The sequence below is a fragment of the Solanum dulcamara genome, chromosome 9 (assembly GCF_947179165.1).
Source record: "Solanum dulcamara chromosome 9, daSolDulc1.2, whole genome shotgun sequence".
NCBI classification, from domain to species: domain Eukaryota; kingdom Viridiplantae; phylum Streptophyta; class Magnoliopsida; order Solanales; family Solanaceae; genus Solanum; species Solanum dulcamara.
The window spans coordinates 45,956,706-46,100,884 of record NC_077245.1 but is presented as its reverse complement, the minus strand read 5'-3'; the positions used below and the strand labels follow the sequence as shown (position 1 = coordinate 46,100,884).

General features: G+C 36.5%; 2 protein-coding genes across 2 annotated transcripts; one reads left to right on the top strand and one right to left on the bottom strand.

Moving 5' to 3' along the window:
- Positions 1-35,215: 35,215 nt before the first annotated feature.
- Positions 35,216-39,506, top strand: LOC129903170 (probable fructokinase-5). The gene is made up of 5 exons (XM_055978672.1): positions 35,216-35,533; positions 36,509-36,919; positions 37,534-37,668; positions 37,757-37,873; positions 39,129-39,506. Exons 1-5 carry the CDS (start codon positions 35,357-35,359, stop codon positions 39,264-39,266), a joined length of 978 nt encoding a protein of 325 aa, XP_055834647.1. The 5' UTR covers positions 35,216-35,356; the 3' UTR covers positions 39,267-39,506.
- A 46,839-nt stretch (positions 39,507-86,345) lies between these two features.
- LOC129904651 (uncharacterized) lies at positions 86,346-119,169 on the bottom strand. The gene is made up of 3 exons (XM_055980227.1): positions 118,553-119,169; positions 117,346-117,531; positions 86,346-86,840 (listed from the first exon to the last, which is right to left on the bottom strand). The coding sequence occupies exons 1-3, from the start codon at positions 119,003-119,005 to the stop codon at positions 86,547-86,549; spliced, it is 933 nt and encodes a 310-aa protein (XP_055836202.1). The 5' UTR covers positions 119,006-119,169; the 3' UTR covers positions 86,346-86,546.
- Positions 119,170-144,179: the final 25,010 nt, after the last annotated feature.

Here is a 144,179-nt window from a genome sequence, read left to right as displayed (position 1 = left end):
TATAACTCGTTATTCTAGTTCACTCCTAAATGCTAAGGGTCTTAAAGTAGTTAAAATATGACCCTCGAGCCTTCTATAGGCTGAATAGTGATTGGAGGTGTAAGCTCCTACACCTGGGGGTTCTTGGGCATTCTTTATGACAATGGTTGAGGGATATTTGATATGTTGATGATTCCTACATGTATGTATGTGCATATTACATTATATATGGATCGGGCCATCGTTCCTCGGCGTTGTTATATGATATGCATGTATACGGATTAGGCCGTCGTACCTCGGCACTATTATGCATTATACGGATCGGGCCGTCGTACCTCGGCACTGTTATATGAGACACGGATCGGGCCGTCGTTCCTCGGCATCATCATGATTTATGGATCGGGCCATCGTACCTTGGCATTATCATTATTATAACATGATATATGGATCGGGCCGTCGTTCCTCGGCAGGTACTTGCGTTATACATGGATCGGACTGTACGTTCCACAGTGCTAAAAGCATATGTATGCCTATCATGATAGATGATGTTTTTGTACCATCGATCCCCTAGCGAGCTGGGTACAGGGTCGATGAGGGTAGACATGACTCTATTTTGTAAGACGCAGGTATAGTGCTTTATTAACTGTTATACTTGTATCCTGCATCCCTATTTCAGTGTTATCAAAATTATGATGTTGTATGCTTTATATACTCAGTACATGTATCATACTGACCCCCCTTTCTTCGGGGGGCTGCGTTTCATGCCCGCAGGTGCAGACACAGGTTTGGGAGTCCACTAGCTCAGGATTCCACCCAGCAAGTTAAAAGAAGCTCCATTAATTCGGAGCTGAGTTTTGGTACCAAACCTCTGATGTATATATTTATTTATTCAAAGGTATGGTGGGGGCCTTGTCCCGCCATATGATATCGTCACTACTCTCAGAGTTCTGTAGACATATATGTGGGTTGTATGTGTAAGTTTTGTTTAGCTGGGTCTACATGATGTATTACAGGTATGTGTTATGGCAGCCGTGTTGGCTTGTGTGCCCTTTCATGTCATGACACAAATAAAAGAGGCTACAGGTACATAAAATGTTATGACCCATTGGGATTCTCCTGTACATGATTCTATTATTTATAAACCGGTGTGACTACACTTGAGTTATATGCATACGGGGGGTCCAGGCTGGACTCCAGTCACGGCCTATGGGGTTGGGTCATGACATTTGTTACCTAAGAGAATCGTAGTAGCAACCTAAAGTCCCAAACTATGTTGCCCTCGTAGGTTCCCTTTATGGCCTAGCTAGTGAATCCATATATAGCTCATGATGTTATGATGTTCTCACGGAGTCTACCTTGGAAAGTAGCCTCTCTCTTCTCGATGTGGGAGTTACATCAGATTTAATGTTATAGCTCGTATAGTCTTAGATGTCGGTTAAAGTTCTTATCCCACACAGGTTATATGAAATCATGTAAATTTTATTATGATGTTATGATAGATTGACCACAAGTTTTCAATATGATTTCAAATGTTTTTAAGTCTTATGTAGGCTTTCATTGCATTTGTCATGCATCCTATGCCTTATTGATTATGCTCTATTTCTTGTTCATGCATATCTCACATAATTATTACCTTCTATGTACTAACACATACTTTTGCCTATATTGTCTCATAATGTAGGGACGAACAATCACATTGCGCATCCTATTCATGGCTAGAGCTTTGCTAATATTTCTATCGAGTTGGTGAGTCCTCATTCATCGAGGACAAGACATTGCTTCATATTGCTTCTCTTGGCTCTTTTATGTTAAGGTGAGCTAGGAGCTTGTACTAAGCCCCTCTCTAGTTATAGAGTCATGTTTAGACATACAAGTTGATGTATTTCGCTTTGGACATATTTTTTGAGTTCCTTCTATTTTTAGAATTTCATGGCTATGAGTTGATATTTTGCTTGATGTATTATATTTATTTGACCTTATGAATGCAATGTACGCTAAGAGGATTGGTTGGATCCTTCAGTCTCCCAATCGCTGTGTCACTCCTAGGGTCTAGCTTGAAGTCTAACAAACTTAGTATCAGAGCATAAGGTTTAGGAGTGTCCTAGGGATTCTAACATGCTACGTCAAGTAGAGTCTTGTTCATTGATCTGAAGCGTGCCATATCTATAAATAGGAGGCTATGAGACGTCTCAGGCAAAATCTCACTTCTATTATGATATATTCGTGCGATAGGGTGTCATGACCCAACCTAAGACCTAGCCATAAGACGACAATTAGAATCAGGAAGGAAACCAACCAATCCTTTTAGCATACATTCATGAGCATACATAAGGTAAATGAGAGAATAAATAGATCAAAGGGTATGACAGCATAAACTCAATATAAGCATGTCTCAAAATTAGAAAAATGACAACATAGACTCTTACTATCTAACATTCCTGTACTAACTCGATTAGGGCATAAGACAAGCTCCTAGCTCACCCAAGTAGACAACATAAGAGTAATGAAGTAATAACTGTCAAATATGAAATAAGTGTCATCTCCTTGAACTATGAGGACTCACCAACAGTAAGCTAATAGCAAGTACTAGCCACGAGCGAGAGGTGGATGAGCATGATCGTCGAACCCTATATTATGATATAATATAGTAAAAAAAATATGTGTTAGTACATAGAATGTACTAAGTATGTGAGAATATGCATGAATAATAGATGTAGGACATAATCAATATGAATCATGGGATGCAAGAAAAATATCTTTAAAACATCAGTAAAGTCATGAAAATATTAAAACATTTATCTCCTTGGCCAATGCATCAAAATATCATAAGAACTCATAACTCACCTAAAACTATTGTGGGATAGGACCTTTAACCGTAATATATGACAATGCGAACTAATTCATGGAATTTGATGACTCTCACATCGAGATAGGGGAGGCAACCTCTTGGATAGATAGACAGGGAGGGCAGAGCTTTTGGTTTTTTCATGTTGTCAGGGCAAACTCTATTAAGTAGCTCTTTTAACTTTGCTATGTGGATCCACTAGCTTTGCCATATTTTCATCTTTGAATCTACACGAGAAATGTAGTTCAGGACTAAAGGTTGCTACTAGGATTCCCTTGGGTAACAAACCTTTGATTACTGGACCGAAATGTCACAACCCCACCCTATAGGCCATGACGGATGTCCAAGCTAGACACTCACGTATACCCCTGTTAACTGTAAGTAAATCTATCGCATGATCGTATATTGGCCCAAACTGTCTCCTGAGAGGCCACAACTTATCATTTAGGCAGCATAACACCTAAGCTGGTAAGGCTATATAGCATGTAGGGTCATCCCTTTATATACATACATGTGAGCCGACAAGGATGCCACGACAGCAGAGGGAACATCCTAAACATAAATCATACAGACACGATTGAGAACATCTATATACACAACCCATAGTGATGATAACATATGGTGGGACAAGTCCCCCGCCATACCTTTGAATAATGAAAGAAAATATATACACCAAGGATCAGTACCAAACACTAGGCTCCGATGCAATCGAGCTTCTTCCAAATTGGCTAAGCGAAATCCTAAACTGGAGGACTCCTAAAACCTATGTCTGTACTTATGGGCATGAAATGCACCCCTCCCCTCCCCCTCCCCCCCCCCCCGAAAGGAGGGGGTCAGTACGACATATGTACTGAGTATGTAAGCATAAAACATTTTAAAGAAATTACAGTTAAAATAGGGATGCAGGGGGAAAGTATAACATTTAGCCATCTACCGTACCTGCATCTTATAAAATAAAGTCATACATACTATCGTCATGTACTGTAATCGACCCGTTTGGGGACTTGGTTTAACAACTATATCATTCTGTCACCATAAGTACATATGTACCATTAGCGAGGTGGAATGTACAACTTGATCCATGTATATATCAAGTACACGCTGAGGAATGATGACCCAATCCATATATCGTATAATAATGTCGAGGAACGATGGCCTAGTCCATATCTCATATAATAATGCTGAGGTACGATGGCCCAATCCGTATATCATATAATAATACCGAGATAAGATGGCCCAATCCGCATACATACATATCATATAATAATGCCAAAGAACGATGGCCCGATCCATATATCACATAATAATACCGAGGAACGACGACCCGATCCACATATCTCATATACTAATGCATATACGTGCATGTAAAACTTGGTAACATATCAAACATCCCTCGAATATCATCATAAAGTATTCCAAGAGCCTCTAGGTATAGGAGCTTACGCATTCAATCACTATTTAGCATATAGAAGGCTCGAGGGTTGTAGTCCAACTACTTTAAGACCTTTACCATTCAAAAGTGAGTACGAGTCATGAGTTATACCTTGAACCTATAAATGGAATTACCAATAACTCATATCATACATTGTTCCACTTACATTAAGCCATTTCAATAGAAGGAAGGGATAGGCTTCACATATACTACTTTTCATCACATAGAAGACTTACAAGGCGATAACTCAACTATCGCAGAAGTTCTAACATCAAGAAGTGAATAAGATTTACGAACCATACGCAGGGTTCTATGAATGGAATTATCCCCACAGTACATATACAAACCCCTTATGGCTAAGACATGCCAAGAGAAAAGAAGAGATAAGCTTTACATACCTCTTATGGGTTACTCATAACCACGTTCGCGTCGTCGTCCTCTGAACCTATTTAACATGAAAATAATACTCATATTAATAACCTTTGACTCTCCAGTTCCTACATTTATATTCAAGTATCAATAGGAACCATTTCCTTGTTCGCCTTTCTCGACTAGTTTATAAGTTAGTTAAGAAGTTAACGAAAATCGGGCAGCACCTCCCCTATAACTTGCCCTATCCAAACTTCCCTTTTAACCTCCAAACCTTAGCATGCATATTAAAAACAACAACCAGAAGCTATACAACATTGAATTAGTACCATACGATGCAATACAAGTTCCAAACAACTCACCCAAAACTACGATATCAAAATAAGGTGTTCTATCTCTATTTCGTAAAACAATTGATAATGCAAAGTTGATGCATCCTTTTTCCAAAAATGATAAACATGCCTCAGGAACTTCACAGCAAAGTAACAGTGCCAATGTTACAGACCCCCAAGGTAAGACCAATCCTTCCAACTTGATATACTCTGAGACTGCCAACTTGATATCCAGTGGAGTTTCTTTGCAACCTAATGCAAATGTAATTCCTAGTAATGCTGTAGGTAACTCCTTGCAGGGCACTGATCATACCAAAGTCACTTCTAAAAGCACCCCTGAAATTCCTACCAAAATGCCTAACAATTCTATTCCTCAAACTAGCAACCAGCTACACACACAACAGCCTACCACCACCCACAATAGCTTCCCTAAGGTGTCTAGTAATTTTGACATCCAGGTTCAAACTAGCCAACCTAAGGTGCCCATCAGCTATGCAAATGTTGGTCCTAGACATGTTGGACCTAAATCAGTCAATACCCAACCTCAACCAAATTCCACTAACCAAAACCCTCAGAAAAATATTTTTCCCAACTTAAAGGACCAGGTCCTTCAGCCTGCCCCTTACACTGTAGTTCAGACCTTTGCTGCCAAGCTCAGAAATAATCAAGCAAAAAATGAGGTTCCTATTGAATTAGCCACCCCTGAATACACAACCAAACAGGGCCTGCCTGCTGTGTTTTTTTTAAAAAGAAGACTTTATGCACAAACTAGCTCAAAGATGCAAATACACCTTGGTTGGCAAATTTACCCACACCATGCCAAAGATAGAGTTGATAAGAAGGAGCTTTATCATTCAAACTCAGCTCTCAGGAGGTGTAAAAATTGCTCATTTCAATGCTAGACATGTCTACATTGACTTGGACAATGAGTTGGATTACAATACTGTCTGGACCAAACAAAGAATGACAATAGAGGGCCAACTCATGAGGATTCAGACATGGACACCTACTTTTAAACCGGATGAAGAAACCCCAATAGTGCCAATCTGGGTAGCCTTACCAGAACTACCTTGGCATTGCTATAACATGGAGTTCACCACTGCCCTTCTAGCCTCTGTAGGGAAGGTACTTTATCTAGACACTGCTTCCATACAAAAAACAAGGGGAAGCATAGCCAAGGTGAGACTTCAAGTGAATCTCACCAATAAAAGACCTCCCCATGTTTGGCTGGGATATGACAAAATTGATAAAACTCTAGGGAGGTGGCAAGCTATTTTATATGAAAATGTACCTGATTACTGCATGTACTGCAAACATCAGGGTCACTTGATACATGTTTGTAATATTCAAAGAAGGGATGAAGAACAAAAAAAAAGAAAAGAAGAAGAAACAGCAAAAATGAACAAAAACAAGGAGGGCATGCTAACCAAGGATCATGATGACACAAATATCAATACATCTATAAAAGATTCTCCTGCTCAGCCACAACAAACACTTGACAATGCAAAAGAACTGTTGTGGCAAGTTTAGAGAAAGAAACAATCTAAAGGACAAAACAAGCCCCAACAAACAAATGTGATCAGCTTTATTCAACCACAGCAGAACAGGGGAGTTGATAAACCTCAGCAAAACATCACAGGTCCAGGTAAGTCCTCTACTCTTATTTATACTCCCAATAATTATGTTGATCTTGTTACCCAGGATCAAACCAATAACCAAGATGCAGGAGAACCAAGTAACCAAAGGAATTCCACTTTGAAGAATTCAGCAAAAATGCAGGAAAACACCATAATTCAACAACAAGGTACTACTCAAGGGATCAATGTACCAATGAATGCAGGTATTGACTTATTACTCCCTATACCCCTTACACCCCCACATCATACTTCTGCTGCTGTTGGCTGTGTAGTTGATGGAGGAAGGGTTGGAGGAGTAATGGAGAACCCCACTAATCTGCAGGATGGGGAACCCAAAAGGGGAGGGATTTTGTCTCATGTTCTGCATGAGAATATCACTGACCTTAGGAGTGCCCTTACAGCCCCTGCTACCCCTGCACACAAGGCTCAAAATAACATACCAAATACTGAATCCATCAGAAGAGATCCCCCTACTGATGATTCTACCATGCAAAACATCTTAGGCTCTATGGCCAAGGATTTGGGATCCTTTGCAAGCAGTAGTGGCAAAGACTCTAATGCCAAAAAGAACAAGTTAAGCAAAAAAAGGAGAGAGGCCATCAAAAAGAAAACAAACCTTTCTGAGAAATACCAAACTCTTTTAACTGACAGTGTTGCAATGCAACAAAGTGAACAGGGATGTCAACAATTTGTACTTGCTGATGACCAGGTGGGTATAGATATCACCCCTCTTCAAAATCCAGAGGTAGCTACAGATCACTTTACCTGCAACACCAACATACAGGACCCTATTGATGAGTATGTTGTATGTGATTCAGAAAATGAAGAAGATAATAATTATCAGCCCTTGCATGATCAGGAGGAAGATGATATTATAAGTGATCATTTAATCAAAAATATCAACCCCTCTTCTGAGAATATATATGAGGAAGATATCCAACAGGTGGCTAGTTCACAGGGTCTATCTCCTAGAGGGATACATAGGACCAGATTTAGCAACAAGGCAAAAATTTCTATAAAAACTGCCCCCACAGGCAGACCAAGTACCAGGTCCCATACTTCAAGAATTTCCCAATGATTAGTACCCTTAGCTGGAATGTAAGGGGTATAAATACCCAAGGAGCCATGGATAGAATAAAACTTCTCACAAATATCCATCAAATTTCTCTTATAGCTCTAATGGAACCTTTTTCTGATAACTCTCAGTTACAATACTTCAGAAACCAGCTCAATATGGACCATGCCATCCACAATCCCAATGGTAAGATTTGGATTTTCTGGACCAAAGATGTGAATTGCAAGATTTTGGAGAATGATGAGCAACTAATCACTTGTGAACTCAATCATGTTTTGATCCCAAATCAATTCATCACTACCTTTGTCTATGCTAAATGTAAAGATCATCTCAAAAGACCTTTATGGGATAGCCTTCTACAGCAGTCTACTACATCCAATCCATGGTGCACTATAGGAGACTTTAATGTTATTGTAGACCCTGAAGAAAAATTAGGGGGTGTCCCCTATAATATGAGAAAGAGTTTTGAATTCATTAGCATTATTGAGGCTTCAGGTCTTCAAGACCTTGGTTTCTCAGGTCAGAAATACACCTGGTCCAACCTGAGGGGTATCCACTTTAGAATTTGGAAGAGACTTGATAGAGGGATGGTTAATGACAACTGGCTAGAAACCATGCCCCATACCAGCATTACTCATCTTCCTTCAGTGGGTTCTGATCACTGCCCCTTGCTCTTAAAAATGATTGACCAACAACACAACCCCATCAAGTATTTCAAATTCCTGAACTGCTGGCCTGAGCAACCTTCCTTCATGGATACTGTCAAGAATTGCTGGAGCAGACCTTCTAATGGAAATCCAATATGGAGTTTTCATCAGAAAATAAAAAGACTTACTGCTACTCTTAGCAGCTGGTCAAGAAATAAATTTGGAGACATCTATGCTAAAGTCAAAGAATATGAGGAGAAGGCTAGACAAGCTGAAGAGAATCTGATCAGTCTGAACACCAATGAAAATAGGTCTCAACTGCATGCTATCAATGCTGAGTACATTAGGTACATGAAGATGGAGGATTCTATCCTCAGACAAAAGTCTCAACTTCACTGGTTCAAAGAAAGTGACAGGAACTCTAGCTACTTTCATGCTCTCATCAGAGGCAGGAGAAGAAAGCTTCATATCCACAGAATCCAAAATGAAGAAGGCTCTTGGGTGCAAGGTGATAAAGAGATAGCTGATGCTGCTTGTGAATATTTCCAATAAATTTTTACTGGAAAGGAGGAGCACATCCAACAGTAGACACTCCATTGCATCCCTACAATGGTGACTGACAAAGACAATGATGAGCTACAAGCCATGCCTACTATGGAAGAAGTGAAAACTGCTGTTTTTACTATGAATCCTCACTCTGCTGCTGGCCCTGATGGGATGAATGGAACTTTCTTTTAGGTGTGCTGGGATATCATCAAAGAAGACCTCCTTAAAGTGATCATATCCTTCTTTTGTGGACAAACTATGCCTAAATATTTCACCCATACTTGTTTGGTTCTACTCCCAAAAGTAAACCATCCTACAAAAATCTCTGAGTTCAGACCCATAAGCCTTAGCAACTTCACTAACAAAATCATTTCCAAACTCCTCTACCTAAGACTTGCTCCTATTCTCCCCAACCTTATTTCCTTGAACCAATCTGGCTTTGTAAAGAATAGAAACATCTCTGAAAATATAATGCTTGCCCAGGAAATAATCCACGAGATCAAAAAAACAAATGTTGGAGGCAATGTTGTGATAAAACTTGACATGACCAAGGCTTATGATAGGGTCTGTTGGAATTACACTTGTCTTGTAATGAGAAGAATGGGGTTTAAAGAAACTTTCATTGATATGGTTTTGAGAATCATGGCTAAAAACTGGTACTCTGTTATAGTCAATGGATCAAGACATGGTTTCTTTCACTCCACAAGGGGTCTCAAACAGGGTGATCCTCTCTCCCCTGCTTTATTTGTCTTAGGTGCTGAAGTGCTATCCAGACTACTGAATAATCTTCATCAGCATCCCCAATTCCATGGCTTCTTTATGGCAAAAAAGGGACCTCAAATCAATCATCTGAGTTTTGCAGATGATATCATCATCTTTACTTCTGGAAGAAGGCACACCTTAGATCTCATTATGGAAACATTAACTACCTATGAAAAAGTTTCTGGACAATTGATTAACAAGCAAAAAAGTCATTTCATGGTTCCCTCCAATGCTTTCAAGTCTACTGTACTGAGAATCAAGAGTATCACTGGTTTTAACCAAAAGAGTAGTCCTATAACATACTTGGGATGTCCTATTTATATTGGTAGGCAAAGAGTTATTTACTACTCTGATCTTATTGCAAAAGTTGTAAGCAAGATAACTGGTTGGCATGCTAAAATCCTGAGCTATGGGGGTAGAGCTATTCTTGTGAAGCATGTTATTCAAGCCATGCCAATACATTTGCTTTCAGCCAGCATCCCTTCCTCAACCATCATTAAGCAGATTCAGAGCATCACTGCTAACTTCTTCTGGGGATGGAAAAATGACAAGAGAAAGTACCACTGGTCCTCATGGAAGAACCTTAGCTATCCTTATGATGAAGGGGGCATAGGTTTTAGACAAATCACTAATGTGGTCAAATCTTTTCAATACAAGCAGTGGTGGACCCTTAGAACCAAGAACACCTTGTGGGGAGAATTCCTTAAATCCAAATACTGTCAGAGGGCCAATATTATTACAAAAAAGTGGGACACTGGTCAATCCTTAATTTGGAAGCACCTTATGAACAACAAACACAATATTGAGCCTCATATTCAGTGGCAAATTAAGTCTGGCTCTTGCCTTTTTTGGTGGGATAACTGGCTGGGTGTTGGCCCTTTAGCTCATTTTTCTGCTAACAGCTGTAAGTTTAACCACACCCAAGTTTCAGCTTTTCTAACTAATGGCCAATGGAATATTGATCTCATTATCCAAAAAGCCCCTCCTCAGTTTGTTCCTAACATTTTAGCAACTCAATTCAGCTACCACCCCCTCAAACAGGACCATCCATGCTGGATTCCTACTACCAATGGGGAGTTCAGTTGTTCTTCTGCCTGGGAGCTCATTAGAGACAAGAGGACAAATACTATGTTGAATGCATGTACTTGGCACCAACTAATACCTTTCAAATGCTCCTTTCTTGTTTGGAGAGCTCTTAGAAGGAAATTACCTACCAATGAGAAAATAACCAGCTTTGGCAAAGCCCCCTCTCAGTGCCATTGTTGTGAAACCCCTGGCCAAGACACCATTGATCACACTTTTGTTGCAGGAACCTTTGCCAAGAATACTTGGAGGGTGTTTGCTGATTCTTTGGGCATAAAAAAAGGATTACACACCTCTTATAAATATGCGTATGAGATAGTGGACATCTAAACACAAGAATGCAGCACATAAACTCCTGTTACAAGCAATCCCTATCTTCATTTGTTGGAACTTATAGAAGAATAGATGTGCTTCCAAATATGGTGGGAAGAAATCTAACCTTTCAAGAGTCAAATTTTCTGTCTACAAAGGCATCTCTAACCTGCTCAACACGGTTTTGCCATATATTGAATGGCCAAATAACTGGAAGGACCTAGTCATTTCAGTGGAACAATGCTACCATGACACCAAAATTACCCCTGTATGCTAGATGGTAGTGCCCTTAACAACCCAGGCAACATTGGTGGAGGAGGAATACTTAGAAATACTCATAGTGACCTTATCTTTGCCTATGCAGTTCCATTGGGGGAAGGAACTAACAACCAAGCAGAAATCAGGGCTGCTATCTTTGGTCTATCTTGGTGTATTCATCTTGGTTATTTATAGGTAGAGTTAGAGGTAGATTGTCAACTCCTAATCAGGTGGTTACAACAAGAAGCAAAACCCCCTTGGTCAATAAAGGAGCTGCTGGACAATTTAAACAACATCATCAACCAATTCCAAACTTTCAGTTGTAAACACATCCTTAGAGAAGAAAACTACACAGCTGATGTCTTATCCAAACACAGCCACAAATGCAAATCTCCTGAACTTTATTTCACTGTGCATGATCTCCCCAAACAAGCTAAGGCATACCTTGAGATGGACAAGCTGGAAATGCCTTCTTTCAGAAGAAAGAAACTCATGAGACTAAAGAAACCTCCCTAACTCATTCCATTTTTTGGTTCTAACTCAAACTTCAACATGGTTTTTTCTATGCATAGCTATAAATACCTTGAAGATCTCACAGTTAGAACTCCTGGCAAAAGGAAAATCTCCCTTCCTTATTACTATCTTTATTATTTTCTTAGAATAACCAGTCTAACCTTAGAGGTAAGGAGTAGAATAGTTTGTATTTTGTCTTCTCTTCCTTCTTGGCTTAACAAGTATAGGAATTCAAATGTTAGCAGACTTTGCATAAGCCACATTACAAAAGCAGCAGTGACTCCAATTGATAAACAACAGCAGCTCTCTAACAGCAGTACCAGAGACCAAAAGCAACCAGCAGTACTTAACAAATACATCAGGCATCACCAAAATGCCTCCATATTGTGCAGAATTACTGAAAATACATTTCCTGAAGATCCCATGGAGTTTTAACTCAAATGGATAATTGGAGACGTTAGTCGAGCGACCTTGAAAAAGTTATCAGACTTAAGTCCCCAAATGGAGCATTTCACAACTTGGAGCCTCCAGCCTGTCCAAATGACCTCCAAATGTTGCAAGAATACAGAAAATACAGTATTTTCAAATCCCAAGAAGTTTCACCTCCAACGGATAATTGGAGACGTTAGTCGAGCGACCTTGAAAAAGTTAGTCGACTTAAGTCTCCAACTGATGCACTTCACAACTTGGAGTCTCCATCTTGTACAAAAATCCCCAAATGTTGCAGGAATACAGAAAATATAGTAATTGCAAAGCCCAAGAAGTTTCACCTCAATCGGATAATTGGAGACATTAGTCGAGCGGCCTTGAAAAAGTTAGCCGATTTAAAGCTAACAAGCTCCAAAGCACTATTTGAGGTCTGTTCCTTTCCTTGCTTTGTGTTTGTTTGTATGTGCAGGTGCTCTAAGGAACTGATCATAAGGAAAGGTCTTCTCCTGAAGGTAACTTGCAACAACAAACAACTGAGCATTTCCACTATGGAGGCACCAGGAAGCTGGCTACAGGTTTGCAGCAGACTATACTCCCCCCACATTCGTTTGGTTCTTTGGCTACTTGTTTGTGTAGGTATACAGAGATCCAATCAAAGGGAGACAAATTCTAGAGATGCAGGAGCATCACCAGCCTTCACCAACAATCCAACCATGCCAGATTCCATCCTTTATTACCTGCATCAACACCATTACATCCAAGCTACTTGGAACTCCTTGTTTGTTTATTTATTGGAGTGCAGACACATAATACAGCAGCAATGGAACCTTCCAAAAGGCAAGGCTCCATCAGTTAAACACTCAAACCAAGGCTACTTCTCCTACAGGTTGCAATATACAACAGCAAAAGCATGGTGCAATAGGTACAACTGCTTCAACAATAATAACAACATGAGGAGCTACATCCACAGCAATTGGTCCATCCACAGCAGTTCTGTTTGTGGATCTTTGTTTTTGGTCTTGTTGGCTTGGTTTTATGCAGTTGCAGGTAGCTGGAGAACATTTGGGGATACAAGCCTCAATACACAACACCTCCAGCAACATGCAGCATCCAAGAAGCTTGCAGAACTGCAGCATGAATCAGCAGAATTGCACCTCTTAATGTGCATTTCTACTGCAGGATACTACAGCTTAGAAAGGCAACAGGAAGTTGAAGCCTCCTTTAAACCTACTACTAGATTGCAGCTGGATCTCCAATCCACAACATCTCCAAACCTGCTGACTAATACAGCTCCAAAGCGGCTGACTGATACACTTCCTTCCATTTTTCATCCTCCATAGCTGCTATAATCATGATATTGAAGTTGATGCATCTCTCCATTTGGACTTACTTGGTATGACAAGACTAAAAAGGGCAAGATGAATAGAACTTTCTCATCCCATGCGAGATAGAAGTTTCGTATACTTGTTCTGCTTCAGTTTAACTATGTGATTCATCGCGTAGTTGAAGAGGACTAGTGTAGGTTACTTTCTTGTTTTTTTCTCATGGAAGGGGAGAGTCTCCCTCATTTATGCTTACTTAGTCGACTTGTACCGGGAGGAGTCCTCCCATAGGTTTAATGCTTTCTAGTTTTAGTTAGCCTTTTTTTTTTGTAACGGGAATGAGTTAGCCGACCTTAGTAGGTTAGCCGACTTATGAACCAACATAGGATCGGAGGTAAGGTTTATGTCCCCCTCCGTGTATTTTTACTTTATTTATTTATGTTAAGGCTTGGGGGTGCTGCTCAACCCCTGACTGTGCACGAGAGGTGGGAGCCTCGTGTAGGGTCTGTTCCCCTCCCCCAAAAAAAAAAAAACTAGCATATATCATGGATCATCGAAATTCAACTTGAATTCATGCAATATGATGTGAATTATGCATAATTAGTCTAATACCATTGATGTATATCATAAATTAGAAGACCCCAAAAAGATCATGAAACTAGGGCTTTTAATTGAAGAAATCATAATAGAATATGAGAAGAAATCTTTGGGATTTCATGGGTGAAAGGTACCCATGGATGAATTCCCACATCCCTTGACCTTTTGAGACATAAATTTAAGAGAATGGAAGCTTGACCTTGAAGAAATTCTTTGAATTGCTTGAGGAAGAAGAAGACTCTTGAGAGGAAACTTGGGAGAGAATGTTTTGTGATTTTGGAAATTATGTGAGAATGAGAGGTTAAAGGAATTTAGGTTAGTTAATAGGTAAGAATCTAGTCCCAAAAACCGTCCACATTCATTAATAAAATATGGTGAATTGACTAAAATAACTCCAACTTAAAGCTGAATACTGCACTTAGGACGGACTATCACCATGGCTTGTGAAGGCCAATACAGGTCATGGTCCACATCATGGAGCTTGACTACAACTTCTGAAAAGGGTCCTTTCCCACCACGAGACCCATCATGATCTGTTAAGGCCAATACGACCCATGGTGGTTAGGATGTGGTCCTAGACTCGAAGTTGAAATCTAAGGGTCTCAGGAGAGGTTCACAACGGAAGGCACCCCAACACGTGGTCCCTATCGTGGACCGATTTTTACAATGTCTGACTCTGCAATTCTACCATGGCAGCACACCATGAACTTTGGTGAGGAACAAGACCTGTGATGTCCTTCGTGGTCATCACCTATTGCCAAAAACTAATTTTTTCTGGAAATTCATCTTTTTCATAACTTTCTCAATTTTGGGGTCTTACAATATCTACCCCTTGGGAACATTCATCCTTGAATGGGACAAAAAATAGAATTAATGGAATAGGAAAGGAATATAGCTGCCCAACATGAATGAAAAATATTTCAATAATGCATAAAACATGAAATCATTAATCTCAAGCTAAAACATGACTTTAAAACTCATTTCATGAACATGAATGCCTATGAAACCATGATAAAAACTGAAACACATGATTTGGATGATTTGATCATGAAGGAACTAAATACCTTAACTAGCCACGAAAGAAAAAGCTGAGGATACCGAGACTTCATATCTGCTTCGACTTCCCATTTAGCACCCTGAACCTCTTGGTTCCTCCATAATACTTTAACTGAAGGTATTTTCTTGTTCCTTGACTTTCTAACTTGCCGGTCTAAAATCTCAACTAGAACCTCCTCATATGAGAGATTCTATTTAACCTCAATGTTGTCGAAGGGCACAATGGAGCTAGTATCACCAACAAACATCCTTAACAAGGACACATGAAACACAGGATACACTGGTGCCAACTCAGAAGGAAAATCCAACTCATAAGCCACCTTACCAATCTGCTTCAAAATTTGATATGGCCCAACATAATGGGGACTTAGCTTCCATTGCTTACCAACACCCACCACACCCTACATAGGTGATATTTTTAAGTAAACCCAATTATTAACGTCAAATTTAGGTTTTCTTCTTCTCACATTCGAATATGACTTTTGTCGACTTTGGGTTAGTTTCAATATTTCTCTAATGAGTCTAACCTTCTCCATATCCTTAAATAACAACTCAGGTTCTATCAATACAACTTCACCAACCTTGAACCAACAAATAGGGGATTTCCACCTCCTACCATACAAAGCCTAAATGGAGCAATCTCAATGCTAGATTGATAATAGTTATTATAGGAAAATTCTATCAATAGCAAATGATCATCCCAATTTCCTTTAAAATCAATAACACATTCTCTCAACATGTCCTCTAATGTCTAAATAGTATGCTCGGCCTGACCATCCATCTGATGGTGAAAAGTTGTACTCAGCTTGACTGGAGTACCACAACCCTTTTGAAGAGACCTCCAAAACTGAGATGTAAAATGAGTACCTCGATCTGGAATGATAGATAATGGAACACCATGAAGCTTAACCAACTGTCTAATGTACAACCTAGCATAGTCCTCGGCTGCATATGAAGTCTTAACAGGAAGAAAATGAGTTGCCTTAGTTATTAGATCATCAATCACCCAAATAGAGTCATATTGCCTAGGAGTATGAGGCAAACTAGTAATGAAGTCCATAATCAAGTCTTCCCTCTTCCAAGTACAAATCTCAATATCTTGGGCCAAACCTCCTAATTTTTTATGCTCGATCTTCACTTGTTGACAGTTAGGACACTTAGCCATGAATTCTACAATATCCCTTTTCATGCCATTCTACCAATATACTTCCCTCAAATTTCTATAAATCTTTGTGGAATAGGGATATATAAAATACCGTGAACTATGAACTTCGGAAAATATCATATGTTTCAAGCCATCAATATTTAGAACACACAATCTACTTTGATATCTCAAAACACCATGTCCCACTTGGGAGAAAGCCTCAATGGATTTTTCTGCAATCACTTTATTCAATTTGACTAAAGCGGTATCACTATATTTTTTTCTACCCTAAACCCTAAACCCTTTAACATCTGCCAATAGAGATAATTCGGAACCTTTTTGTACAATAACACCACCATCCTTGAAATCAACCAGTCGAACTCCCAAATGGGCTAATCTATGCATATTCAACACTAGCTCTCTTTTCTTTTCATCGGTAACCATATTTGCCTTACCCGAATGGTATAACACACTCATATCATAATTTTTCAATAATTCAAGCCATCTCCTTTGTCGAAGATTCAGCCCTTTTGAGTGAACACATCTTACAAACTCTTGTGGTGGGTGAAAACATCCACATGGACACCATAGACATAGTGTCTCCATAACTTCAAAGAAAATACCATCGCCGCCAACTCCAAATCATGAGTTGGGTAATTCTTCTTATGCGACTTGTGTTTCCTTGAAGCGTAAACTATCACTTTACCTTTTTGCATTAGAACACAACCAAGACCAAATCGTAAAGCATCATAATAAACAATGAACCCATTGGAAACTTCTGGTAATGTCAACACTGGAGTGGAAGTAAGCCTATCCTTTAACTCTTGGAAGATTTTCTCACATGCCTCAGACCATTAGAACTTTACCTTCTTTTGAGTCAAAGAGAAACCTTCCACAAACCCTCTATAATAATATGCCAAGCCCAAGAAACTCCGAATATCAAAAGTAGTCAATAGTCTAGGCCAATTCTTAACCGCCTCAGTCTTATTGGAATCAATCATAATTCCTTCTTTAAAAATAATATGATCGAGGAACGCAACTGACCTTAACAAAAATTCACACTAACCAAACTTTGTATAAAATTGACGATCTTTGAGAATTTGAAACAGAATCCTCAAATGATCAGCATGCCCTTCCTCACCCCGAGAGTAGATAAAAATATCATCAATAAACACAATAACAAACATATCCAAGTATTGTTTGAACACCCTATTCATCAAATCCATAGAAGTTGCATGGGCATTTGTTAGTCCAAAATACATAATGAAGAATTCAAAGTTATCATACCAAGTTCTAAAAGTCATTTTTAGAATATCACATTCCCTTACTCGAAGTTGATGATAACCCGATCGAAGATCAATCTTTAAAAATAGCATACTCTTTGAAGTTGATTGAATGAGTCATCAATCCTTAGAATATGATACTTATTCTTAATTGTGACCTTTTTCAATTTTCGATAGTCAATACACATGCAGAGAGAACTATCCTTTATTCTAACAAAGAGAATAGAGCACCGCATAGAGAGGTCTAATGAAACCCTTATCTAGCAAGTCCTTTAATTGATCCTTTAAATCTTTCAATTCTGCTAGAGCCATTTGGTAAGAAAGAATAGAGATAGGCTGAGTATCGGGGAGGACAGTGATACTAAAGTCTATTTCCCTTTTGAGAGAAATGCTTAGGAGATCATTGGGAAAAACTTTTGAAAACTCATTAACAACTGAAATTACTACCTTACTATTCTAGTATAGGCCCATTATGAAATTGAAACTTAACCACACGGATTCTATAACATATAGAGGCATAACATGCATTAAACTAATCCATGCCAAGGATAACATCAAAATTGATTATATCAAGCTCTACAAGATCAACGGAAGTGACTTTATGGAAAACTAAAATAGGATAATTTTTATACTCTTTTAGCCACAATTGAATCACCAATTGGAGTATAGACAAAAAAGTCTTTAGAAATATCTTGGGACTAAAAAATGATAGAGTAGCACCAGGATCTAATAATACATAAAAATCAAAGTCAATGACTTGCAACATACCAATCACAACATCGGGGGAATCCTCTAACTCCTGACAAGTTTTTTGAAGGCATATGTTTGGCGCTAACCGCCACCCGAAGTAGTAGCATGCTTATTCGGCCGATTTTAGCCTGAGTCTGAACCTAGGGTCTAGCCCCACTCCTACACTCTTTTGTATGATGACCCGACTTTCCAAACTTGTAGAAAATATACAAGCCCACTAAACACTCTCCCTTATAGTTTTTCCCACACTTCTTACATAGATGGATGACTTGACCACCTAGAGCTCCACCTTGTGCCTTAGGATTTGGCACCTTATCATTCTCAAATTTTGGATCCAGAGTATTTGAAACACCTTGGCCTTGAAACTTTTTACCTTGTCAAAAATGACCATTACCACCACCGAATTTGTTGTGAGAAAACCCACCTTCAAACCGAGCTCTCTTGGACTCCCTTACATTCCTCTCCTTAAGTATCTCTCCTTCAATTTGCTCAACATAATTCATGATCCTAGGGATGTCCATCTCTTGATGAGAATAGCCATTCAACATTCTTTCATAACCAAGTCCCACACTCCCAAAATAAACTTGCTCATTCCGGCATGAGAGTCAGTTACTAAGGATAGAGCATACTTAGATAAATTTATGAACTTGAGGTCACACTCCCTTACACTCATGGTTCCTTGCTTGATGTTAATAAATTTCAAACCTTAGCCTCCCTTAACTAAAGTGGAAAAAAGTGGTTAAGAAATGCAACTTTAAACTTTTTCCAACCTATGGGACTCTTTTTAACCCTTTTGCCTTTTCATTAGTTGTGCCACACTTGAGAGACACCTCTGAGTTGGTAGGCTTCCAATTTTTTCTTTTACTTCGAAGACACTAAGATAACTTCAACAATCTTGTATAATTCATGGACAATGTCTTGGGGATCCTTATCAACCTATCCATGCAAATCGAGAGGGTTCATTCTTGTAAAGTCTTTACCCTTGAAGCCGGAGTAGATACATTATGAGAAACAACTACTCCTTAGTTCATCTGAGTAGTCACGACTTGGGCTAACATCTTTAAAATGGCTCAGAACTCTGCCTTAGTCAGTTGTTCAGTCAAAAGAGCATTTGGAGCTTGTGGATCCTCTTTAACATTACTTCGAATGGGAGCTCTTCGTAGAGGCATGATTCTATAATCACAAAGGGAAAGTGTTAGAAGAGGAAACCTACATGATAAGATCATCAAAGAAGTGAAGTGTTTCCTTATATGCCTTATATCCTCCTATTCATAGGTGTAACACTCTTCACATCTATCAAAAAGACTCTCCTTGACATGGCATATTAGAATATCTAGGACACTAGAACCTTATCCTCTGATACAATGTTTGTTATGATATGACGTAGGGCTTAGTTATAACACGATAATTAGAATTAGGAATGACCCCAACCAAGACTCTTAGTATAACATTCATGAGCATCAATAAGGTTAATGTGGGAATAACACGATCAAAGGGTATGCTTAACTCAATAAAAGCATAAGTCTCAAAATGAGAAAAATGACAACATAGCCTTTTACCATCTAACATGCCTCTACTAACTCGATGGGGGCATAAGACACTCTCCTAGCTCACCCAAATAGACAACATATGAGTAATAAAGTAACAATTGTCAAATATAAAATAAGTTAAATGTCCTTGAACTTTGAGGACTCACCGATAGTAAGCCAATAGCAAGCACTATCCACGAGAGGGAGGAGGATGAGCGTGATCGTCGAACCCTACATTATGATACAATAAAGGAAACAAATATGTGTTAGTAGATATAATGCACTAAGTATGTGAAAAGATGCATGAACAACAAAGGTAGGATACAAACAAATGGGATTCAAGGCCAAAATATTTAAAACATGAGTAAAGTCATGAAAATATTGAAACATTTATCTCATTGGTCAATGCAACAAAATCTCATTATTATCATAAGAAATAACTCAATTGAAACTTTTGTGGGATAGGAACTTTAACCAACATATAAGACCATGCGAGCTAATACAAGGAATTTGATGACTCCCCATACTAAGAAGGGGGAGGCAACCTTGCCAGGGCATACTCCTTTAAGTAACTCTTTTAACTTTGCTATGTGGATCCACTAGTTGTATCATATTGGCATCTTTGAACCTACATGGGCAGCGTAATTTAAGAGTAATGGTTGCTTCTAGGATTCTCTTAGGTACCAAACCTTTGGTTACTGGACCAAACCCCACCTAATAATCCTCACAGTACTTAGTCATTGTCCCAACAGAACTCTCATAACATATGATCATAAACATCATAGAAAATGATAATAATAGATACATAACATAAGAATAGCTCATCTAGCATCATCATAGTGAACTCATAGGATAAGCTCATCTATCATATAACTCATGTAATGTGGGTGTAGGTCTTCCATCATCACATATGTTTATACATAAAACATCTTTAGGGACTTAACTTTCCCGATCACAAAATTGCTTGAAACATCATAGAATCATCAGTCATAAACATAATTGCATAAATCATCCTTAAACTCATTCTTAAAGATTTTATTGAAATAACTTAAAATTCATGATCATATCTCATAAATCATACTTGAAACTAGCACATAGAATGGATTATTGAAATTCAACTTGAAATCTTGCAATATGATGTGAATTATGTATAATTAGACTAATAGCATTGATGTATATCATAATTGAGAAGACACAAAGATGATCATAAAACTAAAGCTTTTAATTGAAGAAATATAATAGAATTTCAGAAGAAATCTTTGGGATTCTATGGGTGAAAGGTACCCATGGATGAAGTCCCACATACCTTTACCTTTGGATCCCTAAATTTAAGAGAATGGAAGCTTGACCCTAAAGAAATCCTTTGAATTGCTTGAGAAAAAAGAAGACTCGTGAGAGAAAACTCAGGAGAGAAACTTTTCTGATTTTGGGAATTATGTCAAAATGAGAGGGTTAAGGGATAGGTTAGTTAATAGTAATAATCTAGTCCCAAAACCATCCAGATTCATTAATGAAATGTAACACCCCAATTTTCTTTTTATGATTTTTCTAAAGGATTGCTAGGTGATCCACGTTATCTATGAAGTTCTATGTAAGCTATTGATTGGGATGTCTTACATAAAAAAGCTATTTGAGTACAGAGCTTAAGTAGCAAGGATTACATAGGATCTTAAAGTGAGACGAGATTACGAACCCATGGAAGAAGAAAAAGGAGGCATAGCACCTACTTGAAACAAGTAGGTGACACACCTACTTGGGGTTGACCCCACGCTGCCATGTGGAAGCTTTGGATTGGGTGCATGGATGAGGTGGAGCCCTAGGGGCTGGACACGTATCACCCCTAGGAGATGCCATGTGTCACACCTTAAGGAAGCATATATATATAAGTTAAGCCCTCCGATTTCGTTTCATCAATTAATTGTCTAAAGTATTCTTCGGTTAAGTAGCGGTGTTTAACAACGTAGAATTTATAGTTGGGGCAGTGAGGAGGTTCTTGTTCTTGGTAGCAAACTAATTTTTGGATATGACTCATGTTAGTAAAATTAGTATAACTACTTGTGTAAAGCTTCGTTTCAAGTGATTCAAGATGTTTTGGAAAAATATTTCATAGAGATATAACTTTCATTTAGTCTTGGAAATCCATTTTTGCTTTTAGCTGCTCAAAAAAGGGTGATGAAGTATAGGGGAACTGCTGCCCAGATTTTTTTTTGGAAATTCTACATGGACAACTATTGGTATTTTGGGCATATATTTTGTATAGAATTGCTATAGGGGTGATTCAAAATTGAATGCGACCCTAAGACACATGTATATAACTTTCATTGAGGCCACAAAGCCTATTTCCCCCATTTACCCCTTCAAAACTGAGCAACAATACAAGACAGTAGGCTGTCCAGAGTTGCAGTTTGAATAGTTTGGGCTGATTTTTATTAATTTCATGTTTAGTTTCGATATGATGAGACTCTTAAACTTAAGTAGATATTTGATTGTGTATTTAAGGTGTATATGTGCTTATACAAGTTAAGAGAAACTGTTTGACAAAGTGAATTTTGGTTGGTCTATGGCGGAGAGGAATTGAGCTCCTCGAGTTGTGGTAGAACCTGTTGTATGCTAAAACACCAAGGTTTGTATATAAACTTGAACTTAAAATATTTTATTTTCTGAAATTTGTAGTATTTTGATGGGTTGTTTCCTTGCTCCTTATTTTGTATTTTGGTATGACTATTATCTCAAGTATTGTAAAACTTTCACTAAACCGCCCACTTGTACGAATTGCTTGATCATTTTGTATTCTTGATGGGACTTTGTCTTTCTATTTATAGTGACTTGTCATCGATATTGGCATGCCTCTCAATTCAAATCTTTCCCATCTTAACTTTGGATTTACATTTTATCTTGACGATGGAGTTTCTTCCATTCTCGAATATGAGTGGAAAGCCACTTTCAACATGGTTCTTGATTCTCTTGATATTGGGTGATGACCCTTCTTGATATGGCCTGCAGTCCTTCTTTATTTCGGGGCTTCGGTCCATCTTGATATTGATTTTGCTTAGTGTGAAGGCATGAAGTACCTATTGGGCAAAATTGATTATTTGACAACTTTTTCGAATTAAATTATAAGTTCCTTGATACTTGAGCCTTCGAATATTGATATTGATTTTGAAACTCTTCAAGGTTTGTATTTGATACTTTGATATACTTGTTCACTTGGGCTTACTTTTACCTTATTGATCCACCTACGATGAACCAGGGAGTTGAACAATTTAATGGCTCCAAGCCCAAAGTTTTTACACCGCTAAGCTTTATGCTTAGCTATAGTTGTTTTCTATCGCAGGTAATATGCGGGATGAGGTATGAAGATGTCCATTTGGAGTAGACTTTTTGGAGCCTTGTGAAGATCACATCTGCATATGCATCTAGTTTTTGTAAATTTTTTGGAGGACTTGTACATGATACATATGGCTTGTGAAAACAAAACTATATGCTTGTAACTTGAACAGGGTGACTAGTTTTGCTATTTTGGAGTGTGCTTTTAACTCAAGTCATGCCTGTACTGCGTTATATGTTGTATTGTCATTTTGCACAAAGGAGGATAATAGTTTTGTAATAACTACTGATTCAAGTTTTGTGCGTTTTATGAACCCGCAACGATGTTGACTATTTGTGATTTAAAAAAAAAAAGTAAAACTACCTTTTGTCTCGTAAGTGGCATCCTCCCAAAGGGGGTGCTACATGAAATATGGGGAAATGACCAAAATAACCCCAACTTAAAGGTAAATCCACAACTCAAGATGGACCATCACCAAGGCCCGTGAAGGTGAATACGGGCATTGGTACCCATCATAGGGATGTATTACAACTTTAAAAAAGAGGCCTTTCCCACCACATAACCCATCAGAGTCTGTGAAGTCTAATACAACCCATAGTGGTTAGGACGTGGTCCCAAACTTTGAGTACAAATTTGTGGGTCTCAAGGTAGGGTTACTAGGGAGGGCACCATGACTCTTTCTGTTCACCAAGGCTGGTGTTGCTTACCATGGACCGTGGTCCTTATGGTGCACCCATTCTTACAAAGTTAGAGATCTAAACATCAACCCGTGGTGAGGAACACGACTCATGATAGCCTTCGTGGTCATCACCTATTGCCAAAGGCTGAGTTTTTCTAGAAAATCACATTTTGATCGTCATTTCACGACTTTCCCAATTTTGGTCTCTTAGATAGGGTGGTACTCTATGTCTTTCCCTTCTAACAATTATTCTTTGCGATGTTTAGAAATGTCCTCCATGAAGAGCTTCCGTACAAAGAAACAATCCCGGAATGATCGCTTGAATGAACAAGTCTCACATGCCGAGTTCTGAGCGACTTTCCAAGTTCCTACTCAAGAGTGATGGCACAAGCCAACTATGAGTTAGTTACTCCCATGAATCCAAATGTGGGTACGGAAGCAACAAAGGTTTGTGACTTTATAAGAATGAATCCTTTGGAGTTTTGGGGTTCCAAGGTGGACGAATATCCACAAGCATTTTTTGAGAGTATTCATAAGTTTGTGGATATAATAAGGGTTATCCCATTTGAGAGGGAGGAGTTGGCTACTTACCAATTGAAGGGCGTTGCTAGAATATGGTTTGATTAATGGAAGAGTTAGAGGCCTGGAGAGGTAGATCCCGTGATTTGGGAAGAATTCAAAGTAGTGTTTCTTGATTACCTTTTCCCATTGGAGTTGAGGAGGCCCAGATACAAGAGTTCATTAACCGCACGCAAGTAAATAAGAGTGTAAGTGATTATTCCCTCAAGTTCACCCAATTATAAAAGTATGCCCTATTTATGGTTGCTGACATGAGAGCTCGTATGAGCAAGTTTGTTTTGGGTGTGTCAGATTTTGTGTCTAAGGAATGCAAGATGGCTATATTTATTAGGAAAATTGATATCTCAACACTCATGACTCATGGATAGAAAATAGGGGATGAGAAACTAAGGGAGAAGGCTAGAGAGTCCTAAAATGAAAGTATCAATGGTGGTGATTCCTCTCATGCTAGATCCTTTAATGGTGGGCATCCTTAATTACGCCAAAGGTATTCCAGTCAAGTTTCTTCAAATACTCCTACTCTAAGGTTTGACAAGGATAGGGTTTCGAACTATATGCCTCAAGGAAAAGTTCCAAATCGCCTAGTTATGCCCATATGTAAAAAGTGTGGAAAGACTCACAAGGGAGAGTGTTTAGTGGGACTGAATGTGTGCTAAAGTTTTTGCAAGTTGGGTCATCATGCTAAGGAGTATAGAATTAAAAAAGGTTGTCCTCAAATCCAAGTTGCTCATGGAGGGTAAGTGCAATAAGGTTCCCACGCTCAACCAAAAGGTAATCAACGCAATAATCAGTTTTGTGCTCTTCATGCTAGGCAAGATGTGGAGGAGACTCCCGATATTGTGACCGGTATGTTATACTTCTAAAGGATCAATTGAAGGATTTTTTGGACAAGGGTTTTATTAGACCAAGTATATCCCCATGGGGTCTCTCATTTTGTTTATTAGAAAGGAGGATGGTTCACTTCACTGATAATTGAATAAGGTCATCATAAAGAACAAGTACCTTATTCTAAGGATAGGTGATTTGTTTGACCAATTGCAAGAGGCAAGTTCCTTCTATAAGACTGAACTCCCTTTCTCTTATCACCAACTAAGGGTGAGGGGGTTTGATATTCCCAAGATAGGGTTTTGAACAAGGTATTGCCATTAGGAATTCTTAGTCATGTCATTTAGTCTAACCAATTTCCTAGTGTTTTTATGGACTCGATGAATAGGGTATTAAATCAATACTTGGACATGTTCGTGATTGTATTTATTGACGATATTTTGGTTTCCTCCCGAAGTGAGGAGGATCATGCCAATCATTTGGTGATAGTATTACAAGTACTTAGAGATTGTCAATTATTTGCCAAGTTTAGCAAGTGTGAATTGTGGTTGATATCGGTTTCTTTTCTTTTTCACATTATGTCTGGTCAAGGGATTATGGTTAATCCTAAGAAAAACGAGGTTAATAATTGGCATAGACCTTTGTCTCCTTCTGATATTAGGAGCTTCTTGGATTTAGTCGGTTACTATAGAAGGTTCGTAGAAGGTTTTTCATTAATCTCTTTGCCTTTAACCAAGTGTACTTAAAAGAAATTAAAGTTCCAATGGTCGAAAGCTTGTGAGAAGAGTTTCCAAATGTTGAAGGGTTATCTAACTACCGCTCCTATTTTGACTTTACCGAAAGGGTTTGATGGCTTAGTTGTGTAATGTGATGCCTCAAGAATTCGACTTGGTTATGTTTTGATGCAACATGATAAGGTGATAGCCTATGCTTCTAGGCAACATAAGTTTCATGAAAGAAACTATCTAACTCATGACTTGGAACTAATGACGGTGTTTGCTTTGCATATTTGGAGACAATATCTTTATGGTGTTCATGTAGATATGTTTACCGATCACAAGAGCTTGCAATATGTTTTTAAGCAAAAGAACTTTAACCTTCGACAAAGGAGATGTCTTGAGTTGTTAAAAGATTACGTTATGGGTGTAACATACCATCCAAGTAAAGCTAATATGGTTGTTGATGCAGTTAGTAGATTTTCCATGAATAGTGTTACCCATGTTGAGGAGGATAAGAAAGATTTGGTTAGGGACATGCATAGATTGGCCCGTTTAAGGGTTTGTTTAGTTTATTCCCATGATGGAGGTATCATTCTTCAAAATAGTTTAGAATCTCTCTTATGGTGGATGTTAAGTCTAAACAAGATAATGATCTGGTGTTGGTTGAATTAAAGAAGTCAGTTTTCAAAAAAGCCATTGAAGATTTCTCCCAAGGTGGAGATAGTGTGCTGTGTTATTAAGGTCATTTTTGTGTACCCAATGTTGATGGTCTATGGGATTTAATATTGGAAGAGACCCATAGTTCTCAGTATTCAATTTTTTTGGGATGCACCAAGCTATATCATGATTTGAGGGAACTGTATTGGTGGAATGGAATGAAGAAGGACATAGCTGAATTTGTGGCAAGGTATCATAATTGTCAACAGGTGAAAGTTGAGTATAAAAATTTGGTAGTTTAGCTCAAGACATTGGAATTCCTACTTGGAAGTGGAAAGATGTGAATATGGACTTTATGATGGATTTGCCTTGTACTAAGAGACAACATGATTCTATTTGGATTCTTGTGGATTGAATGACTAAGTCGGTACATTTTCTACCTGTTAAGACTTCTTATAGTGCAAAGATTATGCTAAGTTGTATATTCGTGAGTTGGTAAGACTTTATAGTGTCCCCTTGTCTATTAGATTGGATCAAAGTACTCAATTCACCTCACATTTTTGGAAGTTATTTCAAAAGGTTTTTGGTACAATAGCCAATCCAAGTACCACTTTTCACCCTCAAAATGATGGTCAAGCTGAAAGAACGATTTAAACTTTGGAGGATATATTGAGGTAATGTGTCATTGATTTTAAGGAAAGTTGGGATGAGCATCTACCATTGATTGAGTTTGCATACAATAATATCTATCACTCTAGTATCCAAATGGCTCATTTTGAAGTTTTGTCTGGGAGAAGATGTAGGTCCCTGGTGGGATGGTTTGAAGTTGTTCAGATGGCGTTGATTGGTCCCAATTTGTTATTAGATTCAATGGATAAAGTAATGCTCATAAGATAAACATTGAAGACAACTCAAATTCGCCAAAAGTCATATTCGTACATAAGAAAAAGAGACCTTGAATTTGATATGGATGATTAATTTTATTTGAAGGTTTCACCTATCAAGGGTGTAATGCATTTTGGTAAGAAGAGAAAATTGAGCCTAGGTATGTTGGACCCTATAAGATATTAAAACATATTGGCAAGATGGCATACCATTTAGATTAGACATTTGAATTGTCTATGGTTCATCCGGTGTTTCATGTATCAATGTTGAGAAAGTTTGTGGATGATCTGAATTATATTGTGCCATTGGAAGATGTGAATGTTGAAGAGAACTTGACTTATGAGGAGGTTCTGATGGAAATTTTAGACGGACGAGTGAAGAGGCTAAGAAACAAAGAGGTTGCATTCATCAAGATATTGTGGAGAAATCAACAAGTAGAGAGTGCTACATCGGAAGTGGAAGCAGACATGATAAAGTGATATATGTACCTCTTTCCTTCCACTCAAGCTTAAGTTATTTGGTTGCTCTTACTCAAGTCATCTCAATTCCTATGTTTCAGTCTTCCTATGTCTTTATATGCATGTACGTTCATGAAGATTTATTTTAAAAGTCATATTTTATGTTAATGTTTGAAAATCTCATGGTCTATGCATTTTGATGTGTCATTACGTTTATGTTGGGTTGCTAGTCCTCTTTCAGAGTTCTTTCTATGCTAATTGAATCTCATTCGAGGATGAATGTTCCAAATGGGAGATATTGTAAGTCTATGACTTGACCTACGATTCATCACATGAGTCTTAGGAATGACTCATACGGTTAGTATTAAAGAAGGAAGGGTGGCTAAGTCTGAATGAAAGTCTACATGTTAAGTTGATGACTTGTAGACCAGTTGACGACTCATAATATTGAATCGTAGAGGAACTTTAGAGACTCAAGTCTGCAGGTTTTTCAGAACCTCCAGGATGAATTGGATCTATGACCCATAAGACTTTTGATGACTCGTAAGAATGAGTCATAGGGTTGATTGAGCGACTCAGTTCTTAGGGTTTTTCAGAACCAATAGGATGGGCCAAATCTACAAGTCGTATAACTTGTTACGACTCATAGAAACCCATTCGTAGGGTCTTTCAAGATTAATTAATAGGGGTATTTTGGTCTTTCACCAATTTTAATTCAATGTATCTAGAAACTTTTATGGCACGTTCAGAACCTATAAATCCCTCAACACTTAAATTTACTCCTAGTCCAATTCATTCTCAAAAATCCATAAGATAATCAAAGCAATTATCTCAAGGTGCTCTCTTATAATTCAAGTTGGGCTTTCAAGAACACAAGTTTTCTCTTCCAAATTCAAAGCTAGATTCATCAAGGTATGTGGGATTTGATCTATGGGTTCCTTTCACCTATGGATTCCCAAGATTTTCCTCAAAATATCTCTTCAATTTTAAACACATTCTAACCCTAGGTTGATGTTATTATGTTGGGTTGTTTCAATTATGTTTTTACTTATCTTCAATGATTATTACAAGCATGGTTCTATATTAATTGCATGAATTCAAGTTTGTTTCAAAAATGCCCATGCATAAAGCTAGTTTCAATGATGATTTTCATGAATTATGATTATGATTTTCAATGAGTTTCAAAGAAAGATGTTTATGAGAGAAGTTGAGACTTATGAATAATTGATGATGTAAGACCCTGTAAGTCAAAAAAGTTGAAACGAAAGAACAAACTTTATAAAATGGACTGAAAGAGGTTCTACGACTCAACCTACCAGTCGTAGGTGCTTTTATGAGTCGTAGGACTGACTCGTAGAAGTAATGTTGAAGTTGGTAATTTGACTAAGGGGGGAATTTAGTCTACAAGCCAAGTTATGTCAAGTAGAAAGTAGTACAAGTCGTAGAAGTGACTCATAGAGAAAGTTTAGAGACTCAGTCTTCCGAATTTCTCAGTTCCTGTAGGACGAGTCCCTTTTATGAATCATAGACGATTTTATGACTCGTAAAGATGAGTCATAGTAAAAGTACTGAGGTCCAGTTCTCAGGGCTTTCTCAAACCCTATAGTATGAGTCATTTGTATGACTCGTCGACCTTGTTATAAATTATAAGGATGGTTCGTAGGGTCTTCTGGCCAGATTTTAAAAAGGGGTATTTAGGTCTTTTCCCATAATTTATCATCATCTTATGGTCATTTTGGGGCTGAATCTACCCTATCTAATGAACCTAAACATCCCCGAAACCCTCATTCTCACACTTAGTCTCAAACTCACAAAACCCTTCCTTTTCAATTTTCTCTCTAGGTCTTCTCTATCTCCAGCAAAGTCTAGGATTCATCAAGAAAAAGTCTCCATTTTCAGGCTTGCATTAGGGCTTTATTCCCTAAGGTATGTTGGTCTTTATTCATGGGTCCTTCCACCCATGAATTCCAAGTATTTTCTAACTTAATAGCTCAACTTCAATTGTCAATTTTATGGGTTTTCATATGATGATTCCAAATGCATAGATTATTGAGTATTACTCTCATGCATGCTAGCATTGATTTCAATGTTCAAAAGTTGTATTGAATAGAACCCACCTAGTTTTACTATATTTTCAATGAGTTTGACTTGAAAGCTTTTGACTCCAAATGAATGTTTATGAAATTAATGTCTATAATCAAAAGGGAGTCCTATGAAATGAAAGAATGATGAAATGATGTCAATGATTGATTATTATGCAACAAAGAAAATTCTTGCATATTTGAATTACCAAAGATTTTAATGATCTATTCTACCGCATGATGATTTAATGTCTCAAACTCTATGTATGCTTATGTTACTATGATATCCTATCCTGTGGGATTTGACTTAACATGGAATAGGGCATTGAGGTGGGATTCGGTAAGGTAATCATATTAGAAACCCCTTGTCTCATTAAACATGTGCCAACATAAGAGGCTTTTAGGCTTTTAGGCTAGTGGATCCACGTATGGACATCTACAGTTAAAGTTAACAAAATGAATGATGTCTTATGGAGTTCTAACCAGAAAGTAGTCTCCCCGTTCTAATGTAGGGGGTTATGTTGGATTCCATGTAATAGCCCGCATGGTCTTAATCTCAATTATAGTCATCTTCCCATAAATGAAGGTTTCAAATGCTATTTACCTGATATCTCCTGCATGCATCTACTCATGTACTTTACCTTATAATGTTTTAATGTTTTTCATTGATATTCATGCCTATATACATAGTACATTCAAAGTACTAACGCATACTCTTTTTCCTACATGATATCACCATGTAGGGAGAGACGCTCCTCCCCATTCTCTTCCACGTGGCTAGTAAAGATCGTTGAAGGTTACTATTGGATGAGTTCCCTTGTTTCAGTAACTATACTCCTTTATCTTTCTAGCTAATGATATGTCGAGCCTTTAGACCTTCATTATGACATTTCATTTTAATTTTTTGAAGGTGAGGTAGGGACATGTCTTAGCCCTTGCCAAGACTATTAGTAGAGGTATGTTTTGACCCAAATATATGATAATCTAAGGTTAATGATGAGTTTTATTCTATGATGTTCTCCCTTAGTCCCATTTTTCCATTTTTATTTCCATTTATGTTTCATTGTTATTACCTATGAAAGGCTAAATGAGTGCTAAGAGGCTTCGGTGAAGTACCACGGGGTTCCTCATTCTCCGTGTCACTTCTAAGCCCTAGACTTGGATCGTGAAAGATGAAAGTTATAATAACGTTTCAATGATGATTCAAGAAGTTATTATGGTGTGTAATAATTACAATTCTCACACAATTATTTTCTAAGGGTGATAAATACAATTCTCATCAAAGTTATGGATTCTTATGAATCACTAAGGTAATGAACTACTCTTATGACTATTTTTCATGATGATGTTATTCATAATGTATCAATGTTTTAATGAATTCCATTAGGATATTGACTAAGCACCGAGAGGAATTTTAGGTGGGGTTCGGTCTGGTAACCGAAGGTTTGTTATCCAAGAGAATCCTAGTTGCAACCTAAAGTCCCAAACTATGTTACCTCCGTAGGTTTCCTTTGTGGCCTAGCTAGTGGATCTACATATATCTCATGATGTTAAGATATTCTCACAGAGTCTACCTTGGAAAGTAGCCTCTCTCTTCTTGATGTGGGAGTTACATTAGATTCAATATTATAGCTCGCATGGTCATAGATGTCGATTAAAGGTCATATCCCTCACAAGATATATGAAATGATGTAATTTTTATTATGATGTTATGATGTATTGAACATAATCTTTGAATATGATTATATCACATACTTAATACATTTTATGTACTAACATATACTTTTGCCTATATTTTCTTATAATGTAGGGACGAACGATCACGTTACGCATCCTATTCATGGCTAGAGCTTGTCTACTATTTCTATAGAGTTGGTGAGTCCTCAATGAGGAAAAGACATTTCTTCATATTGTTACTCTTGACTCATTTATGTTAGGGTGAACTAGGAGCTTGTCCTAAGCCCCCGTCTAGTTATAGAGGCATATTTTAGACATAGAAGTTGATGTAGTCTTCTTTCGAGATATGTTTTGAGTTCCTTCTATTCTTAAAACTTTATGGTTATGAGTTGATATTCCACTTGATTCATTATGTTTATTTGACCTTATGAATGCGATGTACACTAAGAGGCTTGGTTGGGATCCATTGGGCTCCCGATAGCCGTGGCACTCCTAGGGTCTAATTTGAGGTATGACAATGTTACGCCCCGAGTCTCACCCTAAGCGTGACCTGTACTTGAAAACCATTGCTGGTTCCCCAATTAATCCTTGGCTGGCTAACGACCAAGTGGAAGACTTAACTCACAAGAAAATCTAAATCGGATGGCAATTCAAAAGCATAAGCATCACTTATTAAATAATAGTCTTAAAATACTCTGAATATTGTATAACTCACTGTTAAAAACATAATCTCAGAAAACTGAAAATAAAACTCAACTCAATCTATGAAGCCTCTAATGACTCTAGATAGATATAGGGACAGGCCCATGGCTAGCTTAAGGAGTAATAATGATGAAACAAGAAACTAAAGAAGCTCCTCCGAAAGTAAGGAGGTCTCACTAAGAAACTAGATGATTGTGATCTTTAACGATGCACTTGTTGAGAATCTCTAACACTTATATCTGCATAATGAAATGATGCATTGTCGAAAGACGTCAGTACATAAAATGTACGGTATGTAAAATAGCTGAAAGAAAACATACTCACTGAATACTAAACTTGAATGAATACTGAAGTAATTCAACTCAAATAAATCATGAAATTATGAGAATAAGTCAGTGTTTTACAAAATATTCGTAAGTGAATGCAACTGAGTATAAAAAAATAATGTTTACTCTTTGGGAAGTTTCTCTAACCGGAAACCATAACGATTAGCATCGTGATGATACAATAGATTGTTCTTATTGTCATAACCGTCCAATACCTTGCCAGCATAACGACACAAACTCAACTCATGGATCCATATAAAAGTCTATATCATGGACTGAAGTGAGGAGTTGCCCGAACTAGCAACACGGTCCTATTTTACGCTGGCTATGTAGTTTATGGAGCTTGAGTTATCTAAACTCTTACCTAAATAGGAGCTCAATAAAACTCCCAAAAAATATATAATAATGCTCATATACTCAGATGAGTGAAAATACTCAAAACTAATTTCTCATTTAGTCTCATTAGACATTACTCAGTTTAACTCAACTATTCTCAAACTCACTACATTCTCTTTAAAATAGTTATACTTCTCAATCTAAGAAAACGCATAAAAATATAGCTTTGTTTCTCAACTTAATCTCAACATAAATAAATGCATAATTGTCTAACTCATTGAGGCATGATAAGAATCATGCATAAACTTAGTAATATAAAGTTTAATAACTCAGGTGATATAATATCTTCAAAACTTCTTTCTCAATTAAGACATGAAAATACCATTCTTTAACTCAATAATGCATAAAAGGAACTTGTAAATACTCAAACACGGTTCATGTGAATGTAAGCATGAAACCCAATTAAAGAACTCAAAGTATGGGAATAATTGCAATAGAATTGAATATGCAGAGGACTCAATGAGAAATAATCATAACTATCTCGTAACCCAATATAAAAGGATTAAACTCAAACTTAAACTCATACTGACTGAACGAAGATGTAGTATGCGTGGACGAACTTAGTCTGATGTTATGATTAGCCTTACATGCCCGGAAGAACGATGTTCTTTGCAAATATAGAAGAACTTTATTAATACGCTTGAACCCTAGCATTTTTCTCCTCTCCAATCCTTGATCTAAATCTTCTAAGTTGTAATGAGAGAAAAATCACGTAGGGTACTGTTAAGAGACTCCCTTTAGCCTTAATATGTCAGGGTTTTGGCTTGGGAAAGGTAAAAAAAATCAAACTACTTCATTAAAACTATCACTGGGTCATTTATGGGTCGACCTACAGACCTTAGGAACTCCAACGGACTGTAAAAGACCCCTCATAGAATTTGACTGATAAAATTTGGACTTACTGGAAATTGCCAAGTTTCTACGAGCCCTTTCTACGGGTCATAGACCCTTTGATGAGTCATGAAAAATGCTCATGGCAGTACTCAGTATACTGAGGTTTAGGGTTCTACAAACCCTTACCTTGATCTTAGAAACATGGTGCAATTTCCAGTAGTTACTAGAATTGCAAGGTTGGGTCCATGAGATCCCCTACAGGTCGTTAACTGTCTTACTATTCGTAAGAAGTGGTTTGTCGAATGGGTCTTAGACTGGCCCATAGGGTCACAATATGAACACTTCCTATGGTACGTAAAAACTTCTATGGGTCGTACAAGCTATCCCTATGAGTGTCTTAGAAGCATTTAATCTTTACCATGTCTTGGAGGGTTCTACGAGTCCCTCCTTTGGGTCGTAGATGGTACACGTACAAGCCATCTGTGCAAAATTGAGTTCGTTTCTAATGTTCTTCGGGACTAAACTAAGATAGAATATTTTGGGTTTTACACACTACTAATATTTATTCATGTTGGGTCCCTCTTATTTGGCGAAATAGTCTACCCTTCTATTTAAAATTAAAATTCGTTAATTTCAATAATAATTTTGAAATATTGCAAAATCTTTTCATATTTCTTAAATTTCTTAACTAGTCAAACTATATATCACAAATACTGTAACAAACCGAGTATTATTTTCATTTACCCAACAAAAGCTGATAATCATATATATAACAATAATTTTGTCAAACTACTCCTCAGTTTCATTTCTTTTCCTATTTTAACATGTAAGATTTTTGTATTATCTAGCCTGCGTTAAATATATACTAAGTGTACCAAAATATTATTTAATCTTTTTATATCAATCATGTTATGTGAAAAGTTGAGATTAAATATTTGTTAAAAAGAACTTATTTTTGAAACAAACAAAAAATAAAATAGCAGGTCAAATAAATTAAAACAAAAAATTAAATAGTAGTAAATATTTATTACTTTTTTTTGTTACTATGGATGCGGGAAAACAAGTAAAAAGAAGATATAATATCGGCAGAAGGTTTGGTGGGAGGATGAGTAGGGAGTTTGTTAGGAACAAATCAAGATCCCTATTCAAAGTATGGGAAGTGTTTGCGATCTATTTAAACAGTTAAAAATTTCTGATGTAATTTCCACTAATATAGTTTACATAGACAGATTGCTACTACTTTTTACATTTTCTTTCTTCTTCAATCCTGCATTGTGTAAAAAACCTATAGTGAGTTGAAAGGTTCAGTAATGTCTAAGCCAGCAGAGATAGTGTGTTTCGGTGAGATGTTGATCGATTTCGTTCCTGATTCTGCCGGAGTCTCCTTAGCAGAGTCTACAGGCTTTCTAAAAGCCCCCGGAGGTGCCCCTGCCAATGTTGCTTGCGCCATTACAAAACTTGATGGCACCTCTGCCTTCATTGGCAAGGTACGTCCTGTTTTATTATTTCATTTTTTAACAACTTAGTATTACAATTTCAAGAGTTAGAATTTATTTATTTTTTAATCACGATTTTTAAAAATATTTTCCATTGGTGTTCTAACCATTATAAATACATTTTATGTACGTATTTTTTGAGTATGTAGATTTTCTTCTAAAATTCTTAAAATTATGTCTCACTTACTGTTTAGTTGAGGCCGAATTACTAATTGGGAAACTTTAAAATACAAATAAGGCAAAAATTATTTTTGTGGTAGACTGCAGGCGTAGACATATAAATCTTTTGAATCTCCCTGACACAATAAAAGTTTTCATTGTGGTGGAAATATAGTCCAAATTTTTTTTAGATCATAGGGTTATATGTTTTGAATGTTTTGTTAAACTTTTCTCCTTCTGTCTCTTATCTATTGTGTTACCGGTAGTATTTGGGGAAACGTTTTGTCTTAAGAGACATTATCTGAGTTTAATTTTATGCATTGAGGAAATACTTTTTTGTCTCAATTTAAGTGTCTTAATTTTCTAAAGTTATCCCTAATTAATTATAAAAAACATACTTGACGTATCATCATAGTCCGAATAAGAAATGAAAACAACGAATTGTTAAGGTACATTTTGACAAACATTTAATGATAATTCAGATAAAAAACACATGCACTTGATAGTTCAAATATGAAACTCTAAAAATCAATATACATATTTTTTACTCAAAAAAGTCTGTTCTTTTATTTTTGATAAGTTGATAATCCAAACATCCTAAATAAAAAGTTCAAAATCACAAGAAAAGAATATTTAAGTGCATTACACATCTTTAATAAATGACCATAAAATTAAAAAATTATGTTTTTTGTCATTTGCACCGAGATTAGCAATAAGAATTTTTTAATATTATTTGCTTTCAATTATTTTGAACTCTCCAATATATAGGTGTTAGGTTTGTTACTCAAGCATAATTAATTGGTTCAGGTGGGAGACGATGAGTTTGGGCGGATGTTGGTAGATATATTGAAGAGTAATAGGGTGAACAGCGAAGGAGTGTGCTTTGACACGCAGGCAAGGACAGCTCTGGCGTTTGTGACACTGAAGAGAGACGGAGAGAGGGAGTTCATGTTCTACAGAAACCCTAGTGCAGACATGCTGCTCAAGGAGTCTGAGTTAAACTTGGGTCTCATCAAGAAGGCTAAGATCTTTCACTATGGTTCAATTAGCTTAATCTCCGAGCCTTGCAGGTCCGCTCACATGGTTGCCATGAAAGCTGCGAAAGATGCAGGTGTCCTACTCTCATACGACCCCAATGTTCGCCTTCCTCTCTGGCCTTCCCCTGAAACTGCCAGAGAAGGAATTCGAAGCATTTGGCATGAAGCTGATTTTATCAAGGTACGTACTCTTCTTTTAAGCACCTGAATGAATATACAATATATGGTTAATGTCAAAGTTTCTCTTGTTGTAGTATATCAAACTAACATTGATGATTTTAAAACATAATTAATAATAAGCATGGAAAATAATAGGCATGTTAATTTTGATCTAGTAAGAAATCAAAAGCTACGTGACCATTTATTTGTTGTACTATGTATTTCTATTTAAGAGTGTCGCGAAAAGACTGGCTTCCTCATTTTTACAATTGAGAAACTCGTGCAGATCATTTTCAACATTAAAAACCTTTTTTGAATCATCGAAAACACAACTTTTACGTTATTTTGTACATAATATACTATATAGAATATGTTTTTCAAAAACAGAGTCAGGTTCAAACAGATGTAAATATGTGATAGGCCAACTCCAAGATAAATTAGTGGCTAAGCAAAATCTAATAAATAGAATACTAGTGCAAGAAATTCCTCAATACTTAGGGGAAATAGGTTAGGAATAGGAATTATAGTCCCCATAAAATGACACCACCTTCTTTAAAAGAGTGGTTAAATTACAGAGACCAATAATAGGTTATTCCAAAACAATATTGTAATTAAATGTGAATTTTGTGATAAAAGGTTAGTGATGATGAGGTAAATTTCCTCACACAAAAAGATCCAGAAAAGGAAGAGACTGTAATGTCATTATGGCATGACCGCTTGAAGCTTCTTATTGTTACAGATGGCGATAAGGGTTGCAGATACTTCACAAGGGTAACTTCTTAACATTTTCCCTATTTTTAAAAATTTGTTTAGTTTCTTTTCAAAGACTGATGATATGTTCCTTTACTATGATAAAAAGAGTTACAAAGGAAAAGTTAGTGGGTTCCCTGTTAAGACGGTAGACACCACAGGAGCTGGAGATGCTTTTGTAGGTTCCCTTTTGGTTTCCATCGCCAAAGATCAATCAATTTTCCAGGTATAAATCTATGGTTTTCAAGTCAATATATTTTTGTATCTACTTTAATTATTGACAAGAATCTTTTAAATTTGGTTAAAACGTATGTTGTCGGTATAACCTTTAATATACCAAAATTCTTTTGAAACTACTGTCAGCGTTTTCACGTTTACATGAGTATTTAACATGTACTCAACTTCTAATTGTTTGACATATAGTTTCTCGAATTACATTCGTTCTTGAAAGAAAACAAGAAGACGATCTATATATGTGAACTAACTAGTTGGGATTAGCGTTATTTGTTATGGATACACTTACATTTGTTCCGTTGTTTCACTACAGTCTCTTAATTGATTGGTTAGAAACAGGGTTGTTAAAATGTATTTTTTTTTAAAAAAATAGTAACCATCCAATCCAACCTATTAAATATGGGTTGAATAACCAACCAATTTAAAATGAATCAACTATGATAATGTCTATATTATCCATTAAGAAATGGATATCAAGATATATATTATGGATATTCGCATTATCAATATCCAGTTATCAGCCTTTTTTCATATGTTTTTGTATTCTTGGAATCCAATCTTATTTTGACTTTTAGCTTGTGTCCTCACCCTGCCATGGATAATATGAACATCCATATTAGTCGTTAATTCATTTTTTATCCATGTTAAACATGACCATATTGAGTATTTTATACATTTCTATTTAACCCATTTCGAGCCGCCCATATCCAATCTGACTCGTATGTTGCCACTCTATGTCAAAATATTTATTGTAGTGTAGAGGTTGAGATTTACTTTAAAGAATTTGTTATTTTTATTTAAAGATAAATTATTAGTAAACATTAAGCAACATGGATACTAGAGATTTTTATAACCATACCGAAGAAATGTTGAAAAGGTGTAGTCGTTAGTTTTGAAAGGATTGAAAAATAAACTATGAAGGGGAATTTGAATCCTTCACTTACACATATCCCTTTCACTTGCTTCCTTATTGAACACTAACAACAATAGTTTTCCCTCCACCTATCCCTTATTTCTATCCTAATTAAGAATTCGTAAACTATATATATTAAATCCTATAAACTTAATTAAAATTTCATGGCATTTGGAATATTGGTATTTTGAAAGTAATGCTATTTCACATTTATATATGGACTAAGATATTGCTTGCAGAATACTATTTTCTTCATTCCTTTAAACTATTCAGCCTTTTCGAATGATTGTTGATGGGACAACTAATATTGAAGAGATGAACTGTGCTTGTGTAGGATGAAGAAAAATTGAAGAATGCCTTGAAATTTGCCAATGCTTGTGGTGCAATCAGTACAACTCAAAAGGGAGCCATTCCAGCATTGCCATCTACATCTGATGCTCAAGGACTTGTGGCTGGTTCCAAGGCTTACTAAAAATTCCTATCTAGTTATCATCTTCTTTTTATTGTCTTATCTAATTTCCAATTGACACCATTTATCCAAATTAATAAGTTTTGCAGACAATATATTTAAGCTCAAAGCAGTCATTCCTATTCTAATTGGGTGTGATTTCTTGTGTCGAAAGGCTTGTTGGCATAAATATTATTTTTTTCATTGTTTGGTAGGGTGTATAAGAATAATGTTAAATAGAGTGTATTGACAATGCTTGTATTACTTATTCTTGCATAAATGTAATGACTCTCCAGGTCATTTTTGAATTTAAGAGCGACCCCAAGTCATTTATGACTTGCTGGCACTGACTGCTCGCTCGCCTGGTCGTTCATTTAGGTTTTAGGCCCGCTTCCCTATTTTGGAGCTTTTATAACTTAAAAAGTTGACTTCGCTCATAACTTCAGGAAAACGACCTCAGAACGAAATTTTGACGGTTCCATCGGCCCTGGATTGACCAAATTAGGCTAGTAGCATAGACTGCATGAGTACCGAGGCAATCAGTACGAATTTAGGACCATTAGGCGCTTTTGCTTTTGAAATTTGGCATATAGTCGTCTTTGGTCAACATTCTTTAAAAATATGCTCGGATGAATATTCTGATGGCCGAGTTAACTTTGGAATATTGAGTTTGGTCTAGCACGACCCTTCATTCGCTTCCCGAGGCTTTCGGTCTAATCTGGAGGCCCTTTGTTAAATTTGGCTCAAAATGGCCCTTGGGTGTGGGACTCACTCTCAGTCGTAACTACCTCGTATGAAAATTTTGACTGAGCCAATGAGTTCAGAATATCAAATTTTATGGGGTAGCATATCTTGTTTGCATGCACATAATTTTGAACGAATTTCGAGCACCCTATCACACTATTTGAACATGAGAAATATTAACTTTTTAGCTGCAATCTGGTGCAGGTGGATTGCCTTATCACGTTCGCGAAGGTTCAATCGCGATCGCGATAAAGAGTTGACTGGAGTTTGACCCAATTGGTTTTTGTGAACGCGAAAACTTACCCTCGCGATTGCGGTAGTCTGTTTAGGAGATGGTCGCGATCGCGAAGAGCTACTCCATGTCTTTTAATTAAGACCAGAAACACGAACTCAACCATAACTCCCATCTTTACACTTTGATTTCTCCTCCATTTCTTACTCAAATCAGGGGATTCAAAAGTCCAAATTAAAAAGAATTCTGTGGGAAATCCAATGGTGAGCTCATAAACTTGAGGAGAATTTTAGTGTGAGGTAAGATTTCGTAATTGGCTACTGATTTAGTTATTTTCGGAGTGATATTTTATTGAACTTTGGAGAATTGTAACTTGGCCAATTTAACTCTATTTTTAGTGATTTTTAGGTTAGATTGCAAGGTTTTTAATAAGGAAAATCATGGTATATTTGATTTGGATCGTGGGGGTGTCGTTTGTGAGAAAAAGCCGTATAAAGTTGCTACTATTTTCCTCTTTTAGTTTGAATTTTTTGAATTTTTGTTGCATGCTCGTTTTGAGTCGTTTCCCAACCCCGTATTATTTATCAAATTGATTTGTGAGCTTGGAGTGCTGCTTTGAAACTATTTTTGGGGTCACTTCCAGAATTTCAGATGCGGGTCCCCTATTTCCTATTTTAGACCTCAAAATTGGTCCATTTTCGAATTCAATAATTTTAGTGTCATAACGACCGTATTAACATTTTGATTCTATTGCTAATAGCGTGGCAGCATTCAGAGGCCATTTGGAAGGGAAAGCTATAGTTTTGTGAGTTAGAGAGGGCGTGGGTGCCATACAGGTAGGCTACGGTTTTACCCTCATTAAACTAAGCATGTTTGGGCAATTGTATATTGAATTGTATGAGTTTGGAGGGGTTTGGGTGTCGAGCATGCTAAATTCCTAGATTCCAAGTCGTAGGTGCTATTTTCGAGAAATTATTGTACTATTTAAGCATGAATCCTGTGGTTTTTGGTTGTTCCTATCCTATAATGAATATTGTGCATGTGGTTATATCTTTGGAAGCTTATTTGGCCTTAGTCTGGGCTTAGACTAGTATTGCCTTAGACTTGCACAATTTTGGTGTCGTTGGGCCATTGAACTTCTCCGATGTCATTATGGACGATTATCTCCCTATAGAATGATATAGCAGACTTGATTCTGATAGTCTGAGGCTTAGCTAGGCAGTAACTCAGCTTGTGACCTTACCTCGATAATGCCCAATTCTCCTATCGATCCTGTATCGCTTTGTTCTTGATGTTTTGAAGTTTTTTGGGTGATTCAAGTTATTTTTGGTTCAGGTTGAGCGGTGCATTGATGACACTCGATTTGGGGGTACTCCCAATGATGCACGGTTTGTCATTGATTCTAATTCGATCCTGTCCCTTAGGTACAGATACTCAGTCAAAGTCTGTGGTCTAGCTTACTTGTGTTAGGCTCCTTAGCTACAGATACCCGGTCAAAGTTCGTGGTCCAGCTTACTTGTGTTCAGGCTTCCTATCTACAGATACTCAGTTAAAATATGCAATCTAGCTTACTAGTGCTTGACCATTGGCTATAGTTACATGGTTAAAGTTCGTGGTCTAGCCTACTCATGTCGACTCATTAGCTACATTAACTCAATTAAAGTCTATTGTCTTGCCTACTCATGTGGACTCATTAGCTACAGTTACCAGGTTGCAGTCCATGTTCCAGCTTGCACGTGATTATATTCCTGATTCCCTAATAAATCTTTAGTTCAATGTCTTCATCCACTCTCAGCATTGGATTGAGGTATTAGAGTTTGGGAATGGTTCGGTTCAAGTCTGGAAAATAATGATATTATTGAAATCCATTGGCTCCGTTCTTTTTGTTTAAGCTATTCTTGCATCTCTCAGGCTTATGGGAGTCCGCACATTATTTGTGCATGAGCATACCATCGGGTTTATGGGAGCTGAGCAAAGTTAGTTAGATTCTTTCTCTTTCTTTTCTAGTACGCTCGTGTACATACCTACATTCACTTCTTGCCCTATCTTTGGTTTTGATCTTTTACTCACACTTCAGTTTACTTTTGCTTATCTTTCTTAGTCAGCCTATGATGCCTACTGGGTACCTATCCTTAGTCAAAGTATTTATGCATAATTTTATTTACATACATGTTTGAAAGTTGAAGTGACTTAAACCCACCTAGTTTTACTATATTTTCAATGAAGTTTGACTTGAAAGAATTGACTCCAAATAAATGTTTATGAAAGCAATGTCTATGATAAAAAAAAGAGTCTTATAAAATGAAAGAATGATGAAATGCTATGAATGATGGATTCTTTATGCTATAAGGACAATTCTTTCATATTTGAATCACTAAAGATTTTAATGAGCTATTCTACCGAATGTGATGTTTTGAATTCTCAAGCTATATGCTATGACTATTTTAAAGTATTAAACTATTATGTGGGATTGACTTTGCACTGAATGAGGCATTGAGGTGGGATTCGGTAAGGGAATCCTAGTAGCAACCCCTTGTCTCATTAACTATGTGCCAACATAGGAGCCCTTGTAGTCTTAGGCTAATTGATTCACAAATAGCCCTTAAAGTTAAAGTTAAAGAAATGAATGAAGTTGACGGAGTTCTACACGGCAAGTAGTCTCATTGGCAAACGTAGGGGGTTCTGTTGGATTCCATGTAATACATCGCATGGTCTTAAATATCGGTTATGGTCATCTTCCCACAAAATGAATATTTTAAAGGATATCTATATTATTGATTATGCATGCATTGCATTATGTTTCATATGACATAAATGTTTTAATTTTTCCTCAATGTTCATGCATGCCTACGTACTTAGTACATTCAAAGTACTAACGCATACTCTTTTGCCTACATGATATCACCATGTAGGGACCGGTGATCCTCCTCGTTCTCCTCCATGTGGCTAGTTGAGATTTCGTTTGAAAACTACTTTTGGTGAGTTCCCATGTTTTGGGAACAATACTCTCTTATTTTTCTAGCTTATGATATGTTGAGATCTTTAGACACTTACTATGCCATTTCTTTTTATTATAATTAATAGTGAGCTAGGGACTTGTCTTAGCCCCGTTAAATCTAAAAGTTAGAGATATTGTTCAACATATGTAAGTTGAATATTTACTATTATGATTTCCGCTTGTTTATTTATCGTCATTACCTATAAAAGGCTAAAAGAATGCTAAGAGGCTTGTTTGAGATACTTTCGAGTTCTTCATTCGCCATGTCACATCTAAACCCTAGATTTAGGTTGTGAAAAGATTTACCCATCTCCATCTATACATATATTTTGCCTATCTTTTTCTTTTTGAGACAGCTTTGTTTCTGTGGTCCACTTTTGACACTTGTACTCTTTTATTTACTTCTCTGTACATATGATTTCTAGGTCCTAGGAGGGATCCATTTTGTTTGTATATATATTTAGCTTCTTGTATCCATTCATTGTATGCTCTTATTATTACTTTACTATTTTAGACTATATTGATGGTATTCTACCCTGATATCCCTTTACTTGCAGTTCCGGAAGATGGATCAGATTGCCTACTGGTGGTTCATAGTAGGTGCCATCATGGCATGAGCCCTAGGTTCACTGGTCTTACTTGAATATATCTAACATTTAGTAGAGTCTTGCGGATAAGTGCGGAGATGTCTGTGACTTGTCCTTAGGAGGATACAGGATGTATTTAAGAAGGTGTCTCTTTTGTATCTTTGTTGTGTAGTATGTGTCTTGTTGGTTTTTGTAAATCTCACTTGTTCCACTTTTTTGCAGGATATCTCAAATATGTGTTGGAGGTAGAGGCCGGCCTCGAGGTCATGCCAAGGCTGCAGCACCAGCGCCGGACTGAGAGAAGACTCCGGAGCCAGAGGTGGAGCCACTAGTAGCTTCAGTACATTAGTTGCTGGTGGGCTCGGGACCAGCTCAGCCACCGCTCGAGCAAGCCGCAACTTCGGACTTATTGGTGATGTTCACCCAGATTTTGGCCGCAGGACCAGCCTACACTAGAGGCACTAGTTGATCAGCAGTCGTCGGCACCCACCGCACAGAAAGATGATTTAGAGGGCATCATGTCGCTTAGGAAGAAAAAAATGCTTGGGGTGTTCCTTAGACTATCACCGCCGAGGTTTTCTAGGGTTGTTCATGATGATGCCCATGAGTTTCTACTTACTTGCTGCGAGCAGCTACAGACCTTGGGTCTAGTGGAGTAGAGAGGAGCCAACTTCACCGCCTATCATCTAGATGGTCCCGCCCAGAAGTGGTGTCAAACTAATTTGGAGACTAGGACAACTAGGTCTCCACTGGTCACATGGGCTAAGTTTTCAGAGGCCTTCTTGGCCCGGTTTATCCCAGGAGCATCAAAGATCATCTTCAGGATCAGTTTACATGATTGGAGCAAGGCTCCATGACAATATCAAAGTATGAGTCCTGATTCCATGAGCTCTACAAGCGTGCCACCCTGACATTACTCATAGAGGAAAGAGAGTTCGATTCTTCATTAGAAGATTGGGGGGTAGTTGCATATCGAGACTCAGTCTTTAGTCTCAACGTGTCACTAATTTCTGGAGGGTGTAGACCATGACTGCATGCTCGATAAATTCCATTGTGAGGCCCAAAGGGGAAGCATTAAGAGAGCTAGATAGAAGGATAGCCATGATGGGCACCGTTTTAGACCTCGGAAGTCCTATGATTGATCTCGCCAGAGATTTTAGTTGGGTCAATCCAGCTACCCCATCCAGGCCTCTCTTCAAACTTCAGAGGGTGATCAGCACCATTAGGTTGGCTCTAGTTCTGGTTCAAGTCAGGGCCGAGGTGGTTTGTAGGCGGGTTTTTCCGGCTAAGGTAGCCAAATTCCAATTTTCAGTCGACATTCCTAGGGATGCTATGAGTTTGAGGATCTAGATCATTGGTCCTGTAAGTGACCTTAGTGAAGGCTAGCCTTACCAACTCCACAAACAGGTAGACCCGTGCCAACACCAATACCTATAGTTATAGGTTAAGGCCAGCGTCAAGACACAGGGGTGGTCATCAAGGTGTACGGAGAGGTCCTGAGAGAAGCAGGTCAGGAGGAAGAGTCGATGCATAGGGTAGAGGAGCCCATGCATACTTCTATATAGCTCTTGTTAGAGTAAAGGCTGAGGCCTCAGATGATGTTATCACAGGTACGATTTTATTATGCCATCAGTCTGCATCTACTTTATTTGATCCAAGCTCCACATATTCTTATATACCTATTTATTGTTCCCCTCGACTGAGTATGAGCCTAGATCCATTAGTTGAGTCATTGTGTGTTCCTGGTAGGTGATTCTTTAGTAGTTGATCAGGTCTTTAGATCTTATATGGTGACTATTCAGAGGTGTGACACGAGGGTTGATCTCATTTTGCTTGATATAGTGGATTTTGATTTAATTCTAGCTTGGACTGGTTATCCTCTTAACGTGCGATCTTGGATTGCTATGCCAAGACTGTTACCTTAGCCATTCTTGGTATCCCGCCAGTGGTGTGGCAGGGCTCTTGTACTCGAATGCTAGTAGAGGTGATCTCTTTGGTTTGGGCCCGAAAGTTAGTGGTTTGAGGGTGTTTGGCATACCTGACTAGTATTAGACATGTGAGTAGGGAGTGCCCTACAGTTGATTCAGTACCTACAGTCTAAGAGTTTGCAGATGTGTTTTCCACCGATCTACCTGGCCTCCTTCCAGACTACAATATTGACTTTGCTATTGACGTAGAGTCAGGTATTCATTCTATTTCCATCCCACCATATTATATGGCCCTCGCAGTGCTCAAGGAGCTTAGTGCTCAACTTTACGATCTCTTAGATAAGGGATTCATTCGGCTTAGTGTATCACCTTGGGGATCCCATTCTTGTTAGTTAAGAAGAAAGATAGTACTATACGGATGAGTATCAATTACAAGAAGCTGAACAAGGTGATGGTGAAGAACTGTTACCCCATGCCTAGGATTAATGACCTATTTGATCAGCTTCTGGGTGACGTGGTGTTTTCTATGATCGATTTAAGATTCGGCTACCACCAGTTGAGGATTAGGGCAACAAACATCCCTAAGACTGCATTTAGGACTTGTTATAGCCACTATGAATTCCTAGTGATGTCTTTTGGGTTAACTAACACCCCTTCCATATTTATGTACTTGATGATATGGGTGTTTAGGTTGTACTTGGACTCATATTTCATAGTCTTCATCAATGACATTCTAGTATACTCGTGGAGCTGGGAGGAGCATGAGCATTATTTGAGAGTAGTGCTCCGGACTTTGAGAGATCAATGACTTTATGCCAAGTTCTCAAAGTGCAAGTTTTGGCTTGAGTTCATAGAATTCTTGGGGCACGTGGTGTCCAAGGATGGCATTATAGTAAATCTGGTGACGATTGAGGTTATTCGTGATTGGGCCAGAAGCACCTCTATGACTGAGATTCGTAGCTTTTTCAGATCGGCAAGATGCTACAAGCGCTTTGTTGAGGGGTTTTCTACTATAGAGGCACCTCTAACTAGGTTGACTAGCCAAGATATCTCATTTGTATAGTTGGAGGAGTGTGAGAGAATCTTTCTAAAGCTTAAGGAGTTACCTACCACTGCTCCTATATTGACTCTTCTAGTTGAGGGTCAGGGTTTCACCATTTATTGTGATATATCCAACGTTAGTTTGGGTTATGTACTGATGGAGCAGGGCTGGGTTATTACTTATGCATTGAGGAAGCTTAAGTTGTACGAGCGCAACTACCTTACTCATGACTTGGAGTTGGCAGCGGTAATTTTTGCGCTTAAGATTTGGAGACACTACCTGTATTGAGTTCAATGCGATATTTACACTGATCAGAGGATCCTTCAATACATTATGAGCTAGAGGATCTTAATTCGAGACAGTGCCACTGGATTGAGCTCCTAAAGGACTATGACCTCTCTATTCTCTACCATCTGGGCAAGGTAAATGCAATAGCGGATGCCTTTAGTCGGAAGGCGGTGAGTATGAGTAGTCTAGCCTTCCTTTCTACTATGGAGTGACCACTAGTTTAGAAAGCAAGTCCTTAGATAACTAAATGATTCGACTTGATATCTATAATTCCTAATGCGTGTTAGCTTATGTGGGAGCTCATTCATCTCTATTAGACCGGATTTGCAGCCGTCAGTATGAAGATGAGGAGTTACTTACACTACTAAATTGAGTTTTAAGAGGTTATGCCAGTCTGGCTACCTTAGATTCAGATTGGGTTTTGAGGTTTAGTGGTAGGCTCTATGTTCCAAGAGTTGGCAGTTTGATTATGTTGATCCTTAATAAGGCCCATGATGCCAGATATTCTATCTATCCGGGCACCGCTAAGACGTATCGTGACTTCAGGCAGAACTACTAGAGGAGCGGCATAACGAGAGATATTACGAATTATGTGTCGCTTTGTTTGAGTTGTCAGTAGGTTAAGGCTAAGCATTTAAGTCCTAGTGGTGAGCTTCAGAGATTACCCATTCCCGATTGGAAATGGGAGAGGATCACCATGGATTTCATTTTGGGGTTGCCTCACACATCTCGCAGTCTTTATACCATTTGGGTTAGATTGATTGACCAATTCAGCACACTTCCTTCCCATTCATACATCCTATAGTGTTGAGAGGTTAGCCCATATCTATCATCTTAGACCGAGGCTCACGATTCACATCTAGCTTTTGGAGGACTTTTTAGGAGGAGCTGGGTATACTTGTCAACCTTAGCACAACTTTCCATCTGCAGACTGATAGCCAGTCAGAACGCACTATATAAGTTCTTGAGGATATTTTGTGGGCTTGTGTTATGGATTTTAGAGGTAGGTCGGATTAGTTTTTGACCTTGGCGGAGTTTGCGTACAACAACATCTAGCACTCTAGTATTCAAATGGCCCTATTTGAGGGCTTATATGGTAGTAGTTGTCGCTCTCCAATTAGTTGGTTTGAGTCTATGGAGCCTATGCCGCAGGGTACAGACCTGATATAGGAGTCCTTAGATCATGTTAGGGTGATTCAGGATAGGCTCAAAATAGCTCAAAGTAGACACCAGAGCTATGCGGATCGTAGGCATTGGCTGTTGAGGTTTGTCATTAGTGACAGAGTATTCCTGAGTGTATCACCCATGAAGGGTGTGATGATATTTTGGAGGCGGGGCAAGATTAACCCCAAGTATATTGGTCCTTTTAAGATATTGAGGACAGTTGGAGAGGTTGCATATGAATTAGATTTGCCCCCGACCTTTTCACCCATTCATCCAGTTTTTCATTTTTTGATGTTGCGCCGGTGTGTTCTAGATGAGTCCTATGTGCTTCAGTATAATGCGGTTGACTTGGATGATCATTTGAGCTATATTGAGGAGTCAGTTGTTATTTTGGCCAGAGATGTCAGACTGTTGTGTTCTAGAGACATTCCTGGGTTAAGGTCTATTTGAGGTATCATCAAGTTGAGGAGACTATCTGGGAGACTAAGCATGAGATGCAGGCACAGTTTCCTGAATTATTTGAGCCTTCAAAGTCTTCTTGACTATTACTTTTGTGGATAAAAGTTCTTTTAGGAGTGGGTATTGTAATGACCCTCCAGGTCATTTTTGAATTTAAACATTCAATCCGTTGTTTAGAGCATTGGTGTAGTGACCCCAAGTCATTTATGACTTACTAACACTGACTGTTCGGTTGCCTGGTCGTTCATTTGGGTTTTAGGCTTACTTTCTTATTTTGGAGCTTTTATATCTTGAAAAGTTGATTTCATTCATAACTTCAGAAAAATGACTACAGAATGGAATTCTGACAATTATATTAGCTCCAAAATGGTAAAATTAGGCTAGCAAGATGGTTGGCATGACTATCGAGGCAATCGGTATGAGTTTAGGACCATTAGGCACTTTTTCCTTTGAAATTTGGCGTATAGTTGCTTTGGCCAACATTCTTGGAAAATGCACTCGGATGAAACTTTTGACAGCATGATTAGATCTTGAATGTCGAGTTTGGTCTAGAACAACCCTTCGTTCACTTCCTGAGGCTTTCAGTCTAATCTCGATTCCCATTATGGAATTCAACTCAGAATGGCCCTTAGGTGTGGGACCCATATTGACTCATAACGACCTCCTATGGAAATTGCGATAGCGCTATTGAGTCAGGAGGGTAGAATTTGGTGGGGTAGCATCTCGTGTATGCGCGCATAGGATTCCACTTTGAACTTAAGATACATCAGCTTTTTAGCTAATATCTGGTGCAGGTAGCTTTCCTCATCGCTTTCACGAAGGATCCATCAAGGTCGCGATGAAGAGTTGATTGGGGTTTGACCCAGTTTGTTTTCGCGATCATGAGACCTTACCATCATGATCATGATGGTCTGTTTTGGAGCTGGTCGCAATTGCAACACATGTCCCCACTATCACGAAGACTACCTGGTCTTTTAATTAAGACTAGCAACACGGACTTAGACATAACTCCCATTTTTACACTTTGATTTCTCCTCTATTTCTTACTCAAATTAGGTGATTCAAAGGTCCAAATTCAAGAGAATTCCATGGGAAATATAGTGATGAGCCCAAAAACTTGAGGGAAAGCTTCATGTGAGGTAAGATTTCATAACTGGCTACTGATTTAGTTATTTTAGAAGTGATATTTTGTTGAACTTTGGAGAATTGTAACTTGGCAAACTTAACTCCAGTTTTAGTAAGTTGTTAGGCTAGATTGCATGGTTTTTCATAAGGAACATTATGGTATGTTTGGTTTGGGTTGTGGGGTGTCATTTGTGAGAAATAGATACACAAAGTTGTTTTCATTTTCATCGTTTAGTTCGAATATTGTGAATTTTTGTAGCATGCTTGTTTTTCTTCGTTTCCCAACCCTATTTTATTTATCAAATTGATTTGTGAGCTTGGGGTGCTGCTTTGAACCTATTTTGGGGTCACTTTCAAAATTCCAGATACGGGTTCTATATTTTTCGTTTTAGACCCTAAAATAAGTTTATCTTCAAATTTGATAATGTTAGTGTCATAACGATTGTATTAATGTTGTTATTCTATTATTGATAGCATGGAAGCATTCGGAGGCCGCTTGGAAGGGAAAAGCTCTGGTTTTGAGAGTTGGAGCACCCGTGGTTGGCTTACAGTAGACTACGGTTTTGCCCTCATTAGACTGAGCATGTTTCGGCAATTGTATATTGAATTATATGATTTTGGAGGGGTTTGGGTGTTGAACATGCTAAATTCCTAGATTTTATGTCGTAGTTGCTAGTTTTGGGAAATTATTGGACCGTTTAAGCATGACTCATTTGGTTGTTGGTTGTTCCTATCTTGTGATGAATATTGTGCCTATGGTTATATGTTTGGAAGCATGTTTTTCCTTAGTCTAGGCTTAGACTAGTGTTGCCTTCGACTTGATGATTTTGGTACCGTTGGTCTTTAGAACTTCTCCGACGTCATTTCAGACGGTTAGCTCCCTGTAGACTGATATAGAAGACTTGATTCTGAAAGTCTAAGCCTTAGCTAGGTAGTAACTCAGCTTGTGACCTTACCTACATAATGCCATATTCTCTTATCAGTTTATATCTCTCGGTTCTTGACTATTGGAAGTTTTCTCGGTGATTCGGGTTATTTTTGGTTCGGGCTGGAGCGATGCATTGATGACACTCTATTTCGGGGTACTCCCTGTGATGCATGTCAAAGTTTGTGGTCTAGCTTACTTGTGTTCAGCTCCTTAGCTTAAGGTACCCAGTCAAAGTCCGTGGTCCATCTTACCTGTGTTCAAGCTTTCTAGCTACGGATACCCTATTAAAGTCAGTGGTCTAGCTTACCCGTGCTTGACCTTTGGCTACAATTACCCAGTTAAAGTTCATGGTCTAGCATACTCATATCGACTCATTAGATATAATTACCCGGTTAAAATCCATGATCTAGCCTACTTATGTCGACTAATTGGCTACAGTTACATGGTTGCAGTCCGTGGTCTAGCTTGCACGTTGTTAAAATCCTGATTCCTTGATGAATCTTTGGTTCGATGTCTTTATCCACTCTCAGCTTTGGGTTGCGTTATTAGTGTTTGGGAATAGTTCGGTTCAAGTAGGGAAAATGGTGATATTATTGACATCCGTTAGCTCCGTTCTTTTTCTTTCAGCTATTCTTGCATCTGTCGGGCTTATGGGAGTCCGTGGAGGTGGTTACTCTTTATTTGTGCACGAGCGCACCCGTCGGGTTTATGGAAGCCCGGCAGAGTTAGTTAGATTCTTTCTCTTTGTTTGCTAGTAAGCTCATGTACATACCTACATTCACTTCTTTCCCTATCTTCGGTATCTCGCATTTTAGTTTTCTTTTGTTTATCTTGATCAGTCGGACAATGATGCCTACTAGGTACCTGTTATTTTGGTACTCATACTACACTCTCCATCTGTTTTCATGATGCATATCCGAGTACTAGCTACCGGCGTTGCTTCAAGCCAACGTGGTCGTGATTGGAGGCAAGGGTGAGCACACCGCATTCTGGATTTTCCATCTCCTTTTGTACATACATTTTGCCTGTGTTTTGCTTTTTGAGACAACTCTATTTCTGTTGTCCACTTTTGGGACTTGTACTCTTTTATTAGCAGCTCTATACATGTGACTTCTAGGTTCCGGGAGGGATCATTTTTTGTTTGTATATATATTTAGTTGCTTCCGCCCATTCACTGTATGCTCTTGTTATTACTTTACTGTTTTAGATTAGATTGCTGGTCATCTACCCTGATATCCCATTACTTATAGTTCTGGGATATGGGTTGGCTTGCCTACTGGTGGGTCATAGCAAGCACCATCATGATCTGAGAAATCGGGTCGTGACGATATATTATGCAGAATGCATTAGTTGTTTTGGTGTATTAAAAACAACATTCATTGCATAGTTTTTGTTTAAAATATATATTTACAAAGATACCCTCCACAAATATGGTGGAAAAGATCTAAAAAAGGTTTTGAGGTGAAATTAAGTCCTTAACAATCTTAATGGATTCATTAAATTCCCTTACATTACTAACATCATGGATTTTCAAGCATTAGTAATACACACCTTAATACAAATAGAGTGTATAGGTAATGCAAACATTAAGTATACATAAGATGCAAAAGTATATCAAACAAGGCACTACTAATACACAATGCTAATTCATGCATTATTTTTTCTAATACAATAATTTCTTTTTGTCCGTCTTATTCTTTATGAGTAAAATCTTTTATATTGAGGCATCTCCAATTGTTTTTTTTGTTTTCTTCCAAAGTGGAGAGTTGTAATAATATGCACGACTGATTGCTCAATCATAAGATCTCCATATATTCATAAACTATACTTACATCACGATAAAGGAAATCTCATAACTTCTATTATTAGATAATTACCATTGACATAGGCTTTTACCTCTAGTGGTGATGGAGGATTAAGGCTACCTACCTTCTAAGATTTGAGACTTTGACACTTACCTTACATATTAGAATCAACAAAATGTTGTTATGAAGGAGAATGACATGAAACCTTAATTATCTTATTGATTCCTAAATGATTATTGGGCATAGCCAATATATTAAAAGTTTTGGTCTTGTAGTATCTAGAGAAAATTGAGTGGGAGGTAATAATAAAATCTTGAATTGAAACAAGGTGGTAACTTTGACCAGCTAAGGTCAAAGCCTCACTTAAATTGTGTATGTTAAAAGGGGTGTAAGATGTAACATTTTAAAAAAATTAATCTTTTATAAAATACAAAATATACCCACCCCCACTATTGGACCCCAACTGGCCCAATTCAAAGCACTTTTCAATAAATCAACGGTCTCGCTTCCACATCTCTCTCAAATTTTCTTTAAATTCTTCAAGTTTTTTCTTCATCTTCGTCGTTTTGCTTTGCTTGGGACTCGCTTTGCTCTTCATCTTCTTCGTCTTCTTCTCATTCCATCATTTTCATTATGTACAGAGGTAAAACTAAATTCTTAAATAGGTAGGATTTTGAGTTTTCAAATTAAAATGGTATGATGGTTTAAAAAGAAGAAGAAGAACATGGCTGATGTACGAATGAAATAGGAGAGAGAATAAGAGTATAAAAGGTGTGTAGTTGTTGCAGCAACCTCAAAACTTGTTTGGTTTTTTTCAACAGTCGAGGTACATGCTGCAACCACTCTCTCAACTGTTAAAAAAATCATTAGTTTCTGACTTTGTTGCAACAACTTAATTAGTTTATGAATTAATTACTTAAGTTGCTGTAACGATTTCATTAATTTTCATCCTTAAGTAATTGCAACAACTTAAATAGTTGATCAAGTAAATGCTTATATTTCTTCACCAAAAACCTTAAGTTGATGCAAGAACTTAAGTAGTTGATGAAGCAAGTGCTTAAGTTGATACACTAAATCCCTTGAGTTGTAACATTAAAGTGTTGAAACTATGTAAGTTTTCAAAACAACTTGTTGCAATAACTTAAGTGGTTCATGAAGCAACTACTTAAGTTGCTACTGAAAATCTCTTAAGTTGAAATCTTAAGGTGTTGCAGCAAGAACTACTTTAAGGTATTGCACCAGCAACTATTTTAAGTTCCTTTAGTAAATTCATCAAGTTGCAACCTAAAGTTATTTCTACAGAAACTTTTTAAGTTGATTTAGCAATTCACTAACATATTTTTTTTTAAAAAAATGAATTTATATAATTGTTTGATCAACTATAATAGTTTGTTTTTTCTATTTCATTGAAGAATTAGATATACTAATTTATGATTTGTATTTTGTCTCATGTGTGGAGATGAAATGGATCCAAGAAAGAGAAGCATTAATTCAAGCAATACTCCTCAAAAGTCAATAAGAATAAGTTCACAAGCTCAAAGAGAAAACATAGAAGAACCAACAACATCCACTAACAAATTGGTATTATTAGCTTACTGTGTCACAATGGAAGATAAACATACTAATGAGGATTTTGAGGACCTACAACAATCAACAACGGACTAGTTTGTACAAGAAGAAGAAGAACAAAAAAATGTAGATAATAAAATGTAATGACCCTCTAGGTCATTTTTATGTAAATGCCTTCTTTTTATCGTTCAAAGCGTTCCTTTAGTGACCCACAATCATGTATGACTTGGTGGCATTGACTGTTTGGTCGCATGATTGTTCATTTGGGATTTATGATCATTTTTCTGTTTTGGAGCTTGTGGAACTTGAATAGTTGACATTGGTCAAACCATTAGGTAAATGACCTTAAAATGGAATTTTGCCTGTTCCATCAGCTTTGGGAAGGTCATTTTTGCTAGTGGACTGGCCGACTCATGTTTGGAGGCATTCGGTGTGAGTTTGAACCATTAATCATTTTAGCTTAAAAGCCTCAGCCTAAGTTTCACCTCCGCCAATATTATTAGAAAATGCACTCGAATGTAAATTCTATCAGTGCGATTAGCTCTAGAATGTCATGTTGGGTCAAAAATGACCATCCATGTGCTTTCCGAAGCTTTGATCTAATCTTCAGGCCCTTGTTAAAATAGGATAAATATGACACTTGTGTGCAGGATCCACTTTTCATTGATAGACCTCATTTGTGTGCATGGGGTTCTAAATGAATCCCGAGCACCCCATCAGAGGTTTTGAAATTCGCCAAAATTAGCTAATGCAACTCAACTTGTGTAGGTGAATTTATTCATTGTGACTGTGATGAAGCCTCCGCGATCATGGAGTGTTTCTGATACTGGCAGTATGAACGCATGACCCTTGACTGAGACTGCAATAGGCTTTCTATGTGGATTGACAAAATTGGTAATCGCTATTGCTATGTTTGACCATCAAGATTGCAATGGTCACAAATCAGAATTTCATTTAGCAATTTATCTCTTAATATAACTCCAATTTTGGTGATTCAAAGTCCTAGCCATTCAAGAAGTTCATGGACACATGGGTGATCAGTTAGGGAGTGTCGGAGATGCTTCGTTCGAGGCAATATTGGGGTTTAAAGCTGCTATTATCTCTCCTCTTTTAGCTTTTATTGGTGATTTCTTGCATGATGCTCATTTGTATTATTTCGATCCCTAAATTGTATTCCATTTTGGGACACAATTGAGGCTTCACATCTAAGGCCTATTCTCGGAGTAAATTCTATAATGTTGTTGAGTGGGTCCCATAAATTCCCTATTTTTACCCTAAATTTTTTCCCATCTTTGAATTAGATAATTATAATTTCATAAGGACCATTTTGATGTTGTGATTCCATTATTGATAGACTGGTATCATTCGTAGGCAGCCCGGAAAGGAAAAGCTTAGGTTTGGCGGTTCGTTTGTAGTTTTGACTTTGAGGTAAGTTATGGCTTACTCTCGTTAGACTTGGTTTGGTTAGAATTGGTATATTTTGAGTAGTATTGTGCGATTAGGTTGGTAATTTAGGTGTTGATATCCTATTGAGAAATTTGGAGCCTTAGTCTAGGTGATAGTTTGACTTATGTTCATCGCTTAGAATCGTTAGAACTTGCTTCTAGGTGGTTTGAACTTAAGATGCCGCTTGGTTGACTTGTTTGGTTTTGGTTGCTCGTTTTTTGTGATTTTTGCTTACGCTTGTGCCTTGTTTTCTTATGATATTGAAATGTTGGGCCAGATGTCTAGCTTTTGGTACACCGGTGTCTCGGGTTAGTGTTTTAGTCCCCTTGAATAGATTTTACCCGACTTGAGTCAATATATAATTTTTGGCATGCTACTTACCTTGATTTACCTCGCCGGTGTTTAAAAACCTTTTTTAAAGAATGAATAAATAGTGAGATTAAAACCGTGGATTGATGCATAAGTATGAGGAATTTAAAAAAATACCGATGATATTTTATTTGTGGCCATTCATGGTTGATGACCTCGAGTATGATTCCAGGCGGCCCTTTTATTGAATTTGATCTACACTTTATTTTATTTGATAAGATCGAGGTGTGAATTTCAATGGGACCATTGGTACATATTTCGGGTTATTATTTCAATATTGAAGAGCTCGAAGTGTGATTCCGGATGACCCTTTTATTGATGAGCTTGAGGGTTTTTCCGGGCGCTCTATGCAGGTTTTAAGGGATATTGATCCATATCTACTACTTTATATTCATGCATCCCTCCGATATCTTGGGGTTGAGGTTGTTATTGTATTAACTTCTTAGTTTTATTTACTTGACTACCGTATGATCTTCCCGTACCCCTTTCCCCCATAATTGTAATTTTATGTTTTTGTCTTATTATTATTAGTAGCTTTGTGCTTCTTATTATATATTTATTTTTTATGAGCTCGATCAGTCTATGATGCCTTTTGAGTAACTGATATTTTGGTACTCATATTGCACTTCTTCATCTTTTTGATGCAACTCCTAGTTTGAGCCACCCCAAGCGCGTGCCTAATCATCCTTAGCTTTGCCCAATTCAGATTGTGGTGAGCTCCTGACGTTCATAGACTTGCTGCTTTCCTTCTCTTGTACTAACTACTATTTTGTATTTTGGGATAGTCAGTTCTGTATTATTTATAAATATTGTCAACTTTTGTACTTAGTAGCTTCTGTATAGGTGACATTAGGTCCAGGGTTGGTCTTGTGTCAGTTCATCATTTTTTATCACTATCGGGCCTTTTGTATATTATCTATTGTATTTACATATCTATACCCTTGCTCAACTATTCTTTTTCAGATTCTTCTTGCTTCTGCCTTCTTACGTTATTAATTATTTAATTAGACTTAGGTTTGACTTACGCTTGACTTAATTTTGGCTTACCAACTAGGGGGTTATAGTAGGCTCCATCATGGCCCGAATTTAGTTTATGACATTGAACTTCTTTGGCGAGGAAACATAGCGCACCAAACGACTTAGATGAATCACTAAGTCCTCATCCTTCTCGCCAATTTTCCGTTCCATCTGAGCAAGAATCTTCGATTCCTTTAGTAAGTTGCTTCAATAAGAAAAATACAATTGGTGAGCCGCCAAACTTGTTGTTTCCTTGCCAAAAGTATTTTTTCCTAATTCATGTTTTCAGGAAGTTTGGGCGAGCTCATGGGTAGTTCGGAGAGTCACTGAAGGCACTTGGAGAGCCTTATCTTCGATTTTTCTAAGTTTTCCCTTCTCAATTTCTAAATTCTGAATTTTTAACTTTCGATTCCTTAGGAATATTCATCCTCGAATGAGACTCAACTAGCACGAAAGGAGTGAAAAAGGAACATAGTAGCCCAACATGAATGCTATAATGTAGTAAAATGCATAAAACATGGAATATTCAATCCTAAGCTAAAACATGACTTAAAATTTATTTCATGAACATGCATGCATATGAAAACATAAGAATGACATAAGCGCAGGGTTTTGAATTAGTGAACACGAAGGAAAATAATACCTCAACTTTGAATGGAGGGGAAAAGATGAGGATATTGTGATTTCATATCGGCTTCGGCCTCTATGTAGCACCTTCAACCTCTTGGTTCCTCCATAACACTTAAATGGACTCAACTTCTTTGTATCTTAACCTTCTAACTTGTCGGTCTAGAATTTCAACCAGAACTTCCTCATAGGATAGACTCTCCTTCATACCAACGCTCTCTAGAGGCACAATTGAGCTAGGATTACCAACACATTTCTTTAACAAAGACATATGAAACACCAGATGCACAGATGCCAAGTCCAAAGGTAAGTCCAACTCATATGCCACCTTGCCAATCCACCTTAAAATTTGATACAAGCCTACATATCGGGGACTAAGTTTCCCTTTCCTGCTAAAATGCATCACACCCTTCATGGATGAGATTTTTAAGTAAACCCAATCATTGACCTCAAACTCAAGTTCCCTTCTCCTTACATCTGAATAGGACTTTTGTTGGCTTTGGGTGGTCTTCAATCTTACTCTAATGAGTTTAACATTCTCCATAGCCTCATGCACCAAATCGGGTCCTATAAAGGAAACTTTAGTAACTTTAAACCAAACAATAGGAGTTTGATATCTCCTACAATATAAATCCTTGAATTGAGCCATTTGAATGCTAGAATGGTAGCTATTATTATATGAAAACTTGATCAAAGGAAAATGATCATCTTACATACCTTTCAAATCAATTACACAAGATCTGAATATGTATTCCAAGGTTTGAATAGTACGCTTGGCTTGACTATTTATGGGTGAAAAGCCATACTAAGCATAACTTGAGTACCAAGGCCCGTTTTGAATGACATCCAAAAATAATATGTAAATTTAGTATCTCAGTCCGAAATGATACATAGTGGAACACCATGAAGCTTAACCAATTTTCAATTATAAAGTTTAGCATAATCCTCAGCCAAATAAGAAGTCTTAATGGGAAGGAAATTGCCTACTTAGTCATTCAGTCAACAACAATCCAAATCGAATCATCTTTCCTACAAGTACAAGGAAAATCAGTAATCAAGTCTATATTCAAGTCTTCTGACTTCCAAGTAGTAATCTCAATGTCTTGAGCTAGACCTCCAGGTTTTGATACTCAACCTTTACTTGTTGAAAATTAGGATATTTGGTAATAAACTCCGCAATATTCTTCTTCATGCCATTCCACCAATACACTTCCCTCAAATATTGATACATCATTATGGAACCTGGATGAATAGAATATAATAAACTTGAGCTTTAGACAATATCATTCCCCTTAAGCCATCAAGATCAGGAACACACAATTAAACTTGATATCTAAGCATACCATCTCCTACTTGAGAGAGAGCATCAATTCCCTTTTTGATAACCGCTTCCTTCAACTCAACCGAAGTAGGATCACTATCTTGCTTTTCCTTAACATCCTCTATAAGAGACGATTCAGAACTATTTTGAACTACTACACCACCATCCTCAGAATCAACCAAGAAAACACCCAAATGAGTTAGCCTATGAATATCACAAATGAACTCTTTCTTTTCATCCTCAACATGTGCAACATTCTTTATGGACAATCTACTAAGATCATCGACAACCATATTCACCTTACATGAATGGTACAACACACTCATATCACAATCCTTCAATAATTCAAGCCATCTCCTCTGCCAAAAATTCAAATCATTTTGGTTGAACACATATTGCAAACTCTTATGGTTGGTGAATACATCTACATGGACACCATATAAATAGTGTCTCCAAATCTTCAAAGCAAAAACAATCACCACTAAATCTAAGTCATGGGTCGGATAATTCTTTTGATGCACTTTAAGTTGCCTAGAAGCATAGGCTATCACTTTACAATTTTGCATCAAAAAACAACCAAGACTAATCCTTGAAGGATAACAATACACAACAAAACTATCAGACCCTTCCAATAAGGTCAACATCGGAGCAAAATTAAGCATATCTTTCAACTCTTGGAAGCTTTTATTACATGCCTCAAACTATTGAAATTTCACCTTCTTTTTAATCAAAGTAGTCAAGGGCGATGCAATAGAAGAAAATCCTTCCATAAACCGTCTATAATAGCTAGTTAAGCCCTAGAAACTTTGAGTATCAAAAGGAGATAAAGGTCTAGTCCAATTCTTAATCACTTCAGTTTTCTTAGGATCAATGATAATCCTTTCACTAGATACAATGTGACCAAGGAAGGGACCGACCTCAACTAAAACTCACACTTGCTAAACTTAGAAAATAATTGACGATCCTTATGAATTTGCAAGATAATTTTTAAATGATAGACATGATCATTCTCACTCGGAGAATAGATCAAAATATCATCAATGAATATAATAACGAACATATACAAATATTGCTTAATCCCCTGTTACATCAAATTCATAAAAGTTGTAGCAGCATTCTTTAGTCCAAAAGAGATAACCAAGAATTCAAAGTGGCTATACCGAATTCTAAAAGCTATCTTTGGAACTTCAAATTCTCTCACTTGTAGTTGATGATAACCCAATCAAAGTTCAATCTTTGAGAAGTAGCTTGCACTTTGAATTTGAAACAAGCTATCAAACCTTGGAATAGGATACTTATTCTTAATTGTGACTTTGTTCAATTGTCAATAGTCAAAACACATACAGATATAACCATCCTTATTCCTAAAAGAGAGAATTGGAGCATCCCATGGAGAGATACTCGGTCTAATGAAGACCTTATCCAACATATCTTTCAACTGATCTTTTAACTCTTTAAGTTCGCCGGGGCCATATGATAAAAGGCATAGATATAGATTGGGTATCAAAAAGAAGATCAATACCAAAGTATATCTCCCTTTCGGGAGAGATACCTGGGAGATCATTGGGAAATACTTCTAGAAACTTATTAACAACCGCAACTAGCTCAAGAGTAGGAACTTTGGAATTCATATACATAACCCGTTCTAGATGATATATGCAACCCATAGAAATCATTTTATAAGTTTTGAGGCACAAAATTACTACCCTTCCATTTTAGGATAGACTTATTATGAAACTAAAACTTAACCACACGAGTCCTACAACATATAGAAGCATAACATACATGAAGGCAATAAACAAAAAGAATAGCATCAAAATCACTCATATCAAGCTCCACAAGATCACATGAAGTAACTTTGTGAAATACTGAGACCGAATAATTTCTAGACTCTTTTAGCCAAAACTAACTTACCAAAGGGAGTGTAGACCAAAAAAGGCTCTAAAAAGATCTCGGGACTAAAAAAATTTGATATCAAGATAAGGAGGAATAAACTATAGAGTAGTACAGGGATTTCTCTCTTTTTTTTCTAGAATTTTCTTGATAAAGATGAACTAAAGGATAAAGATGAAGCTAATGAGTCATAAAACATATATATAGGCTACCTTAGGAGGTGACACATGTCAAACCCTAAGTGGTGACACGTGTCAAGCCCTTATTGGGCCAACGCATCAAGCCTCTACTCATGGGCTGCCATATGGCAGGTGGGGTCTACCTCTCTTGCTTCAGTTGCTGCCACGTGGCACTTCCATCTGCTGCCATGTGGTAATCTCTCCTGCTACCATGTGTCACTTTATTTTCCCCCTCGTGGGTTCGTAATCTTATCTTACTTTACAAACCTATGCAATCCTTGCTACGTAAGCTTGATATGAACTCAAGTATCTTAAGAATGTAAGATTTTCAAGTTGGTAGCTTACGTAAGTAAGTTGAGTCCTATGACTCATTACTTGGCCTCCAACTTCTTCCGGATTCTTATAACCATATTTCCAATCTTCCCTACTATGGGGTGTCACATTCTCCCTTCCTCAGAGTTGTCTGGTAGCGTTATAGATTATCCAGCTCACTTGGTGACTCCCAAGAAGCTTAAGAACCTTTCAAGAAACTTAAGAGCCTTTCAAGAAACTTAAGAAGCTTAAGAACCTTCCAAGGTACAAAAGTACGGGATATAACATACAGGTGCTGGTAGCGCGGTTGTCTGGTCGTTCTTTTGGGTTTTAGACTCATTTCCCTATTTTGGAGCTTTTATAACTTAAAAAGTTAACTTCGATCATAATTTTAGGAAAATCACATCATAATGGAATTCTGATGATTTCATCAACTCCAAAATGGCCAAATTATCCTAGTAGCATTGTTGGCACAAGTACCGAAGCAATTGATACGAGTTTGAGTTTATTTGGCGCTTTTGTCTTTGAAATTTAACCCATAATTGATTTTGGTTAATATTCTTGAAAACCGCACTCGGATTAAAATTCTGACAGCGTGGTTAGCTCTAGAATATCAATTTTGGTTAGTACAAACCTTCGTTCACTTACTGAGACTACCAGTCTAATTTCGAGGCCCATTGTGGAATTTTGCTCAAAATGGCCCTTGGGTGTAGGACCTATTTTTAGTCATAACGACCTCATATGGAAATTTTGACTACTTCATTTAGTCTTAAATGTCGAATTTTGTGGAGTAGTATATCCCATTTACATGCACATGATTCTAAACGAATTCCAAAAACCTTGTCGAAATATTTGAACTTGAGAAACATCAGCTTTTTTGCTGATATCTGGTGTAGGAGACTTTTTTCTCCATGATCGCGGGCCTCTAGCTGCATTCATGGAGAACTAGGGTCTTTTTTTCCGCATTCGTGGAGGTGTGAAGATTTTTCCTCTGTGTTCGCAGGCGTCTGGCCGCATTCGCGAAGGCAAAGCTTTTCGACCTCTGCGTTCGCGGGCCACTTAGGCCATGTTCGTGAAGGCCAAATCTTGGTCATTTAACCAATAAAGAATTTTAGCTTCACTTCTTCATTTCAAACCTTGACTTCTCATGCTATAACAAGATTATCATTGCACTAAAGGACCACGAAAAGACAACTTTGACATGCCCTTATGGGACATATGCTTTCAAGCATATGCCATTTGGGCTATGCAATGCTCCTACCACTTTTCAAAGATGAATAATGGCCATCTTCCATGATATGGTTGAAGATTTCGTAGAAATATTTATGGATGACTTCTCGGTCTTTGGGGTGTCTTGTGATCTGTGTTTGGAAAATTTAGAGAAGGTGCTGGCATGATGCAAGGAAACAAATCCCATCCTGAACTAGGAAAAATATTATTTTCGGGTAAGGGAGGGGATTGTGTCAGGTCATAAAGTATCCAAAGAGGGGCTAAAGGAAGATAAAGAAAAAATAGAAGTAATCAAAAATTTGTCACATCCTATCTCAGTTAAGGGTGTTCGCAATTTCCTAGGGCACGTAGGTGGTTCATAAAAGATTTTTTGTAGATTGTTAGGACCATATGTATCTTGCAAGATACAGAGGTAAAATTTGTGTTTGATGATAACGGTTTGCAGGCATTTGAGCTCCTAAAGACAAGGTTGACTGAAGCCCCTATCTTGATAGCTCCTGACTGGGATCTACCCTTTGAACTAATGTGTGATTCAAGCAATATAGATGTGGGAGCTATTCTAGGAAAAAGGAGGGAGAAGATCTTTCACTCCATGTACTATTTCAGTAGGACTCTTTATTCAACTCAGGCCAATTACACTGTCACAGAGAAGGAAATGCTTGCATTGGTCTACAAATTTGACAAATTTCGCTCTTAATTGGTAAGTACAAAAGTTATTGTTTATACTGACCATGCAGCTCTAGGTACTTGTTAAAAAAAGGAACACCAGACCCAGTCTAATCAGAAGGATCCTGGTGCTCCAAGAATTTGATATAGAGATCAAGTATAGAAAAGGATAAGAAAATCAAATAGCAGATCATCTATCCAGATTAGAGGATTCATCACATGTGAGTGAACAGATGTTGATAAAAAAAGAATTCCCATATGAGCAGTTGTTACCATGGTATGCTGATATTGTAAATTACATAGTGAGTGGAGTATTCCCTGATGCAACCTCTCAACAAAAGAAGAGGTTGATGTACTAGGTGAAATTCTATGTATGAGATGAACCTTACTTGTTCAAAGAGGGTGTTGATCGAATGATTAGGAAATGTGTGCCTGAATCAAAAATGCACCAAGTTCTACAAATATGCCACTTATCTACTTACAAAGGACATCATGGAGGAGAACGCACGGCTCACATGGTATTACAATCTACTTTCTTTTGGCCTAATTTACATAAAGATGCTGCAGTTTTGTCAAGAACTGCAACCAATGCCAAATGCCAAAAGATGGGCACAATATTGAGAAGGTATGAAATGACGTTAAACAACATCTTGTAGGTAGAAATATTTGATGTATGGGGCATAAAATTTATGGGGCCCTTCCCATCGTCATATGGAAACCACTACATGCTGGTGGCGGTGGACTATGTTTCTAAATGGGTTGAAACTATCGCCTTGCCAACCAATGACTCAAAAGTGGTAAGTCTCTTTCTCAAGAAGCACATCCTCACAAGGTTTGGGACTCCAAGGGCCATCATCAGTGATGGATGATAGCATTTTATCAATCAAACGATAAAGAATTTATTAGCTAAGTTTGGTGTCAGACACAAGGTGTCCACAACATTTCACCCCTAGACTAGTGGGTAGGTTGAAAGATCTAATCGTGAGGTGAAGAAAATACTCTAGAGACCGTGAAAGCTACTAAGAAAGACTGGGCCATCAAGTTAGATAAAGCGCTCTGGGCCTACAGGAATGCATATAAGACACCTATTGGTACTTCACCATACCCCAAGGTGTTTGGAAAAGCATGTCTTCTTCTAGTGAAGCTAGAACACGAAGCTTATTGGGCTATTAATAGCATGAATCATAGTTAAACTAATGATTATTGGTCTATTTTGATGCAACATGATTTCATATGTATGAATTGATGGTTTTCAAGTAATTTCTCTATTTATATCTTTAAAGGTTTTTGAAATTCATGGTGGGTTGTTTAAAGCATAATTTTTAAGTAATGGATTTCAACGTATTCATGCATATTTATTTACATACATGTTTGCAAGTTGAAGTGATTTAAACCCATATAGTTTTACTATGTTTTCAATGAAGTTTGACTTAAAAGCTTTGATTCCAAATGAATATTTATAAAAGCAATGTCTACGATCAAAAGGGAGTCTTATGAAATAAAAGAATGATGAAATGCTATGAATGATGGATTCTTTATGCTATAAGGACAATTCTAACATATTTGAATCACTAAAACTTTTAAGGAGCTATTCCACCGAATGTAATGTTTTGAATTCTCAAACTATATGCTATGACTATTTTGAAGTATTAAACTATTCCGTTGGATTGATTTAGCACCGAATGGGTCATTGAGGGGGGATTCTGTAAGAAAATCCTAGTAGAAACCCTTTGTGTCATTTACTATGTGCCAACATAGGATCCCTTTTAGGCTTAGGGTAATGGATCCATGAAAGCCCTTAAAGTTAAAGTTAAAGAAATGAATGAAGTTGATGGAGTTCTACCGGGAAAGTAGTCTCCACGGCCAATGTAAGGGGTTATGTTGGATTCCATGTAATAGCTCACATGGTCTTAAATGTCGGTTATGGTCATTTTCCCATAAAATGAATATTTTAAAGGATATTTATATGATTGATTATGCATGCATTGCATTATATTTCATATTACATAAATGTTTTAATGTTTCCTCAATGTTCATGCATGCTTACATACTCAGTACATTCAAAGTACTAACGCATACTCTTTTGCCTACATGATATCACCATGTAGGGACCGGTGCTCCTCCTCGTTCTCCTCCATGTGGCTAGTTGAGATTTCATTTGAAGACTACTTTTGGTGAGTTCCCATGTTCCGGGAAAAATACTCTTTTATCTTTCTAGCTTATGATATGTTGAGATCTTTAGACACTTACTATGATATTTCTTTCTATTATGATTGAGGGTGAGCTAGAAACTTTTCTTAGCCCCGTTAAATCTAAAAGTTAGAGGTATTTTTGGACATATGTAAGTCGAAGATTTACTATTATGATTTTTGCTTGTTCATTTATTGTCATTACCTATGAAAGGTTAAAAGAATGCTAAGAGGCTTGTTTGAGTTACTTTCGGGTTCCTCATTCGCCATGTCACGTCTAGGCCCTAGTCTTATTTGAGGTACTTTTGGGTTCCTCATAAGCTAGATTATGGGCTCGAGCCAGGTAACTGTAGCTAAGGGATCAAACCAAAGTAGAATTAGTGGCCAACCAAGAGTCCTGAGAGTACCCCCAAACCAAGTTCCATAAGTACATCGCTCCAGCCCAAACCATAAACAATAAAAATCATTGAGAGCACTCCCAAAATTAAGAACTAGTTGATAAAGGACCGATAGAAGGATAAGGCATTATGGAGGTAAGGTCACATGCTGTGTTACTATCTATTTAAAGATCAGACTATCAAACTGAAGTCTGCTATATCAGTCTACAAGGAGCTAACCATCCAAAATGACGTCGGAGAAGTTCTAAGGACAAACGACACCAAAATCGTGCAAGTCTAAGGCAACACTAATCTAAGCCTAGACTAAGGCCAAACATGCTTCAAAACATTAAACCATAGGCAAAACCTACATCACAAGGCATGGATGATTAACAATAAAAGAAGTCATGCCTAAACAGTCCAATAATTTCTCCAAATAGAGCCTATGACGTGAATTCTAGGAATTTAGCACGCTCGATACCTCAACCCCTCCAACTAATATAATTTAATATACAATTGCCTAAACATGCTTAGAATCATGAAGGGAAACCATAGCTTACGTATAGGCCGACCACATGTGATCCAACTCATGGAAAGGGAGATTTTCCCTTCTGAATGGCTTTTGAATGTTGACACGCTATCATCAATAAAATCACAATGTTAATACGGCCATTATGACACTGGTAGTATAGAATTCGAAGATGGGCCAATTTCGGAGTCCAAAATGGGAAATATGGGACTCATGTTCGTAATTCTAGAATTGACCCCAAAACTAGTACAAAATAGCACCAATTTCGGAGTCCAAAATGGGAAATGTGGGACTCATGTTCGTAATTCTAGAATTGACCCCAAAACTAGTACAAAATAGCACCCCAAGCTAAAAAATTAAATTCATAAATAGTACGGGGTTGGGAAATGACACGAAATAAGAATGCAATGAAAAACCCCACATTCAAGCAAAAAAAGCAATTATGGTAGCTTCTACAAGCAGAAAGTTCTCAAAAACGAAACCCCCACGACCCAAACCAAGCACACTATGATGTTCGATACGAAAAAACTCACAAGTTAGCATCAAGAATCACTAAAAATGTATCTAGGATAATCAAGTTATGAAGCTCCAAAAATTCATAAAAATTCCAATCCAAAAACAATAATGGCAGCAGCTAAAATGAAAATTTACCTCTCACGAAGATCCTAAACAAGTTTCCAAGCTCACCAATGTATTCCCCATGAAATTTCCTTGAGTTTAGACCCTTAAATCACCAAATTTGATTAAGAAATGGTGAAGAACTTGAAGTGTGAAGATAAGAATTATGGTTGAGTTCATCCATGGTCTTTTATTAAAAGACCAAAGTTTTGTCCTTCACCATCGCGGAGGATTGACCTCGCGATCACGAGAGGGGACCACATGATCACGATGGGCAAGGGACCAGACCCTCGCGATCATGGACTAGGGCCTCGCAAACACGAAGGCCAAGGTGTCCTGCACCAGCATCAACTGCTACAGCTGATTCTCACCAAGTTCAAATACTCCGATAGGGTGCTCAAAATTCATTAGGAAACCCATGCGTGCAAACGAGATATGATAACCCATCAAATTCGATGTTCCAGACTCAATGGCCCATTCAAAATTTCCATACAAGGTCATTACGACTAAATATAGGACCCACACCCAAGGGCCATTTTGAGCCAATTCCACAATGTCCTTGAAATTAGACCAGAAGCCTCGGGAAGCGAACAAAGGGTCTCTTTAGACCAATATCAAAATTTTAGGGCCAACCGTACTATTAGAATTTTCATCCAAGCACGTTTTTCAAGAATGTTGACCAATGTCAACTATAGGCCAAATTTCAAAGACAAAAAGATCAAATGGTCCTAAACTCATACTGATAGCCTCAGTACTTGTGTTGACCATGCTACTAGCCTAATTTGGTCATTCCAAAGCTGATGGAACCGTCCAAATTCCATTTTGAGGTCGTTTTCATAAAATGATGACCAAAGTCAAATTTTTAAGTTATAAAAGCTCCAAAATAGAAAAATGAGCCTAAAACCCAAATAAACGACCATGGTATAAATAATGGAATGAATGGTTAAATTCAAAAATGACTTGGAGGGTCATTACGACATCCATTACAAAAAGAACTTTTGTCCGCGAAAGTAACAATTAAGAAGTAACTGAAGGCTCAACTAAGTTGAGAACTGTCCCCACATCTCATGCTTAGTCTCCCAAGTAGCCTATTTGATTGTATGATGCCTCCACTGGACCTTAACCACAAGAATAGCTCTAGAACACAACTGCCTGACATCTTTCGCCAAAATAGAAATTGGCTCTTCAATATATCTCAAATGATCATCAAGTCAATTGCATCATACTGAAGCACATGGGACTCATCTAGAATATGCTAGCATAGGATTAAAACATGAAAGACTGGGTGAATAGCTAAAAAGATCGGAGGAAAACCTAACTCATATGCAACCTTGCCAACTATCCTTAGTATCTCAAAAGAGCCAATATACCTGGGGATAAACTTGCCCTTCTCCCAAATCTCATCACGCCCTTTATGGGCGATACACGAAGTAATACTCTGTCAGCAATGAAAAATTTCAATGGTCGACGCCTATAATCCGCATAACTCTAGTGTCTACTCTGAGCTATCCTAAGCATATCCTGAATCACACTCACATGATCTAAGGCCTCAAGCATCAAGTCTATACCACCGATCTGGGCTCCGTAGATTCAAACCAACCAACTGAAGAGCAATAACTCCTTCTATATAAGCCCTTAAACAGGGCCGTCTGAATACTAGAGTGGTAGCTTTTGTTATACACAAACTTTGCCAAGGGCAAAAATGGATCCCACTGACCCCAAAATCCATAACACAAGCCCGCAATATGTCCTCGAGAACATATATATTGCGCTTCGACTGACCATCAGTCTGCATGTGGAGAGTTGTGTTATATGTTACCCAACTCCTCCTAAAAAGTCCTTCAAAAGCTAGATGTGAACTGTGAATCTTGGTCTGAGATGATAGAAATAGGCACACCATGAAGTCGAACCACCTCTCGAATATAGATATGATCTAACATATCGGCACTGTGAGAAGTATGATTGGGAAGGAAGTGTACTGACTTGGTCAATCGATCCATGATGAAGCAAGTGCTATCAAGACTTCAAGAAGTGCGAGGAAACCATAAAATGAAATCCATGGTGATCCACTCCCATTTCCACTTGAGAATGGGTAATCTTTGAAGCTCACCACAAGGTCTCAAATGCTCGGCCTTAACCTACTAGCAACTCAAGAAACGCAACATATAATCTGTAATATCTCTCTTCATGTCGCTCCACTAGTAGTGCTGCCTCAAGTCACGATACATCTTAGTAGTACTCATATAAATAGAATATTTGGAGTCATGGCCTCGCTAAGAATCATCTGAATAAAATCCCCAACTCTCAGAACATACAGAGACCACCAAACATCAAAACCCCATCTAAATCTAAGGTGGTCAGACCGGCATCACCTCCTAAAACTTGATTTTAAAGTGCAACTAACTCCTTATCCTCAAACTAACAGCTGTAAATTCGGTCCAATAGGGATGAATGAGCTCCCACCTAAGCTAACACACACCGAGAATCATAGATGTCAAGTTGAATTATTCGATTATCTAACAACTGGATGTCCAAAGCTAATGGTCGCTCTATAGTAAAAAGAAAGGTTGAACTACCCATACTCACAGCCTTCAGACTCAAGGTGTCCGCTACTAGATTTGCATTACTCGGATAATAGAGAATAGATATGTCATAGTCCTTAAGGATATCAATCCAGCACTTCCCTGAATTAAGATCCCTCTAGCTCATAAAGTACTGAAGGCTTCTATGATCAGTGTAAATCTCGTATCGAACTCCATACAGGTAGTGCCTTCAAATATTAAGTGCAAATACTACCACCGCAAACTCTAAGTCATGAGTAGGGTAATTGCGCTCATGCAGCTTAAGCTGCCTTGACACATAAGCAATAACCTGGCCCTGCTGCATTAGTACACAATCCAAACCTATATCGGATGAGTCACAATAAACTGTGAATCCCTCACCCTCAACTAGAAAAGTCAATATAGGAGAGGTGGTAAGCAACTCCTTGAGCCTCAGAAATATCCCCTCACACTCCTCCGACTACACAAATGGGAGCGAGTCAACCGAGTTAGAGGTGCCTCTATAGTATAGAACCCCTAAACAAAGCACTTGTAGTACCCTGCCAATCCAACGAAGCTATGAATCTTAGTCACAAAGGTGGGTCTGGCCCAATCACGAATAGCCTCAATCTTCGCTGGATCTACCATAATGTCATCCTTGGACACCAAGTGACCCAAGAATGATACGGGCTTAAGCCAAAACTTGCACTTTGAGAACTTGGCATAAAGCCAATGATCTCTCAAAGTCTGGAGCACTACTCTCAAATGCTACTCATGCTTATCCTAGCTACGCGACAATACTAGAATGTAATCAATGAAGACTATGAAAAATGAGTACAAATACAGCCTAAACACCCGGGTCATCAAGTCCATGAATGCGGCAGCGGTATTAGTAAACCAAAAAGACATCACTAGGAACTCATAGTGACCGTAATGATTCCTAAATGCAATCTTAGGGACGTCCGCTACCCTAATCCTCAACTAGTGGTAGCCAGATCTCAAATTAATCTTAGAAAATACCACAGCACCATGAAGCTGTTCGAGTAGGTTGTCAATCATAGGCATAGGGTAACAATTCTTATCCATCACCTTGCTCAACTACCTGTAATTGATATATATCCATAATGTGCCATCCTTCTTCTTAACAAATAGGACTAGGTCACCCCAAGGCAATATACTAGGCAAAATAAATCTCTTATCTAAGAGATCATAAAGGTGAAATCTGAGCACCTTGAGCTCTACAGGAGCCATACGGTACGGTGGGATGGAAATAGTATGAGTACCCAGCTCTATATCAATGGATAAGTCAATATCACAGTCAGGAGGGAGGCTAGGCAGATCGAAAGGGAACACATCTGCAAACTCTCAGACTAATGGTGCTAAATCAACTATAGGGCCCTCCCTACTCATATCTCCAATACAATCCAAATTGGCCAAACATCTGCTAGCCACTAACCTCCAAGATCAAACAAAGGAGATCACCCTAACCAATGTGCGACTACAAGAGCCCTGCCATACCACCGATGGAATATTAGACATGTCTATGGTAATGGTCTTGGAATAGTACAAGACCATACGATGAGAGGATAACTAGTTTATGCCTATAATCAAATCAAAGTCCACCAAATCTAGCAAGATGAGATCAACCCTAGTGTCACGCCCCTAGATAGTCACCACACAGGACCTAAAGACCTAATCCACTACTAAAAAATCACCTACCAGGATCGAAACATGCAATGGATCAACTAAGGGATCCGAACTCATACTTAGTCGATGGGAAAAATATAAAGATATATAAGAATATATGGATTCGGATCAAATAAAGTGGATGTGGGCTGATGGCATAATAAAATCATATATGTGATCATATTGTCCAAGGCTTCAGCCTTAGCTCTAGCTGGAGCTGCATAGATATGGTCCTGGGATCCTCTACCCTATGCGTCGACTCTGCCCTTACCTTCTTCCTTAGGGACCTCTAGTGCACCCTGATGAACACTCCTATGGTCCTGGCCCTGGCCTTCGCCTCTAACTAGAGATGATGGTGCCGGCACAGGTCTAGCTTCCTATGGATCTGGTAAGGCTAGCCTATGGTGAGGGAACTCACAGGACCAATGATCTAGATCCCTGCACTCATAGCACCCCTATGAATGTTGGCTAAAAACTGTAGGTCAGTAACCTCGGCCAGAAGAACCCGTATGTGAACCATCTCAGCCCTAACTTGGATTGGCACTGGAGCCAACTTGACGGTGCTGATCACCCTCTGAAATCTGTAGACAGGCCTGGAAGGGGCGGATGGACTAACCTGGCTGAAATCTCTAAAGATATGTATCGTAGGACTCCCTTGGTCTAAAACAACGCCCATCATGTCAATCCTTCTACCTAGCTCTCTGGCGCTACCCCCTTAGGCCTCGTGATAGAACTACTCAAGCATGCGGCATGGTCTACCACCTCGATAAATGAGTGGCCCACTGAGATTGAAGATTGAGTTTTGATCCATAGTTAGAGTCTCAATCCTCTGACGAAGCACCGAACTCTCTCCTTCTCTATAGGTAAGATCATGATGACATGCCTAGAGAGCTCATAGAATTGGGCCTCGTACTCTGATACGGTCATGAAGCATAACTCCAATCATGAAAATTGATCTCGAAGGTGATCTTTGATGCTTCTGGAATAAACTAGGCCAAGAAAGCCTCTAAAAACTTAGCCCACATCATTGGTGGAGACCCAGCTGGCCTAGACTCTAAGTGTGACTGCCACCACTATTGCGTAGGGCCGTCTAGCTGATAAGCAGTGAAGTTGGCTCCTTTTGACTCTACTAGACCCAAGGTCTGCAGCCACTCTCGGTAAGTGAGTAGAAACTCATGGGCATTTTCACCTATATCCCCAGAAAACCTCGGTGTTGATAGTATAAGGAATACCCTGAGCATCTACTTCTCTCGAAGTGGCAAGATGCCCAGCAAATCATCCGATTAAGCAGCAGGTGCCAATGGCTACTGAAAAACTGGTATCCCTGGTGTAAGATGTTCATGCGGCATTGGAGTGAAGGGAGTTGGGGCCTGCTACATACTCCCAATAGAAACTAAAATATGGGAGAACATCACCTGTAGGTCCGAAGCTGCAATTGGCTCGGGCATAGGCTAGGCTGGTCTCGGGCCCACCAGCTTCTAATGTATTAGAGCTACTAGTGACTCCACCTCTAGCTTCAAAGTCTGATCTCGATCTTACATTGATGTTGCAACCCTGTCATGACCTCGAGGTTAGTCTCTACCTCCAGCGCGCCTGCGAGCCATCTTATAAATGAGTGGAACAAGTAAAATTTCAAGAAACTCATAAGACACACACAGTATGACATGATACAAAAGAGACACATTCTAAAGATATCCCATAGTCTCCTGAAGATAATTCACAAACGTCTTTGCATTGATCTGCAGGACTCTACTAGACGTTACCTCTGTATAAGTGAGACTAGTGAACTTGGGGCTCTGATAGCAAGTTGTCACGGCCCAATTTCTTAGGTCATGATGGAGCCTACTATGATCCACCGATAGGCAAGCCAATTCATATCCCAGAACTATGAGTAATTAAATGTCAGGGTAGAAGACCAACAATTCAATCGAAAATAATAATCAAATAATAGGAGCATACAATAATGAGCAAAAGCAAACTAAATATATATAAATAAAAAGATCTCTCCCAGAATCTGAAAGTCACATGTACAAAGCTACTATAAAAAAGAGTACAAGTCCAAAAAGTGGACCACAAAAAGAGAGTTTTCTCAAAAAGCAAAAGACAGGCAAAATATATATATAGAGGGAGACAGGTAAATCTAGAATGCAATATACTTACCCTCGCCTTCGATCACGACCGTAGCTGGCTCGAAGCAATGCCAATAGCTAGTACTCGGACCTGAAGAATGAAAATAGTTGTAGAGTGTAATATGAGTACCAAAAAAATAGGTATCCAGTAGGCATCATAGGCCAACTGAGAAAGATAAGAAAAAGTAAACCGAAGTACGAGTAAATTTTCACAACCAAAGATAAGGCAAGAAGTAAATATAGGTTAGTACACAAGCGTACTTAAAAAACAAAGAGAAACAATCTAAATAAATCCGTCAGGCTCCCATAAACCCGATGGGTACGCTCGTGCACAAATCTAAGGTAACAACTTGAATGGGCCCCATAAGCCCTATAGGAGAAAAGATAGCAAAAGTAAAATGAGCAGAGCCAATAGAGTTACAGTAATACAACCTATTACCCGAACTTAAAGCAAGCCAACCCAAAATCCTGAGAATTTAACCCAAAGCTGAGAGTAGATAAAGACATAAATCAAAGACTCATCAGGGAATCCAGAATTGGACAACATGTAAGCTGGACCACAAACTTCAACCAGATAATTGTAGCTAATGAGTCAACACGAGTAAGCTACACCTCGGACTTCAACTGGGTAACTCTAGCCAAGGGGTCAAACATGGGTAAGCTAGACCATGGACTTCAATCGAGTAACTATAGCTAATGAGCCAAACACATGTAAGATAGACAATGGGTCGAGCCGAGTAACTGTAGCTAAGGGATCTAGCAGAAGTAGAATTACTGGCCAACTGACCATCACAGGGAGTATGCCCAAACCAAGTGCCATCAGTACATCACTCTATCCTGAACCATAAATAATCAGAATCATCAAGAACACTCCCAAAATCAAGAACCAAGCCATACAGGACTGATAGGAGAATAGAAAACTATGGAGGTAAGGTCACAAGATGTGTTACTCCCTAGATAAAGCTTAGACTATCAGACTCAAGGCAGTTATATAAGCCTACAAGGAGCTAACCATCCAAAATGATGTTAGAGAAGTTTTAAGGCCAAACTACACCAAAATTGCGCAAGTCTAAGGCAACACTAGTCTAAGCTTAGACTAAGGCCAAACATGCTTCCAAACATTTAACCGCAGGCACAACCTATATAACAAGACATGGATGATTAACAATAACAGGAGTCATGCATAAATAGTCCAACAATTTCCTGAAATAGAGCCTATGATGTGAATTGTAGAAATTTAGTATGCTCGACACCCCCTTCCACCTCATACAATTCAATATACATATTGGAATTTGGCATAAATAACACTTGGGTGGGGTAGCATATCTCATCTGCGCATATAAAATTTCGAATGAATCCCAAGAACACCATCGGAGACTTGGACTATGCCAAACTTTCCTTATTGCAGCAGTACTAGTGCAGGCCATATTTGGCCATCGCATTTGCAAGGCTCCTTGGCCGTGATCGCAATACTTGACCTATTAAGAACTTCACATTCGCTAGGATCCCTTTGCGATCACGAGGGTCTAATTAATTAACTATATGAAATTGCGAAGGGTAATTAATTAACTCTACAATCGCGAAAAGCATTGCGTCTGGTCTCTTAAATATAAACCAAATGCAATCATCTCATTTATCCAATGTTCAAACACTAATAACTCGCTCGTTTTAGCTCGAATTATGGTAATTCACGACCTGGATCATTGGTATTTATTTTTTTCTTGATTGCGTATGGCTATTATGTGCTAGTAGCAAATTTTTCAGTAGGGTCAGCTCGAGCCTGAGTTTTGGCATCAGGTACCAGTTGTAACCCTTGAGTTTGGGGAGTGAAAAACTTGGTATCATAGAAACATTTTATCCTATGGAGTCTGCAAGCTGTGTCTAGTAGAATTTTTTTTATAAATGTGTCATGCACCATATTCGATAAGTAAGAAGCTACAAGGCATATTAGAATGGTCATCCTTCTTTTACTCATCTTATGCTATAGAGCAGTGTCTTAAGGGTTATGTTTTTCAAGCTTATAGTTGATATTTGTTTATAGAGAGAGATGGCTGAAAGAAGACAGACCATAGCTAGGCAGGGACTAGATACAGTTGTATGTGAGGGTGACAGCAAGGTAAAACAAGCAAAGGTAGCCCATCTGGAGACACAGGAGAAGATATCTTCTAAGCCCCTTATATCTTCTCCACCACTCAGGAGCCTCCAAGGGCTATAGGACCCCCAGCCCCACCAGTGATACCACTTTTAGTTCCTCCTATTTTATTTGATCAGGATTTCAAGAGTGCAGTGTGTATGTTAGCATAGTTAGTAGTTGCACAGTGCCAGTTAGTTGCGACAGATGTTATCGTACCTTCTGAAGGGCCCAAAAGTTTGAAAGTTCATGAATTTCTTTCCGTGAATCCTCCATAGTTTACAAGGACAGATCGTAGCGAGGGCCCTCGGCACTTTATTGATCAGCTTCATAAGATCTTCAGGGTCATGCATGCCTTAGGATTGAGTTAATTGAGTTAGCAGCATTTTGATTACATGATATTATAGTATTATGGTACGAGAGTTGGGAGAGATCCAGGGGAAATAATACACCTTTACCCACTTAGGATATCTTTATTAAAGCTTTCATAGATCACTATTTCCCTCGAGAGATTAGAGATGCCTGGGTAGATCAGTTTCTGAATTTTTAATAGGGAAGCATGATTGTTCGAGAGTACGGGCTGTGATTTGATTTATTGGATAGATATGCACCACCATTTGTTGATACGATGCATGACAAGGTATGTAAATTTATTGGATGGCTTGATTCAGACTATATCAATGCTTCCTCTATCGCCGTACAAAATGATTGTATGGATATATCATGAATGAAGGCCTTTGGATGAGTCATAGAGAACCACTGACATCAGAAGTAATGAGTGAGCAGGTTGAGACAGAGCAAAATAAGAGGGCTAGGACCACTAGTTTAGAAAGAGAGTTTCAGGGTGGTCCCAAACCCTGATATTCTAGAAGGCAACCTAGAGCTCCACCATAGTAGTTCAAGGGTAGTAAACTTGATCGTCAGGGACAGTTAAGCCCAAGTGATGGTTCACAAGCATCAGGCTCTCAAAAGTAGAAGAGTTCAAGCCAGGCTAGGCCATCTCCATCGAGCTGTGCTACTTGTAGTAGGATGCATTTCGGGATGTGCAGGCAGTGTTTCACAGGATGTTCCTCTTATGGATAGGAGGGGAATGGGTGTAGGAACTACCTGACCATAGGTCAGAGTGGTATGAGTCAGTCAATAGGGTCAGCAGTAGGTTCATCTTCATCGATATAGTCTATACGTCTTACCCCAAACTTTAGTAGGTAGAGGAAGAGGCAGAGGAAAAGAGGGAGTTATGGTAGTGTCCAGAACCGTATATATGCACTTGCTGACCAAGAGGACTCAGATTCATCACCAGATGTTTTGACAGGTACATTGATTGTCTGTTCCCATTTTGTTTATGCTTTAATAAATCCTAGATCTACTCTATCCTACGTTACTCCATTTATCACAGAGAAGTTGGGTATAGTATTAAAGTTATTAAATTAACCATTTATTGTATCTACACTAGTTGGTGAGTCTATCATTGCTAAAAGAGTCTATTGAGGTTGCATGATAGAAATTATCAATTGTCAGACCTATGTAGACCTGGTAGAGTTAAAGATGGTCAATTTCTATGTCATCATGGGTATGGACTGGTTAGCATCTTGGTATGCTAATGTTGAGTATAGGAAAAAGATTGTTAGATTCCACTTTCCAGGAGAGGTAGTTCAAGAATGGAAAGGTAGTACAGCAACACCAAAAGATAGGTTTATTTCCTATCTTAAGGCAAGGAGGATGATTATAAAGGGTTGTATTTTTTATCTTATGCGTGTTCAGGATATAGATGCAGAACCACCAACTCTTCAGTCTATTCTGGTGGTTAATATATTTCCAAATGTATTTCTAAATGAACTTCCTAGTATTCCTCCAGAATGGGAAATTGATTTTGCTATCGATATGCTAGCAGATACACAATCCATATCTATCCCTCCTTATAGAATGGCTCATGTTGAGCTAAAAGAGTTGAAGGATCAACCGAAAGACTTGCTGTATAAAGGTTTTATCAGGCCTAGTGCTTCATCGTGGGGTGTTCCAGTGTTATTTTTGAGAAACAAAGAGGCTCACTAAGAATGCTTATCAATTACCGATAGTTAAATAAGGCAGTATAAAGAATAAGTATCCCCTTTCAAGGATCTATGACTTGTTTGATTAGTTATAATGTACTAAGTGCTTCTCAAAGATTGATTTGAGATCAGGGTACCATCAGGTACGAGTTCAGGAGAAAGACAATCCAAAGATAGCTTTTAGGACCAGATATGGATATTTTGAGTTCTTGGTTAGATCTTTTGGATTAACTAATGCCCTAGAAGTGTTCATGGACCTGATGAATAGAACATTTAGACCATATCTAGACATGTACATGATTGTATTAATTGATGAAATTTTGGTATATTCATGTTCAAAAGATGATCATGCAGATCATTTGTGAGCAGTCCTTCAGGTTCTTCGAGATCGGGAACTTTACGCAAAGCTATCTAAGTGTGAGTTTTTGTTGAAATCCATCACTTTCTTAGGCCATATTGTATCAGATGAAGGCATTATGGTGGATACACAAAATATTAAGGTAGTGTAAACTCAGTCCAGGCCCATGACTCCAACAGAAATTCATAGTTTCCTAGGGTTAGCTGGGTACTACAGAAGGTTTGTGGAGGGACTTTCTTCACTATTGGGACCAGTGATAAAGCTGACTCAGAAATAAGTGAAGTTTCAGTGGATGGAGGCTTGCAAGCATAGGTTCCAAGAGCTAAAGGACAAGTTGACATCAGCACCAATTCTAGGCTTGCCCGAGGGTTCAAAGGTCTATGTAGTGTCTTGTGATGCTTCTGGTATTGGGTTGGGATATTTTCTAATGCAATATGGTAAGGTGATCGCATACGCTTCAAGGCAATTAAGGAACCATGAAAAGAACTATCCGACCCATGATTTAGAGTTGGCGAACACTGCACATGCATTAAAGATTTGGAGACACTATCTATATAGCATTTATGTTGATATCTTTACATATCGTAAGAATTTCAGTATATCTTTAGACAGAAGTAGTTAAATCCGCGACATCTTTGATCACTTGAGTTATGAAAAGACTATGATGTAGATATTTTATATCATCCAGGGAAGGCGAATGTTATAGCCGATGCCCTTAGTCGCAAATCTATGGGTAGTTTATCCTATTTAGGTGTTAAGAGGCACGAGTTAGCTTGAGAGATTCATCAGCTAGCTAGCTTGGGAGTCAGATTATTAGAGGTAGATGATAGTAAGTTCACAATTCAGGACACAGCCATATCATCTCTAGTTGTGGAGATAAAGGCACGACAACATGAGGATCCTACCTTGGAATAGCTCAGAGCATACACTCGGGACAAGAAGTCTTTAGACTTTTAAGTAGAAGAAGATAGAATTCTCAAATATAGAGATCAATTGTGTGTTCCAAATATTGCAGGGCTTCGATATCAGATTGTGGTTTATAAATATCATTCCCATTATTCCATTCACTCAAGTTTAATGAAGATGCACCATGATATTAAGGAGATCTATTGGTGGTATGAGATGAAGAAGGACAATGCTGAGTTTATGGCATAGTGTCCTAACTGCCAATAGGTAAAAGTGGAGCATTAAAAGCCTGTTGGGCTAGTCCAGGAGATAGTCATTCCTTTGTAGAAGTGGGAAGCAATTAATATGGGTTTTATTACAGGGTTACCCCGGTCATGTCATAAGTTTTATTCTATTTGGGTAATTATTGATAGGCTAACAAAATTGGGTTACTTTTTACTAGTCAAAACTACTTTTACAGCCAAAGGCTATGCAGGGCTTTATATTAGAGAGATTGTTAGGCTGCACGGTATCCAATATCTATTATCTTTGATAAAGGACCAACATTTACCTCAAACTTCTAGAAGTCTTTACAGAAAGGACTGTGGACATAAATTAATCTTAGTAGAGCCTTTCACCCTCAAACAGATGGGCAGGCTGAGCGCACAATTCTGATGCTTGAGGATATGATATGATCATGTGTCCTAGACTTCAAGGAAAGTTGGGATGACCACTTATCACTTATTGAGTTTGCATACAATAATAGTTATCATTCCTGTATCAGGATGGCACCTTATGAAACTTTGTATGGGTGAAATATAAATCCCTTATTGGATGGTTCGAGGTAGGTGAGTCAGGGTTGATTGGACCAGACTTAGTGTAATAGTTCTAGGCATGGTTCCTTGGTAACTTCTAGTTTGATCAGGGAAACCACAAAAAATGAATCTGCTAATAAAGGTTACAGATTGATAGTAGATTAGGTTAAGCTTATTTGGGAGCAGTTTTTGATAGCTCAAAGCCTACAGAAGTCACACTCAGATGTGCAGAGAAGGGATTTAGAGTTTTGTATTGATGACTGGTATTCTTGAAAGGCTCACCTATAAAGGGTGTTATGAGATTTGGCAAGATGGGAAAGCTTAGTCCAAGATTCATTGGGTCATACCGGATCCTACGAAGGGTGGAACGAGTGACTTATGAGTTAGTGCTCCTTCGGTGTTAAAATCTGTTCATCTACTTTTCCATGTATCGATGCCACAAAAGTGCATATGAGACCCTTCTCGGGTTGTCCCAGTTGAGGATGTTCAGATCATAGAAAAGTTGTCCTATGAGGAAATTCTAATTTCCATATTAGATCAAAAAGTATGAAAATTGAGGACCAAATATATGACTTCGATAAAGTATTATGGATAAACAAGAATAGAGAAAAGACCACCTTGGAAGATAAGGATGGCATGAGGTCAAAATATCCTCACTTGTTAAAAGACCACCTGGGAAGCTGAGGATGGCATGAGGTCAAAATATCCTCATTTGTTTCATACACCCCAGGGTGATGGCATAACAGTTTATATTAATATAGTAAGGTAATATACTTATTTGGTTTTTATATTATTGTGTTATACCTCATACTTTTGTACCTTGGAAGGTTCCTAACTTACGTAAGCTCTTAAGTTTCTTGAAAGGCTCTTAAGCTTCTTAGAAGTCACCATGTGAGCCAGATAATCCATGACGTCATCAAATAACTCTAAGGAAGGAAGAATGAGATACCCTATAATAGAGAAGATTGGAAATAGGGTCATAAGAATTCAGAAGAAGTTGGAGACCAAATAATGAATCGTAGGACTCGACTTACTTACTTAAGCTACCAACTTGGAAATCTTACATACTTAAGCTACTTGAGTACATACCAAGATTACGTAGCAAGGATTACATAGGTTCATAAAGTAAGATGAGAATACGAACCCACTAGGGGGAAAAGAAGGTGACACGTGGTAGCATGGGAGAATTCCATGTGGAAGCAGCTGGAGGTTCCATGTGGAAGAAGCTGGAGCAAGGGGTGGGCCCCCATATGCCACGTGGCAGCTCATGGTTGGAGGAGGTGGTGTGTTAGCCCAGAGAGGAATTTACATATGTCACCAGTTAGGGGTTGACACGTGTCACCCCCTAAAGTAGACTCTATATATATGTGTCTTATGACTCATTAGTTCCATACTTCTCTAGAAAATTCAAGAGAAAAAAATAAGAGAAGAAACCCTACAGCTAGAGAGAAAATAGTGGCGGCCAAGGGGAGAAAAAGGTAAGTTTTCTGATTTCATTCCGTGAATTAATTATCTAGGTTATACCATGATGGTATGAAGTTGTTAGTAATGTAAATTCATGGTTTTTAGCAGCACCAAAAGGCTAACAAACAGCCACGAAGTTTTAGCCGCGCTAAAAGAACTTCCGAGGTGAGTTTTGGCGAGTCTTGGCGAGTTTCAGGCAAGGTAAGGTTTTCCCTTTCAAACTAGAGTTTATGATATAGTTATGAGGTATATTACATATCTTAAATAAGTTTTGAAGTGGAAAAATTACATAAGGATGCTTGACGTTAGAAATAAACTAAATTGAAGTCGTTATAGTTAAATCGGAGTCGAGTAGTGTGTTGTGATTGTGGTGATGTGGCTGTATCTGGGTTGATTGTGTGTTGCAGGACTGGAAAGTATTCTAAAAGGGGTGTGTTTACTTCTGGTTGAAGCCACACGACCCTCCATTTCATATTGTTAAAGGTTTTACAAAATAAAGGTTAAAAACTCTATTTTGGTATCGTAGTTTTCAGCTAGTTGTTGGGGTTGTATTGAGAAATGTTGAAGAGATTTGATTGTATATATAGCTGCTGGTTGTTTTTGGTAATAGGGATTCTAAGATTAGCAGTTGGATAGGGTAATTTATAGGGGAGATGCTGCCCGATTTCCGGCAACCTCAGAACTAGTAATAAACTAGTCTAGGGAAGTGGATAAGGAAATGATTTCTATGGATACTTAGTTGTTGAGTTGGAAAATGGAAAGCGAAAGGTTATTAGCCTTAGTATTACTTTCATGTCAAATAAGTACAAGAGACGACGGGGCGAACGTGGTTAAGAGTAATCCATAAGAGGTATGTGAAGCTATCTCCTTTCTCTTGGCATGTCTTTGGCATGAGTAAATAGAGCTATCCTTCTTTCCTCTTGGTATGATTTTGATGAAGTATGATGCTATTATGCTATAATTATTCACTGATCCATGATGGTCTGGGTACGATATATGCATATGATGACTCCATGAGGTAAAGTAGAGAGTATGTAAACCTTATTCTTTCTCTTCCTTTGACATGTCCTAAATGTAAGTAAAATGTGATACGAGCTCTGGGGTAACTCCACTCTTAAGTCCTAAGTGTAATTCGTATCTCTTATTCACTTCTGAATGTCAAGCTCTTATAGTAAATTGGACTACTTTCCTTGAACTCTATATGCTAAGAAGTATTGGATGCATAAGCTCCTAGTCCTAAGGACTATATGACGACAGGTATCCCTGGTTCTATGAACTGTCAGTATTACTTTGGTGCCTATCTAGGGTCCCCGAGATTCTAGGTGATATAGGCCCTAATGGCATTTAGAGGACACTCGAGATGACTACACACTACTCTGGTCCTCAGATGATAACTTAATCTTCATATATTGTCGAGTCTCTGATAATGATTTAAATTACATAGGGTTACTCACTACTCCACTCATGTATACTGTAATACATCTTTCACCGAGTTCCAGGCTGGCTATAATATAATTATATGATATATGGATTGGGCCGAATATTCCTTGGTATTATTATATGATAAATGGATCCGGCCGAACGTTCCTCGGTATTACTATATGATAAATAGATCGGGCCGAATGTTCCTCGACATTATTATACGATAAATAGATCGGGCAAAATGTTCCTCGGCATTACTATATGATAAATGGATCGGGTTGTACGTTCTTCAGCATTATTATATGAGATAGCACTAATAGCACATAGATGTTTATGATAACAGAGTGATGTAGTTGTTACACCGGATCCCCGAATGGGCTGGGTACAGTACGTGATGATAGTATGTACGACTTTATGTTATAAACTACAGGTACAGTAAATGATTGATGTCATACTTGCCCCTGCATCCCTATGCCAACTGTAATTTCCTTATGATGTCTATGCTTATATACTCAGTACATATGTCGTACTGACCCCCTTTCTTAGGGGGCTGCGTTCATGCCCGCAGGTATAGATACACACTTTGGGAATCCGCCAGCGTAGGAGTTCCACTCAGCATTTCAAAAGCGCTCTATTTTGTCGGAGCCTAGTTTTGGTACTAACCCTCAATGTATATATTTATTTATTCACGAGTACGGCGGGGGCCCTGTTCCACCTTATGTTACTGTTCTTACTCTTAGAGGTCTGTGGACATGTATGTGGGTTGTATATATGTGTGTGGACAGTGGAGCCTATAAGACTTATATTTTGGGACATTCCCTTTTCCATGGTAGCCTCATCGGCTTATATGTTATCGTGCCTGTTGATTCCTTATAATGCAAATAGGAGATAGGGTTACTTACAGTTAGCACGGGAACACGTGAGTATTCAGTTTGGGCACTCGTCATGACCTACGGGGTTGGGTCATGACATGTTACTTATTATTATAGTTGTTATCACTGTAGTTCTTTTGCTCTGACTGATATTGCAAAGCTATAGTTATTAGCTATTAATATCGTCGTATGCGATGCCTGGTTTGGAATTTCCACATTTTAGATTTTTGGATAGTTACATTTACAGAGGAGACTCCCAAATTTTGGCAACTCCTAAGAACTTAACTTCATTTCTAAGGGGGGGAGATGTAATACCCCTACTTTTTGAAACGTCTAAATTAGCTCATACCTTTGCTGCAAGACAACGAGAGTGATAAATTAAAAATTATGTGGTATGTCACTATTTAATTGTTGAAGGTTCATATATTAAATTTTGAAGTTTAGCGAGGTGCAAAATAAAAGTTGGCAAAAATTATTGTAAGTTCCTTTATAAAGGTTACTCTAAAATTTAGATCAAATATTTCAGAGGTTTTATCCAAATATATAAAGTGTTATGAGACCTATGACCTATCAAATAGAAGATCTATGAGTCTTGTTTCTAATGTATTAAACCGTTTGTCAATACGACTTGGGAATTAAGAGATATTCACGTTTTCATAAGACTGCACAAGTAGGCACATGAAGTGGGTGCCCCCTAGGTCAATGGAACTTTATATATATCTTCTTCTTTGTTTTTTCTTCATTTTTTCATTTTTGAACCAGAAAAAACTTCAAACCCATTCCTAGGATCACCCATATTAGTAATTTTCTCGACCTAAGTCCTTGACTGAAGTTGTGCTCGTCATCATGGTATAATTTATTTTAGTGATTTCATAGCGTATCACACTTTAGTGTTGGTCCAGAAAGGGTTTGACGTTCTTAGGATCAAGGTAAGATCCTTATTTTATTAATTCTATCTTCAATAAGTAGCAAATAGCAATCTACAACGAAAATCCACATTTTTGTTATTAGATTGTCGTGGTGTCTTATATTTGATGTGTTAATTGTGATACTTTCATGTTGTAATATCAAGGGGGTTATTTAAGAAGTCCATAGATAGCTTAAAATTATTGAAAAGTTATGTTAAGGCTATTTCCTTTTTCCGGCATGTTTTCTTAAAACTTAGCCGCTACAAGAAGGTTGTTATTATCGTTGTTATGTTTTAGCCAAGATTATTGGTTGTTTGCTTCCCGAGTTATTGTAATACTCCCTTATCGGGATTCATATTCTGTTAGTAGAGTCCCTAGTTGGGCAGGTCTTAGGGGATATTCGTATAGGTTGCTTATAGCTATATTACTCATTTTTAGCCTACTGAAATGTTATTTTTGCCCTTGGGGTTATTGTGGTTAGCTGCAGAAATGTAATCATGCCTAAAAAGTCTATGTGTTGCCTATAGGGATTTATTTGTGCCTAAGAAGGCTATGTGCTTCCTACAGAGCAATGGTGTTGCCTAAGAGGGCTATGAGCTGCCTATGGGACTATATTGATGCCTGAGAAGGCTATGTATTACCTATGGGTCTATGTTATTGCCAAGAGGGCTATGAATTCACTATGAGGTTATATCAATTCCTAAGAGAGTTATGTGCTTCCTATGGGGCTATATTATTGCCTAAGAGGGCTATGTGGCTACCTACGGGACTAGGGGACTACTAATAGGGGTATATAGACTGAATTGACACCTTCTGGGCTTATGGGGACCTAGGCAGGTGGTCTTGTTTGTTGTTTGTACCTTCCAAACTTATGGGAACTTGGTTAGGTTGTTGTTTTATTATTTTTGATTTGTTTATATTTAGGAGCAGGTCAGTGCGCTTATCTAAATGTTGATTCATTTATCTGATTACTCTCAATATAATATGATACCTGTTCATAGTCTACCGTCTTTCATATTTAGTACATTATTTTGTACTGATGCCCCATTGTCTGGGGGCACTGCATTCATGCCTGAAAGTCCCGACAGACCACCAAATAGACCTCCTCAGTAGCAGGGTTGACTTCTATCAGGTTGGCTAGCCCCTTTCTCTCGGAGCTGCCAAAGTTTGGAGGTTTGTTAGCAATTGTTGTATATATTGGGTAGACTGGGGCCCTGTCCGGCCAAGATTTACTACTCTTTGAGGCTTGCAGACTAGTGTGTGGGTTGTATAGCTATGTTATGGGCCATGTCGGTCTAGTTTGTTGGATTGTTGGGCTTGATAGCTGTTTGATGCATTGTTTTATTAAATACCTGCTTTCAACTTCTGTATAGAGATCATGGTGGCCTCGACGGCCTAATTAGGACTTGTGTGCTAATTGGCTATTTCTTTGTATGAATTGTTGGGAGTAGTTGTTTCTTTTATAGAGTTGTTGACAGGGGTCTTGCCAGCTAAGAGCTTAATTTTAAGCCGAGATATACTTGTTTGTTTTCTTGATTACGTGTGGTTGTCATGCACTAAAAGAAAATGATTCAGTAGGATCGGCTCGGGCCTGAGTTTTGACATTAGGTGCCAGTTGCGCCCCTTGAGTTTGGGGCATGAGATAAGTCTCAACGTAAATTGTTAATTCATTGGTCGTAATCACAATGGATATTGTTCAGTTATAAACATTGAAAGTTCTTGGTCACTTACAGCCATTTACTTCTAAACATGTGTTGTGGGAGATTGTATTTGAGGGAGATTGAGGACCTTTGCACCACTTCAGGACAATGGTTGTATTTCACCGAACTTGCTTCGTACTCAACTTCACCACCCCAAAACGTATTCACTCTTACATGAATTTCCATCATTTTATGTTCTGTATCACTTACAACCATTTTACTCCTAAACATGTGTTGAGGATGATCAAAGATTGGAAACCTTTGAACCACTTCAGGACGACGGTTGTATTTCGCCTAACTTGCTTCATATTCAACTTCACCACCCCAAAATATATTCATTCCTACAAGGATTTCGTCATTTTCTTTTTGAAGGAATAAAAAAATGATGTAGTAGATTGCTTCTAAAAAAAATGTTTGTTGCGTAATCCTAATTATAACGAATCACCAATTAAGGTAACAGAAATTTCAAGGGCATAATTATATGTCAGAATGAAGTTCCAAAATTTATGTTACAGGAAAATATATTTTTTCGAGAATATTTTCTTAAAGTTATTCAATATGCATCTCTTATCATGCTGTGTTATTGTGATACAATAACAAAAGCAAGCTAGAAAGCTAAGCAACAATTGGACAAACAAGTCAGGTAATAAAGCTAACCAAAAAAGAAATTTAAATTGCTCGACAAAGATAGAAAAAGAAGTAATTCATCGATAAGTACAAGAACTAGACTTGGTCAAATTGATGTGTTTGCCTAGGTGATTGCCTTTGAGAGTTACTTGGCAAGAGATATGAATAGAGAACTCGGGCTTTACCAGACTTCCCAATATATAGGCCCTTGATCTCATTAGGAATGTTAAGTTCAGTGGTAAAGAGACACTCTGAATCCGATCTTTAGCATCACTAAGAACTGATATCGCACCATACAGTGGAATTTGGTGCCCTTGAAGAACAGCCACCACAATTCGCTTACTCTTTCTTGGCTCATAGAGCTTCTTCATCTGTTTGAACCATTAAAAAGACACTAAGCTAAATAATGGAAAAAGAACAAGGAGCTACACAAAATAAACTATAGTAACTCATATATAGGTTCATATTTGTTGACACGTCTAAATAAAACCATCGGTTAATTTCATCAAGGTATGGTCAAATAATTTTCTCAAATATAATTTTCATCCTATTTCTTAATTTCATCAGATTTTTCATTTTCCTCATTTTTGAAAAATAATTTTTCTATTTTTTATTTCTTATTACAAAAAATAACTGTGTCAATTGTTACTGCTCCCCCATTCATTTCAATTATTTAATGCAATAATGATTAATGACCTTTAATTATGTCGCCCAGTCCATTGCTATTAGAGGTCGTTTGGTGTAATGGATAAAAATAAATAGTCATAGGATAAAAAAATAATCTAGGGATAAAATATTTGTGTCTTTTTTGATTGCCAAGTTTGGGATAATTTATCCCACTATTTATACCATAGTGATGGATAAGTTATCTCATATACATGGTGGAAAAACATATCCCAGAATAGCTAACAGGAGAATTAATCCTGGAATAACTTGCTCTCAACCAAACGACCCCTTATAGTTATTATGGAAAAGGGTCAAAACTATCCTTTAACTATTCGAAATAGAGCACATGTACCCTTAAACTATATTCTGGCTCAAAAATGCTCTTTCCGTCATACTATTGGCTCACTTCTATCCCTCCGTTTGACAGAATGAAATATGACATCTCATATGTATTAATTTATGCCAAATAGAATCTCCACGTAAGCACCACACCACACCCCATTAATTAAAAGACCAAAATCCACTCATTAAAAGACTCAAACTTAGAAGCTTTCTTCCCACATCCTGATAACCCTAAGTGAGAGAAGGCTCCGAAATTATTTTTGAAGATGTCAGATTCAGAGATGAAATTTAGTAATAATACCATATCTACTATTTTAAAAGGTTATGCAAATTCAGTTAATTTGAAAGCTAGTCAAGTTATCCACTCAATGTTGGTCAAAATGTGGTCCGAAATTGATGATTTTACAAGTTGCAGTCTTGCTGATATGTATAACAAATGTGTTCTGCAAGATGATGAACTAAAAGTGTTTTTAAGGACTAAAAATCCTGATATTGTGGCATGGACTGCAATGATCAGTGGACTTGATCAGCAAGGACGGAAGAAATGGAGAAAGGGACAAATAGGGTTATTAAGATGTGGGAAGAAAGCTTCTAAGTTTGGGTCTTTTAATAGATGAGGTAGGGTGGGGTGTTTATTTGGAGATCCTATGAGGCGTAAATTAATACACATGGGATGCCACATTTTATTCCGTCAAACGGAGGAATAAAAGTGTGTCAATGATATGACGAAAAGGGTATTTTTGAGTTAGAATATAATTTAAGGATACATGTAATTTATTTCGAATAGTTAAAAACTAGTTTTGGCTTTTTTCCATAGTTATTAAACGTGCATGACATCATTTGAAATTGCACATTATAGTATATAGTGGCATTATAATACTTTGTTGTAAAAAGAAATGATCATATTAGTCAAGAACGATATCCTTCTTTATTTTTTCTTTTTAGGGAAACTTACATAAATATACAATATTAAGAAAATATTTATCATTTATAGCAATAAGAAAATAATTTTACTGAACACTTATAATACATTTATAATACAGTTTTAATACATATTGCAGAGAATTATTTATAAAACATATATAATACAAGTTTTATAGATGGATAATACATTTATCACATATTTTAATAGACTTATAATACATTATGTTAGTTTCTTACAACACAAACATAATATATATTTTAAAACACTTATAATACATTTATATTATATGCATAATTCACTTTTAATACAAGTGTAGATTTATCATAATATTACTATATATTGCTATAAATGGTAATAAATAAAAAATATCGCTAAAATCAGTAATTAATTTTTAAAAAGCACTCAATCAATTAATTTTTTCTTCTTTTTACTCCTTTTTTCTACTTCCTTTCTATTTTTCTTTCATTTCTTCTTTCTTTTTATTTCTCTGTTTTTTTCTTTATTTTTTCTCTTCTTTTTCTGTTCATTTGTTTTTTTCTGTGTCATATTATACTTTATTTTCTTCTTTCATCATAATCAATCTTAGATTTTTTTACTTTTTATTTTTTACTTTATTTATTTCTTTTTCCTTTCCTAATTTTTTTTTCTTTTTTTCTCCATAATCTAATTTCGTTTATTTTTTTTCTATTTTTCTTTACTTCTTTTTTTTTTGTTTTTTCTTCTTTTTAATTTATTTTTCTCTCAAATAATTTTATTTACCTGTTTTTGTCAAAATCTAATTTCATATTCAATTTGACTCCTTTATTTTTGTTCTTTTTCATTTCTTCTCTTTTCTATATAAATAAACAAGATAACTAATATAGTACAACTTCTTTTTTATTTTTATTTTTTCATACATCAATTATCAAAAACTAACTTATTCTAGCATATAATAAACCAAGTCAGTAGTTATTGAAGTATATTATTTCAGTATACTATGAAGCTCATATGGTATATATCATGTACTAACATATTCTCATAAAAGACTAGTTCATTCCTTGGAAAAAACACTACTCAGCTATATATGGTATTCACCGTATATACCATATACTGTTGAATATCCTGTTGTTCCTGTTACTATTTTGGTGTTGTTTAGTTTATACCCTTTAATCCAATTACTTACAGTTTTGAGATATGAGCTGGCTTACCTACTGGGGATTATAGTAGGTGTCATCATGACTCGAAAGGTTGGATCGTGACACTAACATAATATCATGAATGATTAATCCACGACATATATCATAATATAGATAAGATATCATAGAGGATTGATTCATACATTCAAAAAGTGTTAAAACTATTTATGATATATTCACATGGTATAGATGTCATTTACTAACATGGTATCATAGAAACTGACACAACTTGAACAGTCTTCTATGATGCCCTCATGATATATTTTATTGAGGGGAACTTACATAGATATGCTATATTAAGAGAAAAAATTACAATTTATATCAATAACATTTTTTTTACTGGACACTGATAATATATTTATAATACATTTTAATACATATTTCAGAGAATAATTTATAAAACACAAATAATACAAGTTTTATTCATGAATAATACATTATCACATATTTTAATACACTTATAATACATTGTGTCGATTTCTTACCAAACAAGCATAATATATTTTAAACACTTATAATACATTTATATTGAATGCATAATTAACTTTTAATACATAGCAGATTTATCATAGTATTAATGTGTACTGCTATAGATGGTAATAAATAAAAAGTATTGCTAAAATCAGTAATTATTTATTAAAAAGTATTCACCCAAATAATTTTTCCTTATATTTATAGGGTAGCATAGAGGGTTGATTCATTCCTTCAACCAAAAAAAAAATACTTCTCAATCCTCTGTGATACTCACTCGATATATCACATACTGCAAGGTATCATAAAAGACATCAATTCTTTCAAAAGAATTTTTTAGATTAAAAAAGTACAATAAAATAGAGTTTTAAGCTTAATTTTAATATTTAAATTTTGAAATTAATTTAGTAAATTTTACTCATTAAAAAAACTACAAAAAACATAGTCATATTTTAGATAAAAATATTAGTTATATAAATTATAAATGTTCTCTATTAGTTAAGATTTTAATTAAGATAAAAGCTAGTAACTTTAATATTTATTTCAATTATTTTTTATTACAATCTAATTATTTAGTTTCCCCATATTTTTATTAGTATATAAGCAATCAAATACTATATTTGTTTTTATTATATCTAAAAAGAAAAAGAAAAAGGGAAACAAAAATATAGAAAAGAAAAGACGAACTTGGATTCGGCAAATAAAGAAGATTTATGAAGACGTCAAATATAACTTTGTAACAAGAAAACAAATCAAAAGAATGAAATGTAAATTTATTGAATGATATAATATTGCAATTAATGTGCGCTTGATTTTAGGCTGAGCGTCGGTCAGTTGAGAACGAGAATGGACATGTCGGGAAAAAAAATTGCAAACTAGAATGGACATGTCGGGATTTGTTTTTAATTCGTATAGATATTTAATAATTAATTAATATATAGGCAAATTGGGATAATTATTTTATTTTTGATGGACAGTTTGTGTACTTTTCCCTTCTTATTTTAAGTTTACTAATTAATGGGATGCATATGGGTTGGTCTTGATTTTTTGCTCCTCGTAAGAAAAGTCTTGCAAAAATAAACTTCATTTATTGAATGAAAATTCTTTGGATAATATTGCTCTCACATCTAAATAAATAAAGAAAGCTTGCATTTTGATAACTAAATGAAATTTTAAAAATTATATATTTTTTCCTTATTTTCTGACTTTTTTTCCTTACGTTTCTTTTTTCTTTCATTTTTTTTTATGTATTTTGTTCTTTTCCTTTTTTCTTTCTCTTTTTTTCTTATGTTTTTTTCTTTTCCTTCTAAATTTTTATTCCTTTCTTTTTTTTTCTTATCTTTATTTTTTAAATTTTTTTTTTAATTATGGAACTAAAAAATTATTTATTTTATACATTTTGTACTTCTTTTAAATAAAATGATCTCTAGATTCAAGTGTCAAGGTTCAACACAATTTTTTTCTTCATATTTACTATTTTAAATTATATATGATTTAAAATTTCACGAGATACTCTATGACTCTATCTTTAGAGGCAATACTTAGCCCAAAAACTTTCAAAAAATAAGTTACGTCCCATGGGCAAGAGTTGACACAATCTTTTTGTGTCTTAATTTATGAAGTGCTCTATTACTTTTGTATTAGAGGCGATACTTAGACCAAAAACTTTTCAAGTTATGCCACATGTGCAAGAACTACTACATTATTTCTTGATTTATCATATACTCTATAACTCTTGCCTTTTAGCCCAAAGACTTTCAAATAATAAGTTAAGCCCCATGGGCAAGACTCAATATCACATTGTGTTTTGATTTATGAAACACTCTAACTATTGCCTTAGAGATAAGACTTGTTAGTCCAAGGACGCCCTAGAGGTAAGACTTGTTAGTCCAAGGACTACCAAACAACAAGTTAAACCACATAGGCAATACTTGATACTACCACATTATGTATTGATTTATTAGATGTTTAACTCTTGTCTTAGTATTAAGACTTAGACCAAGAACTTCACAAGTTACACTCGATGGGCAAGACTTGACAGTACTACATTGTGTCTTAATTTATCATATGATCTATAACTCTTGCCTCTTAGCCCAACAACTTTCAAACAACAAGCTAAGCCCCTTGGGCAAGACTTGACAATATCACATTGTATTTTGATTATAGAGGTAAGATTTGTTAGTCCAAGGACTATCAAACAACAAGTTAAGCCTCATGGGCAAGACTTGACACCACCACATTATGTATTGATTTATTAGATGCTCTATAAATCTTGTCTTAGAGTCAAGACTTAGACAAAAAACTTCACAAGTTATGCCCCATGAGCAAGACTTGACACTACTAAATTGTGTCTTGATTTATTATATACTTTATAACTTTTGCCTCTTAGCGCAACGACTTCCAAACAACAAGTTAAGCCTCACGTACAAGACTTGACAATTCACATTGTGTTTTGATTTATGAGATATTATATATTTATTGCCCTAGAGGTAACACTTGTTAGTCCAAGTACTTCCAAACAACAAGTTAATCCCCCCGGGCAAGGCTTGACACTACCACATTATAAATTGATTTATTAGATGTTTCATATCTTTTGTCTTAGAGGCAAGACTTAGTCCAAGGACTTTAAAGAACAAGTTGCACCTCATGGGCACACTTTACTCCATTTTTACTAAGTCTAACTTATGGAGAACACAATACCTTTTGCCTCTAAGGCAGAACATAGCTCAGGGGTTAAAAGAACATGTCTCATGGACAATACCTTATGAGATGCTCTATAACTCTTGCCTTCAAGGCAAGACTAGACCAAGAACTTCAAAATAATAAATTACTCCTTATGGGCAAAACTTGATACCACATTGTGTCTTGATTTATGAAATACTCTATAAATCTTTCCTTAGAGGAAAGACTTAGCCCAATGACTTTCAAATAACAAGTTGTGCCTCATGGACAACAATTTCCACAATTTTCACTAAGTCAAACTTATGGGAAATACAATAAATTTTGTATTAAAAGCAAAACACAACTCAAAGGCTCAATGGCTTAATATATATATATATATATATATATATGGAGAGAGAAATGAAAAAAGATAAAAAATAGAAATAGAGAAAAAAAAACGATAGATAAAAAAATAAAGAAAGAGAAAAAAATGGAAGAAGAAAAATGAAAAATGAAAAAGAAACAAAAGAAAAGAGAAAAAATAATAAATAAAGAAAATAAATAAAGAGAAAAATGAAAAGAAAAAGAAAAGTTGAGAGGCATTGAGCATGGAGAGTTGTTTAAAAAAATATTTAAGGTGTAGAGGGGTAAAAATATATTTTGACTAAACTTAAAGTGGTAGAAAGGACATTTTTATAAAACTTATCTTACGAGAGACAAAAGATCAATACCACCAAATTTGGAGGACACCATATGTAATTTCCTACTTATTTTTGTACTTAAACTAGCCAATTGGGTGGTTTGATAGGCCCCAAAAAAAGGCGGTGCACAAGTGGCCCCTTTGACAAATCAAGATGAGTGGGTCCTCAAAAATTAGGTAAGATGGCATGTTTTCGTGTCAGTTATGAGTTTTAACCCATGTAACAACCCATTTCAGTCATTATGAATAGACTAATGGAAAATAAATTTGGTTCAGAAAACTTATGAGTAGTAACTTAGAAATTTCGAGACTACACCAAACTTGGATATAATGTGAGTCAGGTGAGGTCTACGACAATTAAGTAATGGATTGAAGTTGATTATGAGGTATTGATTGTTTGAGAACCGAGAAATTAAGGAACCTTTACGGCTTTACAAAATTGAATTCTGGGGTTAGAACTCCCGAAATTGATTTTGGCCTAAAATAGTTATTTTAAAATATCAAGATTTGAGGTTGTTTTGTAAAATGGGGGATTGAAAAATAAATTACAAGTTTCTGTCTCTATGCAAGCCGCCATAGCGAGCTGAATCTCGTTAAGGCAAGGCTGCTATAGTGGGCAATTGTGGGATTTTAAGTTAGAAAATTTCAAAATCGTTTTTATTTCTACAACTTTGCTCTTGGAGAGCTATAGACGGCCTATGGCTATTTTTTAAGTTTTCCACTAATTTCTTTGGTAAAGGTAAGTTAATCATTCCTTTAACTTGTAATTAAATTCTTAGACCTTAGAATCTATGAGAATCTCTTATAGAAAGGTTTTGGTCTAAAATTAGCGGTGGAAAAAGCCCTAGTTGGGTAGATGATCATGAAATTGACCAAGAGTTAAGATGTTGATATAATCGGGGTAGTGTAGGCCATTGTTCATTAATTACTTGTATTCTTTATTTGTTTTAGACCAAGAACTAGCCAAAACATTGAAAAAGGGAAAGATCCAGTTCTTTACAGTTTCCAAGGCTTGTTTCGATGTAAGTGATGGTTTTGTTTTCTCATTTGTTTTATATGTGTCTATTAACTACTTCGTTAGTATTACATGCATGATTTACGATTAGGAAAATGGAAAGAACATGAATTAAAATGATATTCTGTTATCCAATTGTATGCAATAAATATATTACTTTGTTGTACAAAAGTGTATCGTTCATTGTGTTTGTGATTGTGTTATGTGATTTCATATTGGGTTGGGTACTATGTCGATACATTTGAATCAGGTACCATGCCTATACGATTGGATCAAGTACCATATCGGTAAATTTGAAATGGGTACCACACTGGTACACTAACTATTGGAACAGGCACCACGCCAGTACAACAAGTTGGGTATCTGTTCCATGAGAGAACCATTGTTTGACTGTTGCTTTAAGACCCCGTAAGTTGAAAAGTCAAAACGAAGGAAAGACGTGGAGGAATGGACTGGTATCAGTTTCTACGACTCAACCTATGAGCCGTAGAAGCTCCTACGAGTCGTAGGATGGCTCATAGGCTTAATGATAAGGTTGAAAATTTTGGCTAAGGAGAGAAGTGAGTTTACGAGTCAAGTTATGACCTGTAGAAGTTTAGCCAAGTCGTATAAATGACTCGTCAAGGAAATTCATACACCTGGTCCTATAGGTCGCTTAAACCCTGCAGAACGACTCAAGTCTACGATTCGTGATTAGGTCTAGAGGAACTCAAAGACTCAGTCCTCAGGGGTTTCTCAGACCCTGTAGGTCGAGTTCTTTTGACGAATCGTAAGGGGGTCTACGACTCATAGACGAGTCATAGGGTCAATTTTGGAAAGTCTTAAAGAGGGGTATTTTGGTCTGGTTCCATGCCTTAACATCAAAATGTGGTCATTTTGGGACTGAAATTTACCCTATATAAAGACCCTAAGCTAACCCAAACCCCTCATTCTCACACTTAGACTCAAACACAAAATTCCTTCCTCCCAAGGTTCCTCCCAAGGGTTTCATCTTCCAAGCTAAGGTTTCATTCCCAAGGTCTTCAAGTCTCCATTTTCGAAGCTTGCATTAGGTCTTTGTTCCCCAAGTATGTGGGTCTCTATTCATGGGTCCTTCCACCCATGGAGCCCATGTATTTTTTTCTAAACCTAATAGCTCAATTTAAATTGTGGATTTTATGGATTTTCATATTATAATTTCAAATGTATAGATTCTTGAATAACTGGAGTTTATTTATATATCTTAGCTTATATTGACTCTTAATTTATTGAATGGTTGATTTATCAAAGGTCCTTATATGAAAGCATGAAAAAGGATTTTAAAGGGAATTGGTGAGTTGTTTTGAGTATGTTTTATAGTGGTGCATTCCATTGCTCTCATACATGCTAGTGTTGATGTAAATGATTTGAAGTTGAATTGGCTAAACCCAACATGTTTTACCATGACTTTAAAAGAATGGTCAATTGATTCAAAGGGGTTCTAACCCAATGTTTACAAAAGTTTATTTACTACGAGTATGAAAGTCTTTAAAGAATGATTGAATGACGATGAAAGGGCTTCTTAGACAAAGAGTGAATTCTATGTGATAAGAACAATTCTCACATTTCAAAATTGTTCATTTGTCAGTCTCCGATGAAACCCATTGATATCCGACATTGCCGGTGTAATCTTGCTTAATATATATTACTCTCTATTCTATAATTTTTGTTTCTTCACTTTGTGTATTCGACTTTGACTACTTTTTGGTTGACCTCTTTACATTCTTCAAAATTATTTTGTGGGAGTGACAAATTCGACTTTGAAGTTTATTGTTTTCTAGCCATCTGTATACCTTCTTCAGGATTTCCTCAACAGATTTAGAAATTTTAGCTTGCTCGCTTTGGTTTTTGTTGCATCAGTTCGTCACTCTCTACATCTGCTTCTCATTATCTGGTTGATTTTTTCATCTGGGTATTCGCTACATTTGATATTGGGCTAAGTATTATCCCATACTTTTCAACCACGAGCACCGTGGATAGTGCGTTGAAGGTGTTCGATGAAATTTCTCAACGAAATATTGCTTCATTAAATGCTATTATTTTTGGATTTTGGCCCAAAGATTCATTCAACCCAAGATCTACTACCCACACAACCCAAAGGTCATTGTGAACAGCATCTTGGCAAGCCGATGTGGACAGTAACTCCAACGTGAACAGTAACTCCAAAGTGAATAGTACTCCGACGTGAACAGTGTTTTCCGACGGCAACCAGGTTCATTTCAACTAGAGTTGGTACCTCCGGTTTCCATATCTTTCCATATCTATTCTTTGCTCATACAATTGTAGTTAAATTTTTCTGACTTTAAACCTTTGAATAATTTATTAGTTTATACGCATTTTTGTGGCTTTGGATAGTGATGGTAGACTCGGGTCATGTTCTCGCTCAGGAACGGAGACGGGGATGGGGATGGGGATGAGGATAAGGAGGGATAAGTGGGTTAAAGGAGCGTCTAGACTGAGAGTAGGTTCTTGAAACATTGAGACGTTGATGGGAAAATCCATAGAGCTAGTTAAGATTCTCAAAAAGAGGAAGATTACTATAGCTTGTGTACAAGAGACCAAATGGGTAGGTTCTAAAGCTAAAGAGGTAGACGGATATAAGTTTTGGTTCTCTGGTAGATCGAAGTATAGGAATAGGATAAGCATTTTAGTAGACAACAATTTAAGGGACCAGGTGGTGGAGGTTAGGAGAGTCACTGATAGGATGATGCCAATTAAGGTGGTTGTTGAAGGGATCACGTTGAACATTATTAGTGCTTATGCGCCACAAGCGGGCTTAGGCGAGGAGGATAAGAGGCATTTTGGGAGGATTTGGACGAGTTAGTGTGAGGCATACCGCCTACTGAGAAGCTTTTTGTGGGAAGGGATTTTAATAGGCACATTAAGTCTATTTCGGAAGGGTATGATGATGTGCATGGAGGCTTTGGCTTTGGGAATAGAAATGGAGGAGAAGTTTCACTTTTGGATTTTGCAAGGGCTTTTGGGTTGGTGATAGCCAATTCGAGTTTTCCAAATAAGGAGGTCCAGTTGGTAACCTTCTAGAGTGCGGTGGCTAAGACTCAGATAGATTTTTTACTTCTTAGGAAGGATGATAAAGGTCTGTGCAGAGACTATAAGGTTAATCTGATCGACAACCTTACGACCCGACATTAGCTCTTGGTGATGGATTTAGGGATCAAGATGACGAGGAAGAAAAGGGTTGGGGATGATCAATCTAGGATCAGATGGGGGAGTTTGACCACGGCTAGCGCCCTGGAGATGGGAGAGAAATTGAAGGATATGGGGGCCTGGGATAGTAGTAGGGATGCGAATACTATGTGGGATAGGACGGCCAGTCGTATTAGGGTTGTAGCAAGGGAAGTGTTGGGAGTCTCGACAGATAGCCGTGGCCGGCATCGAGGGGACTGGTGGTGGAATGGTGGAGTGCAAGGAAAGGTGGAAGCAAAGAAGATAGCGTATGCGAAGCTGATAGAAAGCAAGGATGAGGTGGAGAAGTGGACGAATAGGGAACTTTATAAGATAGCGAGGAAGAAGGTGAAGTCTGTAGTTTCGACGGCAAAAATGGCAGCTTTTGAATGCTTTTATGCTAAACTAAAAGAGAAAGGCGGGGATAGGGAATTGTTCAAGCTAGCCAGGGTGCGAGAGTGAAGGGAACGCGATGTGGATCAAGTGAAGTGCATTAAGAACGAGCATGAAAAAGTATTGGTAAAGGAGATCCCCATTAAACAGAGATGGCAGTCGTACCATAATATCTTGAATGAATAAGGGGACAGAGAGATTGTGTTGGGAGATTTGGAACATACAGGTACACTTCACAATTGTCACGCCTCGGGAGGGTACCCTAGACGTGACCGGCACTTGAAAGCCATTTCTGGCCTCCAAGCGAACCACCTGATTCAGTCACACTATCATTCAATCACATTCACTCAATAGAGGGTTCAATCGTACACACTATTCATATTATGGGGCCGAAGGCCAAACACTATCAACTCATCAAAACAAGTATAATAAAAGCTATTCAATATAACAGTCCAACCTTCCCACACTCTGGTCTATGAAGCCTCTATAAACAATTAGGAGGTGCTAATAACAAGACCATGGCTACCAACAAGCAAGATAAAGAAAACATACAAACAAAACGGTAAAGAAAGTCTGGCATCCTCCAGAAACTAGGAGGGCTCACCAAGTAGCTGGATGTGTGTAGATCTTCAACGGTGCGCCGGTTGATGATCTCTGGTACCTGTCTGTGCATCATGAAACGATGCAAGCCAAATGACGTCAGTACGTGGAATGTATGAGTATGTAAAATGGCTGAATAAAACAACATCGGGAAAGGATCAACCAACTCGGAAATCTCAACTCATAAATAAGTAAGAACTCACTCAAGTGTCCTAAGTTTAACAAGAAATGGTTTAGACGGGACCAAATCACATGCCACTCAACTCAACTGACTCGGAATACTATCAAGACCTAAATGAGAGTTTCTCTTATCCAACAACCATCACTTATGAGCTAGTGATAGTACGATAATCAGATGTTGTTGCCACATCCGTCCATACCTTGCTAGGTCATGAACGCCTCCCTAATCATGGATTCCATCGATTAGTCAAGTCCTATTATTTCAGGACAATAAAATGGGAAACATCCGACTTTAACGGTTCGATCCTACGGGAAGCATCTGACTTTAACGGTTCCATCCCTACCTAAGTTGGCGGCGTAGTTCCGGGGTTCGAGTATGGACTATACTCTTACCCGCTTCGGTGCTCGATACTCCTCACATGACTCTATGCTCATAAAACTCCATCCAATCATCTCAAACAAGCCCTCACGGATAGTTTTATTTAGAATTTTTGCCAACTCATCAACTCTATTCTCATTTCAACTCAATCAAGTCATAATAGCAAGTCTCATTTAGGACCTTGTCCCTTCATCAATTCTATCCTCCAATCAACTCAATCAAGCCTAATTTAAATAAGCATTTATAACCTCCCACAAACATAACAAACCATTCCTCTCCTCATTTATCACCACCTTATGACTCATCACACTCTAAGATTTTAAACCAACAATTCAAGAGGAATAACACATTTAAGGAAATTGACACATTCAACATAATCACATGGTTAAGAAAAGCAACCGAGCATATTAACAAACCATCTCCATCAACTCAATGCTAACATGAAGGTTTTAGAAATTCTTAGCTCAACGACTTCAACACAAAAGAATCAAATTAATAAGAGACAAGACTCATTTAAACATAAACCATATCAAGAAACTCCATTCTCATGGACATCTAACCTCAAGGAAAGTATAGAGCACATGGGTGGACTCAAGCCATGCTTTGTATAGCCTTACATACCTTAAAATAGATTCTTGAAGAAACCTTGTTGTTGGGTCTTCAATGGAAACTTGGAGTCTTGAAGCTCTTGGAATAATTCTTTGTTGGAAATGGAGAACAACAAAAAGAAGAAGAAAGAGAGAGGGATTCCTAGGGCTTTTTAGAGAGAGAGGGAGAGGATGAAAATGTGGTCTAAATTCATTCAAGGATGATACATATATAATTTGGGATAATTCTTAAATTGCCCTTTCTCCAAAATTCTGAAAAATAGGCTGAAAACGCTCCTAGCGCGATAGTAGCACATCGCGCCATTGCAGCACCAGATCGATTAGGCCTAAAATCTATACATCTCGTAGTGGCGCGCCGTGCCAAGGAACAAACTACTGAGGCATATTCTTGGCGCGATAGTGGCACGTCGCGCCCTTACAACGCCAAGGCCTTATTTTCTGGGTTATGGAAAATAGTCTTGAAAACCCTGCAAATCTTGTAGTGGCGCGCCGCGCCAGGGACCAAACTACTGAGGCGTGTTCCTGGCGCGATAGTGGCGCATCGCGCCACTGCGGCGCCAAGCCCAGATCCCCAGCAGTTGCAACCCAGGCCTAAAATTCCTGTCGAGCTAGTTCGTCTTAGGATCGTCATATCTTTTGACTCTGAACTCCAAAAATTACATTCTTAGTGGAGTTGGAAAGAAGACTCGACGACCTTTAATTAATAGGTCGTGGGCTACCCAGATTGTCGTCTTTCAAAAGGTAAGGTCATTAGAATTCGACCCCTTATACGAACTCATCCTTAAACTTAGTCACGATGAATCTTTTGGACTTAGCTTAGTCCTAGGGTCCTTTGTGACCCCACATCACCTCTAACACTGCTCAATTTCTCAAGGACTCATCTTAACTCATGCATATACTTCACAATACTTGAGTTCGACCCTACCCGTATACAAGAAGGGTCTGAATCTTAGGAAAAATTTTTGAGGGGTGTTACAATAATTTTGGGTATTGCAGGAGTATTTTGGTCGAAGAGGTTAAGGGTACTGTGTGTAGGATGCGTTGAAGAAGAGCGACCAATCCTGACGAGATTCTTGGGGAATTTTGAAAGAGTGCGAGCTCGGTAGGTTTGGAATGGCTGACTAGGTTATTTAATCTCATCTTTAAGACAGCAACGATGCCTGAAGAATAGATGTCGAGCATAATGATCCCTCTATACAAAAACAAGAAGGGTATCTAGAGTTGCAACAACTATAGAGGTATCAAGCTTCTAAGCCATACTATGAAAGTGTAGGAAAGAGTGGTGTAGATGAGGGTTAGGAGAGATGTGTCTATTTCAGAGAACCAGTTCGGATTTATACTAGGACGCTCAACTACAGAAGCCATCCATCTTATGAGGAGACTGGTAGAGCAGTATAGGGAGAGGAAGAGGGACTTGTATATGGTATTCATCGATCTAGAAAAGGCTTAGGATAAAATTCCACGAGAGATACTATGGAGATGTTTGGAGGCTAAAGGTGTACATGTGGCGTATATTAGAGTGATCAAGGACATGTATGAGGGTGCCAAAATCAGGGTAAAGATAGTAGGAGGGGACTCAGATCACTTTCTAGTTGTGATGGGGTTGCATCAAGGATCAGCCCTTAGTCCATTTTTATTTGCCTTGGTGATGGATGGATTGAGCGACAAATTCAAGGTGAGGTGCCATGGTGAATGCTTTTTTTGGAAGACATAGTCCTGATCGGTGAGACTCGTAGCGGAGTTAATGCTAAGCTGGAGGATTAGAGACATACCTTGGAGTTTAAAGGGTTTAAGCAAAGTAGGACCAAGACAGAGTACTTAGAGTGCAAGTTTAGTGAGACACCTCAAAAGGTTGGCGCGGAAGTTAGGCTTGGTGACCAGGCCATCCAAAAGAAAAGTAGTTTCAAATACCTTGGTTCTATCATTCAAGGCAGCGGGGAGATTGACGATGATGTCACACATCGTATAGGGGCAGGGTGGATGAAATGTAGGCTCGCTTCTAGTGTGCTATGTGACAAGAAGGTGCCACCACAATTTAAGGGCAAGTTCTACAAAGTGGTGGTTAGACCAGCTATGTTATATGGGGCGAAGTATTGGCTAGTTAAGGTCTCTCACATTCAAAAGATAAAAATATCTGAGATGAGAATATTGAGATGGATGTGTGGGCATACCAAGAGCGATAGAATTAGAAATGAGGTTATTCGGTACAAGGTAGGAGTATTCTCGGTGGAAGACAAGATGCGGAAAATGCAACTGAGATGGTTTGGGCATGTGAAGAGGAGAGACACAGATGCCCCAGTACGGAGATGTGAGAGGTTGGCCATGGATGGTTTCAGAAGAGGTAGGGGTAGGCCGAAGAAATATTGGGGAGAGGTGATTAGACAGGACATGGTGCAGTTACAGCTTACCGAAGACATGACCTTAGATAGGAGAGTATGGAGGACCATATTAGGGTAGAAGGCTAGTACATAGTCTCGTTATTCTTCCGTATTAGTAGGCGCATTAGTGCACTATAATTTCTTGTGCTCTGACTTTTGTTATTATCTTTCTATTATTTTCTATACTTTAATTACTTTATTTTATCTATGTCGCTTTCATTATTTGCATTATTCATTATTTGTTTTTCCATAATACTTTGAACTTCTTAGCCTTATTTGACCTCTTTTTATGCTTCTTTTGAGCCGAGGGTCTCTCGAAAAAAGTCGTCTTACCTTGGTAGGAGTAAGGTCTGCGTACACTTTACCCTCTCCAGACCCCACGTTATGGGATTTCACTGGGTTGTTGTTGTTGTTGTTGTAAGGATAATTCTCACATTTGAATTATCAAGTTTTAATGAGCTATTCTATTAAATAATGATTTGATGATCCAAATCCATATAAATGATTATGTTCTTATGATATATGAACTATTCCGTGGAATTTTACTTAGCACCAAATGAGGCTTGAGGTAGGGTTCGGTAAGAAAATCCTAGTAGCAACCTCTAGTTTCTTGAACTATGTGCCAATGTAGGAGCCCTTGTAGGCTAGGTCAGTGGATCCACAAATAACCCTAAATGTTTAAAAGAAATGAATGAATTTTGATGGAGTTCTACCCGACAAGTATTCTCCTCATGCCAACGTAGGGGGTTATGTTGGATTCCATATAATAACTTGTGTGGTCTTAGATGTCAGTTATATTCATCTTCCCATAAATGAACTTTCAAATGTTATTTACATTCTTTGCCTATGCATGCATCTTTTTATGTATTATACCTTATAATACTTTAACATTTTCATTGAATTGCATGCCTACATACTTAGTACATTCAAAATACTAACGTATACTCTTTTTCCTATATGGTATCACCATGTAGGGACCGGTGTTGCTACACACTCTCCTCCATATGGCTAGTTGGATTCGTTGAATGCTACTATTTTAGTGAGTTCCCATGTTTCGGGAATAATATTTCTCTCCTTTCTAGCTTATGTTATGTAAAGACTTTTGGATACCTTTCATGGTACTTGTTTTCATTTAGATTGAGGGTGCGCTAGGGACATGTCTTAGTCCCGCCAAGTCTTTTAGTAGAGGTATGTTTAGACATAAATGTATGATATTTTAAGTTTGACGTTGACTCTTATTCTATGATGTTTTCTCTTTGTCCCTCTATCCCTTTTTATTTTTACTTGTTGGTGAAGGTCATTACCTACGAAAAGCTAAATGAATGTTAAGAGGCTTGGGTGAGGTACCTCCGAGTATCTCATTCAGCGTGTCGTGTCTAGGCCTGACTTGAGTCATGAACGTTGCATTGTGATTAATCATGTTCACCAGAAAAATGATTCAAAAGTTAAAGACTGGGAGTCTGGTGTTGTATCAACTATGATGTGATTATGTATTATTTGTTTACTAAGTTGTGATTTCTTGTTCATATTTCATTTATTAAAAATAATTGTGTGATCCTATTAGTATATTGTGGTTGTGTACTGATACTGCACTTGCACTTTCTTTGTTGAGTACAACGTATATACCAGCAGCTATTGAGAGACCTCAACTTAGAGATTCGTGATCGTTCGAATTCAAGGGTGAGCTAGTTCTTACAAGCTGTCGTGGATTCATTCAGTTCTTAGACCTTTCTTTTCGAACTCAGACTTTTAGATAATTTTTTGTATTTATTGTTCAGAGGTTGCCCCTTTATTCTAGACTTTTAGATAGACTTTTGGTACAATGACTTTTAGGTTCTAGAAAGTAAATTTTTGCACATTTTTGATAAATTTACCTGAGTTTATGGGACCTCGATTTTTAAACTTTATTTAAACTGTTTACGCATGTTAAATGCATGTTTTGGGTTAATAACATGTTCTAGTTAGGTTAGTATTGGTTCTCCCACCGGAGGGTTAGTGTAGATGTCATTCACAATGGATCAGGGTCGTGACAACCCACCATTTGAAGAATAATTTGGGAAACAATTACACTTTAATAAGGAAATAATTTTGATAAAAAATACATATACAAATTTATATAAGTTTGAACACATCAATCGTTTCTTGATTTTAAAACTTATAAAGGTTTTAAACCACTTGAATTTTTCATTAGGCTGAAAATTCTAGCAAATTAAGTAGGGTTATATTTATCAGCAATGAATTGTTTCTTGGATTTCACTTGTCAAGTCGAATTTCAGTAGTATTTATTGGAGTTATTTTGTATTTTAGTTGGATGTATTTTTATTCAAAACTTTGTAAGTGTCAACAACAGTGACAATCATAATCATACGTTAGACGTGGCTATTTGCCTGCTTCTCTCACCTTGAAAATTCTTTGAAACTAGTATTAAGGAATATGCAAAGAGCATTGCTAAGTCTTGAGGAATTAATTGTTGAAGAGATGAAGTTGTTAGTTGTTAAGTTGCTGAAGATCTGAAGTTATTAGTTAGTTAGCTGAGTTAGTTAGCCAATTTTCATCACTCTATTGGGTAGCTAGTATTGTTAGTAAGTGATATGCTACAATTTTTAGCATTATAGTTGTATGCATAGATGCTCATATACTTGTAATTATTCAATCCTCTCAATTAAAATCTAGCAATGAAAAGGATCAATTTAATTTTGTAATTGAGTCATTTTATTATGGTATCAGAGCAGGAGTACGTCTTCTGAAGTTCTTTGCTTGTTTCCGCATTGAATCTGAAGATTTGATGTAGTATTCATGACAGGCAAAATCGACCATGATCATCTTCTGTAGCCATCGCCTTCTGATGTCTCAAGAGCAATTCAGATTGACATTCAACTCACAAGAATGGAGAATTACACTTTATGGAGCAGAGCGATGGAGCTGACTCTGCTAACTAAGAACAAATTGGGCTTTGTTAATGGTAGCATCAAATGAGCAAGTTATACAGTTGATACTGAGAAGAAACAGTAGGATTGATGCAATGTGATGGTTTGGAGTGATCAAAAAGACTGCTTTGATAAGGTGAATATATCCAGAATTTTTCATTTATTATAATGACTTTGAAGATCAGTTTTAGATTATTTTTTTTCAAAATTATCATTTTACCCCTCGATTATTACCCCGAATTATTTATGATTAGTATTTGGTATTGGTTTGGGAAATTCGTTGAAAAATTGAGTTTTGAGAATTTATGAGTTTTAAAGGCTTAAAGTGTTCAAAAGTGATTTTGAGACCAATTAGAGCAACGAGCCTCAAAATAGAATTTCATTGATTCCATCAGCTCTGGAATGTGGAAATTGGTTTAGGAGAGTCGTCGTTTATGAAATTGGAGTCATATCGGAGATTTGAAGTCCTAAGTTGAAAGTTTGAAGAATTTTAGACCAAGGTTTAACTTTGGTCAATATTTAGAGTTTCGATACTCGGAATAGAATTTCTATGACTCTGTTGGGTTCAAGGGATGATTTTTGGCCTAGGAGTGGTCTTTGTTGAATTCTTAGAAGTCCCGAGCTTATTTTGGTATTTTGAGATTTGAAGTTAGTTTTATTGTGATTTATCGGGTTTCGAGTCAAGGAGATCTCGAATTCAAATTCGGATAGTTTCATTAAGTCAAGAATGTAGCATTTAGTAGGCTAACATTAAGATTTGTGTGCACGGGTTTCTGAAGGAATCTCGAGGATCCAATTTGTTAAATATGTGTTAAGTGTAATTATTGTGTTGTGTTGCAGAAGTCTTCGGATGATGATGATGATTTACTCATTGATGAAGACGCCATGAGTTAAGATAAGGCCATTATTGAATCAAGCATCCGAGTTTGAATTAGGGGTACAACAGGTTCGGCATCTACTACAAAAGAGAGAATCCACTTCAGATAATCATGTCTTCGCGTTTGTGGCACCCTTCCCGCATTCGCGAAGGTCCATTTCTTTGGCCTCCGTGTTCGCGGAGGTGGCGTCGCATTTGTGGAGAAGGCATTGGGTAAACCTCCACGTTCATAGAGGGTTAGAGCTTTCCCCTTCACGTTTGCGGAGTACATTGTCTGCAATCGCGAAGGTATTTTTGACCCTGAAAAGTGACCTTTTCAAAAGGTCGAGATTCATTCATCTTTCCCCATTATTAAACATTGAGAGCTCGGGGGAAGGTGATTTCCAGCGGATTTTTGTGGGAAAATAAATGATAAGTTATTTTAACTCATATTCTCCATTACCCATTGATATTACATGAATTTTGATCTTTAATTCATGATTTTGGACTTTAATTTTGGGGGATTTTCAAGAACCTTCATATGGGTTGATTTTAGCTCTAATTTTCAAACGGTTTTTACTAAAAGGTTCCTTGTGTTGTGAAGAACATTTCCATTCAAAAAAAAATCGATTTACCCTTCGTTTACGAAACCGGGGTTTTTGGTCAATTTTGCCTCGGATTTCAAAAATTATGATTTGAGTGTCGTTGAACTCGTATTCTTATTAGGAATTCATATTTGAATAGATTTTATCGATTCAGAGCATCGACATAAGGGCAAGGCTCAAGGTTCAAAGTAGTTGGGGTTAAATTCGAGGCAAGTGAACTTCTAAACCTTCGTTTAAGCTTGTAGGATCATGTATTCTTGTTTCGTATGTTGGAGAGTAATGAGAAGCGGTTCGAGATAATTGACTATTATGATTGAACTTGATAACGAAGAATCGGGATAATAAAATGACAACTTGATGAATTATAATGATGTGCTCGATATGATTAAGACTTTGATTAATTGTGAATATGTGAATAGATTGTTGTGACATGAGTTATGAATTGTTGTTGATATCATTTCATTATTTTGACTTATATGAACATTGTCTATTTGCATTGGTTGTGATATACTGTGACAAAATTAATATAAGGATTATGCCGAGGGAAAAATGGTTCTGGCGATGCCAAAGGAAAATGGTTCTGGCGATTGATGTTTATGCCGAAGGAAAATGGTTACGACGAATATATGGACCAAGTGAGTCCCCCATGGATTCCGGCCTGCTAGTCAACGGATGTGTATTATTAAAGCAAACATGAATCACTATACATGTCATTGCATTGCATTACATTCGTACAATTTTTGCCATTTGTGGACTGTGTTTACCCCTTGTTGATCCCGTGATTAGACTACTGATTGATGTGATTTGGCTGAGACCTGAATTGTACTATTGATGATAGATATATGTGTTTATGAAATTAGAACTACTAGACTGGGCTGCTTTTTATGCAGGTTGTAGTTTGAGGGGTTCGGTTGGTATGACATTAGTACTTGTATTTTGTTTTAGCTTTGCTTAGTCTTAGTTGTTTGCTTGCTGGGTACCGTATTGTTTGATACTCACTCTTGTTATGTACACTTGTGTAGGTTCCGGGCCCGGACATTGACTTGGTTCTCTTTTTTTTCATCCGATGCTTATTAGAGGAGACATGAGAGGTAGCTGTTTGCAACAAATTGAAGGAGTACACTTCTGTAGGTTATGTGATCATTGTGAGATGAAGAGCCATAGTCGAGCTGATTGCAACAAATTGAAGTATTATACTCATTGTGACTGATTCATGAGTTTTCACTGATGAGACAATTGCACACCAAACACCACAAACACTATGGGTCTAATTCAGGCATTGGAGCTGGTTCCATTCCATACATTACACCCCACTTTCAATTTCTTTTCGCCGTAGGAGTCTTTCTATTGCTCTATAATAAGAAAGTGACTTTTCAAATTGCTAAGACTATAGTCGGAAACAATTACAAGAAAGAAGGAACAAGGAAAAATTAAGAATAATGAGGCAATAGAAGAATTTTATGAGTATTCTAACTTAAATTGCAATAAAAGATTTATCTTATAAATATTTTATCTTATATGTGATGAATTGTCAAAATTAAATTCTCTGTAGCAATATATAATTTAACTTGTCCTTAATTATTATAAGTGAATATCTTCAATAAAACTTATCATTCAGTGTAAGGAATTTATTGATATAAAAATTTTCAAATTAAGGATATACAAGATATCAACAAGATTGGCCGGATGAGTGAATTCATTCGTCACAACAACAAAAGAAATGACAAAGAAGAAGAAAAAGAAGTAACAGCTGCTATTTGAGTAGTATCTTTACATATTGAATTTGTAATTTGTGAGTCTTTATGAAGCATAAGGTAACCATTAATATGTTCGAAAATTGAAAGAAAAAAAGAACATGACAATTCGATTTGGGATTTATCCCCATGGTAAATTTAAGCTCTCTTCAGAATTTTAAATTTTCAACAAATTAATTTTTTTTAGGAAGAGCTCTATTTTTAAAAAAGTAATTAAATATTATTTAAATTTTCAACAAATTATTTTTTTTTTAGGAAAAGCTCTATTTTTAAAAAAGTAATTTTTGCTAAAACGTTGAATAATAGGTCCGTTCATCTATAATTCTCCACTTAAATATTAGACCTTTCCCTAGAGAAAAATTTCATGACGTACTCCTAACTCACACATCACGCGCTACACTAAACCTAAGAAACAAAATTATCTTTTCAAGTTAACACAACTTTCAAGGTACAAATATTTATTTTCATAAGAAGAGTATTGATGGTGAAAAAATAAAAAGTGGAGAAATAAATATTATAGTATAACATTCTTTTAGAGAAAAAAATTTATAAAAGAATTATAGTATAACATTAATAATCAAATTTGTTAAAATGCAAACCTAAAGTATGAGATGAAATGGTAGAAGGCAAAATGGATTCTATATGAGTTGTCGTTAATTATTTTGTAACATTTATTTTAGAATCTTGACAAATTAAGATCTGATTTTTATTTTTTATTCTCCAAAATGGAGCTATTTTTTCATAAATAGAATTGAATGAAAGTTATCTATCAACTTCTTACGCGACAACTAGAAAGGTTTTATACTTCATTTATAACTTTATGACTAACTTGATCAAATTCATAATTATGTTCAAATTAAAGATATTAAGTTTGCTATTGTATCAATATATTTTCATCATTCAAATAAAGTTTTGCATTTATTTTAAAGACAACTATTATTTTTCAGAAAAAAAAAATGTATCTCATATATTACATAGTGGGCAGGCAGATACAGGCTACACTGATCTTGGCTTCTGGTAATATGTTTCCTCGTTTTAGGGTATATCCAACCCAAACATCAAATTTGTTATCACTACAACAAATTTTACACTAGAAAAGAATATGTTACTCTCTTCATTATTATATTATTATTTATTATTTCATTAATATTTTTTTATTTCATAAAATAAATTCTTTCTAAAACATTCACCATATATAATGTTGGGTTTAATTGATAATTTGAATGGAAAATTGAGGGGAAAAGAAGTGGAGGGAAAAATAATATGTTCTCTCTTGCTTTATTAAATAAGCTTTGGTTCCACATAGGTGGTGGAAAGGAAAAGTCTCCTAATTAAAAGTAGAAGCACTCCTTTATGTTGCTAAAGGGTCAAGAAGAGGGTCTCCCCTCGCGCCGTCGTCGTCGTCGTCGCTCGGCTCGGCTTCGGCTACGGCTACGGCTACGGCTACGGCTTCGGATTTGGATTTGATATGATATGATTTATTGATAATCTTTTTGGACCAAATTTCCTTTAAATTTTAATTAATTAGTATTATTTAATTAATTAATTAAGTGAAAAAATTCTGACCCGTGACCCCCGACCCGTTTCTTTTCCGGATTAATTTAAAAATGTTTCCCTCCGTTTTTCCAACGGATTTTTGAAAGGTTGCAACCTTGTCCGAAAAGTTGCAAACCTTTTTCTCAACAGTCAAACATTTTCCCAACAGGTGCCTTTTCTTAAAAGGTGCAAATAATCTATATATATCTGCTAATCCTTAGAATGTTCGATACGAAAAATTCTGAAATAACATCTTCTTCTTCTTCTTTCTGCACTTCCTAAAATCGTGTGACATACAGCCTTCAAGTGGTTCGCAGTCACCAAAATTTGCAGTACCTCTACTTTGGTGAGTAGATCGTTCTATCCTGGGAGGAAAGATTCCAAAACCTCGAGTACTTTGAGGGGAATAATTTCCTTAAGGACACACTGCGTATTCAGTGGGCTCGATTTTATTCTTACAATAATTTTTCATATACTGTTATTATTTTTAGATTCATTCCAGATTCTGTCTTTTATTACTTTCAGAAGTTATTGTTATTGTTTAATATTTTCCAATACAGTTTACTCATAATCTTAAGGAAATTAATGTTATTTTTCTTTTTCTGATTAAACTGTATTCTGTTTTTGGAGATTAAAACCTGTGTGGTTTTCTACTCCATATGAAATAAATATTCTGACTTGAAGAGTATAAAAACTTTGTTGGAATATTAAAGTTCATACTTGTACAACAATTTGAAGAGTATAAAAAATTCATCGTTGTTTTTGTAAAAGGTCTGATATTCTGAAATATTAAGACAATTTATCTATTTTGATAGTGAAAAGAAATGACAAGTGATACTGCTACTACTTCTGCGACTGTTGCTGCAACAAGCTGCACTTCTGTGCCACCGGCAGAAAAACCAGGAAAATTTTCTGGAGCCAACTTCAAAGGATGGCAGCAAAGGGTGTTCTTTTGGCTTACCACTCTTGGTATGCAGAAGTTCACCAACGAAGACCCTCCTGTGCCCGCTGCTGATATGCCGGACAATGAAAAATTTATGATTACTGAGGCATGGACACAGGCGGATTTTCTATGCAAGGGTTATATCCTAAGTACTTTGGATGATGATTTGTACAATGTCTACAGTGTTGTGAAAACTTCTAAAGAATTGTGGGATGCACTTGAGAAGAAGTACAAGACCGAAGACGCATGCTTGAAAAAATTTATCGTTGCTAAGTTCCTAGACTATAAAATGATAGATAGCAGAACTGTTGGAACCCAAGTTCAAGAACAACAACTTATTTTTCATGACCTTATTGCTGAAGGTATGGTAGTTAATGAAGCATTTCAAGTGGCTGCGATGATAGAAAAGTTGCCTCCTTCGTGGAGAGATTTCAAAAATTATCTAAAGCACAAGCGCAAGGAAATGAAGTTGGAAGATCTTGTGATTCGTCTCAAGATTGAGGAAGATAACAAAACAACAGAAAAGAAGTCGCGTGGAAATTCAACAATTATGGGAACGAACATCGTTGAAGATACTGCTCCAAAGAATAAGAAAAGGAAGCAACCTTTTGGAAAGAATCAAGAGCAGAACAAGAAAAAGTTCAAGGGCAATTGTTATAATTGTGGGAAAGTTGGCCACAAAGCTCCAGATTGTCGTCTTCCGAAAAAGGACAAGAGAAAGGAACAAGCCAATATGGTGGAAAATAAAGAAGGTATGGATGATCTATGTGCAATGTTATTAGAATGCAACCTAATAGGTAATCCCAAAGAATGGTGGCTTGATTCGGGAGCTACTTCGCATGTGTGTGCAGTCCGAGAAGCCTTCTCTACTTATTCCCCTGCAGCACCTGATGCGACGATCTATATGAGAAATTCTGCAACTGCTAAGGTTGAAGGATATGGAAGAGTATTTCTGAAAATGACATCCGACAAGGTGGTGACGCTGAACAAAGTTTATCATATTTCAGAAATGCGAAAGAATTTGATGTCTGACGGTCTTCTTATCAAGAATGGATTTTATAACTTTAATTGACGATTGCACTCGATATTGTTATGTGTATTTACTTAATAGTAAGGATGAAGCAATTGATGTTTTTAAGCAATACAAGAACAAAGTGGAAAATCAATTGAATAAAAAGATAAAAATGATTAGAAGTGATAAGGGTGGAGAATAGGAATCTCCTTTTGAAGAGATATGTTTAGAATATGGAATTATTCATCAAACTACTGCCCCTTACACACCACAATCAAATGAAATTGCGGAAAGAAAAAATTGAACATTAAAATAAATGATGAATGCTTTATTAATAAGTTCCGGTTTACCACAGAACTTATGGGGGGAAGCTATCCTTACAGCTAATCGAATACTCAACAGAGTGCCCCACAGTAAAACACAATCTATTCCATATGAACTATGGAAAGGAAGAAAACCCAACTTGAAATATTTCAAAGTGTGGGGGTGTTTAGCAAAGGTCCAAGTTCCTTTGCCCAAAAGGGTAAAAATCAGACCAAAGACCGTGAATTGTGCTTTTATTGGCTATGCTACAAACAGCAAAGCTTTTCGATTTTTGGTTCACAAATTGGACAATCTTGAAATTCATGTTAATACGGTAATTGAATCAGTTAATGCTGAATTCTTTGAAAATATTTATCCGTATAAAATTAAATGTGAGTCCTCAAGTGAAAGATCTAAACGACCGCGAGAAGAACCAAAGGAAAGTAAACCAACCGAAGAGGATCCAAGGCGTAGCAAACGTCAAAGGATATCTACTTCCTTTGGACCAGATTTTGTGACATTCTTGCTTGAAAATGAGCCTCAAACATTTAAAGCTGCAATGTCTTCTTCTGATTTAGCATTTTGGAAAGAGGCAATCAATAGTGAGATTCAATCAATTTTGAATAACCATACATGAGAATTGGTTGATCTTCCTCCTGGAAATAAACCTTTAGGATCAAAATGGATTTTTAAATATAAGTCAAGACTTGTGGTCAAAGGTTATAGACAAAAAAAAGGTCTTGATTACTTTGACACATACTCGCCGATGACAAAAATAACATCTATTCGGGTGTTAGTGGCACTTGCAGCTATATATGGTCTTGAAATTCATCAAATGGATGTTAAGACGACTTTTTTAAATGGAGAATTGGAGGAAGAAATTTACATGGAACAACCTGAGGGTTTCGTAGTTCTAGGTAAAGAAAGGAAAGTGTGCAAACTTGTTAAGTCACTTTATAGACTTAAACAAGCACCTAAACAATGGCATGCGAAATTTGACCAAACAATGTTGGCAAATGGATTTAAGATTAATGAGTGTGACAAATGTGTTTACATTAAAAATACTTCAAATCATGAAGTCATTGTTTGTTTATATGTTGATGACATGTTGATAATGAGTAAAGACATTACCGATATAAATGTTATGAAGCGTATGCTTGCTAGCAAATTTGACATGAAAGACTTAGGGGTTGCTGACTTGATCTTAGGAATTAGGATCCATAAAATTCCACAAGGTCTAGCATTATCACAGTCACATTATATTGAAACCATTCTTGATAAGTTCAAGTATTTAAATTTTAATGTTGCAAAAACTCCAATTGATGTAAGTTTTGCACTTCAAAAGAATGAATGTAAAAGTGACTCACAATTGGACTATGCACGAGTTTTGGAAAGTTTGATGTATATTATGAATTGTACACGACCAGATATAGCATGTGCTATTAGCAAGTTGAGTCGATTCACGAATAATCCCAATCAAACTCATTGGATGGCAATGAAACGAGTCTTGGGGTATTTGAAACACACCCAAAACTATGCTTTGCATTATAATAAATATCCCACAGTAATTGAGGGATATAATGATGAAAACTGGATCACCAGATCATCTGAAATTAAATTCATAAGTGGATATGTTTTCACCGTTGATGGAGGAGCAGTGTCTTGGAAATCATCAAAATAGACATGCATCGCCCGCTCTACAATGGAGTTTGAATTTATAGCTTTAGACAAGGTTGATGAAGAAGCTGAATGGCTCCGAAATGTTTTGGAAGATATTCCATTTTGGCCCAAACCTTTGGCACCCATATGTATACATTGTGATAGCCAAGCGACAATAGGGAGGGCAGGAAGCGTTATGTATAACGGAAAATCGCATCACATTTGACGGCGACACAATACTGTTAGACAACTACTCTCTAGTGGTGTTATCACTATTGACTACGTAAAGTCAAGAGATAACGTATCAGATCCACTAACAAAAGGCCTATCTAGAGAGGCTGTTGAAAGATCATCGAGGGGAATGGGGTTAAGGCCTAGGACAAGTCATCATGACGGTAACTCTACCTAGTAGACTGGAGATCCCAAGAACTAGGTTCAAAGAGATCAAACAAAGTTATGATTGGCGGTTCAACATTGCCAAATAACTCAACCCATTCTCGTGATGATGACAATGTTCAGAAACAAAGGATAAAACCTTAAGGCTTTTTAATGAGTTAATAAAGCATTAAAGATTTTTTAATGATTATCTAAGTCTGGTGGAAAATGACTAGATAGTGTGTCTATAGGACTACACGTTTAGAAATCACCTATGTGAATGTGAAGTATAAGCCGCTTCAAGGGGAATGCCGGTAAAGGCCCATTCTCTATGCATTCACGAAACCAGGCGGTGTTCATGGATAAAACGAACACAACCGTGAGAACAATAGATGATTGATGATTAATTGTGTGACTTATGTTGTCTAGTTATACAATAAAGTTCGACAGTTCAAAGATATCGCATCTACCGATTGATCGAGTATATCCTATATAAGTTCACTATGAAAAGTTCAAAGGGAAACCTACTTATCCAGATGTAATTAATCTTCGCTTGTATATCACACACTTATCCGTGCATTCCTTTATCTTGTAGATATTTCCCATTCATGTGGGGGATTGTTGGATTTAATTGATAGTTTGAATGGGAAATTGAGGGGAAAAGAAGTGGAGAGGAAAATGATATGTTCTCTCTTGCTTTATTAAATAAGCTTTGATCCCACATAGGTGGTGGAAAGAAAAAGTCTCCTAATTAATAGTAGAAGCATTCCTTTATGTTGCTAAAGGGTCAAGAAGAGGGTCTCCCCTCGCGCCGTCGTCGTCGTCGCTCGCTCGGCTCGGCTTCGGCTTCGGCTTCGGCTTCGGCTTCGGCTTCGGCTTCGGCTTCGGCTTCGGATTTGATTGATTGATAATCTTTTTAGATCAAATTTCCTTTAAATTTTAATTAATTAATATTATTTATTTATTTAATTAATTAAGTGAAAAAATCCTGATCCGTGACCCGTGACCCATGACCCCCGACCCGTTTCTTTCCCGGATTAATTTAAAAATATTTCCCTTCGTTTTTCCAATGGATTTTTGAAAAGTTGCAACCTTGTCCGAAAAGTTGCAAACTTTTTTCTCAACAGTCAAGCATTTTCCCAACAGGTGCCTTTTCTTAAAAGGTGTAAATAATCTATATATATCTGTTAATCCTCAGAATGTTCGATATGAAAAATTCTGAAATAACATCTTCTTCTTCTTCTTCTTTCTGCACTTCCTAAAATCGTGTGATATACAACCTTCAAGTGGTTCGCAGTCACCAAAATTTGTAGTATCTCTACTTTGGTGAGTAAATCGTTCTATCCTGAGAGGAAAGATTCCAAAACCTCGGGTACTTTGAATGGAATAATTTCCTTAAGGATACACTGTGTATTCAGTGGACTCAATTTTATTCTTACAATAATTTTTCATATACTGTTATTATTTTCAGATTCATTCCAGATTCTGTCTTTTATTACTTTCAGAAGTTATTGTTATTGTTTAATATTTTCCAATACAGTTTACTAACATATAATTCATGTTATTTTCTTTTATAGTCGTTTAATAAAAAATTATTTTATACCACAATTTTTTAAATAATATTAATTGCTAGCAAATTTATACATTATACATAATAATGGATAATACAAATAAATGTGAAATCATTAATGAAATGCAATTAAATAAACATTACATAATTGAAAATATTATTTTAAATTCTACATAAATATTCAACTTTCAAGATCACTACATTGCTCCTATAAATGCTCTATTAAAATATTACATAGTTCAAAATGAGCTTCTTTGCCCTTTCTTTTTTTTATGTAGAGCTAGAAACTGTTAAAATCGATAATTTTTATCTATTGTCATTTTCATCTGCTTCAAAAAATATTGAATTACAAAATGACCAGCTTGCTGAGATGTTGGCAAATTCAAATTCAGAGAAAAAGCTACTCAGGGAGTTGCAAGATAGGTCTTTGAAATTGAAAGAATTTAAGAAGAAAATAAAATTATATTAACCAAATGTTCGTGAATTTGTTCAACAAGAAAAAATCGAATTATGGAAAAACGAAAATAATTTTAGCAGCTACACCAGTTTTCCATCAATACAATTCATATTTTAATGGTATTGGTGGATCTGAAAAGAATCTGCCAGATTATTAAGTTATTGTTGTAATTTTTTAAAATTATTATGTTTTGTTGTACTTTTTTAAATTATTATGTATTTTATATTTCAATTTTGACGTATATCAATTACTACTTTGTTGAATATTTATTATTTTCGATTATTTTTAAGTATATTATATTATTTTTTTAATAATTTATATGTTTGTATTTTTAATTTTTGTGAAGGTTAATTATAATTATATCCAATTATAATTTATAGTGGAATTAACATAAATTTACTTTTTAAAAAATTCATATATAGAAAAATTAATTTATATAAAAAAGCTAACTTTTATATTTAAAATTAATATTATAAATTTATTATATAAAAAATAATTAACTATACAACAAATTTAATTAAAACATATAATTTATATAATGTTAAATTAAAAATTTTGTATAATAAAATAATATTAAAATATTCAATAAAGTGAATTAGTGTGATGAATAATTTTACACAAAATTTGATATAATGCTATTTACACACCAAACTGGTGTAAAATTGATGCTAAGTTGGAATTTCAAAATATCAAATTTTACATTAAATAAATAATGTGAAATTGGATATTGGGTAGAGATGGTCTTAGAAAGGACATACAAAGAGAGAAGAGAGGAAAGTCACACTTGAATCAAAATGCACAGTGGTCCCAACCAGTAATAAGGGGACCGAGTCCTAATTGAATGTGTCGACTACATAATTTCTGCAGCCTTTTTCATCCTACTACCCAAGACACACCAACCAAGGGAATGGCAATATAGTAATTGAGAAGACTCTCCCACCCCAAGAATCGGTTCACAATTTCATTTTCAATTGTTCCGAAAAAAAATTCACTTATGAGTTTTGACTGTTCATGGTTTGAATTTTTACTTGAGTTTTCCCTCCCGTCAAGAATTAAACAAGCAATTTTTCCGTGACCCTTGCCTTTTAACAAAAGAGAATCTATTCATTAAAAAGCTAATTGAAGAGGAAAGTAGATTAATAGTTGCACAAAAGTGAAAAAGGTGAATACAAATTGACATACTTGACCAGAGGCGAGCTTGAGCATGTAATAATGAAGCTCAAGTGGTGTAGCTGTGACATGCACCCCGAAAAAACTTGCCGGGTTCCGGTAATAGATCCTGACCGTTGAATTTAGAGTCAACATGTCCGTTTGTAACCCGGTCCCATCTATCCCTGCTTGCACGTTTAAATTTTCGAAAACCATGCTCTGCACAACATACCATAATTCCTCATTAATTATACTGTTTCTTTTATCCATTTTTATTTGTCTACTATAATAAAAGTAAGAGCCCGTTTGGATGAGTTTAAAAAAAATAACTTTTATGTATGAAATGATTTTAGAACTTTAAAGTGCTGAAAGTTATTTTTATAAATAAGCAGTTGAGTGTTTGGATAAAAGTGCTTAAATGAGAAAAATTATGTAAATTTTAGGGTTAAAAGAATAAAAAGGGTAGTTTGAAAATTTAGTTAAAATATAAGGGATATAAAAGTAATTTTACATGGTCAAAGAAAATGACTTTAAGCACTTAGAAAAAAAAAAGTTAGGAATCCTAACTTTTCATTTTTGACTGACTTTAAGAACTTTCTGGCTTAAAGTTAGCATTAGGCAAACACGTCCAAAAGCTGAAAAGGGGTTTTAAGTTGGTTTTGACCAACTTAAAGCCAATCCAAACGGGCTCTAACTGGTAAAGTTATTGTTATGTGATCAAAATGTCACGGGTTCAAGCTTTGGAACAGCTTTTCTCCGGACCCTGCGCATAGCGGAAGCTTTAGTGCATTAGACTGCCCTTTTTACAATAATAAAAATAAATGTTTAATAATACTTATTCAATTTATAAAATTAAGAGATAATTTTACATTTAGTTTCTAATTTACCCTCATTATTAGTTATAGTCATTTTTTTATTATATTTTTTAAAATATTATATTTATTATATTTAAAAATTGATATAGTAAAATTATTTTTTTATTTTTATTTTTTAAAAAAAATATATAAAATCAATATTGAACAAGTATGATTAAATGAAGAATAGTTAAAAAACATAGTGTGATTTGATTATTATTGCTATTATCGAAATAAAGCAAAAGTCCCCTGTTCACACAAGCCAATAACACCATGCACTTGAAAGAAGGAAAGACAAAATGCTACTCAACATTACTAATTGAATGAAATTAATTGAGTAATAATACAAATCAACTCGGGAAAGAAAGTTAATATGTCGAACTCACCTTAACAAAGATTTTGGATTTGTAAGGCAGACTAGCAGCCCAAAGGATGAGGGAGAAGATGGTGGACAACACAAGGAAAGAGAAGAGAAAGCAGAGCACATAGAACCTGACAGACTTGCCATCGTCATAGTCGACATTTTCATCATCATCAGCCCTCGGGTCATTATCATTATCATCGTCATTTCTCATCCTGGGTATTCTCTTCCAGACGGCCAGCTGATTGTTCTTCAAGGAAGCAGAGAACCTAGAAGTGGAGAACTCGCGGGAGTGATGAATAGGAGAGCAGTGGTGGTGATGGGTTGGTGAACCGAATGGGCTCGATCCGTATGACATCTTTTCAAGATCATGCTGAGAGTGCGATGGACTCTGAACATAATATAGTGTCCTCCTTGGTGAAGATGCGTCGATGCTCGTAACCTCCGAGTCCGACTTCGCATGTATTGTAACCCCCATTCTTTTGACAAAATGGGTTTTGGCTTTAATGATCAACGCAGAGGTAAAGATGGGCTAATGGAAGGTTTTAAAAGCACGAGACCGGGTAATCAGATAGAGATATATCCATCTAAAGGACAATGGGTTTTGTTTGTCCATTTTGTGTTTCCCTAGGTTTATCACCCACCGCGTAATATTTACGCTTTGGATCATTTGTTATTAGGAGTGTGTATTGATTGGTTCGGTTTGATTTTAAATATTATTGATTTGATTTATTGATTTTTGATTTTTAAATATGCTAAATCGGTAACCAAATCAATAAGATGTTATCGATTTTCGATTTATCGATTTGTGATTTTTAACGGTTCGGTTTCGATTTAACAATAAGAAAAATTTTTAAAACAAATATACGAATTCTGAAGCCGTCGTCGTAGCAACTTGCAAATCCTTACCACTGAATCTAAAACAACAAAGTCTAAAGGGTAAATACTAAACTACTAAATACTAAATAGTATTATATAGTGATTAACTAATTATATATTTATGTTAATATTTTTTGTTTGATATTTGTGTATGAGTAAAAGACTAAAAATTAAATTATTAAATTATTAAAGTAGTAATAACTTATCGATTTACCCAATAACCCAATATTATAAAATTAACACCTAACCGATAACCCAATATTATAAAACCAATACCTAATCGATAACCTAATAATTATTTTTTATAAAACCATTAAATAACTGTTAACCCAATAACCAATAGCAATAAATCAATAATACTTTTTTTTGTTCGGTTTATTGGTCGGTTCGATTTTTGCACACCCCTATTTGTTACCTACTCTTATGGTTTATGTATGTTTTCAAGAGTCATTTGGTTACTAGTTAGAGTTATGTTGTACTAGTTATGCAAAATTTAGCTAGCATGATTTAGTTATGTAGAGTTAGTTACATAGAAATTAAAATACATTAGTGAGTTAATTCTTTTTTTTATTCCAAAAATGTTTACTGAGTTAATATTTATTATACACATTAAAATAACGGAAAATGCTCAAATATACTTTTGCGTTATTAGAAATAGTTTAAATATATCATTTGTTATATTTTTCGATACAAATATAGCTTTTTCGTTATACTTTTGATTTAAATATACCCCTCTCATTATATTTTCGCACAAATTTGCTCTTAATTTTAATGAAGGTATACATGGAAAGTTCAAAATTAAATAAGTCATCCTCTATTTTAAATATACCCTAGATCTTCATTTCTTTTCCTCAAAAATTAATTGTTTTTTAAAAATAAAAAAAAAAGATGAAATATGCCACTTTAGTAAAAAAAAAAAAAACATTCACCCTAAGTTTATATTTCCTATTATCAAGACTACTTGATTACAAGGATGATAATATTATAATTTTTGTATGTTGTTTAATCGATATTTCGGATAACATTTGATAAATTTTGGCGCGCTAACAGGGTATTTCTTGGCTAAATTTCGAGTAACATTTAATAAATTGATAATGCTTTGTTTACATATATTAATTATTTGATTTGTCGTAACTTAATAGATATTTAAAAGTAAATTGATAGGGGTAAATGTTTAATTTATTATTTTAATACATATATAACTAATAGCCCATTTGAATTGATTTATTTTAAGTGTTGCTACGCCAAAATAACTTTTTAAAACACTTTTGGAGTGTTTGAGTAATTCAAAATCATAAGAAAAAATGATACTCCATCCGTTTCTTTTTAGTTGTCATGTTGCATTTTTTGAGAGTTAAATTGACTAAATTTCAAAGCTAAATTAGATTATATTAATTCGATATGTTAAAATAAAAATGTAGATATTCAAAAACTATATGAAAAGTACTATAAAATAATTTTTTTTCCATATCATTATGATGAAAAATATATCTTAAAATGTTAATCAAAGTTATCGTTTGACTCTCAAAAAGGAAACTATGACAACTAAAAAGGAACGAATATAGTAAAAATAAGTCAAAAACCAAAAGCCCATCCAAACAGGCTCTAATACTCATAAGAGTCTTTTGATCTAGATAAGATCAAAGTTATCCATGTATTATTTTTCATATAACTTATACGATGATTCGTAGGTAGATATGAAATAAGTTATGCATGTATAAAATTACGACCACGTTTGGTTGGCAGTTTAGAAACTCGCATAACTAATACATGTATAAGTTATGAGGGAATCTATGTATTATTTTATGTAGGATAGAAGATGAAATAACTAATACATGAATAACTTATCTTTGCATAACTAATACTTGCATAATACATAGATTCTCTTATAACTAATCCTTACATTACTAATACCCACATAACTCTAACCGCCTACCAAACCACCTCACATAACATATTTCACCTTCTATCCCCCATAAATTATACATAGATTCTCTCATAAGTTATGTATGCATTAATTATGTAGGATTACAAAAAAATATCCTATCAAACACCTGATAAAATTAATACATGAATAACTTTTGTACAACATTTGAAAACCTACCTACCAAACATTGTATAAAATTTATATATGAATACTTTTATCCTATTTGCAAAACAAACATGAGATAAAATTGATACATAAATAACCAAGTGATTCATATATTAACCTTGGGTTTACCGCATAACGTAATGACTCCTTACTTCTTATCAAACTAATTATTATTTTAAAAATTCAAGATTAAAGCTTTATAACTGTTGTGAAGTTAGTTTCGACTAGCACTGCCTAAGGGTTGTTTCATCTCATACCTTAAGGCAAGAAATTTGTTTCTAGGGGTGTATCTACCACATTGTTTGAGTTAGGGATGATAGTGTGGAGACACCTTCCCTCCAGTTAGTTCAAGTCGTAAATGAGTTTCCTGAAGTCTTTCATGATGACTTACCTGGAGTCCCTCCAGATAGGGAGATATACTTTGGAATAGATATTCTTCTCGATACTCAGCCTATCTCTATTCCACCATATAAAATAGCTCTAGTCAAGTTAAAAGAGCAGTTGAAAGATCTTCTGGATAAGTGGTTCATTAGGCTGTGTCTCACATTAGGGTTCTCGTGTCCTATTCATGCAAAAGAAAGATGGTTCTCTTTGAATGTGTATTGGCTACCGTCAGTTGAACAAAGTCATCATAAAAAATAAGTACACTCTTCTTAAAATTAATGATCAGTTCGGCCAACTTCAGGGTGCCACTTGTTTCTCTAATATAGACCTTAGATCATGCTATCATCAATTGAAAGTGAGAGAAAGTGATATCCTGAAAACAACCTTCATAACTCATTATGGTCATTATGAGTTTCTTGTGATGTCCTTTGGTTTGACTAACACTCCTACAACATTCATGTCATAAGGAAATTACAGTTGGCGTAGGGATGCATGGGGGCAAGAATAACATTTAACCATTTACCGTACTCGCATCATATAAAAGAAAGTCATACATATTACCATCACGTACTGTGTCTGGCCTATTTTGGGGGCTCGGTGTACTATCTACATCATTCTATCATCATATGCACATATATATTATTAGCGCTATGGAACGTATAGCCCGATCCATGTATATAGTAAGTACATACCAAGGAATGTACGACCCGATCCGCACATCATATAATAATGTCGAGGAACAACGGTTCGATCCACATATCATATAGTAATGCCAAAGAACGTTCAGTCCGATCCACATATCATATAGTAATGCTGAAGAACATTTGTTCTGATCCACATATCATATAATAATGCCGAGGAACGTTCGGTCCAATCCATATATCATATAGTAATACCAAGGAACGTTCGGTCTGATCCACATATCATATAGTAATGCCAAGGAATATTCGGTCCGATCCACGTATCATATGGTAATGATTATATTATAACCGTTTTAGGACTCGGTGAAAGATGTATTACAGTATACACGAATCAAGTAGTGAGTAACCATATGCAATCTAAATCATTATTAGAGACTCGACAATGTAAGAAGATTAAGCTATCGTCCGAGGACCAGAATAATAGTGTAGCCATCTTGAGTGCCTTGTAAATGACATTGAGGCCTATATCACTTAGGATCTTGGGGACCCAATACATGTACTAAAATAATACTAACAGTTCATAGAATCAGGAATACCCATCGTCACATAGTCCTTAGGACTAGGAGCTTATGCATCCAGTACTTCTCAACCTATGGAGTTCAAGGAAAGTAGTTCAACTTACTACAAGAGTTTGACATTCAAAAGTAAATAAGAGATACGGATTACATTTAAGACTTAAAAGTAGAGTTACCCCAGAGCTCGTATCACATATTACTTACAATTAGGATATGCCAAAGGAAGAGAAAGAAGAAGCTTTACCTAGTCTCTACTTTTCCTCAAGGAGTCATCATTACATATATCATACCCGGCCCGTCATGGGCTCGGTATCATAACCTTATTATTGCATTACCTTACAATCATATCACCACACTTATGTCAAAGACATATTAAGAGGAAATAAGGGTATCTCTACCTACTTATGCCAAAACATGCCAAGAGAAAGGAGTTTACTTCACATACTTACTACTCTCCATCATATAGAAGCCTTGAGAGGCAACAACTCAACTAGTATAGGAATTATACCATCGAGAAGTGAATAAGACTTATGAGTCATACTTGGAGTTATATGAATGAAATTATCACCACATTTCGTATATCAATCACTTAAGGCTAAGACATGCCAAGAGAAAGCTTCACATACTTTTTTTGGGATTAATTACAATCCGGCTTTCCTTGATATCTCCTTAACCTATTTGACATGAAAGTAATACTAAGATTAATAGACTTTCACTTTCCAATATCCCACTCTATAACCAAGTACTAATAGGAGTCATTTCCTTATCCATTACCCTCGACTAGTTTGTTACTAGTTCCGATGCTATCAAAAATCGGGCAGCATTTCTCTTATAACTTCAATATCCCTGAGGTTTCAACTCGTCCACAGTGCCAAAAACCATAACAAAAATAAAAACCAGCAGCATATATACAAGTAAACTACCTCAACATTATACAATACAACTCCAAACAACTACCTCAAAACTACGATACGAAAATAGAGTTTTTAATTTTTATTTTATAAAATTTTTAACCATACCAAATGGAGGGTTGTGTGGATACAACCAGAAGAACCCACACCCTTTTTAAAACACTTTAAAGCCCTGCAACATGCAACCCAACTAGCTTCACCCGCAGCACCACAATGACAACCCACTACTCGACTTCGATTTAGCTATAATCACTTCAATTTAGTTTATTTCTAACGTCAAGAATCCTTATGCAATTTTTCCACTTCCAACCTTTTTTAAGATATGTAATATACCTCATAACAATAACATAAACTCCTATTTGAAAGGGAAGCTCTTACCTTGCCCGAAACTCATCAAACTCGTTGAAACTTGCCTCAGAAGTTCCTTTAGCGCGCCTAAAATTTTGTGGTTGTTCGCTAATGTTTTGGGCTGCTACAAATAGTAAATTTTCATTACTAACACCTTCATAACATCGTGGTACACCCTATATAATTAATTCACGGAGTGAAATTGAAGAACTCACCTTTGTTTTCCTTCCAAAATCGTGGCTCTCTCCCTCTCTAGTTTCTTCTCTTCTCTTCTTTCTTGTTCTTGAATTTTCTAGATAAGTATGGAACTTTAATAAGTCATAAGACATATATATGTAGGCCACCTAAGGGGGTGACATGTTTCAACCCCTAAGTGGTGACACATGTCAAGCCTAAGTGGTGACACATGTCAAGTCCTCATTGGGCCAACACACCCCTTTTCTCCAATCACAGGCTGCCACGTGGAACTCTTTCATGCTGCCACATGGCACTCTGTTTTCCCCCTCGTGGGTTCGTAATCTCGTCTTACTTTATGAACCTATGTAATCCTTGCTACGTAAGCTTGGTATGTACTCCAGTAGCTTAAGTATGTAAGATTTCCAAGTTGGTAGCTTAGTAAATAAGTCATGTCCTACGACTCATCATTTGTTCTCTAACTTCTTCTAGATTCTTATAACTCTATTTCCAATCTTCTCTACTAAGGGGTATCGCATTGTCCTTTTCTTAGAGTTGTTTGATAGTGTTATAGATTATCCGGATCACATAGCAACTCTTAAGAAACTTAAGAGTTCTTAAGAAGGCTTAAGAAGATTTAAGAAACTTTAGGAAACCTTAAGAAACTTAAGAGGCTTACGATCCTTCCAAGAACTTAAGAGCCTTTCAAGAGACTTAAGAACGCGTTCCAAAGTACAAAAGTACGGGGTGTAACAAATTAGTTTAGTGATTTTAATACCTGTTGGTGTATCAAAGGGTACAATATACAAAATTAGTGGTGTGATTATGTGGGCATAAACTGATTGCTTTGACCACGTAAATTTTTGACATTGATGATTGTACTTGTTATATATTCACTAGGGCTGTCAAAATAGTGAAATTTAGAAAGTCTTATCAGAGTTGGATTGGATCCTGTAACATGATTAGGAAATATAGTTAAAGATGGATTGTACATATATAACATTTAGGGATCTTTATGTACAAAAACCAATAGCGTTGGATTAGTAATGTAGGGATTAGTAATGCATGATTTTTTTTTTATCAAGTGTGTGATTCATTGCTTCCCACCTAATCTTCTGTTTGCTTTAAAACTCTACAAAAAGCTTCTTTCCAATTATACCCTTGAATTATTATAGATTTTTTTATTTCATGTAAAACTTTACAAAAAGCATCTTGATCTTTTATTTTTCAGAAAAGCGTATTAAGTACTTGTACATTACCTTATAATTTATCAAAAGGCTAAAGAACTTTTCGATGGAAGTTAAGATGGAATTATTATAAGATTAAACAATGGCGAAAAGTGCAACATGAAATTGAAAATAACATATGCAATGCTGCCACACAAGCACTATTGTGCAATACATTATGAATCTATAATTTTTTCTTTTTGATGTATAGCTGCACATCTACAGATCACACCCTTGTAGGAAACTTCTTTAAGAAGTGTTATTTCAAGAATGATAAGAATGTCAAAAGCTAACGAAGCATCTATTTAAAAAACGCGGATTAACACAGGAATATATATGGTCAAAATAGTGGAAATAAAATGGAAAGACAATGACACCAAGAATTTTACATGAAAACCCTTTTAAATAAGGAAAAAACCACTGTCCAAGAGTAGCAACCGATATCACTATAGTAAGAAATTTTACACTGGATAGTCATGAGTATAATACTCAAAGTTACCACAACACACTCAAAAGGAATAACTCTATTTTGATTTTTCACCTTATTAAAATATCGCTCACACTCTATTTTTCTTCACAGACTATTTTCGTATAGTCTATGGTATACCTCACTTTGCAATCTAATATTTCTTTCTCTCTATCTTGGTGTTTTCTTACAAATGAGCAAGAGCGTTGTATTTATAAAAAACAATTGTTCCTATGATGTCATCGGTGACATCACGAAGAAGCAAATATTTCACACTTTGGTAGGTTTATTGGTAAGATTTGGTTTCACTAAAATGATGATATTTTGGATTTTTAGATTTGCCAACTACCAAATCCACATTTTGACTATCTAATTTTAAACCTTGCAACAAAGTAAAAAAATATTTGTGGAATGGAAATGACCTCTACGAATCTCCCCCTCTAGTCTCATGCACTAGAACGAGGTATCTTCATCTTATCAGAGAGAGCTCATGCCAACAAGTTCTTTGCACAACTCAAACTTGTCCATTATCACCAATTTGGTCAGCATATCTGCAAGATTCTCATTTGTAGAAATCTTTTAAATCTACATAGATTTGTGTTCTATTTTTTCTCAAATCCATTTATATCTCACGTCTATGTGTTTCTTCCTTGCGTCGTACATAGAGTTATTTCTAAAGTCTATTACACTTTGAATATCATAATAGGTGAAATACCCATTTTGATGCAAGCCAAGCTCTTGAAAAAATTTATAAGACCCCAGAAGTCAGAAAGTCGAACGAAAGGAGAATCGCAGGAGAATTTGGACTGAACCAGGTCTACGAGTTAGTCAACAACTTGTGGAGGATATTACAAGTCATAAAGATAACTCATGGAAGTGAAGTAAAATCTGAAAATTTGGCTAAGGCAAGTATAAGGGTCTACGAGTTGTTTGACGACTTATGAAAGATTCCAAGACTCGTAAAATAGAGACATAGTGTAGACCTGATATTTTGTAACTATTCAGAGACTTGTTTTTCAGGTCATTTACAGGGCATGTGGGATGAGTCATTCGTATGACTCGTCACTTCCTCTACGAATAGTAGAGTGCCCTCGTAGGCTTCCGACTCAGGTTTAATGAGGGGTAGTTTAGTCGTTTCCTTATATTCTACCAAAGTATATGGACATTTTTAAGGACTAGATTCATTAAGTGATTTATCCTAAATACTCCTACATTCTTTTATTCCCTCATTATTTCCCAAACAAGATTAAGACTTCTCCTCCAAGGTTCCTCAAGCGTTCATCATCTTCATTCAAGCTTTTGTTAGGGCTTCTTCAAGATCAAGCTTTCTTTTGAAATTTCAAAGTTCAATTTCAATCAAAGTATGTGGGGATTGATCTATGAATTTCTTTTACTCATGGAGTCCCAAGGTTTTCCACAAAAATCTCATGAAATTCATTATCTTTAAACTCTATTTTGATGAATTATTTTGGTCTATTTTAATTATATTTTTAATTATTACTAATGTTTATTATAAGTATGTTTCTATGTAAATTATATAATTTCAATTTGAATTATGAATTCCCACGCATGAATCTATTTTCTATGATGAATTACATGAAGTATGATTATGAAGTTCAATAATTTCAAAGTATTATATGATTTTCAATCAACTTAATTGTGTATTCAAGTTTTACTTTAAATTCAAGTATGAAGTATGATTACGGATTTCAACTATGATCAAATTATAAATTTCATGCAACTTATGGAAAAGGTAACTTAGGGCCCTATGTGGTGATCAATGAACCTAATATCATGTATTATGTTTGATATTGTAATGTGAAAGGGATGAAGAAGGACATAGCGGAGTTTGTGGCTAAGTGTCCAAATTGTCATCAAGTTAAGGTTGAGCATTAAAAACTGAGAGGTTTAGCTCAAGTTATTGAAATACCTACTTGGAAGTGGAAAAATATGAATATGGACTTTGTAATGGGTTTGCCTCGAACTAGTAGGAAATATGATTCAACTTAGGTCATTGCGGACCGAATGACTAAGTCAGCACACTTTCTATTGGTTAAGACTTCTTATGGTGCCGAATACTATGCTAAGTTGTACATTCATGAACTTGTGAAACTTCATGGTGTTCCTTTATTGATTATATCATATAGAGGTACTTAATTCAATTACACTTTTGGAAATCATTTCAAAAGAGTCTTGGCGCAAAAGTTAAAATAAGTACCGCTTTTCATCCTCAAATCGATGGACAAGTTGAAAGAATGATCCAAACTTTAGAGGATATGTTAAGGGAATGAGTGATTGATTTTAAAAAAAAGTTGGGATGAATATTTACCATTGATTTAGTTTTCCTAAATAATTGTTATCACTCTAGAATCCAAAGGACTCCTTTTGAAGCCTTGTATGGGAAAAGGTATAGATCCTCGGTGGGATGGTTTGAAGTGGGCGAGATGGCATTGATTGGTCCCAATTTTGTATTTGATGCAATGGAAAAGGTAAAGATTATAAGAAAAATATTAAAGACGATTCAAAGTCGTCAAAAGTCCTATTCGGACATCAGGAGAAGAGAACTTGAATTTGATGTGGATTATTGGATGTATTTGAAAGTCTTACATATTAAGGGTGTAATCCATTTTGGTAAGAAAGAAAAATTGAGCACTAGATATATTGGACCCTATATAACATTGAAGTGTATCGGCAAAGTGGAATATGAGTTAGACTTGCTATTTGAGTTGGCTATGGTTCATTCGGTATTTAATGTGTCGATGTTGAGAAAATTTATTGATGATCCAAACTCTTTTGTTCCATTGGAAAATGTAAACATGGAAGATAATTTGACTTATGAGGAGGTTCCGGTAGAAATTTTAGACCATCAAGTGAAGAGGTTAAGGAATAAAGATGTTGCGTCCATCAACGTGTTATGGAGAAATCAACAAGTAAAGAGTACTATGTGGGAAGCAGAGGTGGACATGATAAAGCATTATCAATTTTTCTTTCCTTCCACTCAAGATTAAGGTATTAAGTTATTCATGATCAAGTCAATTGAACTCTTACATTTTAGTTTCGTATGTCTTTGATATGCATTCATGTTCATGAAGTTGGTTCTAAATTCATCATTAATGTTAAGATTGAAAATCTCATGGTTTATGCTTTTCTATGTGTCATTATATTTATGTTGGGTTGCTAGTCCTTGTTCTATATCCTTTCTATGCTAATTTAATATCATTCAAAGGTGAATGTTCCCAACAGAGAGATATTGTAAGACCCCAAAAGTCAAAAAGTTGAACGAAAGGAAAATTTCAGGAGAATTTGGACTGACCCAGGTCTACGAGTCATTTTATGACTCGTGGAGGATATTTATGAGTTGTAAACATGACTCGTTTAAGTGAAGTAAAAGCTATAAATTTTTCTAAGGTAAGTATGAGGGTCTATGAGTCATTTGATGACTAGTGAAAGAGTCCACGACTCATATAATGGAGTCGTAGTGCAGTCCTGTATCATGCAACTATTCAACCCTCAAACCCACTCTACTACTCAATAGGATGAGTCATAAAGGAATTGACGACTCATCAAAATTAGTCGAACAAAAATTTTAGAGGCTCAATAAATAGGAAAATTCTAAGACCTGCAGGAGGAGTGGACCTTACGAATCGTAGACTCCAAGACGAGTCATAGACACAGCTCATAACAAAACTTCTAAGACTTTTTTTCAGGTCTTTTTCAGGGCCTACAGCCTATGGCTCGTCACTGCCTCTATGAATTTTAGAGTGCCCTCATAAGGTTGTCTGACTCAGGTTTTAATGAGGGGTAGTTTAGACTTCTCCCTATATCTCCCCCAAGGTTCCTCAAGAGTTCATCATCTTCATTCAAGCTTTGGTTAGGGTTTCTTCAAGATCAAGCTTTCTTTCTAAATTTCAAAGTTTAATTTCTATCAAATTATATGGGGATTGATCCATGGGTTTGTTTCACCCATGGAGTCCCAATATTTTTCTCAAAAATCTCATGAAATTTCACTATCTTTAAACTCTATTTTGATGAATTATGTTGGGTTCTTTCAATTAGGTTTTTAATTGTTACTAATGATCATGATAAGTATGTTTCTAAATGAATTACATGATTTCAAGTTGAATTATGAATGCCCATGCATGAAGCTATTTTCTATGATGAATTACATGAAGTATAATTGTGAAGTTCACTGATTTCAAAGTATTATATGGTTTTCAGTCAAATTGATTGTGTATTCAAATTTTACTTTAAATTCAAGTATGAATTATGATTATAGATTTCAGCTATGATCAAATTATGAATTTCATGCAAGTTATAAAAAATGTGACTTATGGCCCTATGTGGTGACCAAGGAACCTAATATCATGTATTATGTATGAATGATTTGTAATGTGGAAGGACAATACTCATATTGCACTTATGTTATGAAAGAGTTATTCTATGAATTTCAAACCTATGATATATGTTAACTATTATTACTATGTCATGCTATGTATTTTGTGGGATTTGACTTAGCACCAAACAGACTTGAGGTGGGGGCCCAACCAAAAGCCTTAGTATCAACCTCTAATCCCTTAAACTACATGCCACCATAGGTTAGCCTTCATGGCTTAACTAGGGGATCCACATATAGCGTATGTACATGACTCGTCTAGCGGGGTAGAGTCTACCTTGGCAAGTAGATTCCCCTTTCTTCCGTTATATGGGGAGACATTGAAATTTCAAGTTATAGCTCACATGGTCTTATTGTCGGTTATGGTTCCTATCCCACATATGCATACTACTCTTTATATTCATTTAAGATTTCAACTATTTCTTTCAAATGCTTTGATCCTTATGCTTTTCTCATTACTTTACTTATCCCTTCTTATTAGGTAACATTGCATACCATGGTTTACATTGCATGTCATTCCCACATACTTAGTACATTCAAATGTACTAACACATATTGGTTTTCTACATCATCTCATAATGTAGGGATTGAGGATCATATTCCCGCACGTGGCTAGTGAGGTTCCATCCGATGAACTTTTGGTGAGTCCTTATCTATCGAAGACAAGTTATGTGTTGGTTCTTGTAAAAACTCTTTACTTCATTCATGAATTGAGGGTGATCTAGGGACAAGTCTTAGCCTTTTCCCTTTTTAGTTAGTAGAGGCATTAGTTGGACAAATATTATTGAGTCTATGTCATCAAGTTACATTTTTCTCTTATGATTCATGTTTAGACTCTTTCTATGTTATTTCCCCATTTACTTTACATTATGCATGCTTTATGATATGTCAAGAGGCTTGGTTGAAGCCCTTTAGGGTTTTGATCATCTTGTTATGACTAGGCCCTAGGTCAGGTCTTGACAAAATTGCTTGAGCCATATCATCTCCTTGCCAGCATCAGTAGCCACAATATACTCAACTTTAGTTGTAGATAGTACAACACACTTCTCCAACTTCGACTTCCATGATATAGCTCCCCCTAAAAAAGTAAAAGAATATCCAGTAAGTGATTTTATGTTATCAAGATCACCTTCCATATCAGCATCTACATAGCCTTTAAGATTGGATTTGAACCTCCATAACACCATCATTTATTTGAGCTTCCTCTCGGATACCTGATTATCCACTTTACACTTTCCCAATGTTGTTTTCTTGGATTGTTGAGAAATATGTTGTTAACACCAATTGTGTGATCAATATTAGGTCTTGTGCATACCATTGCATACATTAAACTTCCAACAATGGAGAAATATGGAACTTTGGCCATGCTCTCTTTTTTCTCCCAAGTTGTAGGACATATTTTCTAACTCAACTTCATATGTTCAGTAAGAGGTGTGCTAACAGGCTTAGCATTTTGTATGTTGTAGCGCTCCAATACACATTCAATGTACTTTTCTTGTGACAAATAAATCTTTCTTTCATCTCTGAGACAAGTAATCCTCATGCCCAAAATTAGCTTGGCATGACCCAAGTCTTTCATAGAAACAAACTTACACAACTCTTTCTTCAACTCATCAAACTTGAAAGTATTCCTGCCCACAATCAACATATCATCCACATATAGCAAAAGGATGATAAAATCATCGTTAGAAAGTTTTTGTACAAATACACTATGATATAAAGAAGTCTTCTTTTAGTCTTGCTCCCCCATAAGAGATTCAAACTTCTTGTACCATTATCTATGATCTTGCTTTTAGCCCGTAGAGACTCTTTCTGAGTTTGCACACAAAATTTTCTTTACCATTAACTTTGAACCCCACAGGTTGTTCCATATAAATCTCCTCTTCTCGGTCATGATTAAGAAAAGCCTTCTTCACATCCATAGGAAAGCTTAACTAGCCATGTGGACGAATATTATCTTCAACCTCAACCCCTATATTATCAGACCATGTAGGCAAAAAGTATGCATTAGTATGTTGAAATATACTAAGTATGAGGGAAGGACATGCAATGTAAACCATGGGATGCAATGGTCAAGTAAAATACGTGATAAGATAAGATAAGTAAAGTCATGAGAAAATCATAATGACTAAAAGCATTTGAAAAGCATAATTTAAATCATGACATACGTAAGAGATCATACATATGTGGGATAGCAACCATAACCGACACTAAGACCATGCGAGCTATAACATAGAATTCTGTTGTCCCCCCATACAATGAAGGAAAAGGGTAATATACTTTCCAAGGTAGACTCTACTCCACTAGGGGGGTCATACATACGCTACATGTGGATCTAATAGCTAGGTCATGAAGGCAACCTATGGTGGTACATAGTTTAAGAGACATGAGGTTGCTACTAGGGCCTTAGGTAGTTCCTCTACCTCAAGTCCACTCGATGCTAAGTTAAATCCCATGGAATATATACATAGCATAGAAATCACAATTACATATATCATAGTCATGATCATAGGTTTGAAATCATAAAGTAGCTCATTTTCATACCATACATGTAACGTGAGAATTGTCCTTCAGCATTACAATCATATTTGTATAATTCATATAGTTAGGTCCTAGGTCACCACATAGGGCCCTAAGTCACCTTACTTCATAACTTGCATGAAATTCAGACCTTGAACTTAGAGTAAAACTCAAATGAATAATTAATTGACTTGGAAATCATGAAATTTACTTGAAAACATATATGATCACATACTTTTTATCAGCCGATACATAATTCATAAAGATGATATCATTAGGAAGTATAATTAAAAATACCCATAATTTACATCCTAAATCCAAGAGATCAATATAGGAGAATTCATGGAAAAACTCTTCCATTCAATTCAATAACCATCAATTTATATCAAAATAGACTCATAATCATAATTTGAATAATAATTCATGAAATTGGACTAGAGATCATAATACCCATAAAATACCAAACTTTAATTTGATAGAAAACTTGAGAAATTGATTGAGCTTCATGGATGAAAGAATCCATGAATCAATACTCACATACCTTAAGTGAGAAAGCCAATTAATTTGGAAGAACTTGAAAGTTTTGAATGAATTTACTTGAAGTCTTCTATGGAGTCCTTGAGAGTCTTTTGTGGAGAGATAAATATTTGAGTAGGTAAGTTGTAGAAGAATGAATAGAATTAGAGGGATAGGTTAATTTATAGAGCTAAATTATGTCCTAAACAACGTCTAGGTTCATTAACTAATAATTAGGAAAAAAGTCTAAAGTGCCCTTACTTAAAAACTAAATTCGGACTAAAACCATCGCCTAGGTCCGCGATGCGGAGGTGTTCCCTGATAGGAAAATTTTGAGCGAATGAGATTTCATCCAGATTTTGACTCGGGAAAAATTGCACTGAAAGGGAGCAAGTCTGAGGCGGACTTGCCACGCACTTTACTGTTTTTCACAGTTTCTTTGAAAAATCTATCTTTCAATATATGTGTCCTAAAAATCCACCGAGACCCTTTTCTCATAGTTTTTGACCCCCTAATCGATATTTCGAACTCAGATTTATCAAAAAGATTAAGGCTAATGAATTACATGAGTGGCATATTTCCAAGGTATTCTTAAGGTACTTGTGAGCATTTTGAGGAATGTTACAATATCTTCCTCTTGGAAACATTTATCCTCGAATGAGATTCAACTAATATAGGAAGAAAATAGAACAAGGACTAGCAACCCAACATGAATATGAAGACACTTTGAAAAATGCATAGAACATTTAAAATTCATACCTAACATAAGACATAGTCCTTGAGAAAAAGAATCATTATTCATGAATCATGCATTTATATGAATGGCATATGGAACTAAAACGTAGAAGTTTAATAGATTTGATCATGAACAACTTAGTACCTTTAGGCTTGAGTGGAAGGAAAGAGATACAGATAATGCTTTATCATGTCCGATTTCACTTCCCATATAGCAATCTCTACTTGTTGATTCCTCCATAACACCTTGACGGATGCAACATCTTTATTTCTTAACCTCTTCACTTGCCGGTCTAAAATCTCAATTGGGATCATCATAATTAAAATTCTCTTCAATACTCATATTCTCCATTGGCATAATAGAATTTAGATCACCCACAAACTTCTTCAACATTGACACATGAAATACCAGATGAACCAAGCACACTCAAGTGGAAAGTCTAACTCATATGCTACTTTGCCATTACACTTCAATATTCTACAGGGTCCTATATATATAGGAATCAACTTTCCTTTCTTACCAAACCTCATCCACTTCAAATTTAAGCTCTCTCCTCCTCGTGTCCAAATAGGACTTTTGATGACTTTAAGCCTTTCTCTTATGAGCCTTACTTTTTACATTGCATCAACTACCAAATCTGGACCAATCAATGTCATCTTACCCACTTCAAACCATCCTACTAGAGACCTATATCTTCTCTCATACAAGGCTTCAAAAGGAGCCATATGGATGCTAGAGTGATAATTACTATTGTAGGCAAACTCAATCAATGGCAAATGCTCATCCCAACTTCCTCTAAGATCAATCACACATGCCCTTAACATATCCTCCAAGGTTTGAATTGTCCTTTCGGCTTGTCCATCGATTTGAGAATGGAAAGCGGTACTTAGCTTGACTTTAGTACCAAGAGCTTTCTAAAATGACTACCAAAAATATTAAGTGAATTGGGTACCTCTATCTGATATAATCGATAAAGGAACACAATGAAGTTTCACAAGTTCTCGAATGTACAACTTAGCATAATCTTTGGCACCATAAGATGTCTCGACCGGTAGAAAATGCGTTGATTTGGTCATTCGGTCTACAATGACCCAAATAGAATCATGTTGTCTTCTAGTACAAGGCAAACCCATGAAAAAGTCCATATTTATATCTTCCCACTTCCAAGTAGGGATTTTAATCTCTTGAGCTGCACCTCCCGGCCTTTGATGTTCAACTTTCACTTATTGACAATTAGGGCACTTAGTCACGAACTCCGCTATGTCCTTCTTCATGTTATTCCACTAATACAGTTCCCTCAAATCACGATATATCTTGGTGGATCCCGGATGAATTGAATACCGAGAACTATGAGCCTCATTCAATATCAACTCTCTTAATCTATCAATATTTGAAACATACAAACGACCTTGGTAACGTAGTAACCTATCTCCCCTTAGGGAGACAACCTCAATGGCGTTTTCGACAACCAACTTCTTCCATTTAACCAAAATCGAATCATTGTCTTATTTGTCCTTGACGTCAGCCGCAAGAGACGATTCCAAACCATTATGTATAGGAACACCTCCATCATTGGAATCAACTAAATGCACACCTAAACATGTCAATCTATGGACCTCTTTAGCCAATTCCCTCTTTACTTCCTCTACATGTGCAACACTATCCATACATAACCAACTAAGAGCATCGGCTATAATATTTGCCTTACCCGGATGGTATAATACCCTTATGTCATAGTCTTTTAGGAGTTAAAGATACCTCATTTGCCTAAGGTTCAAGTCCCTTTTTCTAAACACATATTGAAAGCTTTTGTGGTCGGTAAATACATCAATGTGCACCCCATAAAGATAATGGCGCCAAATTTTTCAAAGCAAACACAACCGCCACAAGTTCAAGATCATGGGTTGGATAGTTCCTTTTATGCACCTTAAGTTGTCTAGAGGCATAGGCTATAACCTTACCATGTTGCATCAAGACACAACCCATACCAACACGTGAAGCATCATGATAAACAACAAACCCATCCGAACACTCGGGCAATGTCAAAATAGGAGCCGACATGAGATAATCCTTCACTATTCGAAAACTTTTCTCACCTCATACGACCATTGAAATTTTGCCTTTTTTTGTGTCAACTTAGTTAAAGGCGAAGCAATAGACGAAAATCCTTCAACAAACCTTCTATAGTATCCGGATAAGCCCAAAAAGCTTTTAATATCCAAAGGAGATAATGATCTAGGCTAATTCTTAACCGTCTCCATTTTCTTTGGGTCTACTTTAATCCCATCACCGAACATCATGTCCAAGAAATACAACTTCCCTCAGGCAAAACTCGCACATACTAAATTTAGCGAATAATTGTTTTTCTCTAAATGTTTGCAACACAATCCACAAGTGACCCATATGATCTTCTTCAAGTCGAGAATAATCAAGATGTGATCAATAAACACTACAAATATGTCCAAGTATGGCTTGAAAATACAATTCATCAAATCCATGAATATAGAGGGAGCATTAGTCAAACAAAACGATATTAATACAAATTCAAAATGACCATACCTTGTACAAAAAGACTCTTTGGGAATATCACACTCTTTTACCCTCAATTGATGATAACCGAAAAGAAGGTCAATCTTAGAAAAGTAGCTTGCTCTTTGTAATTGATCAAACAAGTCATCTATCCTTGGAATTGGATACTTTTTCTTTATGGTGACCTTATTCAATTGCTAGTAGCCTATACACATTCTTAGTGACCCTTCTTTCTTCCTAACAAATAACACGAGAGCACCCCATGGTGAAATACTCTTATAAAAGCCTTATCCAACAAATCCTTGAATTGTTCTTTCAACTCCTTAAGTTCCCCTGGATACGGTAAGAAGGAATAGAAATAGGTTGGGTATTAGGAAGGAGATCTAGGCCAAAGTCAATTTCCCTTTCGGGAGGAATACCAAGCAAATAATCGAGAAACACATCAAAAAACTCATTAACTATAGGGACCGACTCAAAGAGTAGGAGTTTTGGAATCGACGTCCCTAACTTGCACAATATGATAAATGCACCCATTGGAAATCATTTTTCGGGCCTTAATACATGAGATGAATTGACCCTTAACCACTGAATCATTACCCTTCCATTCAAGAATAGACTCATTAGGAAAGTGAAACTTAACCACACGAGTCCTACAACATATAGATGCATAAGCATCATGTAACCAATCAATACTAAGAATATGTCAAATTCAGTCATGTCAAGTTCAACAAGATCACATGGAATAACTCTGCGCAATACCCATATGGGATAATTTCTATAAGCTTTTTTGGCTAATACCGAATCACTAATGTGAGTGTAAACTGAAAAAAGGTTCTATTAACACTTCGGGGAACACATCAAATACCATAGTAATGTGAGGAGTAACAAAAGACAAGTTGGAACCCAAATCAAGAAAAATGCATAAACATCAAAGTTAAAGACTTGTAAGATACCCGTGACCATATTGGGAGTCTCATCAATATCTTTCCTAGCGTGAAGAGCATAAAATCGGTTTTTACATTGGCCACCCTTGGGTTGAGCTTGGGAGACTTATTGCACTTATCCTCTTAGAGGACTACCTTCTCCAACTTGTTGGAAACATGAGGGCACTCAGATTGTTTATGACCCATCTTGCCACATCCATAACAAGAACCCATTCCCATCAAGCACTTTCCTCTATGATTCTTTCCACATCTTGCAAACTTAGGAAAAGAAGGGCTACTAGCATTCACACCTCCTCCTCCTTGAGCGTTAGGTTATGGCACCCTATCCTTAGTAAACGTTTTCCCCGAACTTTGGCCTTGTTAAGAGCATCCACTACTACCACTGGTTCTAGCATTAGAGAACCCACCTTCATATAGGGCCCTCTTAGAATCCCTCATCCTCATCTCCTTAAGCTTTTCTCCTTCAATTTGTTTGGCAAAAGTCATGAGTTGAGATATGTCCATCTCTTTAACAAGCATAGTGGTATGGCATTCCTTAGAAACCAATTCGGACTCCCCCTATATGAATTGACCCATTCAGGTACATGGATTGGTAACCAATAAAGGAGCATACTTGGATAGCTTAGTAAACTTGAGGGCATAGTCCCTCATCCCCATATTACCTTATCGAAGATTTATGAACTCCAACACCTTAGCCTCTCTTAACTCAAGAGGAAAAAAGTGATCAAGGAAAGTAAGTTTGAAGTCTTCCCATTCAATAAGACATTCATCCACCATCTCCATCTTCCATTAAATATACAAAACTTGAGCAACACCCTTAAGTTGGTAAGATGCAAACTCTACTTTTTCTTCTGAATTCACCCCCATAATACTCACTATCTTGTAAACCTCATCAATGCACTCTTGAGGATACTCATCAACTTTTGAGCCATGAAACTCTAGAGGATTCAGTCGAACAAAGTCCCTCAACCTTGAGGCTGGAGCAGGAATATTAGAAGGAGCCGCAATTCCTTGGTTGGTCACTACTTGGGCTAGCATAGTAATGGCGGTTTGGAACGCCGCATTAGTCATTTGGTCTGGTAGAGGACCATTATCTAGAATAGCCAGGGAAGCTTGGGAATCATTAGCATTATTTCCCCTTGTAAATGGTGGTCTTCTTAGAGCCATTCTTCTAAAAAATGCAAAGAAAGAACGTTAAAGAAAAGAAGTCTTACGGTAAACTCTATAGCACAACATGGATCATGAAAGAAGTGAGAATTCCTAAAAGGTCTCATAACCTCATATTCATAGATGTGGCATGCTTCACAACCATAAATAAGACTCTACTTGACGTGGTATGTTGGACTCCCTAGAACACTTGAACCTTGTGCTCTGATACTAAGTTTGTCATGACCCAACCTAGGGACTAGTCGTAACACGACGATCGAAACCCTAAAGGGGATCCAACCAAGAATCTTGTACTGTAACATCCCTCAAAAATGATTACAAGTACCTTAAGAATGCCTTGGGAATAGGCTGCTCAAGTAATGCATCATCCTTAATCTTTTTGGAAAATCCGAGTTTGGAATGTCGATGAAGGGGTCAAAACCTGTGAGAAAAAGGTCTCGGTGGATTTTTAGGACTCGTATTTCGGAAGATAGATTTTTGAAGAAATTCACAAAATAATAGAATCTGCGATAGGTCCGCATTGTGGACCTGGGATAGTTGTCTGGCTGAGTTGAGTTTTTTTGAAGGGCATTTTAGACCTTTCCAAATTATTAGTCAATGAACCTAGACGATTTTAGAGCCAATCCGACTCTATAAATTCACCTAAACCCCTAATTCTATTCATTTTTCTACAATTCATCTATCAAATATTTCTCTCTCTACAAAAAGACTCTCAAGGGTTTTCATTGAAGAATTCAAGTAATCTACTCAATTTCTCCATCAAAATCTTAAGTTCTTCCAATTATTTGGTGTTTTCACTTAAGGTATGTGGATATTGATTCATGAATCTTTTCATTCATGAATCCCAATTAATTTCACACGGTTTTCTATAAAATTAAAGTATGATATTTAATGAGTTTTATGATCTCTATTACTATTGCATGAATTATGATTCAAAATATGATAATAAGTCTATTTTGATATAAATTGATGGTTATTGCATTGAATTGAAGAGTTTTCTCATGAATTCTCCTATTTTGATCTCTTGGGCTCATGATGTAAATTATGAGTATTTTGAATTATACTTCCAAAGGATATTATCTATATGAATTATGTATGGGCTGATATAAAGTTTATGATCATGAATGTTTTTAAGTGAATTACATGATTTTTAAAGTCAATTGATTATGTAATTGAGTTTTACTCTAAGTTCAAGGTATGAGTTTCATGCAAGTTATGAAGTAAGGTGACTTAGGGCTCTATGTGGTGACCTAAGGCTTTAAGATATGAATTATGCAAATATGATTGTAACGATGAAAGCACAATTCTCACATTACAAGTATGTTATGAAAATAAGCTACTCTATGATTTCAAACCTATGATCATGCCTATGATATATGTAATTTTGATTTCTATGCTATGCATGTATTCCATGGGATTTGACTTAGCACCTAGTGGACTTGAGGTGGGGCCCTACCAAAAGCCTTAGTAGAAGCCTCATGTCCCATAAACTATGTGCCACCATAGGTTGCCTTCATGGCTTAGCTTTGGATCCATATATAGAGTATGTATGACCCGGCTAGCGGGGTAAAGTTTACCTTGTTAAGTAGATTCCTCTTTTCTTCGGTGTATGGGAGACAACGGGATTCCATGTTATAGCTCGCATGGTCTTATTGTCATTATTGTTCCTATCCCACATATGTATGATCTCTTAAGTATGTTATGGTTTTAAATTGATGCTTTTAAATGCTTTGGTCAATATGATTTTCTCATGACTTTACTTTTCCATCTTATCATGTGTTTTACTTGACCTTTGCATTTCATGATTTACGTTGCATGTCACGCCCACATACTTAGTACATTCCAATTTACTAATGCATACTTTTTTCCTACATTGTCTCATAATATAGGGGTTGAGGTTGAAGATCCTAATCGTCCATGTAACTAGTAGGCGTTGTCTATCCGACTGTGTTGTGGTTAGTCCTCATTGATCGGGGACTTGTTTTCAAGTTTGTTGTTTTTTTCTTTTAAAAAGACTTTTGTTTATATTTTATATTGAGGGTGAGCTAGGGACATATCTTATACCCCACCCATACTCAGGTTTAGAGGCATCTAGTTGGAGATATATTTGAGTCTATATTGTCATAAGACATTTTTAGATTTCTATTCATGTTTTAGACTCTCTTATGATGTTTTCTCTTTTATATTCTACCTTATGTATGCTTATGATATGTACAAGAGGCTTGGTTGGAGCCCTTCGGGGTTTCGACCGCCGTGTTATGACTAGGCCCTAGGTCGGGTTGTGACATGTACATATCATCAGCATACATAAGGTAAAGTAAAAGAGGAAACATCATAAGAGAGTCTAAACCAAGAATAGTAAATGAAGAATGTTACATGACAACATAGACTCAAAATATTTGTCCATCTAGATGCCTCTACTCATGAACATGGAAGGGGGCTAAGACATATCCCTAGCTCACCCTTAATATGAAACATAAAACAGGTCTTTCAAAATAATAACCAACTCGATGAGTAGTCCCCGATAAATGAGGACTCACCACAAACACCGTTGGATAGAAAAACTTAACTAGCTTCGTGGACGAATATAATCTTCAACCTCCACCCCTACATTTGAGACAATTTAGGGAAAAAGTATGCATTAGTAAGTCGGAATATACTAAATATGAGGGCATGACATGCAACGTAAATCATGGGATACAATGGTCAAGTAAAATACGTGATAAGATGAGATACGTAAAGTCATTAGAAAATCATTATGACCAAAGCATTTAAAAATCATAATTTAAATCATGACATATGCAAGAGATCATATATATGTGGGATACGAACCACAACCGAAACTAAGACCATGCGAGCTATAACATGAAATTCCATTTTCTCCCCATACAATGAAGAAAAAGGAGAATCTACTTGCCAAGGTAGACTCTACCCCGCTAGGCAGGTCATACATACACTATATGTAGATCCAATGACTAGGCCATGAAGGAAACTTAAGGTGGCACACAGTTTAAGAGACATGAGCATGCTACTAGGGGTTTTGGTAGGCCCCCCACCTCAAGTCCACTCGGTGCTAAGTCCAATTCCAGATAATACATACATAGCATAGAAATCATAATTACATATATCATATTCATGATCATAGGTTTGAAATCATAGAGTAGCTCATTAGCATACCATACTTGTAATATGAGAATTTATTTTTCATCATTACAAATATATTTGTATAATTCATATAGTTAGGTCCTAGTTCATGACATAGTGCCCTAAGACACCTTACTTCATAACTTGCATGAAATTCATACCTTGAACTTAGAGTAAAACTCAAATGAATAATCAATTGACTTGAATATCATGAAATTTACTAGGAACTATGCATGATCACATACCTTCTATCATCTCATACATAATTCATAAAGATGATATCATTAGGAAGTATAATTGAAAATACCCATAATTTACATCATGAGCCCAAGAGATTATTATAGGAGAATTCATGGAAAAACTCTTCAATTAAATGCAATAATGATCAATTTATATCGAAATAGACTGATAATCATAATTTGAATCATAATTCATGCAATTGGACTAGATATCATAATACTCATAAAATATCATACTTTAATTTGATAGAAATCTTGAGAAATTGATTGGGCTTCATGGATGAAAGAATCCATGAATCAATAATCACATACTTTAAGGGAGAAAACCAGTTAATTTAAAAGAACTTGAGAGTTTTGAGTGAATTTAAGGACATATGATAGATTAAATTTGACCTATGTAGAATCTTACATCGAAACTCAATCGGTAAGGAAGCTTTTAACTTAACTTTGTGCTAAAAGATTCTTGTGACCTTAAAACATCTCCAAATCTATTCCCACACTAAAAATTAACCTTAAAGCCCATAAGATAGAATGAATGAACGCCTGGACAAACCATTTTCACAGTCCGTGAAAAGCTACACGATCTGTGGTGGTCATCCATAGCCCTTGCCTTGGGAAGTTTCCTAAGGTTTTTGGGGAGGGGTCACCATGGAGGTCTTCACGGCCCATGGTGCTCACCACAGTCTGTGGTCCTTTGTTGTGGTCTTCTCCCTTCATGTCTGGACCTATGAATATCTACCACGGTTTCTCACCATAGTCCATGGTTCTCACTATGGCTCGTGATGGATTCCATGGTCAACCCCTAGTGCCAGATTTTGAAAATTTCTGAGATTTCCTCCTTTTATCCTTGGTTTAGGACTTTCCAAATTTTCAAGATCTTACATCCCTTAACAACCAATCTATCTTTGTTTCAAGCTATGTTCTTCAGCTCTAAATTTGAACACACACTTGTTCTTTAAAGCTCTCAAGCTCTTAGGAAATTTCACCAACTCATAAGTGTGGTTCTTATGCAAAGATTTCATCTCATCATGCAATGATTCAATTCATTGATCCTTATGCTCATCTTCAATGGCCTCTTAAAAACATTCAGGTTCACCCCCATTAGTGAGTAGCTCATACTCATTAGGCAAATAATGATAGGAAGGAATACATTTTCTTATCGAGCTCCTAAGAGGAATATTTGATTCGTACACAACTTCATAAGCAGGAGAATCATCAATAATAACGTCGTTGTTATTATCAACATCAATATATTGATCATGATTTTGGACATCACCATGATCTTCATCCACACTTGTATGAGGAACTTGATCAAGATGAACTACGCTATCTGAACTTGAAGATTCTAGCTTTACTATTTTGTCATTATCTTCAATGGTTTGATTTTTCATGAAGATTATATCGCGGCTTCTCACAAGCTTCTTATCAATTGGATCATATTGCCGTAACCAAATTCATGAACACCATATATAATGAAGATGCATTGACTTGTCTTGGCATCTAACTTTGACCTCTTATCTTTTAGCACATGTACAAAAGCTTTGCAACCAAATGCTATCAAATGATCGTAGGAAATATTCTCTCCATACCAAACTCTATTTGGAACATCACTTTGCAAATAAACAGTAAGAGATAGGTTAATAACATGTGCAAAGGTCAATATAGACTCACCCCAAAAGTAGTTCGGCACTTTGCTTCTGAAAGAAAATATCTAACTCTTTCAATCAAGGTTCCATTCATCCTCTCAGTCAACCCATTAAGCTAATGA

Bases quoted from the DNA above. Each gene is read 5' to 3' on its own strand.
- LOC129903170 (XM_055978672.1), top strand. From the start codon at position 35,357: ATGTCTAAGCCAGCAGAGATAGTGTGTTTCGGTGAGATGTTGATCGAT. The intron at 35,534-36,508 runs GTACGTCCTGTT...TAATTGGTTCAG, and splicing joins CCTCTGCCTTCATTGGCAAG to GTGGGAGACGATGAGTTTGG. The intron at 36,920-37,533 runs GTACGTACTCTT...TTGTGATAAAAG, and splicing joins ATGAAGCTGATTTTATCAAG to GTTAGTGATGATGAGGTAAA.
- LOC129904651 (XM_055980227.1), bottom strand. From the start codon at position 119,005: ATGGGGGTTACAATACATGCGAAGTCGGACTCGGAGGTTACGAGCATC. The intron at 117,532-118,552 runs GTGAGTTCGACA...TATGTTGTGCAG, and splicing joins AATCCAAAATCTTTGTTAAG to AGCATGGTTTTCGAAAATTT. The intron at 86,841-117,345 runs GTATGTCAATTT...TGGTTCAAACAG, and splicing joins TCAAGCTCGCCTCTGGTCAA to ATGAAGAAGCTCTATGAGCC.